We start from the raw sequence: 144,179 nt of genomic DNA, 5'->3' as shown, positions 1-144,179 counted from the left end.
GAGCAATGCTCCTACTCGCCGAACACAGAGAGGGATGTAAATGTCCTACACCCACGTTACCAGCAGAGAGAGCGGGAGCGAGAGTACTACCTTCACCTAGGTGGATTAGATAAGGAAATTTAACAGGGCAGTTTAGCCAGGCAGCTGCTGCTAGAATGAAGCAGCGCGTCTACCAGGAGTGGGGGCAAGAACACCGCCCTCACTGGTTGAGTTAATAACGAATGCCAGATGCAGCGTAGGCGGGAGCGGGGTGCGAGAACACAGCCTTCACCAGCTACCTGCTGAACGGAAAGAGTAGAGCAACGCTCCTACTCGCCGAACACAAAAGGGATGTAACTACACCCATGTTACCAGCAGAGGGAGCGGGAGCGAGAGCACTGCCTTCACCTAGCTGGAAAAAAAAAGAAGTTTTAGCAGGACAGCTTATCCAGTCGGCTGCTGCTAGAATGAAGCAGCACGTCTACCAGGAGTGGGGGCGAGAACACTGCTTTCGCTGGTTGAGTGACTGTGTCCAGAGCCACCCCAATGAAGGTTAGGCTCTGAGAGGGGTTCAGACAACTCTTCTCCATGTTCACCCTGAGGCCTAGCCGGGCGACATGAGAGAGAAGGAGAGCCGTGTCCTGGATCGACTGTAACCGGGATGGTGCACAGATTAACCAGTCGTCAAAACCACCCAGGGGTCTGAAGCTTGAGCTACCCATTAGTTGAGCAGCTGCTGGGAAAAATAACCGACAGCCGGCCCCAGACCCTCAGTACCTTGCCCCCCGGCCTCTGGCTCTGGGGGGGGCGACGGTTAGGCACCGGATACCGAGGCTGCCTAGCGGGCCGGCCCCACCTAAGGCCCATGGCGGGCACCGGGGTGAGCCGGTGGATGGGAGCGGCCTCGGGAGGCAGACGCGGAACCTCTAGGCCTACCGGGGGGGGGGGGGCATGTCTCTGCGAATAACTGAGAACTGTTGCCTGGTCTGACTAGCTTGGACAGTCCGTTCGAGCACCTGTACGGCAGCTGAACCGAACAGCTCCCCCGGCTCCACTGGGACAGCACGGAGAGTCCTCCTACATGTCTCTGATAAGGGTGACTGTGCCAGCCAAACCTGGCGACGAGTCTGGACGAGAGTGGACATCAGGCGCCCAAGCTCTCTAGACATCAGAGCGAACGCCTGTAATGAGGCGTCACTGAGGCTGGTAGAGGAAGCGCTGAGAGCATCCTGCTGCAGGGAAGCTGAGAGGGCGAGCATGAGGTGAGAGGGAATTGCCTCTATGGCCCATGCGCACCGCTGCATCGTAAGCCTTAGTGAGCAGGTCATCAGTGACCCGACATTGGAGTCGAGGGCACCTGGCCTCCGACCTCAGAGCTTCGAGGGGAAACTATGAAGGAAGCAATGGTAGGCTCAACAGCCGGCGTGTGGTCAAGGCCAACTCTTGCCGCATCCTGCATGGCTGCCAAGGCTCGGCCATCGGATGTAAGACTGTAAAGAGCCTTAGTGTCCCTCCAGCATGCATGTAACTCCCTCAGATACTCACAAGAGGGAGGAACAGTAAAGGTGGCGGGTGCCGGAGTGCGCCTAAAGAACGCACTGGCAGGCGCTGTTTCGGGCTGCTGTGCATCCAGCTGCTGGTGAGCCAGTGCCATGCGAATGATGGTACCCATGGAGCCGTCATCTGCCTCCTCCGAGGATCCATAAGCTGAGGTACAGGAGCCAGGCCCAGAAGCATGGGATGGGCTCTCCCCGTCATACTCATTAAATTGAGTGGCTGAAGCTGCCATCGAGAACACATCGTCATCTAGAACCAGCTCAGCCACGGGTGGATCGGGTGCAGCGGCGTGCTCTGTACGGGCACCAGAATGGAGAGCCAAGAGGAGTGACTTCATCTGGGCTAGCTCAGTAGTGAGTAGGTCCACCCTGGAGGACAGCCTATCAGGCTTAGTCCTCTTCTTCGGCGGTGCACCCGCAGCCTCTGCGGCCCAACGCCTAGGATGGGTAGGTTGGGCTGGAGTCGACTGTGCAGGGGGAAGGCCACCCTCAGTCAGTAGTTCAACCTCGGCTAGTCTAGCAGCTCTTACCGTACGAGGCATGATGGTGCAATTCACACACGGGTCCTCCGAAAGGCCCTCCCTCAGATGCTCGAGGCCAAGACAAGAGGGGCAAAGGTCATGGCCATCCTCTGGTTGAAGAGGAGCCATACAGGTGTTAGAGCCGTTAGACCTAGCGATAGCTAGAGCACTCAGCTGACTGTAAATAACTGCCAGGAAACAAATATGCAGTGGAGGGGAGTGAGCACAATAGTAGTTAGCGTGAGCGTGAGCACTCTGCTAACTGGGGTGAGAAAAATGAAATCAGTTAATGGGTTTATGCCATGAGAGGAGAGCGGGAATACTCTCTCCACTAGCGCCGTAGCGAGTTAGCCTAAGCGAGAGCACTCTGCTAACTGAAGGATGGAACGGGCATTAAACCAACTGTGTGCAGTGAGAGGGGAGCGGAAACACTCTCTTCACTAGCGCTGTAGCAAGTTAACTTTGAGCGAGAGCACTCAGTTAACTGGAGGATGGAACATTGCACTTTATATGTCGTTGCCACTCTTTGCATATCATGTATTTTGTTTTTTTACCACGTTTGTAAGATGTAATTCCCTTAAATGTTTTATGTGAGGGACTGTGGATGGAAAGTAGCTCAAAGCTAAATCTGGCACTGTTACGCTTGACACATTTTAATGTTTTAAATGTTCATTACAGTGCATTGTCCCTGTCAAATAAACGATTAAATAAAATAACCAATTGTGCGCCGTGAGAGGGGAGCGAAGACACTCTCCTCACTAGCGTCGTAACAGTTAGCTTGAGCGAGAACACTCAGCTAACTGGAGGATGGGACAGGTAAGGAACCAAATGTGTGCCATGAGAGGGGAGTGAAGACACTTTCTTCACCAGCGTCGTAACAGTTAGCCTGAGCGAGACCACTCAGCTAACTGGAGGATGGAACAGGTAAGGAACCAAAAGTGTGCAGTGAGAGGGAACGGAGACGCTCTCTTCAGTAGTGCAGTAACAAATTAGCTTGAGCGAAAACACTCGGCTAACTTGGACACAATTATCTCATTAGCTTGAGAATATATAGCACAAAATGGTAGCGATCTCACCGACTGACGTGCAGGAGCGTCCGCTCTTAACCGGTCCGGCTCCTGGGGTCCGAGCGGTGAACACCGCGGTCCCCTCCCTTGGGAGGCAACAGCTCGTTGCAGCCTTTGGAGGGCGAGCGTTTCTAGCCCGCAGCTCCGATCGAGACGATCACAAGGCTACAGGTAGCGATGAGCTAGAATCTTATTTTCAATAAGCTAGCTTGGCTTCTACTCAAAAAGTAGTAACCTGCGCAGCGAGAAGATGAAAAAGAACTGAACTCGTTGACAACACCGGAACTTATGCCTTCCCGGGGTCATACGAGGTCACACGTGACTTTGTTGATATAAATATTCGACCTACGCATGCGCGAGACAGAAGATATCCAGTGCTAAAGCACCGCCTCTGGCGGTCAGTAAGGATGAAATAGAACAGCAAAGACACTGTAAAGGAGGAGATGAAATGCAAAGCAGTACAAGAACAGTGGCATGATGGGGGCTGCAGGAGTAACTGGGCAGATGGCTGCATGAAAGAGTTACAGCGGATGGATTCAAGAGCTGATGGACAAAGGGGGAGAAGTCAGAATCAGAGGAGTTGGTCGAGCAGAATGTGAGGAGGCCGGGGTCACGGCTCGAGATAAACCAGAGAGACGGGAAGGGAATCAATCGGAATGAGTGAGTTTGCACATAAACACACTTATTCACAAACGCACATAAAAGGAACCAAATTGAAATTGAATTGACTTGATAAATAAGTAAAGATAAAAAGTTGTATTACCCATGAATTAATCAATTGGTAAATAAAAAATAGCAGTAAAGAGGAAACTATTAAAGTAAAATGAGAAAATAAACCTAAAACACACTGAGGGTACTGTGGGATAAAGGTGGAGACATGATGGAAATATTCACTACACTTTAAGCAGTGGGTGTTTTGGAGTTAGGAGTACAGAGTAGAACATATTCTTCAATCTTTCCATCATGTTTACAAATTATTCTTTTAGAGCTTTTATTCATGTGTGAATTGGGTAGTGTTTTAAGTTGTTACAGTATTGATCTACAGTTTAAGGGGAGAGTTTTATTAACCACTCTATAAAATCAGACAAATATTTATTTATATAGGTCATGGAAAGCTAGTTCTAAATAAAATATAGTATTTCAATTTGAGGTATTGGTTTCACCATTGTAGCATATATTACTATAGGAGAACTTTTTATGGGGAAATAACTGTTGTTTGTAGTCCAAAATGTAGAGTTTAAAATAAAATTAAAATAAAAAACAGCACATTTAATTTTGAAAAAGCAATATAATTGGAAAAAATGTGGGGCCTTGGATCACCCATTGTAAAGGTGCATATTATTGACAACCAATAAGGAGAATGGGTCACTCAACCCACCCTGCAGTGGTTTTTAAAATCTTACTTGCAGCTTCACAGGGAGCGCACGGCACCAGATTATGAGTTTGAAAGACAAGCGCCACCACCTCCTAATGGTCATCCATTTAATTAATGATGACCTGAAATTTAGAGATGTTAAAAAGTAAAAACATACCTACCATAAGTGATAATTCCTAAATTCAACTACAAACCATTGATGAAATTACTTCTGTTTTTAAATCCTTGATAAAGGAAGGAGTAATTGTTACATGTTCGTACACCCAAGGTTCCACGCACTGCTAGGGAGGTTAAAAAAAGAAAAATTCTTTAAGTGGACCAGAATTGAAGATACATGAATATAATGAGTTATGAAATACATGGCAGAGCTTCGCAGATCCTAATAATGTTTTGACTCAAGAAAATAATTATGTGCACAAGTTTCTGAAATAGATCTATTAGCAGGGGTGCACATAACTGGTACGCAGGTACGCATGTGCGGCAACAATCTGAAATGCGTAACGTCACTTGTGTCACAACGCGCCTTTGCGTACCTGATAGGTCATCAAAACAAAACACATATTTCGCCTACACATGTTTCTTGTCAATACTCAGTGGAGTAAATTATTAGACATGTCCAAAAAAAACAAAGACATTAAGCAGCCACTTTGCCGTTTCGCTCCCTGCTAAAATCTTCAGACTTTCTATGACTGATTGAACTGGGTGCTGGCCGTGCCGCGCAGGACATAACCGACGGACCTGTGAAGCTTCACAGGAGGCAGAGGCTTAGATCACTGGACGACAGAGTTGGTCGCCGTGTGCACAGACAGAGCTGCTGTTAACGTCGGTGTGTACAACAGAATTGTACCAAAACTACGTCAACTGGCTGCGGTGGGAGACTCCCCTGTGCACATTCTGTGCCCCGCGCACACACTGGAGAACTGCGCAAAATCAGCTGATCACAACGTTCACGCTCTGTGGTCAAGCTGCTGCAGTTTTATTTACAACAAAGTGGAGTAAAACACACAGCTGCAAACTTACTCAGGCTGTTAATGGAAGAGTTTGAAATCAGACAGAGGTGGAAGAAGTGTTACTCAAGTAAAATTAGAAAAGTATTATCATCAAAATCTAGTTAAAGTAGCGACAGTAAAAGTAGTCATTTTGCAGATTGGTCCATTTCATAATAATGTATATGATATGTTTTATAATTATTGATCATTAAAGTGTTTAAAAATTAGTTTGAATGACTTTGTATACTGCAGGGTAGCTTGTGGATTTACTCCAGGTGGAACTAAAGTCTGATTTAAGACTTGATTATATTTTCACATCATTCATCCACATCTGTAAAGTAACTAAAGGTATTAAATAAATGTAGTGGAAGAAAAGTACATGATTTACCTCTGAACTGTAGTGGAGTAGAAGTACAAAGTAGCATAAAATAGAAATACTCAAGTAAACTACAAGTATCTTAAATTGTACCTAAGTACAGTACTTGAATAAGTGTACTTTGTTACTTCCCACCTCTGAAATCAGATATGACTTCAAGTCATGTGATAATTTCTTAGTATTTGATCCTTCAACTTGGCCTCAGGAAATGCAAGGACTTCACAGTTTTGGCAACAAGTTTTGGAGAAAGCAAATCGGAGGCTTACAAAGAGACAGGGAGGTGCATCTTCATCATCTTCATCATCTAGCATGCAAGAAGTGTAAATAGAGGACAGTGAAGGAGACACTGAGGAGGACAGTGAGGAAGACTGCACTTATTAACACCACGCTTCATGTGGGGTGAGTACCAAACGCTGTCTCCTGGTACTCATCTGAGTAACTCACTCAAAAAGTTATGTGCACACCTGTCTATTAGACATTTTAATATAGATTAGGTGTTAATAAACTGCAGTAGTATGACTATAAGGAAGTTACATTTTTGGCTAACAAATTTCAGGAAATGTGGGAAACAGCTGTCCCAATGAAAAGTTAGAGATATCTTGAAAATTATAGTTGTAATCGTGAATTAATAAATGATGGCACTCCATATATGACAGATTTTTGTAGACAAAGGATACTGGCCTATGCTGAAATATCAAAGTCTCTGCAGAGCACGACACATGGCCAAAAAGACTGAGACCAAATGACCTTTGACCCTGACTGACAGTGTTACTTGAGAAAAGCACTGTCAATGACTGACTCTGGGGTGTACCTGACCAAACTTGACCTTATAACCTGACAGTGTGAGTGTGAATGTATGTCTGCATGTGATCAGTGTAACTGCATGGTTTTAGAACAATAACTAACCAAGCATGTTTTTGGACTAACACATTATTTTGGAGCTCCAAGGGAAATTAGAGATTTCCTAAAATTCCACAAAATTGGAAAACCGCACATGTGACCCGTTTCTAATCTACTTGATGCTATTTTACTCCCACAGGCAGTGGCGGTTTGCAAAATGTGAAGCTCAAACTAAAATCTGAAGATTCTGTTTCTTTTAGGACTGAAAGATGGAGAGAAACACTTATTTTCACTGGAGTGTTTACTGTGCAAAATAATGGATGTACATTTGTGAATAATGTTTGGTATTTTCTTATAATCAATGATTACCTGAAAGTTTTCTTCCCATACAGGATTTTGTTACACATGAGTTCATGTGTAAAAAGGGGGAGTGTGTGTATAATGTATTATATCAACATGGCTGTCAAATTCACAATCTACATTTTTCATTTAGGGACTGAAAGAAACCGGCCGCCCCAACTCGGATGTTCAATCTGACCTTTGATTGACAGTTTTAGAATTAACCTGCTCCATGTCTATAAGATACTGTTTGATGAATGTTGACATGTTTCTAAATAACGATTGAGTTATAACAGGTAACACAGATGCAGAAGCAGTGGCCAAGGGGCTACTCTGAGAGATGTAATTCCAGAATGGGAATATCAAAGAAGTTGACCTGTGATAATGAAACCATTTTGTAATGTGGATTTTTTAACAGATATTAGAGTAAGTGGGGTTTGAAATGTAGAACGAACATATTACAGTTAAGTTAAGCTAAAACATAGTAATGTAATGAGAAGGAATTTAACTTAGACAACATCCTTTCTCTAGCCTGGTAAATAATTAGAAGTAAAAGCCATAGACTTTATTGTTTAGGTCATTATGGGGATAGAAATGAACACAAGACTAGTTTCACAAGGGCAATTTAAATTCATAATAGAAAGACATTTGATGACAGTATGTTGGAATTCTGTATTCATTTTTTCAGCTTGATAATATCTAAGCACTGACAGGTAGAAGCAGTATCACCAAGGAAATCATTCACTTTGACAGTATCATGATTTTAGTTGTTTTTGAATCCATAACATTAGTGTGTTTCTTTACCAGAAACATGAGTAGTTCATTATTAGATTTAGATTTTAAATAGGATTTCAAGGATTTGATTTAACAATAACACAGATGCTTGTCAGAAATTCAGAGCTATTGAAATATGTTATTTAGTTCACCTAAAGATGTTGGAGTTTTATTTTGTTGGCACAGTCCAAGTATTAAGATTCTGAAGCTGCACTGGCAATTAGGAGTCTCCAATTAATTTAGAAAACATTAACATTAGAAATAATAAGCACACCATTTATAATTGACAGAGATAAGAAAATACATACATGTGGTTTAAACAGAAAATTAAGATGAAGAGAATGTGAGATTTAAAGCGAAAAGTGTAAATGAAAGAGCATGTGTTTGACATGTGAAAGTATGAAATGGTACTAGAATATCTAATGAACAATCAAAGGGCTGTAACTCAATCTTAAATTAACCATACTCGCAGAGCACCCCACAGACAGCAGAACACCCCACAGACAGCAGAACGCCCCACAGACAGCAGAACGCCCCACAGACAGCAGAACGCCCCACAGACAGCAGAACGCCCCACAGACAGCAGAGCACCCCACAGACAGCAGAACGCCCCACAGACAGCAGAACGCCCCACAGACAACAGAACGCCCCGCAGACAGCAGAACACCCCGCAGACAGCAGAATGCCCCACAGACAGCAGAACGCCCCACAGACAGCAGAACACCCCACAGACAGCAGAACGCCCCACAGACAGCAGAACACAGACAGCAGAACGCCCCACAGACAGCAGAACGCCCCACAGACAGCAGAACGCCCCACAGACAGCAGAACGCCCCACAAACAGCAGAACGCCCCACAGACAGCAGAACACAGACAGCAGAACGCCCCACAGACAGCAGAACGCCCCACAGACAGCAGAACGCCCCACAGACAGCAGAACACAGACAGCAGAACGCCCCACAGACAGCAGAACGCCCCACAGACAGCAGAACACCCCACAGACAGCAGAACGCCCCACAGACAGCAGAACACCCCGCAGACAGCAGAACGCCCCACAGACAGCAGAACGCCCCACAGACAGCAGAACACAGACAGCAGAACGCCCCACAGACAGCAGAACACCCCACAGACAGCAGAACACCCCGCAGAACGCCCCACAGACAGCAGAACGCCCCACAGACAGCAGAACGCCCCACAGACAGCAGAACGCCCCACAGACAGCAGAACGCCCCACAGACAGCAGAACGCCCCACAGACAGCAGAACACCCCACAGACAGCAGAACGCCCCACAGACAGCAGAACGCCCCACAGACAGCAGAACGCCCCACAGACAGCAGAACGCCCCACAGACAGCAGAACGCCCCACAGACAGCAGAACACCCCACAGACAGCAGAACACCCCACAGACAGCAGAACACCCCGCAGAACGCCCCACAGACAGCAGAACGCCCCACAGACAGCAGAATGCCCCACAGACAGCAGAACGCCCCACAGACAGCAGAACGCCCCGCAGACAGCAGAACGCCCCGCAGACAGCAGAACGCCCCGCAGACAGCAGAACGCCCCACAGACAGCAGAACACCCCACAGACAGCAGAACGCCCCACAGACAGCAGAACGCCCCACAGACAGCAGAACACCCCACAGACAGCAGAACGCCCCACAGACAGCAGAATGCCCCACAGACAGCAGAATGCCCCACAGACAGCAGAACGCCCCACAGACAGCAGAACGCCCCACAGACAGCAGAACGCCCCCACAGACAGCAGAATGCCCCACAGACAGCAGAACGCCCCACAGACAGCAGAACACCCCACAGACAGCAGAACACCCCAGCAGAACGCCCCACAGACAGCAGAACGCCCCACAGACAGCAGAACGCCCCACAGACAGCAGAACGCCCCACAGACAGCAGAACGCCCCACAGACAGCAGAACTCCCCACAGACAGCAGCACACCCCACAGACAGCAGAACACCCCACAGACAGCAGAGCTGTCAGAGCTATATCTAGTATAACAGAGATTCCTAAATTACACCAGAGACGCAGTAAAAAGAAAAATAGACCTTAAAAGGTGTGAAAGGAGGGATTTGTGGAGTCTATTTTTATATAACATTAGAAAGACTGATTCTTATTATTACATTATTTGCTTATTGTGCTAATTTATGTGGCTGTGACTTTGGAATAAATGGACCCAATCACCCCCCCCCCCCCCAGTTTTGATGGGGAGGACAGGAACAAAGGGAAAAGTTACATGAGAAAGTGTTTAGCTTGCAATATTGAAAGTAGCATGGTGGAGTGCAGAGACTGAGAGAACACAAAGAGGTAGTCAGAACAGCACATCACACCGGCCTTGACTTTGTATGGGAGCCGCGCTCCCACGCAAAGCTAGGAAGCAACATTATGGTTTCCCGCTATATCTGAAGAAACGTTAGAGAAAACAAATGACGTATGATGGTGCCAGAGTAGGGAGGGACTTCCACAGGCCGGCTGAATGCTGATTGGAGGATTGTGTTGCCAAGAGACTCTATCTGAGTCTGCGCACCAACCAAAGAGAACCAAGTCTAAACCATGGTATCTCTTCAGCTAGTCTTGACCAATCATAAATGTACGGGCAACGCCCTGTGTAATAAAATGTATTGTCGCACGAGGTTCGAGGCTCTTGACGGATTTGGTGGTTACAGATTACAGCTTTGCCGCCTGTGATTCCCAAAGACGTGATGAGTCCTTGGCCAAGTAATATATATATATTGCTCTCTTTACAATAAATAGTTAAACTTAGAAGTTGTCTGTCTTTTCTGGAATTCTGAACCCAACAAGTGATGGGGGGAAAATAATGATTTTGATCAATAGGTGCTGAAAGGGGCATTAATACAAGTCCATATTTTTTCCTAAACTGTACCCAGATCCTAAGGGAATGTCCAAGTGTTGGGTTATTTTTATATGCAGAGAGATCCACAGTTGTGGGGCATGTCAAGAGAGCAGGTAGTGAAGATTGTTTACAAAATTAGGCTTCAGCAGCCAACCAGGATGGTTGTTGGTTGTCTAACGGCATTTTCCAAAATAACATGCTACGAATATTAGCTGCCCAGTAGTAATACTCAAAGTTAGGTAAAGCCATTCCTCCTGATTGTTTTGGCCTTTGCAAAACAGCCTTACGAATTCTTGAAGGTCTATTATTCCAAATAAATGTTGAGATAGATTTGTCAAGGGCTACAAAGAATTGTCTTCTTATCAATACTGGCACACAATGAAACAAATAAAGAAATTTCGGCAAAACATTCATCTTAACGGCATTGATTCGGCCAGCCAGGGAGAGGGGTAGTGTATTCCACCTCTTTAAATCCTTCTTAACTGTTTCTAAAGATTAGTCAAATTGAGGTCAAAGAGTTTATTATGTAATTGTGGAATTTTTACCCCTAAATAAGTGATATACTCAGATGTTTGTCCCAGACTGACATTTTGAAAAGGAAGAGTTTTAGCTATTTTATTTATAGGAAGCAACTCACTTTTCTGAGGGTTTAATTTATAGCCTGACATTTTTCCGAAGCTGTTGAGTATACTGAAGACATATGGTAGCGATCCCAGGGGATCAGAAATGTAGAGCAAGAAGTGAGAAATAGTTTAGAAAGCTAAACCCTCTCACAAATACGTTTTGCTTATATGCTATCTGTATGATCTTGTGAGCACCTGCTACTATGAGAAGTGAGATAAGATGCTTTAAACATGAACAGATACATTCATTTTGTAGTTACTGAAGTTAAACTCGAACTGAGGCAACAGGTGAACAAGACAGACCAAACCTGCAGGAGGAGATCTCAGTGAAAGAGTCTCAAAAGTTCCCGTGAATAAAAAGTCTGTTTAAACGTTAAAAGGAATATGATCACGAAAAAAGAAAGAAAGACCCTTACATGAGGCATTTTCTAGATATAAGCAGCGTAATTCTCGAGATAAATTACTATAGGAAGATGGCACAAACAGTCAGTTATCCCGGCTCAAAAAACGTCCCTGCAGAGAGCGTTTCCATTACCTACGGTCTCATCCACCCTGAGCATTCCGATCCCGATTTCCAGTCCGTGGTAAACAACTCCTTGATTTATACAGGGTCGCTACACTATCCCCCTACTACAAAGTTCCTCGCCCACGAGGAACAAATAAAACCTAAAACAAAAACCTACAACTAAACACAAACCCACAGCAGAGAGAACATGTAACACATTTTTAAAACAGACATTTTTTCAAGTTGAACTAGGAAGGTTTGGGTGGATTACCATCACTTCCAGTGAGACCAGGGCACATTCTTGCCCTCTACAGGAACTGAGGGGTCTCACTACTAACTTTATCTACCACACAAAGTCTCTGAACCGACTTGGGGGTCGTGTCTGCCTTCTCGGCAGGGGGGCTGGGGTCAGGGGGACAGGGGGTGCCGGTTCTGGACCAGGCGGGGAAAAGGGGAAGAAAGTGGGGGGGGACTCAGTCACTGACGGGGGGTTGCTGCTCTGATCGCCGGGGGACCTGGGTGGGTATTATATTCATCTCCGATGGCACAAGTACAAACCAACAAAGAGAAATCTAATTAGCCAGGAGGCAGCGGGAGGGTTAACTCAGCCTCTGAGAAGAGGAGCGCGCAGTGCCTTTCACGCACCGCCTTCACTGTGTTTACCTTCAGAATCATTAGAAAGGCTAAAGAGCGACCGCAGGCTGATGTGTTTTAACCACACACACCTCTACACACACACACACACACACGCGCGATTTAAACGCAGACTTTTGTTCCTCCATGTTTCGTTGTTATTGTTTCACTGAGCGGACCCGCGCATTTTTTTCAAACGCTCCCTTTTTTGGTCCATCTGCGGCGGTAATAGGTTTTGTGCGCTGTGATGATTCGGCTGTACCTTTAGTAATGAATATTAAATGTTGTGAGGAAATCTTTCCACCAATAATTCCAATAAGTAATCCAAAATGTATTCACTTCAGGTTTACGAAAGTAACTGTAATCAGATTACTCGTTTTTCAAATGTAACGCGAGCTGAATACAGTTACTTGATTTTTGTATTCTGATTACTGCACAGATGGAAGGCTGACATACAATTATAAAATGCAATAACGTGCTTTAACCAGTAGGTGTCCCTTTCTATCAGCTGTGCACCGTTATGGTGTAAATACAGCCTATCTACCAATTGGATCAAATATAAAAGTCAGCCGAATTAGTGTTGATACTGCAAGGAGACGTATTGTGTGAAAAGAAATGTAAGATGTTGTTTAATTGCTTATATATTTAAGATCCACGTCAAGTTTTCAGTTTTGGCGGCAGTTCCTGTTTGTCTAGAAGTCTTGTCATCAGGGCTCTATAAATAGAGTTAACTACGGCAGATATGTCATATTTAATGCAGCCGAAACGTGTATTACAATGCCGTTATGTGATGACTTTCAAAGAGAAAAGCAAGCACACTCGGAATAATGTATTATTTAATTTTTTTATACAGTCTATGGTTGCTACAGAGGATTGTGGGTAATGTCCGTCAAACTTCCGGGATCCTCCATGGGACCTTATTTCGGAAAAAGTATGCATTGAAATCAATGGAGAGAGAAAGATTATCTTTCGATCCCGTTTGAATTGTGCCACGAATTACACATATGATGTTTGTCAATCTTAAATAATAATTTTCATGTCAAAAAAGTCACAGTTTGTCGTAAAACTGTTGAAATATAAGACTATGAAATGTGTGTGTATGTACAGCTCTCAACATGCCCAGACTTGTACTGATTTTCACCTCTTTTAATACTTTTAATACCACATTACGTCACACGTTTGATGCGCGCCCGTGATTGAAAATCTCTTTATTTAAAAAATACGTGGAATACGGATCTCGGGGTCTCCCTGCTCCCTGTGCACAGATGCGACGCGTCATATGACGTCACATGTTTGCAGCGACGTGCAGTCAGGGGAGGCAGAGCCTCACCTGTCATACTCCAATGTAACGGAAAAACAACTAAAGAAAAACTAAATAGTAATAATAATAAAATGTCTCCACTGATCTGTGTTGTAAGTGTGATTTATGTATGATTCTAATCGCTTTTTATAGTCAAAATCAGCTAATTTGCCGAGCTCCGCTATGGGAGCGATGAGAAGTGAGGCAGGGACGTGCTCTGCCTCTCGTAAGCCCACAGTAACTTGCTGGAGCACGGGCACTAATTTAGCGCGGGCACTTATTTTGTGAGCGCGCTCAAGCCAGTTACTGTGGGGTGAGGTGAGGCACAGATGAGATCTGCCTCACCTCAGAATGCGTCACCCCACAGAAACTGGCTGGAAAGCGGGCCCTAAGTGCATGCCTGTTACCATCTCACTGTAGGTCACCAATGTAATGTTTGTAGATCCCTTTATTACATTTATCCTCGCCATCCATAGTCTCTAAATAACTTATTTCACGTATATATGATATTTAGGCTCGCTGGTCTCATCATACAACGGCAATGAAAAAAGCACCAGGGGAGGCAGCCATAACCTCTGCCGCACTGAAAGGGGCGCACGTGAGCCCACAGGTTCTTGTTGCTACTGTTATTCTACGCAGAGACGGTAGACCAAACAACAAACTAGACTTTTGTTTTTAAACTACAGGAAAATAAGGAGGACTTTTACAAAACAGTAATAGAGATTGTTGTCCAGAAGGATAGCATGGACTTCATCTTCAAGTCAAGGTAAGACCACATTTGTAATGAAAATGGGATCTTACTAAGAAAGAACAATCCAATATTTAGATTTTGGGTATCCTTTTGTTGTCTGTTTAAAATGAATCGAAGCATCAGACTAAAAAAGCTTTTGAAAATAACCGAATATTTCGATTAAGGTCAAAATATAATATTTGTAAATCTGACTCAGTGAGTCAGTGCCTCACCAGCCATGAACCTCATCGCACGTCACTGCATGTTTGGCATGTCTCGATTGAATATGCATTATTTAAAACAAAAACAAGGACAATAAACAAAGCAGTCTTCACAACGGCCGGACAAAATACTTTGAGCCGCCCTATAGCCAAAACCCGAGACACTGTTTAAAGCATAATAAAGACAATATATAGAGAGCATAATGGAAAATAACGTATCTATGCCACAATTTTAGATGCGGATTTTGTTAAACTAATAAGTTTGCGCTGTGGACCAACACTATAAATTGACGGGGAAGGGGGTAGCAATAAAGATAACACCATTAAACAGTTACACAACATAACAGACATAATATCGATAGCAGCGTCCCTAGCAACCACCTTGGTAACAATGAAAACGTTGTATTTACACAATTTCCTGAAGTATTCTTCGCAATAACTAGCAAACTAAAGATCATGTACATCCACTGCACACATCATCTGAAATAACAACTCATATTTCTCGCATTAAATGACATCAAAACGCATTTTAATGGCCAAACTAACCTTAAAATAGGCATTTTCTACCGAGAATAAAACGAAGGTCGGCCATGTTTTTTTATTTCTGCAGAGAGAAAGTTGAAGATCACGTGACATAGACGCCAGCCATTGGAAATGAATGGTGAAAAAAAACGTAGGGATCCTACAATTTCAGAGGCGTTTTTGTAGAAATACTACGTCCCAAGTTGTGGACCAACGTAGTTATTACACGTTTAGATGTGAGACTGGGTTGGATGCCTGGAAATCTCCACTTTGCTTCCCACAATGCAGTTCGGCGAAAAGTGAGGCAAAGTGACATCACCCCATTCAAAGTGAATGGGCAGAAGCGTTGGAAGATTTTTTTAACGCTGCTGTGTGGACGGGCCGTTAGATTCCCTCTGCTAGGACCAACAGAGCAACACTATATTTGGCATGCATCACCTCAGTGGAAGGGAGCGGGCAGAAATCAAAGTTGCATTTCAGAAGTATTGATCCACACGAATGTGAGATGAGTAAATGTCAGTGTTGCCACTTTAAAATGATCAATAATGAAACAAAAGCACTTTTTGTAATTTGTATTGCGTTGTTGAAGCTTTCCCATCTTGTGTTAGTGGAAATAACATAGCATTGACATAAAACTTGTTAAAACTGACAGAAGCAATGTCGATTCTATTTCGTCCCTACTTACCGCCAGATGTGATGCTTTAGCACTGGATATGTCCATCGCACGCATGCGCAGTTCGAGTACCAATAACAACAAAGTCACTTGTGACCCACGTGACACCGGCTACATAGGCCGGCGTCATCAGAGGATCTGTTCCTTTTCATCTTCTCGCTGTGCGAGAGTACCGCGGCTACATTCTTGTAGCCTACAGCGTTCAGGTTTGAACGTTTGATCTGAGGGATTTCTCTGCATGCAGCTGGCCGCGTGCAGTTTCGCGCCTGACAGTCGGAGCTACGGGTTGTTAACGCGTCCTCCAGGAGCTGTGGCCGGCTGTGCGCTGTGCAGAGCCTCGACGGACAGGTTTGTGTCAATTTAGCTCTCCCAGCTAAGTTGTCCTGATTGCTGTCTTGTTTATTGTTGGGCTTAGACTTTCTGGTGACGACAGTGTTCCCGCTTCCTCTCCCATAAAGTTGCCCTTATTATGCTCTTTTGAAAGTTCTGCTTGTGGCGTTGTGCCCGAGCTATCATTAGCATTTTGAGTTCCCAGCTTTAGCTGCGTCTCTCGTTCAATTTAGTATGGAAAGCCCAGGGTGCCATATTTTGCCCATTTTTTGTTTAGATGCAGAGAGTAAGGTAAGTGCTGGCCATAGTTACTACTGTAACTACGGTCCTATGCCATATAAGCACTGGCCCGCATAGAACCGTAGGCCATGGTTACTAGTAACCATGGCCTACGGTTCTATGCGGGCTGTTCTCTTCCTTAGCAGCTAATTATCTGGTCTTAACATTTGTGTTTTGACTTGGTCTCGCTTGATTGTTAGCAGCAGCCGCTTGGCTAACACCTTGCATGTACTGTTAAGCTTAATTATTTAACTCAGCCGGTGAGGGCAGTACTCTCGCTCCCGGTAACGTATGGTTTTGATTGCAGTAGCGCTATATCGTTGTATTTACTGCTCCTAGTACTAGACTCCTAGCACTAGGATGGGTAGATGCAGAGAACAATCTTCACTGTGTGTGCTGTGTGCTCAGCATGTGTGGCCATTAAAGAGGATTTCATCCTCCCAATATTATATTATCTAGTGTGCAGCCGTTTGGCTGACACTTATAAGCACCGGCCACGGTTACTTTTGTAACTACGGTTCTAAGCCGTTTAAGTACTGGCCATAGTTACTACTGTAACTACGGTTCTAAGCCGTGTAAGCACTGGCCATAGTTACTACTGTAACTAGCGGCACTAAAGGAGGTTGTGCCCTCTAACCAGCGGCTGCCCCACTGGGTTGTCGATACCATCTCATATGCCTACGGGGCCAGTGGCCGCCCCCCTGCCATCAGGGCTGAGATGCCACTCTACAAGGAGCATCTCAACATCTTGGGCTGCCCTGAGAGTGGTGCCCCTGGAGACCATCTGCGCCGCGGCGTCGTGGGCGTCTCCTGGCACATTCTCCAGTTTTTATCGGGTTCAGCCCATTCTTTGGGTGTGGTCCTTTTGCCGAGCTCCGCTGCTTCCAGTAGTGAGCAAGGGCTTGGATTCTTCATGACATGGTTGGCATAAGTCATCCAGTGCTAAAGCACCGCCTCTGGCGGTCAGTAGGGACGAAATAGAACGATAGTTACGGCTGTAACTACGGTTCTATGAGTCCCGGATGACCGCCAGAGTATCCTGTCACTCAGAATTCTTATGTGCTTGCGAGAAGATTCTGGGAACAGATCCTCTGATGACGCCGGCCTATGTAGAACAACTTTGTTGTTATTGGTACTCGAACTGCGCATGCGTGCGATGGACATATCCAGTGCTAAAGCACCTCCTCTGGCGGTCATCCGGGACTCATAGAACGGTAGTTACAGCCGTAACTATCGTTTTCTGTGGTGGCCGACAAGTCGTGAGAACTGAAAACAGTCCACGTTGTTCTCAGAGACACTTAATCAAATAACACAGGATGGAATATTCTCACAGTCTGGGGTCTCAGCCACAAAATGGACAACCCTGAGGCTAATACACACAAACACACACTATACACATGGAGACACACACTTTATAATTATCTTGATTATTCTGGGACAAAAACAATACAAGGATACATGAAAATGTTTCCGACTGAGATGGTAACTATGATTCACTGAAAAGATGAATCACACTTCTACCCACTACACAAATATACTTGACCACAAATTGCTAAGCATTTACCTCAATAGATTTACTTCTAATTATTCTGTTAAAAGTTTCCAACCATGACCAAAACAGTGGGAGGAAATATCAATCTACTTAACAAATCCTAGCCATTTACAGAAGATTTTTCTACCATCAGTGGCGCTGTTTCAATGGATCCCAGTGCTATTTGAATGTTTCTATTAACATGCAAGAGATATCTCAGAGGTCATGCCACAGGTTTTATCCCTCAATACTGATTGGTTCATGTATGTATGAAGCTAAATGGTTACAGAGTTGGAGGCGGGTCCCGTTCATTCCTAAAGCCAAATCGCCTGACTTCAGAGAACAAAATCACCCAGATCTTCAGAGGATCTTCTACATGGAGCAAGCACACTTGCAATTTCCTTAAGCCCCGCCTCCAATCCACAACTGCTGTGTTAGCTAAGTGAAATGGATGTACTGTAGAGGGAAAATAACTCTGGTTTCCGATTTTGGCGCATTTTACAACTTTAAGACCCTAATGATTTAAAATAAAAATAAGGGCTATTCAAGTTTTCGCCCCTGCAAGTTCATGTACATAGAATACCTTATCTGCTGATATACAGATGTCTCTTTCCCATTGTAATTCAATGGGAAAAAGTATTTTTGCGCCCAAATGTCATCATGGACTGACAAGGAATTGTAGTACCACTGTTAGACCACCACAGACATTTGCTTCAACGGCTCTTTCCCTGGTGGCTTGAGTAGCATGAAGCTGCAGCGTCGGAGACTGTACTCTCAGGACCGCACTCCCAGGACCCTAGTTTTTCGTGACACTGCCACCTGGCGAGCAGGAGACCTGAATATGAATGACAACGCAGAGAGTGTGAGTAGTGTGAAGTGCTTTTAAAGTTTTATTTGTTTAACATTAATAACAATTCCGGTGTCTTGAAATGAAGTGTGATTAGCTAACATTAACTATGATAGTCTTAAGGCAATACAAACAAACATCTGTTAGCTTCTAACAGTATTAAAGGCACTAAAAACAATTATTCGTTAGCTATAGCTTTCGGCAAAAGCATTATTAGCAAAAGCATTAGTTTCGTTAGCATATTTGATTATTTGTTTAATTAAACTGTAGCGTGATTTTGGCAAGTCCAACTAGGTGTCCTACATTAATTGTTGATTTAATCACTAATTACAGTAAGAGTGTGAGTAATGTGAATCATGTTGTTTGTTTAAAGTTAACAACTATTTTGGTGTATTCAATTGGACAGCAATACAAGCAACACGTGCTAAATGTCATCTGTTAGCCTATGATGACTCGCTGCAAAACCAACTGTTAGCCTTTTTGTTTATTTGTTTAATGAAACCGTATGTTATGGTTATGTTATTTAGCAGAGGCTTTTATCCAAAGTGACTCACAAAAAACATAAAATAACCATAATTAACATTAGAATATCAATACAAATAGGTACATAGTCTTATTATTATTATTATATAGTCTCTACAGATGGAGCCTCTTATTTTGGACCCCAGCATACAGCTTCCTGCCGACTGCCAGCCAGTTGCCTGCCAAAGACCAGTATTCAGGAATGTTAGGCCCTCCCACTATTCTCCAATTTCAGGGTTTAACCAGGAGATGGCGCTATATATTAAATAACTAAGACTTAGTTTTTCACAATAGAAAATGCAGATATTATATAAAAAACTAAAGTTAAAATCTTGTTTTTAATGCCCCAAGAGCAATAACATCTTGTCACAAGCTTTTTGGAAGAAAAAGACTGACTCAAGAGACCTGTAGTTGACTAATTACAGGCCTCAATAAAGTTCTGCCATTGGTTGTGAAAAACAACGGTGGACATAGTGGAAAGTGAAATTGACATTGTCGAATTTAATAAAAATACAAAATAATGTATCTGTGTACGTGTTTTACTATGTGATCTGCACTTATCAAACATCTAATTAAGGCGAGACACCCCAGGTGAATAGGGTATTTTTAACTTAAAGATATCAGCTAAATATTTCTCCAGTTAATTACTTACAATAAGGCAATTGTTTTTTGTATTACAAGTTTTCTGAAATAGCATGTTTAAATATCCAAATGAACCATTATCTCATGAAATATGCGCATATTTTAACACATTTCAGGAACCGAAATCTGAACTTTGGATAAAGCCAGGATCAAAATTATTGTTTCATTTTGTAGTCATATTAGTATCTAAGGCTTTTACAGAAGGGATTTTGGATATCTCTTTGTATCACTCCATAAATCAGAAAATACTGTCAACAGCCCTAAAATATAAATTTTCACCATGTTTTTAGGTATAAAATGTTATATAATTCAGGCTATGAATTATATATGACCAAACCCTTCTGTAAAAGCCTTCATAATATTGATAGGAATATAACTGGAAGGTTTGGTGTATGTAACTGCTGAGTGATTCTACAATTTAGGGTACATTCCATGTCCATTGATGTCCATTGATGATAATTATAATTATTCTAACTATTTTCTTCAAAAATATCATATTTTGCCTATTATTGGAAAGCATGTTATAATATCACACAAACATTATGTGCATCCTATGCTTTATTTAGCTTGAAATGTGTCATGATGTTCTTAAATTGTCAGTTTTTGCTATGTCCGTTTTTCAGTTGAGGGTGTCTTGGATTCAAAATAATGAATAAAAACCATTAAAGTAAATTTAAAAAATGATTCATTTATTTCAAAAGTCTAAATACTAAAGAATAATAACATATTTTTAATTGATTTCCCCCTTTAAATAATTTAAATATCTTAATATATGAATGTCCGCAAAAGTTCTGTCAACTATGTTACTAACAGAACTTCCCCCTTTAACTCAAAAATTGTTTGTCCCAATACCATGTCACCAGCATCACATGATGCCATGTTCCTCTTTGGCAGACATTTTGAACACACTGTGGTGATTGACCTCTACATTTTTACAATATTTTATGTATAATAGCACATGGTCAATTAATATACTCATTGACAATCAACAATGTTACGTACATTGTTATGGTTTACAATTGTTTAATGATTTTAATTCAATTATATGTGCAAATGTGATGTTAACCTGTTCAAGAAAATGACATGTGGTCATCCAGGCAAGGCCTACCATTGAAATGATGGGTCAAAATAGGGAAATTGTCAACTAGGTTACCTGTCAACTGAGTTACCCAGTACTGTAATAACTGTAGTAACTTAGTTGACAGGTAACCTAGTTGACAATTTGTACGACATGTAGACGTCATTACACATCATTATCAATGGAATTTTGCACTTCTGCCTTGAAATTAACATAGTGCTGATGGTTAATAATGTGTCCAGTCAACTATGTTATTTGCGTCAAATGTTTGACTTTCATTGTCAACTATGTTGCACCTCATTTTTTCAAATTTAAAATATCTAAAATAGTGCTTCTGATATCCTTTATAGTATAATGTATATCTACACAGGTTGGAGTTTTACATGACATCTCTTAAAACTATCAAAATGACCTGTATGGTAGTTTTATAATACAAAATATCCCTAAACTTAATGACAGTGCTGAACATATCACATGAAAAAACAAAACTTTAATACAATTATTTTTTAAACTTTAAAAAATCTTTGGATATATGGTAGAATAGACTCAAGAGCCTTTCAAATTTGATTTTACTTGAAGTGCAGGACTTAATCAAATGATTGTAATGACATCAAGTTTGTCCGTAACATAGTTGACAAACTGAGTAGTGAAAACATCCTTTCCCTTAAAATAAAAAAATATATAAAAATGTTTAAGCTTTGCAACTAGTGGATATGTTACACTGAGGAATATACTAACTTGAACCACTGATTGTTCTATCTATACATTTTATTTGGCATTAGTAAATAATTATGCACATTTACAGATATTTTACATGATATGAGTGATAACACGTGTTATAAGGGCTATTTCGCACAATAGGTGTGCCTTGAGATTTTTACTTGTCCTTTGGTGTGCCTTGGGCACAAAAAGTTTGGGAACCACTGCTGTAGAGAAATGTAAACGTTCACCATCCCCCACCCGCCTACTGTATGTTGCTTTTTGACATGTAAATGGGTAACTACCCCCCTCTGAGTGAATACCTGTTGTACCTGTCCGGGGCTAAGCCCATAGGACGATGCTCTGATGTCATCACCCTCGCACATTGGTCATATGTTTACAAAAAACGATGTTAACACTTTCTCGTTCTTAATATATGCTATATTTAGGGTCGATATGTGTTGAATTTACTTTAAAATAGCAGATCACTGTGATTCACTTCTCCGCGGCTCCTCCGTGCAGAGAGGCCCCCCCCCCCCCCTTGACAATTCACGAGCGTCTAACTCTCTCCCCCCTGTGAAGAGATATCACAGGGGGGGGTTGGGACACACACATTCCGATGGCCAATTCGTTTTAAACAAAGAGTGGGGTGGGGGCTGGTGAACGGTATGGTCAATGTTTGTAAACACTGTGACATTTTGACTTTATTTGATCATTTCAGTTAAAAACTAACGTTCATATTTCATATTACTGTTTTGCCTGGCTGGACCTGTAATTTACATGAAAGGAGTGCACGCTACTAAAGAGACACGCTACCATGGAAACCAAACAATGGTGTTGCTGTATTGAAGTCCGAGTGGAAACAGTCATATTTGGAGCGTTATGTTAGAATGAAACAGCGAGGTCGTGACTCACAAAAAAAAAGTGTTACTTCACTAACTGTAAGCTTGTCACTCAGAGTAACCTACAGTTAACTTAACTGTTGGAAAAGAAAGATCAGAGTTAGGAGTGTGAACACACAGCTGAGAGCTGCCGTTTCATTCTGACTGTTTAAAAAACGGTAACAACGGACTATTTTTCTTAGCGGATGCATGTCAATTTAAATCAATACATAGAACTATGTTTTAAATCAATAAAAATATTTTCTAAATCCATAAAAGCATTTTAATTAATATTGGGAGTCATGTCGTTACTTTGTTGAGAATGTGGCCATGTAATAAGCGGGATAATTTGCAGCGACTTGGTCATTATGGGGAAAAATAACACCCAGGGATCAGTAATTTTTAGTGAATTACTGAGTTTAGGCACGTTAATAACATTTTAATGAAGTTGAATACAGTATATTCATATTTGTCAGTGATTTCATGTCAATTCGGCGAACATAAACGATTAAATTAGGATTAAAAATCGAGAGCAGGCTGCTGTTCGTTACGGTAACCCAACTAGGACACTTGACACAGTGGCTTTTGGCAAAGCACACAAAGAAAACAAAAAAAACCGAGAGAGATGAGTTATTGTTATTACAACGTGACTTCACTATTATTTAACAACTATTTTTATTGGGTTCTTTTATTTGGGGTTAAGTACATTGTCAGAATAAGTGAGAAATGGATTTAACTTCTGTTAGACAGCTATCATACTGAATAAATATTTATGCAAAAATGTATGGCATTAATAATGTATATCTAATTACATTTAAAAATGTATGGCATTAATAATGTATATCTAATTACATTAACTGTGAATGTCTTTCATTTTATTTAAAATGAAATAAAATTACATAAAACATTTTCCATAAAAAAGTTGATTCAAGAACAAATCAGTACTTTTCTTATATGACTATTATTGCTAAATTTGAAAGGTCTTTACCAGCTTTGGAATTATATATATATATATATATATATATATATATATATATATATATATATATATATAGCACCTTCTGCCATCCCATCTCTACTGACATATGGATCTTAACAAAGATCCGCTATACATTAGTACCAGATATACTGTACACGGACATTTTAGTGAACCAGACCAGCTGTTTCCGCCGGGTCTTCGCTTCCCGGGCATCACGTTGTTTACAAGTGTGTTCAGATGCTAAATGACAAGTGCAAGTGACAATTGTTGTCGTCTTCTCTGTGAACGTTTTTTTCTCCGTTATTTTGCCATTTTCAGATTTAAATTTCGAGCGGAAAGCTAACCAGGAAGTAATAATTACTTAAGCGGAGAACGGAGAAAGTAAACGTTACAGCAGGCATAACAACAGCCGGTGTTTATTTTATTATAATATTCAAGAACAAATCAGTACTTTTCTTATATGACTATTATTGCTAAATTTGAAAGGTCTTTACCAGCTTTGGAATTATATATATATATATAGCACCTTCTGCCATCCCATCTCTATATATAATATCTATCCGTGACATATGGATCTTAACAAAGATCCGCTATACATTAGTACCAGATATACTGTACACGGACATTTTAGTGAACCAGACCAGCTGTTTCCGCCGGGTCTTCGCTTCCCGGGCATCACGTTGTTTACAAGTGTGTTCAGATGCTAAATAAAAGTTTAGCTTGTACTTTTGATACCCCGCCTCTCGGCACCACAACATCCAGTTTACTGTATTTCACATGAGCGATGTCGAACATTGAAAAGTCCTTATAAAATCTCTGTTATTAGATCAGTACTTTTCTTATATGACTATTATTGACTTGAACACTGAGAATGTATTTATTAACTTCAGACATTTGAAATATTTGAAATCAGATGAAAACAAACTGTAACGGACCCTGCCGTGTTATCTATGATTACTATGCCTTACTGTACATTCATAATTTCAGCCGGAGGTAGGTGGTAGGCGTTGCGGAGGAGCAGATTGCGAGTGAGGTGCCTGTTCTAAACGAACTATTCCAGCTGTTATAAAGCATTAAATAAAAAGTAAGCAAGGAATACAGAATGTTTCGTTACGTAACTTTGTTGAGAATGTGGCCATGTACATGTAATACATGGGATCATTTGCAGCGACTTGGTCATTGTGGGGAAAAATAACACCCATCCTGATCGTTTCAATGAAGTTGAATACAGAATATTCATATTTGTCAGTGATTTCATGTCAATTCGGCGAACATAAACATCAATGATGATGATTAAATTAGGATTAAAAATCGGGAGAGCCGGCTCGTTCGTTTTTTCCGACTAAACAACATCTATTATTTAGAAGTTGATTTCACATGACTCCAGTGTGGAACCCCACTGCACCCCCTGGTGGATCAATGATCCATTGCAGCTGGCTTCACAATAATTAAATGTATTTATCATGGGGGCGGTATCAAGTCTGACTGGGGGCCGGCCGGCCATCACGGAACGTGCATGAACCGATCACGACCCTCGCACTTTAAACTGTCCAAAATAAGACGCTTCATCTGTATATTAATGCATATCAATTGTGCACCAATGCCTTAGCCTTTCCCTATGCAATACTTTAGATTACATCTTGTTCTTATTGTTTCAAAGGCATGGCCAAAGGTTTGCCTTCTGGACTCTGGAGGCCAGAAGCTTGCTCGAGGGAACCCTTCAGCCAGTGTTCAGAGTGCCACGACAGAGTGCCAGAATGGATATCTCCCAGGAGAAGGTGGTCAACAGCAGACCAACAGCAGATTGAAGAATCCACAGTGTGGAAATTGTGCCCAATAAATGTATTCTGCACTGAAATGCCTCTCGGTCAAATTGCATGTTTATCTTTTGCAGCCTGGTGCATAAACACACTAACAGTTGTTTTTCAGTAATCTAGCACCTCTTCAAAGACACATTTGATTTGATTTATTTTGAACGTGTAATACAATAAAAAAATATATATAATAAATGTATGTCGACATACAATATACATTTACAATTATAAATAGATGATATCATTATTACTACAATATATATATATTTACGTTGTATGTCAAATTTGATAAGACAAATATAAAAGACTATCTTTTTACATCTGACATACAAAATACATTTTAACAACAAATTGTTGTTGTAAAAAATAAATAAAATAAACAATAATAAATATAATAATAATAATAAAAACATATTTTCATGCATGTAAATGTCTACTTATGCGATTTTCATGCATTTTTAGATGGTTAATAACAAGCATTACAATGTCTACTTTTGCGGTCATCCAATCCGCTAGGTGGCGATGTTGCAAAACAACTAGGGTCCTGGGAGTGCGGTCCTGAGAGTGCAGCCTCCGACGCTGCAGCTTCATACTATTGGGTGGCTTGATTGGTTTGGGCAAAAGGTTGTTTTGTTATGTGTACGTGTGTCTAGGTTTTTAAATTTGGTAAGAGGCTTTATTTCCTTTATGGTCAGGGAAACAAAAAACTGTCTGACAAATGATATATTTGGGTATACCAATGTGAAACATAGGATACACGAGATTACACATGTTAATTGTTTGATGAATGTATATTGCTTTGTTTTTTTTGGTACACAGTCTTCTCCTTTTCACTTCCTCTTATCATATTATCATATTACAGCTTCCTGTGACATGCAGATTTTGTACATGTGAAACCTGTTCATGTTCTAATTTAGTCCCTGTTGAGAAAACACCAGTTTCCTCTCATGTCTGTGCTTTCCTTTTAAGGTCATAATGAGGTACAAGATTTTGTAACATCAATAATGACACCCTTTAATACTACTGCAGTTTCCTCTTGCACTGGCAGCACTTGGGTGTAGTTCTTTCAAAATACTGTTCTTTCAAAATATTGCCTCTTTTGGTTGTCAGACATGATTAAATTATGAAGTTGTTTGGATCCATCATAATCTTTTCAATAAGTATGATTAAGCTTTCAAAAACACGAAATAACATTATGTCCATGTTTCTGGCTAACATAATAAATCAATGTTTATTGTACAAGATATTAAGGGATCATTTTCCATTAATTCAGCTTTTGTGAAACAATATTTTTTAAGGACTTGAGCGTACCAAATCTCATATCCCTGTTTGTGTGAAGCCCACACACAAATCTCCAGCATCACACAACAATTTATCATGTGTGCATGTGTTACAGTTCAGCTCATACACCACAGCAGCTGCCAATATGTTGTGTTTGGGACTATGCAAACATCGATTAATATTCCAGACACTGTGTCATAACAATATTAGACACAGATTGAGAGAGAGAAAGTGAAAACTTGCACTAAAAATACTTATTGGTATACACTATTGTATTACTTAGTGTAGAGCTTTCTTAAAACGGTGTGGAATGTAAAACAATGTTAATACTGTATCAGTTTATGTGCTTTGGCCATCTACATAATACACATTACTTTGAACATATATGGTTTATTTTGTTTACTTCACGAAGACTGTCAAACAAAGATTAACAACAGAATAAATTGTAAGTGACCCTACTTTGTATGTTGTTGGTGGAGTGCAGTGATATATCTTTGTAGGCTGACCCAGAAGTTAGCATCACAAAGGCTCCCTCCACAAAAAGCAATGGGATTTTACCATTGCATTTCGGAATATTGCAGAAAATGAATCTGGGGTAAACACACATTTATGATACTTGTTATATCTCTCACAGGCTCCGCCCTCTACTGGACTCTATGGGTACTACCTTATCCTGCGAGCATTCTCCGACTGAGACTTCTATAGATGTAACCGGCCTTGGGGCGGGCCTACCTGAATGCGCGCATTTCACCATATAAAAGGAGGCCTCGCCTCCTGACTATCATCCCTTTCTCTTCAGCGGCGGAAGTGAAATCCACTGAGCATTGAGACGAGAAAGAGAGAGTATATGGAGTCAATCCTCGAACACAGGACCTGCCCGAAGTGCCCGAACCTGGTCGCGGGGGCTGATCCGCAGCCCTTCTGCTTCCTCTGCATGGGACCGGACCACGCCGTGAGCGGCATGGACCCGTCATCGGCCTGCACAGCGTGCCAGGTGATCCCGCGGCTGACACGTCAGCATCGTGGGATCATTTCCTGACGAGATGCGGCCCACGGGAAGAGCCAGAGGATCAGGACCTCGACGATGAGGAAGTGCCATTCTGGTTCTCCCTTCCGTGGGGTCAGATGGCCCCGGTCCCGGAGGAGGAGGACAACGAGGACGGAGGTCCAACTCTCAGGTCTGCGCGGCTGGACTTTCCAGCGGTGATGAACGTGCTTTAACCACTAGGTGTCCCTTTCTATCAGCTGTGCACCGTTATGGTGTAAATACAGCCTATCTACCAATTGGATCAAATATAAAAGTCAGCCGAATTAGTGTTGATACTGCAAGGAGACGTATTGTGTGAAAAGAAATCTAAGATGTTGTTTAACTGCTGATATATATTTGTCACGTTTTCAGTTTTGGCGGCAGTTCTTCCTGTTTGTCTAGAAGTCTTGTCATCAGGGCTCTATAAATAGAGTTAACTACGGCAGATATGTAATATTTAATGCAGCCGAACCGTGTATTACAATGCCGTTATGTGATGACTTTCAAAGAGAAAAGCAAGCACACTCGGAATAAAGTATTATTTTATTTTTCTTAAATGTTTTCGGATTTCACATCGCATAAACACCATATCCCAACGTGCATTGCGGCTAAACCATCCAATCACCGAGCTGAGGATCTTGCCTACGTCTGTTTCCGGTATTGTTTATGATGGATGTATTTTGTTATACACACTAGTGATGGGAATTCCGGCTCTTCTTGGTGAGCCGGATCATTTGGCTCGGCTCACCAAGAAGAGCCGGCTCTTTCGGCTCCCAAACGGCTCTTCAGTTTACCACATATTATACCTTTTATAATTCAATCAAATGTAGCCTTGTTTTGACTAATGATTTATATGTGTACACATATCACTTAAATTATTCAATACATCCTTTGTACTGAAGTATTCAAAAGTAAAAATGACATGTTTAATATCAATTATTTGCTGTGGCCAATTGTTTTCATTGCATTTACAGACCCTTGTATCTCTCTGATACCACCCAATGAATGCACAGACTTGCTTGTCGAACCACGCTACACAAAGCAGATAGCAACACCTATAACAAAACCCGAGGTGACAGGGCTTTCAGTGTTGCAGCTCCTAGACTGTGGAACAGCCTCCCAGTACATATCCGGACTGCTGAGTCTATTGAACTTTTTAAATCTCAGCTAAAAACTCACCTCTTTGCACTGGCTTTTAATACTAGTTGAACATTACATTTTTACATTTGTATGTGTTTTTTTAAAAATATTTTTCTAGTTATTGTGCTTTTTATCATGTTTTTAATTATTGTTTTATTATTGTACTCCCATTGTGTTATTTAATATGTATTGCCTGTACAGCACTTTGGTCAACTGAAGGTTGTTTTAAATGTGCTATATAAATAAATAAAGATTGAGATTGAGATAAAAACTTAAGCATAGACATTTTAAAAAATGGGCTACTCTATCGACATTTTAAAATTATATTTAAAGAAAAGGCCCTGACTAAACAGCAGGGCTCTATTTCAGTATTAACTATAGAAAAAAAGACAGCAACAGCTGACATCAAATCTTTGCCGAGCCCAAGGATAATCATAAATAAATAACATAGTGAAAATAAATATATTGCAATGCTCAGTACAGCAGCATCCAACCGTCTCTAATCATAAAAAAACATAATAAAAATAAATGTATTGCAATGCTCAAAACAGCAGCATCCAACAGTCTCTAATCCTTGGATATTACATGTCACTGCATGCATGCACGGAGCAGCTGTAGCGCGGAGATCATCATATCATTCTGTCTTGTATTACTTAACAACAACAAAATAACAAAAAAAAAACGGCTCGTTCGCGGGCGCGAGCCGGCTCCCGTCGTTCACTTAAAAGAGCCGGCTCTTTGAGCCGGCTCGTTCGCGACCGACACATCACTAATACACACAGTCCTTCACATTTCAATTTTAATTTACATTAAAGTATTTCGTGAGGCCTTCTAAAATGTTTTTAAATATAACTACGGTTCTAGTTGAAGAGTTTGCAAATTAACATGAAGCCAAGTTGTTGCCTGGCAATGCAATCGCACAACGTCACGTCCGTTAATTCTACAACCGCACACATGGATTAACATCGATTTAATACTTGAATGTAGCCTTTGTTTCTGCTAAAAGAGGTGTCGACTAGCTGGGGCAACAAGAAAATCGGCAAAATCGAGTGTGACTATTAAAAAATAAATCATTATTATATTAATATTGACAATAACAACCGACCGTCGTGGTACAGCATTTGCTTTGCATTTCCGGGTATTTGGGCCATGTTAACAATACCGTGTAACTGTCACGTTTGAAGGGACGAAATCGTGACATCTTCACGTCTCCCAGCATGGTAAATCGTCACATGTTCACGTCTTGCCGTGATACCGGGTTGCAGGGGCAGTAGGGTGGAATGATATTGTGGGACGACAGTGCACGTATACATCAGGGCTCCACCCACTGTACCCATAGAGTCCAGTAGAGGGCGGAGCCTGTGAGAGATATAACGCCGGGTTACGTATTGTAACCCTTGTTATATTAACACAGGCGGAGCCCTCTACTCGGGGCACTGTCTGTCCTATACCGCTCGCTGAAGAGAGGTGTAGGATGATAGTCAGGAGGCGAGGCCTCCTTTTATACGGTGAGATGCGCGCGCATTCAGGTAGGCCCGCCCCAAGGCCGGCTACGTCTATAGAAGTCTCAGTAGGAGAATGCTCGCAGGATAAGGTAGTACCCATAGAGTCCAGTAGAGGGCTCCGCCTGTGTTAATATAACAAGGGTTACAATACGTAACCCGGCGTTTTGTTTAGCAGGTTAATCTCCACATGTAGCGTTTTTGAAAGCTTAGTAAAAATAAGTAAAAAGCTAGTTGTCTAATTAAGACACATTTTAGCAGGCACTATTTTTAAGACCACAAACCAACATACGAAAAACATGTCAAAAGTAAAGCGACTTCGAAACAGGGGAACAGGAAGTGGTAAAATGCTCACTCATTTCTAAGTTTTAGGACTTATTACTGCACCACATTATGTTCAAGGACAGAGTCCACAGCCAGAAGAGGTACAGGGGGCAGAATGGGTCAAATACATATTAGATTTTTACACGGGAGGCAGGTGTTTGTTTCTTTTTCCCTATGATTCAACATCATGTCGTCATTATTGTTACCATGACAACAAAGGTCTTATATATATCCTTTAAAATGCCAACCAAAACCCTAAAGAGGAACAAGTCGTTTTTGGCCAAAAGTTAAGTCTTTTTAAAATGAGATAAGTGAATACATGAGGGGCATTCTGCAAAAAAGAGTTTCACGCTTGTATGGATCCTATGATATATGAACTGTATTTTCTGAACTGTTCAAAGTTTTAACATTATCAGATTCAGAATGTCTTTATTCGTCCCACAGTAATAAATAAAGACATAAGTGGTCCAATATTGAAGTTAATTGTGGAGGTTGTGTTGTTGGCAAACAGAAATACATGTATGTCTGTAAAGGTCACAGCATTATTTGACAGATTATTTGAAAGAAACAAACAGTAGGGTTTTCTGTGTGAAAAAGGCTGAAAAGGAGCAGTAAAGGAAAACAGACAGAAAGATGGAGAAAGCTGAGATGTGGGATACAAAGCCTGTGAGTAGGGAGGGGAGGGGAGGAAGAGCTCAGGGAGAAGGTCAGGAATGCAGATTTTGCCTCACAGTCTATTCTATGTAACACCAGAGGTCTGCACTGCTGCCGACGGCCTGTTGAGCAACCTGTTGATGTATGGGGCGGTGCAGGATAACAGGGGTTTGGGTGGAAAAAAACAGCAGGTTTCCAAAGGCTGCTGTAGCAAAAGCATTTCAGATCTAAAGAGCCAATCTTATCCAGCGTCACTGCTGTGTAAGCATCTGTGCTGCTGGAGAAATACAGCAGATAACATGTGCAAGATTTGGGGTTTCAACCTACAACCTATTCTATTTGGTCACAAATCGCTCGTAAAACTCCTAAAAAGGTAAGCCCAGAGCCTTTGGATACAACATGAAAAAAGCATGGGTGCCACAGGTGCCTCAACTATCCAAAGGAGTCCAGCTGCAGAACACATGTTGTTCAACGTGATGTAATACGTTAGTAAAAGCAGCACTTTGTCTCTTATGACTTCCAGGAGGTCGGACATCCTTGAAATGGAGCAGTGTGAAGCTAAACAAACCAAACGCACAAAATAAAACAAAGTAAACTTCTGCAGTAAACACTTTGCACCGGCACAGCCTCACAGTGTCACTGTGGCTCTGATTCAAACCAGATAAGAAGTCTGCAATCACGTTAATGGTTTAAAGCAGATGTTGAGATATTTCATAAAGGAAAGCGTCGACCTGCTGTTCATTCAATGAAATGTTATTAGGATCCGTCCTCTGGGGACCAGGAATGCCTAAACAACCTTTCATGGCAACTTCTCCAAAACGTATTGAGTAACATTTGATTGCAGGACTAAAAACCATGACTGCGTACTTCTACACTGTGGTTTTACTACTTTTACTTTTAATTTAAATATAAAATCTGAGTAATTTATCCACCACTGACGCAAATAATAAAATACGATTAAATATGAACTTAAATCGCAGCTTTCTATTTCAAAAGCATAACCCTTGAAATGTCATTTCTTTATATTTAGTGGCTTCATACATAACGTTTTAGTTTGAGTAATGGACATTCCTCCAAATAATTATACATTTACTCAATCTAAAGTTGCTATAATTAAGGTAATTATAAATCATTTAACCTCTTAAGGATGACGGTCCCCCCAGTGGACCCCCCCCACCATTTTTTTTCGAGACTGTGTCTCAGGGCTTCTTAACGTTTATGAAACTATTAATGTGTAGCACCAGATTAACGGGAAGAATCTCAGCTAACTGAAGATATGAACCATTTTTACCAAAACAAAACACAAGGGTAATACCAAGCCTCTGAATTAGCACTAAGCGAAAAAATGCTAACGCACTTTAGCACAGAACTCAAGATAAAGATACCCTTATTACTTATCGTAGCTGCACATACAATATATCCGATTAAAGCTGAGACTCCACAGATTATATAGGTATAGTATCATCACTGAGCAATCCGAACTTGCGACAGGGGAAGCAAACACAGACATCACAACACGTACCTTTACGGAGCTTTTACGGGAGATCGTCTCACCGTAGCTGTCAATCTGATCAAAAGACGTGTTCAATGGCATTAAAACGAGAAAAAACGTGGCTGAATCGGTTGATCCATAGGTTAATAATGTATCTGTAGCTTTGAAAAAATTATTTATCATCCATAATTCAATTTTTATGTAAAAATCGGAGAGAAAAGGTTAGCTGCTAATGGTAGCCAACAGAGTGTATGCAGCTTCCGGTTTTGGCCACGCGTCACTCTCACTCCTTATTTGTTAATGTGTTGGTGTGTGTAGAACTTTCCCTCGATTCCATTGGCTCTAGCGGTTATAAAGAGATGTCATTCATTAACATCGACCAAGGGGGGCCAGAGATATGGAAAATCCACCCAAATGACCCCAGAAGTGTTTTTTTTTGTTGCTAAATCTCTCTAAAAAGGTCACATTTCACTTGTTTTGCATCAATTTTGATACAGGGTACTTATTATATGTTGTACTTTGGATTCCTAAAGCTTTTAGTCTACTAACCCATCATCCAAGGGTAGTTTTCACTATAAGTAAAAAAGAATTTTTGGACAGACACTATAATTTACAGTTTTTTATTATGTTCAATCTGAATTTTCTTTAAAATAAAAAACATCTATATTGATTCTGACTTTTCTACATCCAACTCACAGGTTTATCATTACTTTGAGAACAAAGATTATTAATTTAACCCTTTTAGAAGGGAAGATATGGTCATTTGTTCTGGGAATGTCATTTTCGAGCCTGAGACCTGAAAAACAGGCTCAGGGTGGAACAGGTTAAATGTTTTTGTTTAATATTTTAAAAGGTTTTCTTGACATTTGTATTTGGGTTGTACATGTGGGAAATGACTGCAATGAACTAAAATAGAGTAACTATCAGCTGTCTGTTGTTCACCTGTTCCTCACACCTAGATCTCCAGTCCTGTTCCATCCTCTCTTCCTGCAGAGCTGCTCTGAGTTTAGACATTAGCTCCTCACTATAAATAGCAGACTGTTAGTCCTGCTTGTTTGTCACATCACTAATGATGGTGCACAGCAGTTCTCCGGCTCTCTCTGCCTGCCTCCAGTTTGCTCCAGTGTGCAGCGACTCCATCCATCGTGGTGAGCTCCCAGAGAAACTGATTCCTCCTCTGCTCGGGCCTGCAGACAGCTCCCTGCATCACTGAGGAGTGACAGCTCATATCACATGTTCTCCAGAGGACTGGAAACATTTTGGGACATTGCTTTTTGCCATTCGTTTTTAGAAGATCGTTGATAGTTATTGTCAACAGGGGATGAAATAACTAAAGCCACAATCCATTATCTACTTTTATTATATTTACTAACACTGTTTGCTGCTGCTTTTCTTGTAAGCAATCTATAAAAAGAAAAGAAAAAGAAAAACAGTTCTTTAGTATTCTACTTCTCTAGAATAATGATATTATATGATGAATGAATAGATGTATATACTTTGTGTTATTAATCAAATGTGGCTCTTCAAAGTAATTGAAGTTATCAAATTAATGAGGTGCAGTAAAATCTACAATATTGGTCCCTCAATTCAAGTGAGTGACCAGCGCGTCTGTCGCTCAGTTTCCATAAAACAGAGTAAATGAGCTGGACGGTGTTTAATGGGGTTTAATGGAACATAATGAGTTCACTGCTGAGGGATGTTTCCACTAGCGAGCCTCGCTTTCACTTTCCTGCTGTTTAGATATTAAACACACACACACACACACACACACACACACACACACACACACACGCTCATCGGGATGGTTTCAATTGTTATCAGGCCATGATATGCTTCAGAAGGGGTGAAAAGACATCCAACATTATGAAACGGTCTCCGTTTCCTAATGTTTCATTGTATTTTATAGGTTTTTATTCAATATTTTATGTAGGCTACCAGTGTCTTTATTGAAGAGACATAGTTGAAAGGGGGATGACGTTTGACTTCTGACGTAAATGGTCCCAGGCCGGTATGTGGTCTGCCATTACAGCCCTCATTTACTTTTCTTAGGTTTCAATTAAGTTCAGCTCACCCCTAGATTCCACCGGGTCCGTCTGCGCCGCGTTACGGCTGCGCCGCGGTTTTGGGTCCGGCCTCCTCCGGTGTCATACCCTACCAGGCGCGTTTCAGAAGCATTTCAGAAGCGGAGCGTCTTGCCTGCCGGCTCGCAGTTTTTGTTGATTTGGGCATATTTCCTGGACAGGCTACTTTGTACAGACAAAGTTAATAATAACTGTAATATTCCAGTTATAAACGACATGAATCAAAGATGTGTTGCTGTATTTTAGTGGTAAAAAAATGCATTCATCATCATAATTATTCTATATCAGGGTTGCCAACTCTCACGCATCTGGCGTGTGACACACGCTTTCACTCTCAACCTCACGCTCTCACGCTGCCCAAACTATTCTCACGCCAAAAACAAGAATACCGAAGACTAGAAACGGTTTTCAAAACTTTTGTCACGTAGTGATCGTCTTCTCAATAGAACATCTTTGATAATGTCTTCTGGCCAATCAGAATCACGATAACGGCGTGGTGTTGTTGCAGGAAGTCCCGACGGAGAATACTTTTGCGGTAGGACATCTCTATACATCGATACAACATTACGTGTTGATAGAAATCAACACGTAATGAAATAAGACCCCACGGTTTGATGATTGATAGGTGTGTGGGCTGTCTTTCATTTTGACACACAGAACAATGGGGGCTATCCACCCTTATCCACAATGTAAAGTAATTCACACAGCCTCGTCCCTCTTCTCTCTGTGAGGAGCAGCAGGTTCAGCTTTCAGAACAAAGTAACAAAAAACTAAAATGGCATTCATTTTTTTAAATATGTCGTGTGGTAATAGATTTATTTATTTTTCTTCTCAAGAGAGTACCAGAATGTGTATTTGATGTTAGTATTTAAAAAAATCTCCTGGGGGAGAATCCCCCCAGACCCCCCTGCAGGGGTTGGGTTTTCAGCATGTCAACTCTTTCACTTGTGGGGAAATTGCAGGATTGGCTCCAGGTCGCCCTTTTTATTTACTACAAGACAAATGTGCCTTTTTATTTCATACAGTTCAATTTGGATTGAGAGAGACAGGGAAATAATCTAAACCTCACGCGTGGCGTTTCACTGTCGGAGGGAGCGTGTATGTAATTACATTGCAAATACTGACTTGAGCCCCACCACTGTATGGGTTAGCCCTACCATAGATTACCCAACAAAAATACTCTGGAGCCGCAACTGCCGACCCATATTGCGCATGCGCAGATCTAAGATCCAGTAGAAATGATACAAAGTAAAAGTCTGCTGCTTATTGTTCTACTAGGCCAAAATAGAGTCAAAGAGTATATGAGAGTGAGAGTGTGTTAATTAATATATTTGGCAGTTTGGAGTAAGTCTGTAGATTTGTTTGTGTGTGTGTTTCATGTATAGGCCTCACGATAATTAATTTTGTGGATACATTTTCCCGGAAATTATTGCGATAAACGATAATATTGTCGGCACCGTTGTATCATATGACCATTTTAGACCACTGACATAATAATATATAATAATAATTAAAGTACATCCTTTCAAACTGCTAGTCACATCCTCATGTAAATGGCAATTTATCGAGGTCAGAAAAGTTATCGAGTTCATTTTAATTTATCGTACGATAAGTCAATTAATTGCTTATCGCGACAGGCACACAATAAAACAGTGGAAACAAACATGTTTGACTTTCATTAGTGAATGAAACTGTGTGCCCTTTATAATCTGTGTCCATTATTGTGTATTTGTATATATTGTATATATATCCTATATATATGCTAAGGTCTCGCTGCTGACACGATAGCAGTCATTTCATGCGCATATGTGTAATTAAACCGAATTAAACCCATGATATCAAAATCTCACTCCAGCCAGGTACCCAAAGTTGGCAACCCTGCTATATATATAATTTACACAGTGCCTGTAAACCGGAGGAGAACGCTGGCATTTCTCCTCCTACTTGAAAGACTACGGAGGGATAGGGTCTGCAAAATTAGTTTGTGTGTGTGTATATATATGTATATATATATATGCTATATATGCTCTGAACGTTCCACTTCCTGCCTGCCCGACCTTACGTTACGGCTGCGCCGCGTCAAAAATAGAATTCATCCTAATTTTAGAGGAGCCCTGCGCCGAGCTGCTTCTGGGACGCTTCTGAGCCGTAACGCGCCGCGTGTGGTGGAATAGCACCCATTGACTAGAGTAGCCGCGATCGCCATGAGCACCGCGGCGCAGCCGTAACGCGCGGTGGAATCTAGGGGTAACCCCTAGATTCCACCGGGTCCGTCTGCGCCGCGTTACGGCTGCGCCGCGGTTTTGGTCCGGCCTCCTCCGGCGTCATACCCTACCAGGCGCGTTTCAGAAGCATTTCAGAAGCGGAGAGTCTTGCCTGCCGGCTCGCAGTTTTTGTTGATTTGGACATATTTCCTGGACAGGCTACTTTGTACAGACAAAGTTAATAATAACTGTAATATTCCAGTTATAAACGACATGAATCAAAGATGTGTTGCTGTATTTTAGTGGTAAAAAAAATGCATTCATCATCATAATTATTCTATATATATAATTTACACAGTGCCTGTAAACCGGAGGAGAACGCTGGCATTTCTCCTCCTACTTGAAAGACTACGGAGGGATAGGGTCTGCAAAATTAGTTTGTGTGTGTGTATATATATAGGTCTATATAGCTCTGAACGTTCCACTTCCTGCCTGCCCGACCTTACGTTACGGCTGCGCCGCGACAAAAATAGGATTCGATCCTAATTTTAGAAAAGCCCTGCGCCGAGATGCTTCTGGGACGCTTCTGGGACGCTTCTGGGACGCTTCTGAGCCGTAACGCGCCGCGTGTGGTGGAATAGCACCCATTGACTAGAGTGGCCGCGATCACCTTGAGCACCGCGGCGCAGCCGTAACGCGTCCGTAACGCGTCCGTAACGCGTCCGTAACGCGTCCGTAACGCGCCGCAGACGGACCCGGTGGAATCTAGGGGTAAGGCACCAAAATTACGTGATTAGGTTGAGGAATCATGTTTTGGTATAAGAAAAAGTATAACGTAAAGTTACTTAAATTACAGATGCAATGTTACTTTCCCCACGTAGGCTACAACATTGACTTTTGGTTTCACAAAGAATACACACCCTATTCTCCTGGGTTAAAGTCCAGAGTTTGTTTGACCAATCTATCCATCAATCCATTCATCAATCCACCCTCTCCATATGCTAAGGTCTTTATACCACGTCAACCGACCCTCTTCTTGGTGTCCATTATGGATTTAACATCCATGTGAATGAATGATAAGCGCACTCTAACCACTCAAAGGTTTAGCAGGCCATTCATCTGTATATAGGTGGCTGATAAACACTGGTGACAGCCAATCAATAGCATGATATCATCTGAAGCTGCCTGACCCCTTGCCCAACTGTTAATTGGACAATTGTTATCAGTTGTCAATCGGTTAAAAAATTAAAGTCAATCAAGCATCCAATATGTGATTAAATCATAGATGAGGTAAATAAGATTACTTGACACAGTGTAAACCTTTTTGACAGTCAAACAGTTTATCAGAATACCTTTATTCTTCCCACAGAGGGGACATTTACAAAAGGATTCTGCATTAAACCACCCTAGGAGCAGGGGACAGCTCTTATAGGGCCCGGGGAGAGGTTGAGGGGATGGTGCCTTGCTCTGGATACATAGTTAGAGCATCAAAAAAGCTATGTGCGCTACACAGGGCATAATTATGCTCGTATGGCAGTATTCTCTCTGACGCCATTATATTGCGAGCACTATCTGTTCCTACGTAGTGACCCCGTCCACTATGTCCCACTCCTGTCCAACTCCTAAACTGCTTCAGCAAAATGCCTTTCCTCCTTTTTCACAACTTAAATGTGCAGTTGCCATTAAAAACTGTATTTTCTGTTCAACACACAGAAGGGATATCTTCTTAGTCATAGTGTTGTCTGTGTTTGCTATGTATTCACACAGGGAAAAACCCACACTGAAACTATGGGAGATAATGGGGGTCGAAATTGGTAATGTGAATAATTTCTTTATTGGTTTAGGTTTACAGAATATTTAGTGTTAATGTGTAAACGACAACAGCCCTAATCTTTATATAGAAATAATGATCGAATGGTAATAAAAAAAGAAAAGGATTGTTACCATAATGAAGTTCTCCTCAAACCTTCATAGTTGTTTAATGTCAGATACAAAAAGTGTAGTTATTGAAAGAACATCTGGCTGTTAAAGAGACACAGTTTCCCTCAGCACATTTATGCAATAATATCCACCTGTTTAATTGCATTTCTAAAACAAAGCAGTTCTTCTCCAGTCAACTGTGAGATGTAAACTATACTGTATACTATTACCAGTGCTTTTGTTAGTGATGAAACTCAATAATATAATTTAATTTAAATACAAAACTGTGATAACCACCTTTCTGCATTTTGAGTACTATTACTTTTTTAGTAATGATTATACTTCTGTACTAACTTTTGAATTCAGGACTTTTAATTGTAATGGAGGATTTCAAGGGCATAGTATTTCTACTTTAACTTAAGTGAAGGATCTGAGTACTTCTTCCATCACCGTAAAGCTCCCAAACATTAAGAGGAATGGAAAATGGACATACTAATAAAGTACCAAAGTGTCTCCCCGTTTCTTTGATTAAACTACACAGTAGTGAAGTGCACACGGACACGTTGCTCCTGCAGGCTGAACCAAACACATACTTTAATAGGAACACACTAAACAGTAATTTAACAGAGCAGAATGAGTGGAGCTGTACAGAGCCAGACTCCTCCAGGTTTCACATAAAACACATTCTGGTTCTCTGCAGAGGCGACACCATCGTAAATCATTCCAGCTGGTCAGGGTCTGTCGCCACAGAGCTGCATGTGCTGTCCAGATAACACTCACCAATGCTGATGTTCTGATTCTATCAGGTGAAAAGAAGGGGGATTTTCTGCAGCAAAATGACCCCCTCTGTAATCCGATATGCCATGGTTTGAAAATTGATGGTTGTCACACCATGTAAGATACATTTGCTTATTTATGGTATTGAAAAAGGCTTAGTTTAAGCTAAAGGCAGTAACTAAGTACATTTGCTCAAGCACTGTAATGTAAGAACAAATGTTGAGGTACTTTTGAGTATTTCATTTCTGTGCCATTTCATACTTCTACTTTTGGTACTTTTAAGTGTTTTGATAAAAAATACTTATGGTGACTTAAAGGTGCAAAACAAGGAACAACGGTCCACAACATTTCCATTAGGAGAAACGCACTGCAGCTTCAGAAACGATGCAAATGTAAAAACACAAATGTGCCAAAACACATGCAAAAGAAGAAATATCTTCACCAACTTGATGAAACATATGCAGGGTTTAATAAAGGGCTGCACAAACAAAACGCTATAAGAAACTCGAAAAACAACGGAAGCCAGGGGACATTAAAAAGTGACACACACAGCTGGGACAGCGCTTGGTGACGTTCAGGATTATAAGGTTGGACAACTGTCACTGTTGTCAGTGTTAGTCTGTTCATAATAGTGTAATCATAAAAATGTTTCATCAGTATATTTGAAATGACTAGGTTAGCTACGTTAGCAAGCTAGCCTACAACAGATCTGCACAAATATCCGAAAGAATCATGCGGTCACATTGTTATAATGAGCACATACAATTTACATTTTAGGTACGTTTCTAACAACAATGACAGTTGGCCATCATCTTTAGGATCCGCGATCATAAACAAGGGCCGTTTCTCAATGTCGAGTATACCTGCTGCAGAGCCACTATTTCAAGTATACTACGTCATCGAGTGGCGCCGAATGGGCATTTAACATGAATTTAACCAGTCCTTTGGCGCCACTCGATGACGTAGTATACTTGAAATAGTGGCTCTGCAGCAGCTCTACTCGACATTGAGAAACGGCCAAGCACTCCGTTCCCAGCTGTGTGCGTCACCTTTTAGTGTCCCCTGGTTTACGTTTTTTAATTGGCAGTGCTTGGATTATGTAGCGCTTTTAGTACTAGTAATTTTCCAAACTCACATTGGTTTCTCATACAGCATCTCTGTATAGTATGTGTATTCAATCTCTGTCCTAAACGGTTTGTTGGAGCTCCTGCCCCCCCCTCCCTGTGAGCCCAGTGGCCGTCTGCGAGACAGCGAAACCCAGCCCGAAACACACACACACCCGCAGCCTGGCTGGGAGTTTGTGTGTCAGGCTGAGTTCCGCGGTGTCTCGCTGTCTCGCCGACCCCACACCAGTGAGCCAGCTCACACTGTCCGCTCCTCGCAGCAGCGAGCCTCGCAACGTCCCGTCGAGTGTGTGTGTGTGAGGAAGTCCGCGGATTGGTCCAAACGTAACGGCTCCGCGGACGTAACGTCTATACCCAAATATGTCACTGAGTTTTACTCGCTACAGGGTGTACTTTGAGGGTTTGTGACTCTGCAGACCGTTTATATGCATAAAAAGCTACATAACACACAAGGGGACGGGTAATAACCGGAAAAGCATGACATGGGACCTTTAAGTAAGATTTTTAATGCAGATCTGCTAACAGAGTGTCTCTACAATTATGTATCGCTACTTTTACTTAAGAATAACACTTCTTTCACCTCCAGGAGAAAACAATAATGACATGTTCTCTATGTTCATGTAGGAAGAGAGAGAGAGAGAGAGAGAGAGAGAGAGAGAGAGAGAGAGAGAGAGAGAGAGAGAGAGAGAGAGAGAGAGAGAGAGAGAGAGAGAGAGAGAGAGAGAGTTCTACATCACTCTCTCTCAGTCTCGCGCTCAGTGAGTGAGTGTACCGGTGTCTCGCGCTCAGTGTGCCGGTGTCGCAGCGGTGCTCTGTGGAGTCTGTTTAAACTGAAGATTACGTTTAATACTGCTCGGGTTTTGCTGAACTTGGCGGACATTACTTTCCCTGTGGATGGATACAGGCTGTGAGAGCTGACAGCGGGACTTTAGAGGATAATGTGAGTACAGCTTTTTCTCTGCTCCACTGCTGTCTTTAGGAGAGACCGGCACCTGCCACAGAGTAATGCTGCTGTATGTAGGGAGACGAATGAGAGCATAAACATGTATTTTTAGACGTATTCGTCATGAACAACATGTACGTCATATGCCTATACAGAAAGATGTGGATTTCAATTGCTAGTTTAACCTTACAAAATACGTAATTATGTTGAATAATGGATTTAGAATCAGGTTTTAGTCTCACAAGGAATCTGGTTCGGTTTGTAGTGTTGCAACATAATAAGAGGTATTAAGTTGTGAAAAAGAAACACATTTATAACTTTTTAAAAATATATATATTCAAAAAAATATATAAGGACATTGGACACATTTTAATAAATGTGTACAAGATATGTAGGCTACATATACAACAAATAAGTACAATACAAATATGACAATGTATTATTATGGTGTAATGGTGCATACATAAACAAAATAAGAGGAATTAAGCTGTGAAAAAAACTAATATATAATAACTATCAAAATATAATAAAATATTTGAAAAATGAAAATGTTTACAAGATATATAACTATATAAAAACAAGTACGGTAAGAATATGACATTTCCTCTCATGGTGTATTGTGTTGCATACATACTGTAAACACAGTAAGAGGAATGACGTTTTACAAATGGGTAGCTATTTAAAGAAATCTACTTTAAAAACTATAATAAAATCAGGAAAATAAAAAGAAATGTTTGCAAGACTTTAAAATAGAAGAATTACGTACAATAAGGATATGACCATTGTTTTTCTGCGAATAAAATATATGCAGCATATCAGAACAGACAGCATAACAATATGTGTGCAGTACTATATCAATCTGTAAACTGTCTATATAGATATATCTATCTATCTATCTATCTATCTATTTATCCATTAGTTGTAAGAATTATTCTGGCAGTGCATCATTAGGTCAGTATGTCAGCGTATTCACACATTGAGTCCCACATTGCACACTTCAGTGTTTATGATCCTGATGAGACTCTCCACAGTGAGTGAGGATAATGCTCAGACTGTAAACGTAATAAAGTGTCGGGGTGGGGGTTAAGTTAAGTAGAACATTCCTCTATGGCATGACTTTTTATTTTGGGAGGAAAAAAATGTTTCACCATGTGTTTTAGGAGCTTAGGGGTCCCTGATATTATATCAATTATAAAATGTGACCCCCCCACACCCCTCAACCAGGGGTTGGTTTGTTGCCTCAGGGCAACAATGTGCTATGAGGGTATTAAGACACCAAGGATTTCTACAATTCAGAAGAAATAGAAAAAACAACTTCATATTAATTCAAAAGGTTTTCTTTGTGTGTGTGCGTGTGTATATATATATATGTGTGTGTGTATGTGTGCGTGTCTGTGTGTGTGTGTATGTCTTTGTGTGTGTATGTTTGTGTGTGTGTGTGTGTCTGTGTGTGTGTGTGTGTGTGTGTGTATGTGTCTCTGTGTGTGTGTGTGTGTGTGTGTGTGTGTGTGTGTGTGTGTGTGTGTGTGTGTGTGTGTGTGTGTGTCTGTGTGTCTGTGTGCCTAACCCTATCTTGACCTTCACTGTCCTCACTGTCAGACGGAATAGCCCTAACAGCCTGATCGTGTCCCTTCTGCCCATAACATGTTTTGGTGTCCATTTCCTGTAAATATCAGTAGATGGTAAAGTAAAAACATTGACTAGGTTTATCATTTTACAGCTGAGCACACTTGCATGATTGTGTTGCCCTGAGGCAACGAACAAAAAAACATAGTTTTAGCTAATTAAAGGTGGGGTAGGTAAGTTTGAGAAACCGGTTCGAGATACACTTTTTGTTATATTCCATGGAATGCTCTTAACACCCCGATAGCAATGAATATCTTAAGTGCTTTCACAACAAATCCATACAAACATTTCATCTGTGGAAGCCGTAGTACTGTAAAAAGTATGACCAATCATTTTAGCCGGCCCGGCTAAAATAACTGGATGGCCTACCTGCCTGTCAGCCTTCCATCTGTGCACAAACTTATCTCGTGCCCTCATTGGTCATGTGCGCGTTCGTGTGTGTTGGAGGAGGGGCTCTGTAAGGAAGTGGCAGATTTTCAAATTCTAGCGATCTCGAGCCGGTTTCTCAAACTTACCTACCCCACCTTTAATAAATACATAATAAGTCTTTAAACAATCAAATATACTTCTTTACGTATTTATGCACATGCATGTATTTTTTATTTTAAGTTGTGTACATTTCTAATATGTTAAAAAGTGAAATGTATCTTACCGAGTGGTGGCCCTGAGTCCCCTGCAGCTTTGCTTGCAGAAAGGACTGCTCCACCCCCAGACAAAATGCCACACCCATATAATTCCCTAATTTTATTGGACACCAGCATGTCAGGTGACATTGTGTATATTTAAACAAATACAAATATTTAGAGGGCCAGTGTGAGGTCGAAAAAAGTGGTTTGTTGCCTGAGGGCAACAGTATGGCATAGAGGGTTAAGTCAGAGCGCCTTCTTCCCCTGACTTTGAACTCAGCGTGCTTTCTAAACCTGACATCTCTTCCACTCTTCACCCAGCAGGCTGCTTATGCTTCTATTAACTTGTTTCAAAAGCAAGTCAGATTGCATTAGTACATGGATAATGGGATGAGCTGGAAGCTACAGAACAGTAGGCATCTGTGCTCTGCTGCCACAGCTCCTGGGCTTTAGACTGGAGGCAATTAATAAATCATGAGACTGAACGACTACATCAGCCGCTTGAGTCACTGAACCTCTCCGACTTCATCCCCCTCTGTGCAGGGGCCAGACCATTGATCTTTTAGATTAGATATGGAACAGAACCAGCGGCTTTAACACTCAGGTTATCTTATTATTATTATTATATGTGTTGAAACCAAGATTGGAAGGATTATTTTTATCGAAATGTCAGAATGAATCATCTTCTTGTAAGTAATGAATAAATTGGTCTTTATCCAACAGAATCAATCAATTTCAGATGAAGGAACAGATAAGCCTTACCAACATGTGTTACACTTATCTGACCCTGAGTATGGAGAAACAAAAGTAAAAACGGGAAGCAACAATATAAGGCGCCGTTTACACAAGGAGAAAACTGCTTGTATCTGCATAGTTTCGCGTGCGTATAGCCCTATTATTTACACGAGGCCGATAGAAACTGACCCCACAAACAATAACGGGTCCCAAGGTGGATAGATTTGCAAACGAAACGCTCTGGGGGGTCAACCGAGTCCGTGTAATCACCTCGATACGAATATTTCCTGAAAAAATAACGATAGCCCCGCCTCTCCCCACCTCTCCTGCTCACTGCTGTAGCAACTATCAAAAATAGCTGTGTTAATTAAACGCACAAGGGGTTCTTGAATGAAATAATATTATAAAAGGCAAACCAGAATTGTTAACGCCCAATATACTCCTTAAACAAAATAAACAGAGTCAGATTTCATGCATTGATCCATTATATTGACAAAGGAGGATCTCACCCGGTGTTTGTAGAGAATATCTCTCTCTTTCTGAGCCGTCCTCTCCACGGAGTTGTTTTTCTTGGTCGGGATGCAATATCCACAGATTCGGTTTCTTTCAGTTTCTTTCAGTTTCAGTTTCAGTTTCGGGGCTTAAACAGAAGGGTAGCCATGGCAACATTGCAGCGGGGCTGCTCGGTTGCTCTTCTTCGCGGCTTTTGGTGTATTTTGGCGGAAGTTACAGCGCCACTTACAGTCCCAGCATATGTACTACAGCGTTTCCAGCGGCCTCGTTTGAACAGACACGTTAAATGAAACAAATGCATGTGAACGGAAGACTTTTTTGAATACGCATACTGTGCATAAACGCAAACGGTCCCGTGTGAGCGGGGCCTCAATGTGTGTCTACCAGATAGGAACAAAGGACAGAGACATCAAACATGATCATAATAACGGTTAACATCGATCTGCTAATTGCCAGAAACAGTCTGTCAAATGCAATATACATAGAGATACAAGACATGTATCACAGCCGAGAAAAAATCACACGGTAAGCCAGTGTAAGTCTGAAAACAACAAGTTAACAATAGACGACAATAAAACTCAATGATACTTTATAATACATGGTCATAACAGATTCCACCTTAAAGGGGACCTATCATGCAAAATGCACTTTTGTACGTCTTTTATACATGAATATGTGTCCCCGGTGTGTCAGGGAACTCACCAAGTGTCAGAAAACACAACCCTTTCTCTTTTCCTCCATACCCAAATCTCTAAAAACGGGGCTGCAACGGAGCTGATACAGATTTGAAATTGTTCTGACGTCAGAAACAGGGAGCTCCGCCTATATGGGCAACTCTCCACCTATCAGGGGAATGGGGGGTTGGGCCACGGCCACGGCCATTGCCGCTCGAAAGCGCTGGAGACGCTGTAGTACATATGCCAGGCCTGTAAGTAGCGCTGTAGTCTGCCACAAAAGCAGCGAAGAAGACTTCCCGTGCATGGTTGCCATGGTTGCCCTTCGGTTTATTCTCCGCTGTGGACGCTCTGGCTCTTTTTCTCCCTCCCCGACGCAAGCGTTTGCTCCTGCTGCTGTAATTCATTTCAATCCCTCCCTCGCTGTAATTCTCTCCGGTAGTCCACCAGCAGATGACAAACACCCACGTCTCCGCCTCTTCCAAGGAACGAGGGGACCGTGCGGCAGAGTTTCAGTTAGATTTTTTTCCGCCGGTCAACATGTCCGTTAAAGTTTAAATCTTCCGGACAAAATTAGAAAATTGCCGGTCAAAGGTCTTCTTTGTTATTTATTGAGCTTTAAAACAAATGAATAACGACTCTATATAATAATATAAGAATAAAACACGGAGGACAGACTCTTTTTTCCTCCCCCTCTTCTGAGAGCCCAGCAGCTGATCAGAGCACACTCCCCTCTCCTGCAGGGGGGCGTGGTCAGCTGCAGCTCATTTGCATTAAAGCTACGTCACAGAATCAGCCCTTGCAAAAACAGGGCTGGAAAAGAGCAAATAGAGCGAAATGAGGCATGGCTAAAATGCATGATCTGTTTGGTATTTTGAAAAAAAAACTTCACAGACATGTTTTATATAGGTATGGCCCTACAATACATTTGTCAAATATAGCATGATAGGTCCACTTTAAGTATTTAAAGGAGACTACTAGTGTCAATTAGAGTTGTAGCTCACTCACTCCCTATTCTAATGAAACGTTTTGGAATTTTGAAAAGCAGATCTTAAACTGTGAAAGTGAAGAATTACCCATCTGTCTGCCAGTCAGATATCCCAAAAACACAATGTTAAAGGAGAGGTGTCATGGCCATTTCCACTGATCATAATTCCATTGTTGAGGTCTACTAGAATAGATTTATACTGTGCATTTTTCCAAACTCACATTGGTTTCTCATACAGCATCTCTGTAAACTACGTGTATTCACTGAATTTCACTCTCTGCCTTTAACGGCTCGTTGTAGCTCCCAAAGCTCCAGCCCCCACCCTCCCTGTGAGCACAGTGTGCTCTGATTGGTCGGGACGTTGTGAATCGCGCTGAGCTCCGTGGAGGTGTTGTTTCCTTGTTTAGGATACATAGTGAAACACAGCCAAACTCATCCTGAGCACACACAAAGTCACAGCCGAAGTAAAAACAATAAGTGTGGCTTGATATTGAGTAAGAAAAAGGTTGATAAACGCTGTGAGAATGGGTCTGCAGAGAGAATTTCACCGCGATCCCAACTGTCTGTTATCAGCCTGCAGCCAGGGAGGAGAAATCAGCTGAGCTGCCTGCTCCCTGCACACAGATGTGTGTGTGAGGAAGTCCGTGGATTGGTCAATTTGGACCAATCAGCGGGGGCTTAACGTAACGGCTCCGCGGAGGTAACGTAACGGCTCCACGGATTGGTCCATTTCGTTCTGGGTACGGCTTAACATCATGCCGTCCCGGAAGAATCAAATGGACAATGACGTATCTCCAACGAGGCATTTTGGGGAGGTATTTTCTGTGTTAGAGTTTTACTCGCTATAGGGTGTACTTTGAGGGTTTTGACTCTGCACACCGTTTACATGCATAAAAACCTTCATAACACACAAGGGGACGGGTAATAACCGGAAAAGCATGACATGGGCCCTTTAAAGGGGCCCTATTCTGCTAATTTCCAGGTTCATATTAGTATTTAGTGTCTTTATTGTGACATGTCTCCATGCTTTAATGTTCAAAAAGCTCTTTATTTTTCTCATACTGCCTGTGCTGCAGCACCTCTTTTCACCCTCTGTCTGAAACCAGAGCCCAGTCTGCTCTGATTGGTTAGCTGGCCGGCTCTGTTGTGATTTGTCAACCCCTAAGAGATGTCCCGCCTCTTAAAATATCATGTACAATGAGTTGCCAACAGAAGCGCAAGTGTTACATGGTGATGTCATTATGTTACGAACAAAGCAGTTCAGGTGTTTCGAACCAAGAAATTGGTTGATTAGAAAGGTGGGGTGATCCAGCCTTTTCCTTTTTCCACAGCAGTCGTGAAAGTCAGCTGAAGCTCAGGCCCTTAATTCTGCTGCTCAACAGTGATTATGTTAGAACCAGATAATGAACAAACTTAGACTTTACCAGTACAGAGGTTGCAGGTTTGCATGTCGATCAAGGCTTCAGCCGAGCACCTCGTACAGTAGTATCACTTTCCTCATGAATGCTCTTTGAATTAAAATATGTGGATGTGAGAGTTGAGTTCATGAAGTGACATGTCTCTGAAGGATTACTTCCGGGCAAGAGTCTTCCGTTTCTTAATGTCAGGAAGGAAACAATATGCAGCTTGGATATGAAACAAAATGAAGTTTGACCAAATCAATTACGAATTTATGTTTACTGTGGTGGATAGTCTGTTATGATCTTCATGCATGAATGGCATCCACTTGCTTGGGACAACATTCCATTCAATTTATTTTTAGGATTAGACAGTTTGGGGGTTTTTGTTGCATATATTACACAATTAGGGATAAGCAGTGGAGCAGATGAGCCACCTCAGGCAGAAAGAGAGAGACAGAGGGATGATCTGATGCAGGGAAATGTTTCAACAGACCTTAAGGGTATTTTAAGTAAACAGTCAGCACAATGCATCTTCTGTTCCTCACACAGAATTTCTACTTTTCTTCTTTTGCCTGAGTGGTGCAGAGTGAGTCCTCAATACGGGAAGTGAGTGAGCATTTTAGCGCTTTCGGTTTCCATGTCTCAAAGACTATGGTTTAAGATGCCTGAAATAAGGTGGTTTACTCAAGCTTAAAGGTGGGGTAGGTAATTTTGGAGAAACCAGCTAAAATTTGAAAATACACAGCCGGAAAAAATCTGCCACTTCCTTACAGAGCCCCTCCTCCAACACACACGAACGCGCACATGACCAATGAGGGCACGAGATAAGTCTGTGCACAGATGGAAGGCTGACAGGCAGGTAGGCCATCCAGTTATTTTAGCCGGGTCGGCTAAAATGATTGGTCGTGCTTTTTACAGTACTACGGCTTCCACAGATGACATTCTGGAGCGTACATCAGAACATGTGGAGCTAGGTAGCTAGAAACGCTAACATGGCTTACCTTGGTCAAAACTGGTCTTCAATGGCATTAAAACGATAAAAGAACGATGCTGCAGTTAATCCATAGGTTAATCCAATGTGTCTGTGTCCTCTTTCAAATGATTTCTGATAATCCATAAGCAATAAAACTGCTTTTTCGTTTCCAAATGTCAGAGCTAGAGATAGGTCCACTCTGATGCTAAATTACATGTGCGAAGCCCCCACCTCTTCTCTTCACAATGTGTGTGTGTGGGGGACTCCCCCTTCGATTCTATTGGCTCTAACGGTCAGAAAGAGGTGTCAACCATCCAAATCGACCAAGGGGGGCCAGAGATATGGAAAAAAAAACATTTTCACCCAAATCACCTCAGAGGTGGAGTGGTTTTGGCTAAACCTCTCTAAAAAGGTCAAATGTCACTTGTTTTGCATCAATCTTGATACAGGGTACTTATTATGTGTTGTACTTTGGATTCCTAAAGCTTTTAGTCTACTAACCCATCATCCAAGGGTAGTTTTCACTATAAGTAAAAAAGAATTTTTGGACGGACACTATAATTTACAGTTTTTTACTATGTAAAATCTGAATTTTCTTTAAAATAAAAAACATCTATATTGATTCTGACACTTCTACATCCAACTCACAGATGTAACCTTGCTTTGATAAAAGAAATTATTCATATTAGAAGTTAAGTTGTAGTCATTTGTTTTGGGCATGTCATTTTCGAGCCTGGAACATGAAAAACAGGCTTGGTGCTTAACAGGTTAAGATATTCATTGCTATCGGGATGTTAAGAGCATTCCATGGAATATAACAAAAAGTGTATCTCGAGCCGGTTTCTCAAAATTACCTACCCCACCTTTAATTAGCTAAAACTATGTTTTTTTGTTCGTTGCCTCAGGGCAACACAATCATGCAAGTGTGCAAATGTGCTCAGCTGTAAAATGATAAACCTAGTCAATGTTTTTACTTTACCATCTACTGATATTTACAGGAAATGGACACCAAAACATGTTATGGGCAGAAGGGACACGATCAGGCTGTTAGGGTTATTCCGTTCATTGCTATCGGGATGTTAAGAGCATTCCATGTAATATAACAAAAAGTGTATCTCGAGCCGGTTTCTCAAACTTACCTACCCCACCTTTAAGAGATGTTCGCATTGTGCGACATAAAATATGTCAGTAAATATCCCACTGGTGAATATATAAAGCTTTTACTGTATGTGTCTTACAAATTGCTAACAAGTGGCTAAATGAGACTACTAAACGATATCAGCCACCTTTATCTTATGGTGGTGATGTGCAGCCATGCGACCAGGCCCGGACTGGCCATCGGGAGGACCGAGAGGTTTCCCGATGGCCTGGCCTGTTAAGTGGCCTGCTGGCCTGAGGAATTATTTTTGTATGTATGTATTGTGAACGCAACGCTGCGCAAATGTGGGTCTGACTCTGCCTCACAGAGGGTGACTGGCTGTCTACATGATGTGGCCTGCTGACATGGCCACTTTCATACAGATCATACACTAATGCCCTTGATTGGTCTCTGTGTGTCATTCAAGCTCGGGAGGGTGTGTATGTGTGCCGCGAGCGAGAGAGAAAGCGCGCGCACCGGTTACGTGTATTGTTGTTGTTAGCATCTGGTGCTAGCTAGCTGCACTAACGGATATAATGAGCTGTCAACAAGGTGGAGGAGAGTCCTCTCCTGTCAGACTGAGAGACTGATAACCTCAGCTCAGGTGAGGTAAAGGACTCTCTGAGTGTTTAGATAGTTAACTTAGTCTAAGTTCTCTGTGGGTCTCAAACGGTTTGGTCACCATTTATGTAAAGACATATTTCCATTTGAAGGGGGAGTGATTAGTAAAATATGCATGAATAATAAAAAAAAAATGTTAACTAGGTGAAAAAAGGTAAGATACTCTTTTAAAACTTGTTGAGAGCTAAAACTAGTCTTTGCTGCTGCCTCAAAGAGGAGCAGGGGGAGAGGAGGGAGAGGAGGGAGACAGGTGAGGCTGGTTCAGGAGCCCAGACACACTCACAACTATAAATGAACCAAAAACAAATAAATAAACAAGTTTCAATGTTTTTTCATATTGGATATGGTATGTTATTGGTTATGGCCATGTTCTTATGATTTTATGATTATTTAAATGTATACAGTTCTGTTTCATATGGGTGTAGTCTCTTTATTTCCCCCTCAAAGTGCACCAGATTGATGCATTTAAGTCCAACATTTAAAAAACAAATCTTACCGGGGGGGGGGGCATGCCCCCGGACCCCCCTAGAGGATTTGAGGTCCACCTCCACTTAAAATATGTTCACATGGATAGGTTCCTAAATAGATTTGCCCATTTTTTTAAAATAGTAACCCATGTCCATATGTTTATTCTGGGGTAGTAGATTTAAAGTTTAGGGCTATCACTATGGGCAGCAACGCTGTAAATATTGACAAATAAATCCAGGAAAATGGCACAAACGAAAACTGGTAGTGGCCTGGCTGGGTGTATAATTCCCGGCCTGACTTATTGTCCCAGTCCGGCCCTGCGCGACCGTCATGTAGTTGTCCAGAGCCTTACATTGGCATTTTACTTCTGGCAATTGCATTTACGCTTAAAATGATGAAAGTGGTGTTAATATGTGAAGATTATCCCGCTGAACAAAACGTGTACGTATCATTAACATGTATTTGCCAAAGATCGTATTTTCAATATTCCAAAATCCTATGGAAAAATCCCATTGCTTTTTGTCGAGGGAGCCCTTTGCGATGCTAACACTCAATGTCTGCTCTATGTGTTCCCTTTCCCTCTTTTCTTCTCCCTCTCTTCCATGCTCGAGTCAGTTTGTCTTCCTTTTTTTATTTCACTAGGCTACTTTCTCTTTTTCAGTCCACCTCCCTCTTCCCTCTGGGTCTTGTTTTTGTGTCTCATATGATTACAGTTTTCAGTTAGCTTCGTTGGCGGCAAAAGCTATAAAAAAGCAATAACTGGTGGTTAAGATGCAATACTGACACCCTATCTGTTTTGTTTCTGTATTTCAATGCATCATTTCTAATGAAATTAGAAGTAAACCCTCCTCTCCTCTTCCTCTACCTTTACCATCCTTTGGGCTGAACTATTTCTGACCTCTTTGAAAGATAACCTGAGCTGTTTCACTCTGACCTTGAAGGCAGGAAGATGACTGTGGTTAGCTAAGAGCCTGGGCTTTACTTACCTACCGGTTCCTTTTGCCACTCCCCACCCAGTCACACACACACAAACACACACACACACACACACACACACACACACACACACACACACACACACACGCTCATCGGGATGGTTTCAATTGTTATCAGGCCATGATATGCTTCAGAAGGGGTGAAAAGACATCCAACATTATGAAACGGTCTCCGTTTCCTAATGTTTCATTGTATTTTATAGGTTTTTATTCAATATTTTATGTAGGCTACCAGTGTCTTTATTGAAGAGACATAGTTGAAAGGGGGATGACGTTTGACTTCTGACGTAAATGGTCCCAGGCCGGTATGTGGTCTGCCATTACAGCCCTCATTTACTTTTCTTAGGTTTCAATTAAGTGATTAGATTGAGGAATCATGTTTTGGTATAAGAAAAAGTATAACGTAAAGTTACTTAAATGACAGAGGCAATGTCCGAGGGAACCGGTAGTGGTAAAATACTAACTCACTTCCGGGTTTTAGGACTCGTCATTGCACCACTCTATTGGCATATGGTTTTCACCAGGGTGAAACAAGGAAAGGCTGCATGACAATAATACAATCATTGTTAATTGTACTTTGTTTATATTGGATCATCGAAATAAATGTACGAAACGTTGTTCTTGCCTAGACTTGGATCGTTCCCTGCGTAAGATTCGCTAGCATGGTATTGCAAAAGTAATTTTGTATGTATATATTGTTCTGAGAGGAGAAATCCTGAGACTTTGGTGATCCCATTACTTTTTATCAAGCTGGGTCAACGTTTACAGTTATCCCATGAAATATATCAAATCTATTAGATGGATTAGCGGGCAAAAATTGGATTAGGAAAAGTAATTCAAGGACAGGGGAGGCAAGAAGAGAGCAACTGTGGTGAAGAGGAGACAAGAGACTGAACAAAGTAGTAAAAAAGATCTGATCATAAAACAGAGGAGAAAGGGGAGGAAGAGGAGGGCTGACAGGCTAGAGATGAGAGAAGGATGACGGATGGAGAGGGCAGGAGGATAAAAAAGGACCGGGTGAATGTGAAATAGAGAGCAGTGATGGTGTAATTGCTCTCCAGAGGAGTTCTAATAAGCAGCACTTAAGAGCCTTTGTGGTTAAGTAATCACAGTGATTAAAGGCCAGAACGGCTACTGTGGTGGAGAAGGACGCTAACAGCTACACTGTAAAAACTGTTGCTTTGGTAAAACTTAAAAAATATGTGTCAAGTGGTTCCAAGCAATTTTAAGAGTTTAGTCAACTTTTGCATTTTTTCAGTTGGTGAAACGTACTTTTTTTTGTTTTCCTCTACTCAAGAATGTGTTACTTTGCAAAAAACTTTAAAAAAACGTAACTTAAAGTGGTTCCAAGCAATTATAGGAGTTGGGTAAACTCACTAATGTGATTTTTTCTGCAGGTGAAAAGATGAGTTGAGCCTACAATTAAAAGCCAAGATATTAAGTGTAACCAATGCAAATCACAATCTGCTAAGAACCACATAAGACAAGAATAAATAAAGTAAATTATAAAACACAATTGAGTTGCCGGAACCTATATACGACAAACTCTTCCTGATTTCAATCCAACCCTTTAAATATTTGATAGCATTGAAACATTGCAGATTAAACAAATGAATTAAAAAAAGGGAACGTTATGGACATGTTAATACATTTGATTAAAATTTGATTATTTCAAAACAGTTTTCATAAAACAGTAACAAGTTTGTTTAAACACATGAACATACATGGAGACACATGGTTATTACTTGATGGTTATTCCAACTGCATCTGGCTCGTGGGCAAAGTATAACTTCATTTCTGTGCATCACGAGCCTGTTGCACTTCGACCTCTGCTGTTTCCTGTATATACAAACAAAACACTAAATTGAGTACAAATCAGGACACACCATGTGTTTTCCTCAAAACAAAAATCAAATCTGTCTTGAAAACATAACGAGCCAGTTTACATTAGCTGTTAACAGACGGTAACAGAGGTGCTATTCACATGCATTACAAGGGGTTTAAGCCATCAAAAAAAGGCTGGTTTGCAAGAAAATGAACCACATAGTCATGATATTGATATAGTTCATAAAATGTCCAACTACTTATTTTTAACCCTACCTCATGCTCAGAGATGTATATAAAGTGGCACATGGGTCCTAGAATAAATAAGAACAGATGATTATTTAAACTTTTATCTTGACAAGTGAGAGCGCAGGCCAGTCTACATGAATGCAGGGCAAGGCACGTTTCTGTCCAAAGGTTCCATGATGGAGTCGATAATGTTTTAAAATATCACTTTGAGCGGTGACACTAGTGCTGCATAGTTTACATCTCCATCCCATCTGTGATTCAAAAAATAGAAATGGGTACGTTTACCTGATGCTCATTATATTAGTATGTAAACATAACACGTCTTGAATTAACCTCTGAAACAACAACGTTAGTCTGACACACTCAAGGGCTTACCTAATGTGAACCTGAAGTCGATAGCAGGAGGCAAAATGTCTTCAAGAGGAGGTGTGACTGTTTTCTGGTGAGGCAAATAAAAGAACAAAATAGTTACATGATGAAAATGTAACAATCATTTCAGTAGAATTCATTAAAACATCTTTAATTCAATTAATGGAATCAAACATAATTAAAACATAAGTATCATTTAAAACGGTATTGTATTTATATACATTTATAAGGATGGCATTTATTAAGGATGGTATTGTTAGATACCAGTACAATTCCATGATTATCTACACATCCTAATTACTTCAATAAACACTCCTTTATCTTGTTTGCATACTGTCTAATATCTACTTTATGTTGTAGTAAAACATCTCCTTAATAAAACTGTATTTATTGATATTTCTCGCTAAAGACTGCATTTTACTGTACTACATTGAACACATCTTGCTGACGTTATAAATGCATCCTCGCCCAATACACACTTTTACTGAATTGCGCCTGAATGCACCTTAACTGAAGTCACCTCCGTCACTGGCTACTGAGAGCTAACGTTAACTCTCCTGCAGATTCCAACATGGATGTGCATCTATAGCGTTGCATAAGCATGACAAATATAGTTTGCACTTAGTTTTGTATAATAACAACTCGATGCTGTAACTGCAGACTATGAGTTTAAATTGGGTACACATCTAAGATTGTAGAAAGATATTTCATTGCTCACAGTAAAACAAACGGCGAAATACATATAGAGGAATTAATATCAAATAGGCGCATTAGTAACTTACTCTTACATAACCGCTGGGTTATAAAGTAGTAGGGAATAGTTTTAGCAGAGGTATTTTACCGCACAACATGCACGGCAGGAGAGCCTCTGAGCCCCCGGCCGCATCACGGTGCCCGGCCAACGCTAACCCCTAGATTCCACCGGGTCCGTCTGCGCCGCGGTTTTGGTCCGGCCTCCTCCGGCGTCATACCCTACCAGGCGCATTTCAGAAGCATTTCAGAAGCGGAGCGTCTTGCCTGCCGGCTCGCAGTTTTTATTGATTTGGGCATATTTCCTGGACAGGCTACTTTGTACAGACAAAGTTAATAATAACGGAGCGTCCACACAGCAGCGTTAAAAAAATCTTGGAGGTGGGCGGATCTGAAGCTTGGGGATTTTTTGCGAGCAATGCGACCAACAACCAATCACATGAATCTCCCGCCCCCGACATACGAAGCAAAAAAGCCCGAAGTAAACTGGATATAAACTCCCCAAACAGGCGAAAACCTACCACTGTCTCTGCCACCTCCCTCCATGCCTGGCTCCTCCGGTTTGTATCCCGGTAGGTAAATAGGGACTGGTCATAAAGCACCGGGTGATTCCCTACCGCTAATTTCTCCTCCATTTTTTGGAATATGAGGAAATGACCTGCGGTATGTCTCTCCCAGCATAGCGGGCTAGCGCTTGAACGGTCAGATTTGCATACACGGGATTTGATTGGCTGACGCTTCCACCTCAGCTTCAAAAGTTGAACATTGCTCAACTTTGAATCCTGAAAATCCTGAAAATCTCCGCTCTGCTTCCCACAATGCAGTTCGGCGAAAAGTGAGGCAAAGTGACGTCACCCCATTCAAAGTGAATGGGCAGAAGCGTTCCAAGATTTTTTTAACGCTGCTGTGTGGACGCTCCGTAACTGTAATATTCCAGTTATAAACGACATGAATCAAAGATGTGTTGCTGTATTTTAGTGGTAAAAAAATTCATTCATCATCATAATTATTCTATATATTAGTGTTCGAATTACCCATTTGCTTTCGGGGGAGCCCTATTTATAATTTTTTTTGGCAATCATATAGGCAGACCTGAAAGATGTATATGTTTCCTGCATTAGATCAACATTGATTGCCAATCGACCTACCTTGTTTGGAAGGACATCTTTTTTCTCATCTCCGAAATCTCGATCGCTTTTTCGTGTGCCTCGCTCTTATGGTGCTTATAAATCTTTTTCCGCAGGTTATTCTGTTGATCACTGCTGACTTTTCCCTGAATCCATTCTTGTGAAAGGTGCACTCAGGTGGATTTTTTGCGAGAGGCAGGGAGATCAATATACTTTTTGCCTCTTTGCAAATCTCACATCCAATTTCTTTTTTTTTTTGAAAAGCCATGGATATCTTTCATTCCACTCACTCCATCTTTTCTGTGTCCAGTTAAAAGGCAGGTCATGGGCATCGTCAGGAAAGGTTCGCTTGCGCAGGTTTGCGCCGGCGGCTGTGGCCGTTGTTGAAGCCTCTTCAGGCTCTGCATCGGCAGGCCTCTCCCTCGGTGTGGAGCTGTCAAACTCGACCCTAACGCCGCTTACAGCCGGCCAACTAAAAGTTGTTCCGTTCACGTTGTCATTTTTAGACTCCTTCGCTTCTTTGCTTGTGAATCCAAAAGCTGCGAGGCTTGGCTGTTTTCGTTTCGCCATATTTTTTATTACAAAGCCAGAGTTAAAAAAAATATCAGTATAAAAATATAAAATACCACACCAGCATCGCCTGCCGTAACCATAGCAACGTAAGTAGCGTAAAGAATGCGGCGCCGCCACGTACAGATGGCAACACCCAGAAATATTCACAAATATAAAACAAATATTCAGAAACTGTAATGAACAATGACTATTATTTATTTACAGAACTGTTATTTACAGAAACTCAACATTTCTAATCTGTGTGACACAAATATGCACGATTGTTTTGGGCTCCCCCTATTTATCTCAAAGTCGGCCTTCAGGGGAGCTCCCTCCCTCTTTGGGGGAGCCAAGCTCCCCCTGGCTCCCCCCCATTTCGGACAGTGTATATATATAATTTACATTTCTCCTCCTACTTGAAAGACTACGGAGGGATAGGGTCTGCAAAATTTGTTTGTGTGTGTGTATATATATATATATATATATGCTATATATGCTCTGAACGTTCCACTCCCTGCCTGCCCGACCTTACGTTACGGCTGCGCCGCGTCAAAAATAGGATTCATCCTAATTTTAGAGGAGCCCTGCGCCGAGACACTTCTGGGACGCTTCTGGGACGCTTCTGGGACGCTTCTGAGCCGTAACGCGCCGCGTGTGGTGGAATAGCACCCATTGACTAGAGTGTATGAGCTGTATGAGAAACCAATGTGAGTTTGGAAAATTGCACAATGTAAATCTATTCTAGTAGACCTCAACAATGGAATTATGATCAGTAGAAATGGCCATGTCATGGGACCTTTAAGATCAAATCAAATCAAATCAAGTTTTATTTATATAGCACATTTATAAACGATTTTTGGTCGAGCCAAAGTGCTGTACAAATAATAAAAATACCCTACAGTAAAGACATTTTCCAGCTAATACAACAGCACAGTTTGTTCAGAATATCAGTATGAGAAAAAACGACACCCTCTGTGCTTAGACCCTCACATCGTACAAGGAAAAACTTCCGGAGAAAAACCCACAGTTTAAAGGGAAAAAATGGGAGAAACCTCGGGGAGAGCAACAGAGGAGGGATCCCTCTCCCAGGACGGACAGAAGTGCAATAGATGCCGTGTGTAAATCGAAGAGATAATACGTTTTACAGCATAGGTAGGTATAGACCGAATGTTAGGAAATGCATGTGTCTATAATAAGAAGATGAATCCACGAGGATGTCAACAACAATCCTGTGGGAGCCTTCAGGGAAGCAGCATGACGAGACCCAGGCAGGACCGCAGAGACAGGTTTAGCCACGACCCGAAGTCCACGACTTAATCCAGAACTCAGGATAGAGGATCCAGGACACGGGACCACAGCAAGAGGATCAGCCTCGACTCCGGATCCCGGCGTAGATATAGACACAAAAGAAGAAAAATTTGGCTGGGTTAATCGGAACATGAGAATACATAGACACAAACAGACAGAAGGAAGAACAAGCACTCCCTTAGGATAGGTTGAGGGAAAAGGGTAGCAAGTAAGAGAGTAAGAAACAGAGGTGGAGAGGCACACGGAGGGAACAAGGTCCCCACTGGAGCCTTAGTTGGAAATTGGTGAGAGATAGGGAGGTACACTGTGTCTACGAATCGTAACACTCCCCGGCCTGCCTAAGCCACTCTGCAAACCTGTTTCCCTCTAATAAAACCTTGAGAGGTTAGAGAGGGAAAAGGTTTTGGATAAAGAGAGGATGGAAAGAATCGATTACAGGAGTAGAGAGTATGAGAAGTAGAGAGAGACAAGATTTAGAAGAATGAGTAGTAGTAATAACCTTATTTTTCAATATAAGATCCACATTTTTAGGATTTAAGTGAAAGAGCAAGGACCAAAATGTAGGTGAAGAGGCACAGCGTATCTACGTCAATGCAGTCTTATTAGATTATTATATCAGCTATAAGCTTTATCAAAAAGGAAGGTCGTAAGCGTACCAATAAAACGGATAGGCCGAATTCCACAAAAGTGGAGCTTGATAAGAGAAGGCTAGAAGGCCAGAGAGAAGAAGTGAGTTTTAAGTGTCGATTTAAAAACCCCTAGGGTCTGGGCCGACCTCACATGGAGGGGCAAAGTGTTCCAGAGCCTGGGGCACGCTGCTGCGAATGCTCGGTGCCCTCGGGTTTTGAGCCTGGTCTTAGGCACTATCAACAGCAGCTGATCAGCCGACCTTAAGGCTCTGGCTGGGGTGTAGTGATGGAGGAGTTCAGCTATATAGGCCGGAGCCAGCCCATTTAGGGCTTTGAAAACAAATAAAAGGAGTTTCAAATCTATTCTGAACCGAACTGGAAGCCAGTGCAATGAGGCCAGAATTGGGGTGATGTGGTCACGCTTTTTATGGCCAGTGAGAAGACGTGCAGCTGCGTTCTGAACTAGCTGCAGGCGTCTAATTGAGGCCTGGTCCATACCCACATACAGAGCGTTGCAGTAGTCCAGTCTCGAGGTAACAAAGGCGTTAATAACCCTTTCTAGGTCTTTAAAAGATAAAAACGACTTGGTCTTAGCCAACAGTCGTATTTTAAAAAAGCAGGTCTTGACTACGGTGCTGACCTGCTTATCAAATTGAAAAGCACTATTGAAGGTCACTCCAAGGTTCATGACAGAGGAGAGGATGTTTTTATTGAGGGAGCCCAGAATATCAACCGGGGAGACTGGAGGTTGGGGTCCAAAAAAGATGACCTCGGTCTTGCTCTCATTGAGGGTGAGGAAGTTTTGGCTCAGCCAGGATTTAATCTCTGTTAACCAGTCCATCAACTGCTGTAGTGGGTTGGCATTTTGATTGAGAGGCAGATAGATCTGTGCATCATCAGCGTAACAATGGAAGGGGATATTGTGTTTTGTGATAATTGAACCTAGGGGCAGTATGTACAGTAAAAAGGGGATAGGGCCCAGGATCGAGCCTTGGGGAACCCCACAGGTAAGAGGGGCTTTGGCAGAGGAGAAGGCACCTAGCTGCACTGAGAAGCTACGGTCTGTCAGGTAGGACCTGAACCATGCAAGGGCAGAGCCTGTGATGCCTGCGGACAGTTCAAGCCGTGACAACAGGATGCTATGGTCCACAGTGTCAAAGGCAGCAGTCAGGTCTAACAGCACCAAGACAGCTGGGCTACCTGAGTCGGCGGCTAGGAGCAGATCATTAAAAACTCTTAAAAGGGCTGTTTCAGTGCTGTGCATGGGTTTGAAGCCAGACTGAAACTTTTCGTGGATTCCAAGAACGACTGCAGCTGGTCGTTGGTTTGAAGAGGATCCAACGCAAACACGTGTCCAACTGCTAAAGAATCGCTGCAAAGAGGAACAGGAAGTCTCACACCGCGGTATTCTCGTTTGAGGGCGTGTCATGACCGTGGCGTTGACAAAAGCATTTTTATGAAGTTTTCCAAAACGTATTTATAAGAAAGTTCAGAAAATGTGATATTAATTTACAAATTAATGAGTTCTTAAAACATGTTCTCATTGTACAAATGCACATTGAAAAAAAACAAATTTAGGGCAAGTCAATTACATAAAAAAATTGAGTTTTGTTGACTTCACCATCGGAAATGTTTTTACAGTGTAGCCTGAATGGAGGATCGACACCCACTGCCCTACATTATCACATTACACAGGGAGATATCAAGGCATAGCATAACACAGTGTAGCATAACACTGTTGTAGAGCACAGAAAACAGGATCTGACATCACAAAATATATGTGGAGCGTTTCAGGCACTCCACCTCTCTGGTTTCTCTCTCTTATTGTCCAGTATCACTTTACCTCACATTCACACAGTCAAAGAGAAAGGGCAGAGATATTTTCTACCTCACTACGCTAAGAAAAGGTTGGTTGTAGAATGTAATTACAGGGGTCAACAACTTCTAGTTCTCCACAAAATTACTTTAAAAAGAGCTTCTGGAGCTTCAATTGGAAACATAATGTGTGGAAACAGGCTGCTTATACTCTCATCTACCAATGGCAACATCAGACAACGATCTCCTCATTGCTGCTGACTCTGGCCGCCTCAGCATCCTCATCCTCCTGGACCTCTCTGCAGCGTTTGACACCATCTCTCACAACATCCTCCTCACCCGCCTCTCAGACCTCCTAGGTGTCACTGGCACAGCGCTGTCCTGGTTCACATCCTACCTCCATAACAGGAAACAGTTTGTCTCCATCAGTGGCTCAAACTCACCCCCGGCCGCAGTCCACCATGGTGTACCCCAGGGCTCAGTGCTTGGCCCCCTCCTGTTCACCATTTACATGCTCCCCCTCGGCCAGATCATCCGACATCATGGACTCAATTTCCACTGTTACGCTGATGATACCCAACTGTATCTCAGCACCACTCCATCCTCCCAGCTCCCCCCTCAGTCTCTCATCAACTGCCTGCATGACATCAAAACATGGATGTCTTCCAACTACCTTAAGCTGAACAGCAATAAAACAGAGCTCATGGTTGTGGCACCCAAGGCCCTGCTCCAGAAGGTTGGTGACTTCATCCTCGAGGTCGACGGCTGCTCCATCTCCCCATCTCCTGAAGCCCGCAACCTGGGTGTCATCCTTGACTCCACCCTTTCCTTCCATTCCCACGTCAAATCTGTGACCAAATCGGCCTTTTTCCACATAAGGAACATTGCCAGACTCAGACCGTCACTCTCGGAGTCGGTTGCCGAAACCCTAGTGCATGCGTTTGTCACCTCCCGCTTGGACTACTGCAATGGTGTCCTGTTCGGGGTTCCCAACAAAACCCTGGACAGGCTCCAGTATGTCCAAAACTGTGCTGCTAGGGTACTCACACACACAAAGCCGTGGCAGCACATCACTCCCACCCTCATCCACCTACACTGGTTGCCGGTCAAGTCCCGCATATCCTACAAAGTCCTCCTCCTTACCTTCAAGTCCCTCCATGCCCTTGCCCCCCAGTACCTATCGGACATCCTTCACCCACATGCCCCACCCCGGAACCTGCGGTCCTCAGACTCTGGCCTGCTTACCACCCCCCGCACCAAACTGCGAACCTTCGGGGACAGAGCCTACAGTGTGGCAGCCCCCACCCTCTGGAACGCTCTCCCTGCGGAGATTCGCAACATCCCCACACTCGACGCCTTCAAAAGGGCCCTCAAGTCCCATCTGTTTGCCAAGGCTTTCGGCCCCTAATCGATCTGTTGTTTTGTCTGTCTGACTTTTGTTTTGTTATGTTTGTTTTTGCCCTATTACTTGTAAAGCGACCTTGGGTCCCTTGAAAGGCGCTATATAAATCCAAGCTATTATTATTATTATTATGTACAGTAAATGACGTACTGAGGGTTACACAACAAGCACAATAACTAGACTCTCTGAAAGTTCCCTCTCCATTACGCCCAGCCGCCATGAATTTAGAGCCTGTGACTCAGTGGCGGTTCTAGAACATTTTACATGGGGTGGCAAAGGGGGGGCAAGAGGTCAAGCCAGGGTGGCATGGGAGGGCGGACAGCACGTGGTATTTCATAGTGTATATTGTAGATCTGTCTGGTTCTCTCGCGTCCAGAAAGAAGTTTAAAGAATAAGAGACAATGGAGTCTCTGACTGGGGTCAAATTGGTTACTTTAATTAAATAGCCCGGTAATGAAACAAACAGAGGGGTAGTGGGACAAAACAGGGGGGGCAACAGCGGTAATTAAAGTTTAAAAGTCTCAAAAATGCTACAACTACTGTCACAAACTGGATGAATGTGAAGTATTTTGTTAAAGGAGGATGAAAGCGTAATTAAGGAGCACTATTGGAGTGACTTTGATGGTTATTGGACTCAGGATTAATTAATTTGGATTCCCGCTGTATGAAGAAATTAAAGGACGGCGCAAGTGGAAACAATTCACAAAGGGATTAAACTGTTTAAAACACATGTAAGCCGGATTTTGCCGATGTGTATATGTGGATACAAAAGTCGTAAAATAATCTACAAAATGGAGGAGACCGATCTGATCAGAGCAACTGTGACAAATAATCTGAAACCGGCATGGACAATGACTATGTTTTAAAAATGCGCTTATCCAGAAAAGCCTGGTTTGGACACTTTACGGGCAGAAGAAACATTTCTATTAAAGAAAGAATTATACATTTCTGTCTTTTTATGCCTATAATAGCTACTAACTTGAATTCAAATTAATTAATCAATTATTTTTTATATTTTATTGTAATGTAGAGACAAGGCTTTTAGTGACAATCATGTATTGCGTTACAATTATATCTAAAAAAAAAATTAAATTAAATTTAAAAAAAAGTCTAAATATGATATTTGGCCTCAAATCATCTGAGGCCCTGCGATCTTTGGCGCCCCCCAGGTTGGGAACCACTGTCTTTGAGAGCTAAAAGTGACCTGTGCAGCAACACATTTCAATACATATTTGTCAATACTAAGAGCCGCTAGATTGTGCTGCTGTAATGGAATATGTATGCAAGAAGAATAAAAACATACCATGTGGTCCAGCTGGAGTCTCATCTGCCTCCTGATCACTGCCTCTGTCACTCTTTCTGACACTTCATCTTTATTCCTCACATACATGTCTTCTTCTTCACTAATGTCTTCATCTCCTCCTGGCTTCCTCCTGCTCTGACCCTCCTGGTATCTTCAGTGTACTCTCTTTTCCTTTTCCTCTTTCTGTTCATCCTCATCACTTCTCAGATATGTCTTTTTGTTGCTGTTGAATCACTCCAGCTACTCTGGCCTGCAAGAGTCTACTTGTGAAAAGCACTGGTACAAATGTGTGTATAACTTTACACGTTAGGGCCATGTAGCTAATAAGTAGCATAGCCTATAATAAATATAAAATCAGAAAGTATATATCAAACGCACACAGGCAGCTGTGTTTAGATCCAGTTTGATGGTAAAGAATGTATCCTGGTTTAATTTATCTGGCCTCATTGCTGTGATGTGTAGTTTACGCGGATTTAATAGTACCGCATAGTTTAGCAAATAAAGTGATCGATCTCCCAGCTAGCGCTGTCTGCGTAGTATTTTGTAACGTAACGCCCCAAACAGCGACCGCCTGTTACACGCTATTGATTCAAACGGCAGCGTTTTATTAATATTTTGTTTCAAGTTCTCGTCCTTAGTAAAAACAAAACAACAAAAAAACATTTCGAAGGGGAAATGCTCCCAGTGGAAGCTGATCCACCCTCAGGTGCTGGGACAGCTCGGTCTCTCTGCAGCTGTGTGAGCCGCGGACTGTGAACGCCGCTCCGCAATTTAATGCAGGGCCGTAGCTACGTTTGTTAGTTTAGGTTTGTTTCTACAAGTACAGTTTTAGGGACACAAAAGTTAGGGGGGCCACTGTAGAGCCTTGCCCCTGCTGTGACTACATACCGCCTTTTTCTCAGCCCCAGTAGATTTTTTTAATTGTTTCCAATAGAGTGCTCTGCACATTTTTTTGTGGCCGCTTCAAGGACTCTGATTTTAGTTAAACCTTTCAGAAAGCAAGGCTATGTGTTATTTTTGTACTGGTAGGTTAATGAGAGAAGAAGCTTGCTCTGGCCATGTCTTTGAGACGGAAATGATCAAATCAAAGATCAAAAGGCCATTTGTTGATCAGACGGCAAGTGAGAGTTGAACTTTTCTCACCGTACATGGATCGTCCTCCTCACTCTACGGCTCTCGGATAGAGCGGTGAAGCTCATTCATAAAAGTGTGTGAGAGCAAGAATATTTTGATTGGTTTTAAGAATGAAAAAACATTGTCTGCCCAGCGCCCTTCCAGCACCTTTCTGACAGAAAACCTGCTATGTAATCCAAGGCCCTACTTTGTGATTGTGGCAACTTAAAGGGGACCTATCATGCAAAATGCACTTTTTGATGTCTTTTATACATAAATATGTGTCCCCGGTGTGTCGGGGAACTCACGCAGCGTCAGAAAATAAAACCCTTTCTCTTTTCCTCCGTACCCAAATCTTTTAAAAACTGGGGTACAACGAGCGGATACAGATTTGCTGCTGATATTACGTCAAACCGGCGGCGGACCCACAGAAAGTTGCTATCAGAAACAATGCCTGACGTGTTTTGGACGTAATCTCGTCTTTGTTTACATTAGCAAGCTTCGCTAACACTCAGAGCTAACCTGTACTGGAGAGAGCATGTGTTTAAAAAGCAGGAAATAAAAAAAGGAACTCACCTTGTGATAAACCCGCAAGAGAAAAAGCATTTGAGCTCCATACTGTTTCAGAAATAATCCTTGATGTGGTTTAGAACAGGATGGCGTTTTATCACAGCAAAATTTTACTTTATCTCCGGTAGAATTCTGATCAGGCATTAGCTCCGCCTCCTCTTTTTGTTTTTCAAGCTAAGGACCCAAAATCCTAGTTTCTCTAACAGGGCTTCAAAAGAGGGGTATGAGCAGTATGAGGCATGGCTACAATGGGTGATCTGTTTGGTATTTTAAGCAAAAAACTGCACAGACATGTTTTGTATAGGTATGGCCCTACAATATATTTTTCCAATATAGCATAATAGGTCCACTTTAAATTAGGTTGGTCTTGAATCCTTACTACAAGCGGAATGAGTACACTTTCTGTTGCTGCCATGGCACGTAAGCTTCCTCTATGGTGAGTCACTTACTGACACTGAGGTCGCTTTTGTTTATAGTCGATGGACACCAGCGCTAAGGTGCATTACCGCCACCTAGACTAAGGTTTCTCATCTGCTAGGTAGCTTTAAAGGAAAAACAATTTATAGTGAAAAGGAAACCCTGGAAAAGCATGGCAGAGTGTTGGCCAATGTACCGAGTCACGGACAGCCCACGCCAAATGTAACCCTGGTTACAACAAAGATAACAAGTGAGATACTTTTCAATTTAATGCTACCGTACAATAGTGACTGTTTGAGAAAAAGCATGCAGTGCTGAAATAATTGATCTACCAGGAAAGTTAATATCGATAAATCAAAATCTCCCTAAAACCAAAGGCACCCACACATTTAGGTAATGGTTGGACCAATACATTATCTTGTCCAGTTTCAAAGAGACACGTCAGACTGCGGGCCCACGCCTCGTCTAATAGGATAATTGTTCCGGAGGACACGGAGATGTGTCACGCTTCTGCTCTCTTAATTACAGCGATGACTCATCAGCTAGTGAAGTGACAGTGGTTTGAGTCACACACACACACACACACACACACACACACACACACACACACACACACACACACACACACACACACACACACACACACACACACACACACCACACACACACACACACACACACACACACACATAATCGTAGGTCTCTGAGCGGAGTGTTATTTTTGTACTGGTAGGTTCAATTGTGGGCGATTCTGCTTCTGTTTTCGAGAGCTCATCAGTATCAGCAACATTGCCCCCTTCCAACATGTGATTAGTTTGTTGTCATGGTAATAAGACTATTATGTTACCCCAAAAATGTGTTTCTTTACTGTTTATCTTTGAAACAGTGTTTATGTTCTATTGCTAGCCTCTGTTCTACACTATTTCATTGTATTCTTGAAAGAGCTTGTATGACATCAGTCCAGGGACACTTTACTACTCCATCACTTTATTTATTGACTGACTTACTTAGAAAATGATAAGCTGCTGCCCATTCATCAAAGTGAAAGTGTTATGAGTTCTTAGTATTTAATTACCATCATTAGATCGTTAGACTCTTCCATCAGAAACTATAATTAATGTAGGTGAGTATCAAGCTGTGTGTTTCTCTTTTAGTGTCAGACAATTTAAGGTTTTAGAAATGAATGCAAAACTATTTTCATTTTTGGTCTGATGGCTGCTCGATTTGAGCTAATACCTCTAGTTTGAAACCATTTTGTTTAGAGCTAATGAGTGGTGAGTCTTATATTGAAGCATCGGTGGAATATGAATAGCCTTTAATTCCCTTTGTCACAGCTGTTCTTTGAGTAACTTACAAGACTGGACTAGCATTTTGATGATTGTCAAAAACGCTGTCCTATCACAGTCCGATGAGGGTTGTTTAGACACATTTTATCCTGGTATAAAAAAAGAAGATTTCTCATAGGATTGAATGGAGCGAGTCCATCGACACAGCTGGAGTGCCATCGTAGGGGAAAAAGTTGAAGCGTGACGAAAGAAAACATAGTTGCAGATGCGATAACTTAACAGTATTACAGACCATTGTGCAGTATTCTGAAAACCCTTAAACGCATTCATCTGTTATTCACACTGAACTTCCTGGTAGGGCTGAACGTTTGGAAAAATTGGGACTTAATGTGTTTGATTTGTCTTATTTAGAGTTGTGCTGGAATGAGTTAGCATTTTAGCACTTCCAGTTCATTAGTCTCAAAGTTGAACCATTTTTAGATGCCTGAAATAAGCTTAAGCTAACACAAGCTGAAGAGATTTTCATGTTCTGTTCAGCCGGATAATATCCACATGTCTACTCTACTTTTATAATTTTCGAATCATAAATCTAATCGATAGATAGATAGATAGATAGCGTCACTGCACCACTCTCACCGCCGTTAGAAAGTAGCAAGCAACTGAAGCAAGTGCAATTATGGAGGGTGGAGATTTGGAGTATTTAATAAAAAGTAATTGTACTAAACTTCCGCTACAGCAGCAACTAAACATTTAATCTGATGAAAGGCCAATGCCCAAACTGGGGCTGTGTACAGCGAGGAAAAAAGGAGCGAATCGGACGTAAAACGTTAAAGGTCTCCTGATTTAGTTTGTGAATGAATGTTTATTAGAGTTTCGGCTGGAGAGTGCGTGCGGACCTGTCGGTTAGAAAGCAGGCATGTGTAAGTCCTGCATCTGTATGTTACAAATGTGTGTAAAATGATACCGGGCGCTGTAATCACACATCTGGTTACAGCGTTACATTGACCGACCCCCAAAAAAGGACGTATTATTGGCTTCCCCTAATGTTTTCCCCACGCCACGTTACTGATAGGCGGGAAGTCCCTGCAACACCACAATACTTAATTTAGAATGATGTCCCTGTTCTAGGGGAACCTACACATACCATGAAAAGTCATAGATTGATATGAATGGTTTATCTGGCCTTACATTTTTTTGAGTCTCCTGCGATTTGGATGCTGAACTAATCCATGTTTTGGTCGAGAATTTTTCAACCCTACTTCCTGGTTCGTGATTTATGGTCTCCGGGGTACCCTTAACAACATGGCCCTACAACACAGCCCCCTCAGTGCACCGCTGACTCCCAATTTAGTATTTCTCTTAAGCTGACTGCTACCACTTTTTACACAGTTTGAAATAGATGAGGGTTTGTTGTTTCATTTTTCCAGATGGAAAACGGGATCCCGGTATCAACTGAATGTGTGTGCTCTCACACTGCAGTGAGTCTCTGTAATGTAACGCAACGGAGCAGATCTGTGTGTCGATGAAATGATACGGCTGATGGCCTGCAGACCGAGAGGGGAATTAAACAAAAGAGAGGGAAAAAGAAAGAGGGTGGGTGGGGGGGGGGTGATCAGAGGTGTGTGTTGGACTCTCTCTCTGTGTGTGTGTGTGTGTGTGTGTGTGTGTGTGTGTGTGTGTGTGTGTGTGTGTGTGTGTGTGTGTGTGTGTGTGTGTGTGTGTGTGTGTGTGTGTGTGTGTGTGTGTGTGTGTGTGTGTGGAACTGCTGACAGTCTGACGCCGCGGCTAAATGCACCCAGGACGTGATGAGGTAACCACTGTCTGTCTGTAAACACTGTGAGCCCTGTTAGACACACACACTTACACACACTTACACACAGGGACGTCTCCGGTGTGGAGCCAGCAGCACCTGCTGTGGCCACATTAGAGCAGTTTCAGATGGTCGATAGCGTCTCCCTCCCTCCCCCTTTCTCTCTGTTAGTCTCCACCTCTAACCTCTTTCTGTGTTATTCTCTTGCTCATCTTTCTTCTCTGTTATTGTTTTTGCCTCATTGTCGCATTCTCCATTTCCAATCTTCTCCTTGATCTTCCCTCTTTTTTTTTTTTACGATGGATCTAAAATTACACCCATTTGGCTCGCCCTCTTTTCCATCCCTCACATCATCTCTCTTTCCACTTCTCTTCCCCATTTCTCATCTCTTTCACTCCTCCACTTTTTCTTTCCCTTGATCAATATTTTCCTTTCATCGCTCCATCTCTTTCTCTATCTTCACCTCCATTGGTGAAGATAATTTCTTTTTCTTTGGTTAAAATCTGGTTACTTACTTTCGGAGTGTGATGATATCAGGAAATTAAAAGTGCTTGATGAAGTAGAGGAAAGATATCCCTCTCTTTCTATCAGTCTCTTTCTATCTCTCCTCCCACGCCCTCTCCTAAGGTCTGCACCTATCGACTGTTTTAGTAATGGAGTATTGAACATGATTAGATGAAACTTTAATGATCTCAGAGGATAAATGGGGTTGCTGCAGTGGCAAGAAGAAATATGATACATCAAATAAAATCAGGCTCTATGTGTGTGTGCATCTCTGCGTGCAGGAGTGTGTATACCGATATATTGAGCAGACAAATTGATGAATGATGTGCAAAAAAGTCTTACAGGATGACTGTCTTGTGCAAAACAGCAATGTTTGTATTATTGCTTTGGATTATTAGCAGCTATATAAGACAATGTTCACTTTACTTTTTGCTCTGGTTTGGTCTCCATCAATTTCTGAAAACGTGCCTCTTTAGCTACAAAATTCTTCGCTGTGTTAACTACGCATACGTGCTCTGCCTTCTGGTGCAGGGCAGGTCGCATATAGAGTGTATCGGAGCTTATTTGCTGAAAACTGCTAATGTTGTAACTAAAACAAGGTTGCTCAGAATGGTGATAGTGAACCATATGGTACATATACATTGGGGCTTGAAAACCAAAATGGGATAAACAACGCTAAAACAGTCCAGAGCTGAGGGGAGCTGTAGTATAGTGGCTGGCCACTTAGTCTCCGAGTTATCTTAGCTCTGACTCGTGTTGCATAAAGCTCTGACCCTTTTGTGAAGATCCAGGGAAGACAGGTCAAACTTAAACAAAGGTTTATTCAAAGCAAATAAAAGCGCTACGGCAAGTTAATCCCATCCAATCTGCATCTCGACCGACTATAACACATTAGATGACTAAAACATGACATTAACATTTGGCTGAACGGTCAAACTTGTTTCGATCCGAAATTGCATCAATCCGACTTCCATCACCTTACTGGCATAACGCAACTAAACTCTTTTGGACATACACACTGAAAGCTGCATTTTAGCATTATCATATGTCGTAAATAACAGAAACAAAAGCTCAATATAGTCAAATAATATCAATACATATATAAAAATATGCAAAAACAGCAAATGTCATCTGTCCAACATAAATATTTTCTTGGACATAAATATGTGCTGGAGTGGCTCTTACATGTAGGGTCGAGTGATACATACCTTCCTTAGTTTACACTGAGGCTTTTTCCCCCCTCTGTCGGCAGGATTATTAAAATAAGGTCTGATCAGATTTTGAAGAACCTTGTTAAAAGGGTGAAGCATGGGCCGTGTTAGAACTAGGAATGGGAATTTGAAAGCAAATGTATATTCGAATATTCGACCCCCCAAAGAACGGTTAACCGGTTAACCGAAATGTACATATCCTATAATAAGGATGTTTTAGAAAAAAAATATTTCAATAACTTTTGGAAATAAATAAATACATGTTCTAAGTATAGAAACCAAGTCGAATTTGTCAAATGTATTGAACTGGTGATCACAGTTTGACAGCTATAGGCCTACAGCTTTCATGTGCGGAGGCGATTCACAATCAGGCCTGCTGTAGAGAAGACCCTCTCAGCTGGAACGGAGGTTGCGGGTATAGCAAGGTATAGTATGTATATATATATAAGTTTAATTTGGCATAGTTTGCACTCTACACCGCACTCACTAACCTGGTCGAAATATTTCCACACATTACTCCTTTTTGACGCCATGTCTGTTGTGTAGGACTCTTCTTAGAGTGTAAATAATTACCGGACTATGACTGGTAAAATATGTTGAATACCGGCAAAACTAAATCTCTCCTGTCAAAATGTCTATGCACTTTGCCGCCACACACGGTTGCCAAGCAGTGCTTATTGTTGTTTAGGCTGGCAACTCATGTGTCGCGAGTGTTGACAGGGGGCGGGGGAGCACGCTCATGAACTGTTAGCGCCGGAACCTCGCAACGGCTGCGGAGCGCATTTGCGCCGCATTTGGGCATAAGATGAGGTTTGAGTCTGCGTGATCTGCGTGTAGGGAGGGGCAGCAGCCATATCATTAGCTAGAACTAGCTAGATCTGATGGATTTGGACATAAACGCGAGTGAAGTATAACCGGACGCGAGAGAGAGAGATCAGCACCTGCAGCTCTGCCCGCTGTGAGGGACCGGTGAGCGGAGCAAAACACACATTACCTAGACGTCACCTAACACATTTAGCTATGGCACTGTCGTATACATTGAATTATTCAATTTGATAATATGTAATCAACTTAGGCATCCCTCCCAAAAATATTCATAACTCATATTCGAATACCTGAATAATTATTCGAATACCTGAATAATTTCGAATATTCGCATATTCGATTAATCGTTCCCATCCCTAGTTAGAACGAACACACTTTGGAGAAGATCTGAATCACAATGCGTTCATAAGAGCGATGATTTACTAAAGTTAACATTGTGAGGTAGGCCAATTGTGCCACATTCATGTGATAAATGAAAAATGAATTCCTGACCTGGAAAACTCATGTAACGTTAACCAAAGTCGGAACAACAGAAATAGATATATGCATGTCATTAACAAGGTTTGTCACTACAAGCGACCCCTCTCCCATTACACATTATGAATTATTAATATTACTGCAGCGTAACGTGTCATTATATCAACCCTTCAAGAGGGACAATGGGATAAACAGATAATACAACAAGGACAAATAAACAAGGATAGGGTACTTATAATGCTTATTGAATTGATTTTGATCGGAAATACATTATCGGTTATGTCGAGTCCACATTTAATCTATATAAAAGTAAATTGTCATATTGAGTTAATAGTGAGGTAAACACTGAAATCTGATCCAGTGGAGTACTGTAGCTGCTTTTTGTAAAAATAAATGTTCTCACGTTGTGTCAATAATGATTAAAAACCGACTAAAGTTGGTCAATAAATAGTTCACAAAAAGAGAACCTTTCTTCTTTTTTCCCACATCAATACAAAGCCCTGAGAGATGTTTGACCACTCATACCCCATTCACACCAACGGTGTTTCGGGGCCGGTTCGGTGCTGGTGCTTGAAAAGCACCGGGTTTTCCTGTTCACACCGCAGCGGAGCAGCCTCTAAGCTCCGGAATCCGGTTCGTTTCGAGCACCAAAAAGTTGTCCGTGTAGAAGCAAGAACCGCTTACGTCGGAGGGGGGGCGAGATTAACCTGAGATAACAGTTAAGGCGAGTACGGCAAATAAAAGTTGTAACCAGCAGTAGTGCTGAGCAAAGTGACTAGAACGCAACCACACACTTGTAAAAAAAAAACACGCTTTATAAAGTCAGGCAACACTAACCAGGCTTCGTGTGATTCTGTTTATTTGTACCTTACTTTGACCATCCGTTCGCTGTTATTGATCATTGTGGAGAGCAGGCAGACGTTTTGTTTGTTATTATAGCAGCTATCGGATGGAATCAATACATGGGCTGCACAGGTTGTCATGTCCGACTATCACAAGTAGAATCATAATGAAAAATACGCCGGTAAAAAGTGCCTGTATAAAACGTCTTAGCAAGTAGTCAGTTTAGCTTCGGTTGCTATGCTAACATCACCCATGTTATACCAGAGAAACTTTCATAACAGCGTTGTGATGCCAAACAGCGTCAATTCAGACTGACACCAAACAGCGTCAATTCAGACTGACACACATTCACTTAAGGGGAACTGGGGATATGTATCAGCTGCTTGTGTGACAGTCAGACAGTGAATACTTTAGAGCCGTGTCAGCTAACCCGGAGCTAACGGGAGAATACACTCGTGGAAGAGCAGTCAGCACTGCAGCGGTCGGTAAATGCCGCTGAAACACATTAATAAACAATGAACCACGGCACTCTGGAGAAAAGTATAAGGTTGGAGAAGTCGTTATTTAATTTAATCTGGCTTCGTATGATTAAAAGCAACACGATCATCGACCCGACGCAGTCCCCGGCCCGTTGTTGTTGTGAGGTGAGCTCCGTTGGGGAGAAACTAAGCGACGTAAACTGTGACGTCATGACGCAGCAGCGGCAGCACCAGTCGGGCTCTGAGCGGTGTGAAAAGAGCCGGCGCTAAACCGAAGAACCGGTTCTGAACCAGAAAAGCTCTAGCACGGAGCTAGAAGGGGAAAAGCCTTGGTGTGAAAGGGGTATCAGAGCCACCGTAGATGTTGATGTCATGATCCAGAATGGCATCTGATAAACTTGCCCTCCCAGCACATAAAACGTTAACAAAAACAAAGTAAAGAAAAGCGAGGTGAAATGAATGAACAGAGGATTCTTAAGGAGGACCGATGATGACTGTTGATATGTTGGATTGAGTGAACATTGCCTTCTTGGTTCTCTTTCTTCAGTCCAGCCTGGCAGCATGTCCTCGAAAACACATTCCACACTGCAGAAATATCTCGCTGAATCAGTTTTAATTTGCTGCAATTTATTTTTTCTCAACGATGACATCTGGCAGATTCATGAATGCTAATGATTTAACCTCACTGCTCGGAGTATGACTGACCAGCTACTGCACTGAAGAAAAAGTGGAGTGACATTTACTTAGAAAATCCTAGGTAACAATTTTCCACGCAGAAATTCTAAGTAAATGTAACAACCTATATTTCAAGTAACATCTACTTACAGTTCGGAAGTGTTTGTTACTTAAAGGGGACCTATCATGCAAAATGCACTTTTGTACGTCTTTTATACATGAATATGTGTCCCCGGTGTTCCAGGGAACTCACCAAGTGTCAGAAAACACAACCCTCTCTATTTTCCTCCATACCCAAATCTCTAAAAAAGGGGCTGCAACGGATCTGATAAAAACTGATCCAGATTTGAACACTGTCCTGACGTCAGGACGGTGGCGCTACGGCTATTGGGCCAACTCTCCACCTATCAGAGGAATGTGGGGTTGGGCCACGGCCGGCCATTGCCGCTCGAAAGCGCTGGAGACGCTGTAGTACATATGCCAGGCCTGTAAGTGGCGCTGTAGTCTGCCACTAAAGCAGCGAACAAGACTTCCCGCCCATAGTTACCATGGTTACCCTTCTGTTTATTCTCCGCTGTGGCTTTTTTTCTCCCTCCCGAGGCAAGCGTTTGCTCCCGCTGCTTTAATTCAATGCAATCCCTCCCCGTCGAGGCAAGCACTGTAATTCTCTCCGGTTAGTCCACCAGATGACAAACACCCACCTCTCCGCCTCTTCCAAGGAACGAGGGGACCGTGCGGCAGAGTTTCAGTTTCAGTTTCTTTCGCCGGTCAAGATGTCCGTTAAAGTTTAAATCTTCCGGACAAAATTAGAAAAATGCCGGTCAAAGGTCTTCTTTGTTATTTATTGAGCTTTAAAACAAATGAATAACGACTCTATATAATAATAGGCTATAATAAAACGAGATGGACACGTTGGGAGGTGAGGCGTCTTCTTTTGCTGCACTTCATGGGGGACATGGAGCTTCACGACACTCAGCATAGTCCTTTTTCGACGATATCTTTGCCTCCATTCTGTCAAAACATGTAAATCAGTGTTAACATACAATACTGTATACTTTTCTTTTAAGTTACTTAGAGTTAGCTATTTAATTAAGTATTTAAGTAGCCATTGATTGTACATGTTCTTTTTAAGCAGAGAGGGATGTGAGCTTCAAATGGTGCAAAGGGCTTTATTATCATATGCACAGTAGCTACAGTGTGGATATGCAATGAAAAACGTCAGTCCCAGGCTCTTCCAACAATGCAACATAAATATATATATAGGACATAAAAGAAATACAAAATATATATAAAAATAGTGCAAGCTCAGGATACTATTAAGGGAATTAACTCTTATTTGTTACGGTCAAAGTATGACTACAAGTAAGGAAGCTTAGTTTATGAAATGTTTGCTTTGTTCCCAACAGGAAGTAAACCTGATTAAATAATTGGGTTCTACAGGCTCAAACTATCAATTCTCCTGAAAAACACATTTCGAATCAGAATATTAAACATTGAAATGTAGTAATTTAGAAAATATAAATAAATATTATACAGTAAAATGTCATCCCAATGTACTTTATCTAAATGTTAACTTAAAAACAACTGGAGACTGAAGAGGTTTTTCACATACGATGTACTTACCTTTAGAGAATAGAGATATTCATGTACAAACAGAAGAACAGACACATTCAACACAGAACATTTACCTGGTTCTCTTTAATCAGCTCCTCTGCAGACTCTTCCAGAAGCTCCATCAGGCGGGAGTGCGGCTTCCCTCTAACTTCAGCTTGGTGCTGTTTAACAGACATGTCAATTATTGTAGCGAACACACATTACTGTAAGTACAGACAGATATTGGAGACAACGATTATGCATTAACTTCAATTTAACGCGCTACAGAAGGAGGCACCAACAGTTAAACTTCTAATAAAGTCACTATTGTCCCAGTAGTCTCCCTGGATTACAGAGTGGCCCACAGGCAGTTTACACATGGCAGGGAATGTGTGACATACCTTTTTTTAGGAATCCGGTGCCGCTATCTGTCTCAGTGTGCACAGGAAATAAAAGCACACATGTGCATCACACACAGTCGGATGCATGTGAGTGAACTGACTTGACTCCCCTAGTAAAGGAAAACTCAGTTTGGCGACACACTGCTTAACGAGCAGCATTTGAAAATGTAGCGCGAACACCCCCCCAAGTAAAACAAACTCTTCTGAACTACTAATCAAAACAACAAAATTATTCTAAAATGTGAATTTCGCCACTGTTAACTAGTTTGAAGCAACTACTAAACCACTAAGTGTTACATGTTGTGTGTGCCGCACCCATGAAAGCAGGCTAAATTAGCTAGCACGCTAACTAGCTAAATTGCTAAGCTGAAAGACTGACTAGCTAACATTCGTTTGATATCCACATTAAAGGTAGCTAGGTAAGTTTGAGAAACCAGTTCGAGATCGCTAGAATTTGAAAATACACAACCGGAGAAAATCTGCCACTTCCTTATAGAGCCCCTCCTCCAACACACACAAACGCGCACATGACCAATGAGGGCACGAGATAAGTTTGTGCACAGATGGAAGGCTGACAGGCAGGTAGGCCATCCAGTTATTTTAGCCGGGCCGGCTAAAATGATTGATCGTGCTTTTTACAGTACTACGGCTTCCACAGATGAAATTTTTTTATGGATTTTTTGTCAAAGCACTTAAGATATTCATTGCTATCGGGATGTTAAGAGCATTCCATGGAATATAACAAAAAGTGTATCTCGAGCCGGTTTCTCAAACGTACCTACCCCACCTTTAAGCTGACAAGCTAACAGGGATGTACAGAGTTAATAAAGTACATACATATACTTACATGATTCAAAATCCACGAGTATTCATATTAGATGAGGGTCCATGCTGGAACCGTCTGCTTTTTTTCAAATGTCTGTACTGTGCGAAAACTCCTCTGATGTCATCGGGGGCGTCGCCCACCTTTACTCACATTGCCCAGGTACATTTTACTAGCTTTTCACAGGTTGTAGGTCAACACATTACTTTAGTTAACATTTACTTGGTGCTATGATTTAAATGTACTTAACAAAATGAAGATACAAATTTACTTGCAAATTCAAGTAACACATTAAATAATAGGAGATATTTTGAGTAAAATAACATTATTAGTAATTTCTTGTAGAATTTAAACAAATAATCAAAGTATTACTTACTGAACCAAAAAGTCATTTTTTTCAGTGTGCCGACAGAGACATTTTAAATATACTGAGAGGCAATATGACGACAAAAGCCTTTTCTAATCCCAGAGAAAGGATTTAAGATTTTTCTCTTTTTAGTGCATGTTTATTTTGTCTGGCATGCATTTATTTTAGTGGCCTTGTTCCTGTGACTAACTGCATTAGCCAGTAGCAGCAGTGTCCATTGTATTGTTTCATTTATTTTTACATAAACATACCACATTTAATTAGTAACTGAAAAGATTTGCTCAAAACGGGTTGTTCATTCATTTTTCATTAGGAGTCAAATGAACAAACAAAAAATGGCCTAACAATAAAAATATGGCAAGTACTATTTAATATTTGGACAAACTCTCTTTAAAGGTGGGTGAGGTAATTTTGGAGAAACCAGCTCGAGATCGCTAGAATTTGAAAATACACAGCCGAAAAAAATCTGCCACTTCCTTACAGAGCCCCTCCTCCAACACACACGAACGCGCACATGACCAATGAGGGCACGAGATAAGTTTGTGCACAGATGGAAGGCTGACAGGCAGGTAGGCCATCCAGTTATTTTACCCGGGCCGGCTAAAATGATTGGTCGTGCTTTTTACAGTACTACGGCTTCCATAGATTAAATTCTTTGATGGATTTTTTGTCAAAGCACTTAAGATATTCATTGCTATCGGGATGTTAAGAGAATTCCATGGAATATAACAAAAAGTGTATCTCGAGCCGGTTTCTCAAACTTACCTACCCCACCTTTAAGTGCCAATATATTTAATTGCATGATACTTACTGACTAATACTACATTATCTAAATATAATTCCTGCGATTTCATTGAAAATAATGATAGTTTTCTGGCTTCATGTACAATCTTTTCTGTATCCATTGGTTTTATAATCACAATAAGTTGTTGGTTGCAAATGTTAGACACTTTTTCTTTACATGGTCTAAATCAAACAGTAACATCCATTTTTTTCTCCAAAAAAGGGTGTGTACCAGATTTTTCCCAGATATGTGTAACCTATTTCAGCTGGAGTTAAAAGAGGTAAAATACTTTTTACACTTGGACCCTGTGTGCCCTCGTATCACTCGACACGACTGACCAGAATAGAAGAGACCAATCAGACGATAAGAGACAAAACAGGAAGCGGCACAGGAAACAGCCACTTCCTGCCAGCAGGCCGGGGCAGCCGCAACACAGTGTACCACCAAAATAACATTCTTGTTATATTATTATTATTATTATTACATTACAACCTCATTGAATTAATACAACTATTTATTCAGCACTCACTGCATTTCTCTTCCCTTTTGTTAAATGATGACACACACCTAAGACATAAGACAAAACGGATAAACACAATAATTAATGAATAAAAGAAGAAAGAATAATACAAATAATAAGAATGATAAAGATTAATGACACATTTAATGGGGATGTTGCTTATTAAAAGCTAATCTAAATAATGTGTTTTCATGTTTGACTGCTATTAAACCTTTTTGCATAAGGGTGTGTTTGCACGTTGTGTGTGAGCATATCTGTGGATAATGGACATGGTCTCACACACTCTTACCTATACACACACCCACACATAACCTTGACTCAACAGAAATACAGGCTTTCCAATGCATAGTTTAATCCTTCTCTGGCCTCTGTCACACACACTCTCACACAAACACACACAAATGCACATGCACATGCACACGCACACACAGTCTCTGCTGTAAACCAAAATGAATTGGAATAGTAAAGACACATTCAAAGCAGATTTTAGATTGAGAAAAAAGTTAATGGAAATGTGCAAGTAAACACATCTTAGCTGTATCACATTTATGCAGAGACTTTTCCAGTTATGTTTTGCAATGTAATCGCTGTTTGGGTTTAGGTTCCTGCTACGTTTTGACATCAGTCTGAGGCTAGCACGCACACACACACACACACACACACACACACACACACACACACACACACACACACACACACACACACACACACACACACACACACACACACACACACACACACGGTTCCGGTGGGATTAGTCTAACAGGCAGCGTCTCAGAAATGAGTGGAGGTGTTCTGCATCCCATCATTAAAACCTCTGACACCCGCCTCTTCAAGCCTCCACTGTAGTGTCATTAGTCTGAGGAGCAGCCAGAGACTAACTGCACACACACACACACACACACACACACACACACACACACACACACACACACACACACACACACACACACACACACACACACACACACACACACACACACACACACGGAAAGGCCTGGCTTGATAAATTGCAATGTTGGAATGTAGTGAAATACATTTACCCAAGTACTGTGAGAAAGTACGATTTTGAGGTACCTTAAAGTAGTTTCATTTCATGCTCCTTTATGTCACCTTTTGTTACTTTAAAGATTCAGATTAATAGCTACATGGCTTGGATGAATGATCAATTATGATGGGTCAATTTTGACATTTCAGAGGTTGTTAAAACTTGATAACACACTGCTGCTAAGCAAAATAATGACCGACGCTAGGGAGGATCAACGGAGAGACGGAAAGAGGTTCAAAGACGTTGCCTTGGACGTCAGGTAAATGAACAGAAGAAGACAGACAGGAAGTAAACAGTAACAGGAACACGGTATGGGCTCTGCAGTGTTGAAGGACTTGTTAGCGGAAAATAAACTGAACAGACTTGGACAGTTACAGAAAACCACCGGCATCTTAAAGTGGACCTATCATGCTATATTTGAACAATATATTGTAGGGCCATACCTATATAAAGTATATAAATATAGTTTTTTTTTCAAAATACCAAACAGATCCTGCATTTTAGCCATGCCTCATTTCGCTCCATTTGCTCTTTCCAGCCCTGTTTTAGCAGGGGGCTGATTCTGTGAGCTGCAGCTGACCACGCCCCCCTGCAGGACAGGGGAGCGTGCTCTGATCAGCTGCTGGGCTGTCAGAAGAGGGGGAGAAAAAGAGATCTCCGTCCTCCGTGTTTTATTATATTATTATATAGAGCCGTTATTCATTTGTTTTAAAGCTCAATAAATAACAAAGAAGACCTTTGACCGGCACTTTTCTAATTTTGAAAATAAGATTTAAACTTTAACGGACATCTTGACCGGCGAAAAAAAACCTAACTGAAACTCTGCCGCACGGCCCCCTCGTTCCTTGGAAGAGGCGGAGAGGTGGGTGTTTGCCATCTGCTGGTGGACTAACCGGAGAGAATTACAGTGCTTGCCTCGACGGGGAGGGATTGCATTGAATTACAGCAGCAGGAGCAAACGCTTGCCTCGGGGAGGGAGAAAGAAAGCCACAGCGGAGAATAAACAGAAGGGCAACCATGCGCGGGAAGTCTTCTTCGCTGCTTTTGTGGCAGACTACAGCGCCACTTACAGGCCTGGCATATGTACTACAGCGTCTCCAGCGCTTTCGAGCTGCAATGGCCAGCCGTGGCCCAACCCCACATTCCCCTGATAGGTGGAGAGTTGGCCCAATAGCCGTAGCGCCACCGTCCTGACGTCAGTGAAATGTTCAAATCTGGATCAGTTTTTATCAGATCCGTTGCAGCCCCGTTTTTAGAGATTTGGGTATGGAGGAAAATAGAGAGGGTTGTGTTTTCTGACACTTGGTGAGTTCCCTGGAACACCGGGGACACATATTCATGTATAAAAGACGTACAAAAGTGCATTTTGCATGATAGGTCCCCTTTAAGTTATGTTGGTGTTGCTGCAGTTTCAGCTGTGTATCGGACACATTCTTTCTTAGTGGAAGCAATGCGATAATTTTTAAATCAATATAAACATTTCAATTAATTTTGTGAGTCAAGTCGTTGGCTTATTCAGTATGTGGCCGTGTAATAAGAAGGATTGATCAGGATTCCTCTGCTTCACATCGGGCTCGATGATCAGGTGATCTTTTTTCATTAATGACCGTCTCGTTGTTCATTATCCCTTACATACAAAATATGAATCAACTTGTAAACTTACTACGATAGATAATTATAGGTCAACATATTCAGCAGAAGTACATTAAGTAATTTAAATTAGCTCCACGTTTACCAGCTGTGATGATATCATTCTGGAATGGGCCACAATGCATAATGTGTACTTTTACTTTCGGCAAGTTTTTGAACACTTGAGCAGGATTTTTACTAGTAACATATTATTTTTTGACAATTTAGTTTTGCTAGATTTGTTTGAATAAAACGACCTGACTAATTCTTCCATCTCTGATCAATTCTGACTTATTGAGCTGTTTTTCATTAGAAAATGACAACCTATACAATTTGAGAAGAAAGAAAGAGCCTTGCCCACACAGACCACTGGGTCAAAAACCAAAAATTGACCTATAACAACATAACGTATTGTCAGAATTCAGGGTAAAGAAGATGGAATATTTGGGAATATTAAGGGTAAATGGCACAGCTTTCTTTTGTTACAGATTGTCACAAAAACGTTGCATTTGTCAATTCACAATGGAAATGCTTTACTAAAATTGATCCCGTTATCCAGTGCTGTCAGGTGGACTACAACACCACAGGTGCTGAGCTTAAAGGAAACAGTATCATACATCATGTCCTGTGTACTGGCTGCTGCACAAATGAATGCAGTTAGTCCACACACACACACACACACACACACACACACACACACACACACACACACACACACACACACACACACACACACACACACACACACCACACACACACACACACACAGAGATACACAAGTGCCTCTTTCATTTCTCTCCAGACGTACAGTAACGAGCTGTTGTGATCTGATCAGATCCAAATTCAAATTTGTCCAATAAAGTTCGATGCGGGAAACGTCACAGGAAAATGTGGCACTATTATTGGAGTCATTAATTTTCCCTGCAGGGCGTCAGGTGGAGCCTGCGAGGGCTTTGAAACATGGACGTCTGCACATCCACCCGAGCATGAAATGAACAGCCAGGATTAACTACGTGCAGCCGTACACCCCCCCCCCCACCATCTCTCTCTGCCTCAGGCCCGGGACTGTTTTGTCTTTCCTGTTCTGTTTCTCTGATGTTCACTTCTTTCCTTCCTGTGCACTCTTCTTTTCCCCCTTTATTTTCATGACTAACTTTCCTGGATACCAGATGGTCAGAGTGCCGAGTACAGACAAGCTGGATGCATGAGGAGTTAAAGGTGGAGCTATGAGCCTTTGCTGAGGACCTTAGCTGCACCAGAAGCTTGTCGGTACTGATTTGCGCCTTTTCAGCAATTTAACAAGTTGCACAGCAAACTTTCTTGATCATGGCTGGCCTTCGATTTATTGTAGATTTTGAAGACAATGTGGATATGTTCAGTAGAACATGTAGAATCCATGTAGGTAGATGTTTCCAGAGCACCAAGAACTTGAGATTTCAACCGATAAAAATGTATTATCGTTTGGTTCGTAGCGTGTTTATGGAACAGTCTGCACACTAAATCTGTGTGTTTGATAAAGAAAACATAGAATGTCACGAGTATAGATACTTTGGGTACCAAGTTGAAAACTTGACGTTACTCATTTTTTCTCTAGTCCAATGGTGTTACGTACTCCCGGGAGGCGATTAAAATATCTTTGTGGGGAACTGAGATCTTTCCAGGGTGGCCATTTTCAGTTTTTAAATCTGAAAGGATGCAGTAAACTATATTGACATGTCAAAGAGAAGCAGCTTGTTTTTTCCCTGAAAATGCTATTTTGAAAACAACAAATCCGTGTTGAGATCGGCAGGAAGAGAGCAAGTCACGTTAGCAGCGTTAGCATACCAAAGCTAACAGGTAACTAGGGATGCTCCAATCAGGGTTTTTGGGGCCGATCACCGATCGCCAATCACCGGAATCAGAATTGGCCGATCCGATCGCCGATCACCGATCATAGGGTGGGTGGGGGCTATGGGGATTTTCCATTTAATGTGTTGTATTGTGAATTGTGTAGCAGAGTTTCCGTTAGCCGGTAATTACCGGACTGTGACCGGTAATATATGCTGATGTTTAATTAATTAAGTTAATGGGGCTCATTTTTATATTGCTTCAGTTTATAATCGTAACAGATCGAAAAGATCAGATTCATTTTTCAATAAATTATGCGCTCCCACAAACAACAAACAACATAATTATTACATTCAAACAAACTACTTATAGTAGATGAAGTACATTATTCAAAAGTTTACATTAACTTTGGATAATAACAACGAAGAAATAAACGGAGCCTCTCTTTTCCTCTCTCTCTCTCCTGACAGCCTGTCTGTATCTCATGCAGCTCACTGATCCAGTAATGAGTGACCCGAATAAACATATTTATTACCAGTTTAGGTTGTTCCAGAGGTAGATAAAATAGACAAGTGTGTTAGTTCAAACTTGAAGCTTGTGTTTTGCTCCACTGACCGGTCCGTCACAGTGGGCGGAGCTGCAGGTGATCCGGTAGAGCTGCGTGTTCTCCGTCAGCTGATCCTGATCTCTGATCTCTCTCTCTCTCTTTCTGCTTCACAAACGTTGCATACCGCTATTTTATCGTCTTTTTAGGACACCTTGAAAAACTGCCAGACTGGTGAAACCATTTTGGCAAGCTTCTTTTGCTGCGCACAGAGAAAAGTCTCATGTATTTCGCGTCATCTGATCGGCTCTCCTGGTCGGCTCTCCTGATCGGCCTTTATAGAGAGCATCGATCGAACTATTAAGAGTGAATATCGGCCGATAATGATCGGAGGTCGATCGATCGGAGCATCCCTACAGGTAACGTTAACAGAGGTTCCATTGAGCTACATTTTGAGGCATTAGAGACCGTTTAGCAAAAATAAGAATTGGGTGAAGATAAATCTTAAAGTTATCACGATGAGCTTAAATGTCAAATTAAGTTCTTGGTGAGAAACTTTAATAAAAACCGCAATATAAAATGGACATTGGAGAGGGAATTACGACCTGTTTAACTTCCTAACAAGAACCAGAAATCTACGATAAAGGAGTGTGTGCATTTTATTTGTTTATCATGGTAATGAATTGGGTACAGAGAATTGTGTAATTTTACTAGTATTTGTATCAACTATGGAATTGTATCCCTAAAGAAGATAGTTCATCCCCTCCTTGGTACAACGCAGTCCTGACACACACATCCTGACGCTTTCCATTTCTGATCCACCAATATTTGCATCCGATTCACTCTCTAATGACGATGTAAACCAAACTGTATACTGGCATGTGGTTGTCATGCAACTTCTTGAAGTCAATTTCTTTATTTGCATTGTAAAAGTGTTGGTTTCAGTTACTGGTGGGCACCGGCTCACTATAAACATAGGCAAAGTCCTAGAATACCAGATGGCCAGTACACTCCGAGTTTCAGTCTGTGGATTGATTTTTGCATAACAGTTGTAACTTGAGCTTTTATGGTTTCTAATTGTCTCCTCTTTGTTATGAAAGGAGGGCCAACACAGATAAAGCACCATGGAGAATGTAGCATTACTTTACTACTGAAAAGTAAGGATTGCTATAACTGTAAGGCTGCCTCCATATGATACACAATTTGCTCAATTTGCTGGTAGTGCGCAGAGCCGTGTGGTGAAAAGTTAGTTAGTTTAATTTCAACGGTTACCTCGCCTGCTAGATTGCGTCGCTTAATACAGCAGTGAGCTGATCTGTGGCACGCCAAAGGTCAGTTGCAATCAAGGTGAAAGTTAAAATAATTGTAACTTTGTGCACAGGCGGCTCCGCTCTCTCCATAGGGACACAACGGCAACATTATAGTGCAGAACCGTTTGACCCCTGGTAATGTGAAGGCAGCTTAATCCTTTTTGAAAAGTCAAATCAAAAGACAATGAGAGCAATGAGAACAAACATGGAAAGGGCTCTGGTAATATGGATGGTGTCTAGCCAATTGTTGGCTGATTCATTACCAAAACAGTTAGACAAAGGATCAAAGCTCCTCTTATTATGTCTAGTACACGTTCAATGAATGTCCTACTCCTTATCAGGCTCTCTTTGTTTCAATTTATGACTTTGTGTTACTTTAAACAGGCTGCTGGTCAGCGGAGGGGCATGGATGTAAAGGCGCTGGTTGATGGCTTCCTGCTGCCTGATATAGAAACAGGAAGTTAGACACATGTAAGAGGGGCTAGCCTCTGAGTGTTCCCCGTACATTGTAGAGTGATATACAGTCTGCAGGTAGTGTCACAGTCTGGCACAGCAACTCGAATTCCTGAAATATTTCTCATTATTCATGTGACAGAGCAGCGAGCAACTTCTCACTGTGAGCCAGGGCAGGTATACTACGTCTGGAAAGTCAGGGAAAAGTTTGAAATTCAAATCAGTTCTGAAGAAACTGCAGTTATGTTTTCATACCTGTCTTCTTTTTTAACTGTTCTGCAGGTGGAAAGGTCTGGAAGTTTAAAGCCAGCCATTTGCTACAATCTGTGTGTGTGTGTGTGTGTGTGTGTGTGTGTGTGTGTGTGTGTGTGTGTGTGTGTGTGTGTGTGTGTGTGTGTGTGTGTGTGTGTGTGTGTGTGTGTGTGTGTGTGTGTGTGTGTGTGTGTGTGTGTGTGTGTGTGTGTGCGTGCTAGCCTCAGACTGATGTCAAAACGTAGCAGGAACCTAAACCCAAACAGCGATTACATTGCAAAACATAACTGGAAAAGTCTCTGCATAAATGTGATACAGCTAAGATGTGTTTACTTGCACATTTCCATTAACTTTTTTCTCAATCTAAAATCTGCTTTGAATGTGTCTTTACTATTCCAATTCATTTTGGTTTACAGCAGAGACTGATAAAAGACTTCCTTCAGCAAATATTATTTACTTATACTCAATACATATTGTTTTGTGTTGGTGGTGACTTGCTTTATCCTAGTTGCTTCAAGACTTGATATAATAACAATAACGTGCTTATTTGCAAAAAGACGAGGCGCTAAAACATCAAGAAACGAATTAAACAGCAACATGATACCACAGAAATAGAAGAAAAACAACGTATTTCACAATGGAAATGCTTTACTAAAATTGACCCCGTTATCCAGCGCTGTCAGGTGGACTACAACACCACAGGTGCTGAGCTTAAAGGAAACAGTATCATACATCATGTCCTGTTGCACAAATGAATGCAGTTAGTCATACACACACACACACACACACACACACACACACACACACACACACACACACACACACACACACACACACACACACACACACACACACACACACACACACACACACACACACACACACACACACACACACACACACACACACACACAGGTGGGACAGCCACATGATGACAGCGTGTCCTCCAGCTTCAGTCTCATGACTCAGCTCAGCAGCTGATGGCGGACTGGAAGCTGTCATCATGCACGACGCCCCCCCGATCCTCTCTCTGTAGTGCTGCTCTCAGCAGTGCGGTCCTCTTGTCCGACATGTATCGTGGTGACAGAGTCCGTGTTCGGGTGCTCCGTAACAGAAACCCATCCTGTACTGATGTTTTCACCAATGACATGACTGCTTAGATCTAGTGGCTGAGTTTCTCTTAGGTGACCTGTTGTGTTAAAGCTGACACACTTATAGAGTTTCGTTTTGTGTTGTTAACAGATAAACAGTTTAAATGTAAGTGGTATAATATAGATTAATTGTATCATCTTAAACTTTGACACAAAGCCACACTGATAGAATAGAATAAAATAGGACTCCTTGTTTTCATCTCTATCATGACATGTATGGGAAACCCATCGATTTGTGTTAAGATGTCCGGAAGAAGTATTACAGAGTAGCATCAACACCAATGGTAGTATTGTGGACAATCCTAAAATGCACAGTCCCTCGAACCTCCTTAGTAACAGTCATGTGCTCTTGCAGTGGTTTGTTAGCAAGCATTTAGAACCTCTGAAATGTTCAAATTGACCAATTAGAATCGAGACTTCAGCTAAGACACGTAATAACTCTAGACACTGACCCCGTACATAAACCTCACTTAAAAAAATAAAAAAATAGAGTGTGTAAAAAAGTGAGGTTTCGAATAGGAAGCTAAAATGTTCTTGCACAAACCCCATTGTTCTGTGTGTACATTAGTGGTGACAATCATAAAATGTCTCGTGTTATCGCAATAACATTAATCGAGCACTATCTGATCCAACAGTGGTGACCCTGTCAACTATCTTACACTTCTGTGCAGTTTCAAAAACTGCCACATGTTTAGGCAGAATGACTTTCCTCCGTCTTCACCACACCGAATGCTAACAGTTGTGTCGTTACAGCGAGGCAGCGATTGCTCTGACTGAGTGGTCTCCAGTCAGTGTAATACATGTCTCTTGTGCCGATTTACCTTCTTTCTTTGCCTTTTCACTGCCATGCTATTTATGGTAAACATCTGTGCTGGAAGTAAGGTTTTTTTTATGCGTTATGTTTTCCGGATTAATCGTGAGCGTTACCATGTTAACGTTGACATCCCTAGTGTGAATACATTGTTCACCACTAGAACTACAAGGCCATTTTTTTTCTGATTCTGGTGTCAGTTCTATAGGATTCAGCCCACTACATTGAGACATTGGCATACATGGTAGAAAGGTCATCCTATATGAACGGATGATAACCTCGAAAATAATGCTACACTAGTTATTCGATACGCCAAAGGGACAAACAGGAACGTTTGGGACATTACACACTCCTTTAGAGTAGGGCTGGGCAATTAATCGTATTTTCCCTGTCCACTCACACACTGCCAGCTGTGTGGAAGCAATCTCTGGTATCGCCCCTCTTGAAAGCTGGTGATCCCACTGAGTTGAATAACTATCGTCCTATCTCAAATCTTTCTGTGTTATCAAAGATTCTTGAGTCCCTTGTTTCTACTCAGCTAAAACTTTTTTAAAATTCACACAACATCCTTAACCCTATGCAATCTGGATTCAGATCAAAGCACAGTACTGTGACTGCCAGTCTGAAAGTCTTTGACGATATTAAGGCTGCTTTGGATAAGAAATCAGTTTGTGTTGCATTGTTTATTGACCTAGCCAAAGCATTTGACACTGTAGATCACCACATTATGTCTAATGTTATGTTGGTGTCTCGTTTCGGTCACAATGCCATTTGCTGGTTTCAGAGTTATCTAACCGACCGTACTCAATGCGTCAGGTTGGGTAGTACTGTTCTTGCCCTTGCTCTTTTTATTATATGTAAACAATATTTGTAATCAGATGCAATTTTCTACCTATCATATGTATGCTGATGACACTATTGTATACTATGTGCTCCTTCTCTGGATATGGCTGTTTCCAATTTAAAATCAGATTTTATCACGCTGCAGCATGCGCTTCTTGATTCCAAACTGCTATTGAACAGTAAGAAAACCAAAGCAATGCTTTTTGCTCCCAAGTCAGCGTCCTCCTCTTGCCTCTCCATTGACACCCTTGATGGCGTTTCTGTTGAGTTTGTTGATACCTACAAATATCTGGGCTTTTGGTTGGACAGTAATCTGAACTTTAAACACCATATTGAAGTTTTAACAAAGAAATTGAAATTCACTCTTGGCTTCCTTTTTAGACTCAAATGTTGTTTTTCAATTTCATCCCGTAAAAGGTTGGTCTCTGGTTTATTCCTGTCCCAGCTGGACTACGGTGATACCATTTACAGATTTGCCTGTCCCACTGTTTTGGCCAAACTTGACCCACTCTACCATGCTGCACTGCGGTATATATCAAATGCACCCTATAGGACTCATCATTGCACACTGTATAGCCTAACTGGATGGTCCTCACTTACTATGCGTAGGATGCAGCATTGGTTTTTATTAATGTATAAAGCCATTTTAGGTAAGCTTCCACTCTACATATGTGTCAGATTTGCCCCAGTTTGTGACTCTTACAACCTCAGATCCAGTGCCTGGATACAGCGGACTGAGGCTGGAAAAAGGAGTCTTTCTTATTATGGTCCTTGGTCTTGGAATGACCTTCAATCACGCCTCAAATTGACGGCACTTGTCTCAATAGCATGTTTTAAATTGAAGTTGTCTGAAGTCCTCACCACCAGCTGCTCTTGCAGTAACAGGTAGTGTACTTTTCTTACTGTCCTAATGTGCACAATGTAGTGACTGCTTTTTCGTCTTTTGTTTTCTTAGTTATGTTCTCTGTATTTTATATGTTTGTGTTATGTGTTATGTGTAACGTTGCTGCCTTCTTGGCCAGGTCAGCATTGAAAATGAGATTTTATCTCAATGTTTTTATCTGGTTAAATAAAGGTTAAATAAAAAAAATAAAAAAAATTGTAATCTCGATTTTGGCTTGCAACGATTACGAAAACAGCGTAATCGAAATAAAACGATTATTTTGCTTCATTCCCTTTCGCAATGATGCTCTCAATTTGTCTTGCGTTATACATCCTGCCCGCCCCTCCCTAAAAGCCCTCTCGGCCAGGTTGTGTTGTGACTTGCAGTCTGTTTAATAAATCCATATAAGAGAGAAGAGGAGATAAGATGGTACTTTATTGATCCCAATTTGGGAAATTGTTTTTGTTGCAGCAGCATAAAAGACAAGGCATTTTACAATAAAACAAAACTAGAAATAAACAAGAATAGAAATAAAATAAAATAAAATAGAAAATATACATGTTGAAATAGAAAATATACATGTAGATATTATATATACAAATATATATATATACACATATGACATATAATATTAAATATAAAATATTGAACAGATTATATATGTGTAAAATGTTCAACGTGGTTTTATTACAAGAGAAACTATGGAGTTCTCTTCCAGCCAGAGGTGATTTATTGTACAGAGTTATTGCAGTGGGCAGGAATGTTTTCCAGTATCTGTCCTTGTGACAGGGGAGCTGCAGCAGTCTGTTGGAGAAGGAGCTCCGCTGACTGTCCAGCTGCAGGTGGAGGGGGGGGGGGGTTATCCATGATGAACAGCCTGTTCAGTGTCCTCCTCTCCACCACAGCTTCAAAGGGGTCCAGCTTGATGCCGATGACAGACCCAGCTTTCCTGATCAGTTTATTGATCCTGCTGGTGTCACAAGGGAAGCTTTAGTTGCCGTGTCTTTATTCTCCGGTCCTCCATGCTCCGGTAGCGTACAGTCAACTTTTACTGACTCGTCAAGCCGGAGCCTCTTAACTACTTCCGGTTTCTGGATAAGGGGTTACCAAAATAAGAGCACTGCGTGGAGCAGTATATTCAACATTACAGGTTGTGAGTGACATTTGTTATCATATTTATATATGTTTAGTAGGTTGTGGAAGTGCGCTTCAAAATATTTGTTGATCTTTATTGGTATTTATTTAAATGTACTGTAGATATAAATGTATACTTTTTTTAATTTTTTTTTATTTATTGGTTTTTCAGTTGAATTATACTTAAAGTTCAGGGTAATCAACTGTTAAAAACATACTGTTCAAATTATTATTATTTATTTGTTAAAAGTTCAATAAATGGATGTTTTCAAAGTCAATGAATAATCGTATTTAATAATCGTGATATCAATATTGACCAAAGATAATCGTGATTATGATTTTTGCCATAATCGAGCAGCCCTACTTTAGAGACTGTCACCTTGCTTAGTGCAGGCTAACACTGGGCAGCAATTTCCTGCTGGTCTCACCAACATGACACAGGTGAGACTCAGACGTGTTCTGTTCTCAGCTGAGGACTTCTGCTGCAGTGTGCTGACTCACACTCTGCAGAGACATTAAAGAGGGATTCACCAGCAGTGCATTTTACTCTAAAGATATTTAAACTGATGACCATGCTGGACACTGAGCCATTCTAATAATACAGTCTGTTTGTTTGGTCCAGATATACCCAATCATCTTCACTGTAATCTCATCTTAAGTCACTGTCTGTTGTGAGTCACCTGGAAAAGGGCTTTTGATGGATCACTGTAGTAAGGTGACTGCCGCTCTGGTGACAAGTGTCAGTCAGCACTTCCTGTAAATGAGAATTTAAACAAGGGGCTGGACAGATATCCAATCGAGCGCTTCTTTAACGGCAGGCTGAGGTAGATGTTTTGTCTTGACTTTTGAAAGATGTCATGCCTCTGTGCACTCATCATGCCTGTGAAGCACTTTATTGAATGTTGCTGCTGCAGTCCAGAGTAAAAAATAAACATACAACAAAGAGCAGATGGACACAAGAAAGTACGCTGAATACAGGTGAAGAAGAACCTTTTAAGAATCTTATTTTGATGCAAATATTTGTTAATGGGCTGAAATGAAGCAAAACCTGAAAGTGAAGGCAGTGATTTAAACATGTGTAAAAAACGTATGTACAATTTCATTTAAAATGGTTAAAATGCAGAATCTCGGATTTAGACCAATTGATGGAATAGCCACAAACCAATCACTAAACCGTCCCAGCGACAGATGCAAAGATGCATATGGCTTTTGTGCTCTTTTTAAACACTCACCTCAACCATCTGGTATCAAAACCAATACATACTACCATAAAATCAATTTTTAAGCCAATGACATTTTGCATTGCATTACAAAACCATCAACATCCCTCCAGTCACTCCACTATCTGATTAACAGACGTGGCAACACCTGCTTCCATGGGACACAAAGGACGTGTCTGAGCTCAACACAGATGTTGCACTTTATGCATTCATACTAAACAGGCTAACACTTTGACCATCACAGGAACATCTCCCTTTTAACTCTTTCTACCAGGGCAACAAAAGCACCCGTACCCTCGATAGACATGCTTGAGGAACTATGATGCCATAAATCTAGTTTAGACAGGCCCCAGGGTGCAGTTTGATTCAGCCTTATCAGCTGCCAAAAATAAAGAAAGTAGCCCACATCAAAAAATGTTTTTATCACTATCAAAAAAAATATTGTTTGGTTTTGCAGCTTAACACCACATTTAAACTGATACATTTCTCCTTAAGCTCTCCTACAGATTGAGTCATGTAATTGTCATACAACTGGTTTGGCAGACAAAAATAACCTCTCCGTAATGAGCTGGAACGTCACAATAACGCAGCTGTCACTTACAGTATGTAGATAAGAACAGTCACATTACTGGAACACAGTCAGAATGGCTTCTCTTTCAGAGCACACTTTCTTTTATAATTTCCCATATGGTTGATGTACCAACACAATATAGTTAAAGTTCCACATTTGGCTGGTGGTCTGATTGTATGGAGCTCATCAGTATAGGTTTATTGATTTTTTTTATTCAAGTTTCTTTATGTTGTTTTGGGGTTATCTGTCTGTCCTAGTCAATGCGATATCTCAGGATGACTAAAGGGAATCTCTTTGGAACATACTTCTACTCTGACTGAAGGGTGAACTGATTAGATTTAGTTGGTCAGAGGTCACTGTGACATAACAACATTTTTTTTTTAAATGCACATGCTAATTATGACTATTTCTAATAGGATCAAACGATAAGGTGATGACATATTAGACGGACGTGTATGCAAACAGCAGCGAGACTGGTTGGAGGAGGTATAAAACCATGAGGAGCTCATTCTGGCAATGTTTTTGCAGTAATAGTGCTCAGGGGGAATAAAGTAGGAACTGTTAGAGCAGCGCAGACTCCTCAGAGCCCCGCAGGAGGAACATAAAATACAAACAACAAGCATCAGCCATCTGCAGCCTGCTGTGCTTGAATGAACAGTGGCTGGTTGGCTGACTGATGTGTAACTCTACCAATGACACACACACACACATTCACACACACACACACACACACATTCACACACACAATGCTGAGTTCAGCCTGACCCAGCCACTGTGTCTGCACTTTCTGGCACAGAGATAATAAGCAAACTTTCTCCCCACAAACCTCCTCTTCTCTCCTTGTTCCCTCTCCTAGTTTCCTCTCCTCCCCTTCTGCTGTGTTTATTGTTGCTAAGTTTGACAGGATGATGCAGGGGCTTTTCCCACCACACTTATGGTAGTTGACACCGAGGACGGTCCCCCCCCTCTGGGACGCCAGACTCAAACTGGGAGCCATGAGGACAGGAGACACAGAACAACTGTCGTCTCTGACGCTGTGGAAGATCTTGACTGATTTACATTACATCGTCTCCAATTCCCTGAAATCTGGCTCTAATATAAGGCTGAGATGGGTGTCACCAACTCGTTTTTCAATTTTGGTGAAAGGAAGAGCGAGTGCAAACCTGCAGCATGGCATTAGATAGAAGTGTGTTATTTGTATGGACTCGAAAAGACACCTCTTATTTTGCGAGAATACAACAGTAATACAAACTGCAGTCTCTAAAGTGATCATTAAGTTGAATCAACACATCTATGAAACAATCTCAACAAAAACGAAACACTTAACCTTTGTCATGTAAAAAAAACACAGACAACAACTTTAAAAGGCTTGTTTTCTAAATGGAGTTTGGATTGATCAGGGCTTATGCTATAAGCTAACATTGTAGCTTCTTCACTAAGATTTGTCATTAAAGTTTCACATAGGTATAAATATGGCAGCAATGTTATTGTTTGTGCCAAAGTCATTGTATGGTTTATAATCATACATTTATATCCATAATGTGTCTCTATCCAAATATGAGGCTCGATTAAAGAGTTTTAGGTGCCAACAGTAACAGTCGATTACCATAATGCTTTACCCCTGCTTTCATCCCTTTCTGATTAAACCATGTAAGGGACAACAGGAGAAAAAAATCTACGCTGATAGGCCTTAGCGACACAACGTCAAAATAATTTTGCTTATCGGCGTCATATTTATTGTCAAAAATGTGTGTCTATTTGCATCACTGCATTGAACTTGTATGTAATTGCGTCGCAAAACATTTTCGCTTCACGGCTGGTGTTAGAAAAACATTAAAAGAACAGAACTACCTGATGTGTACGGTGGGTGAGAAGTGCAAACGACAACTAGAGAATGCAATTCCTGAAGAAATTGCTAGTGGGAATGCTTTATGCTGAAAAGCTGATGCTAAACTGCTATGCTGAAATGTAATGTGTAAGAAGAAAGGGAAGAATTTAGATTGAAATGATACATGAACACTGGGGGCTTGAATGTGTGATGAGAGAAGAAAAGAAAGTACAAAGGCTTGTAAAAGCAGCAGAATATTTGAACTGCAAACTTTTGAACTATCTTGATGGCGAATGATCTGTCGCCATGCCAACGGCATTTGATGACATCCCATAATACGCTTAGATGCATTGATGGCTGCATCGTTACCAAACCTGTGAAGTTTTGGGCCGTTTGGAGCATTTTCACTGAAGTTATGAGAAAACCGAGTTTCATGGCGAGCATTGTGTTGCCATGGCAACGGCATTTGAAGAAATCTCAAAACTGTTCCGTAGATGTCTTCACGGCTGGACTGTTAGCACACATGTGAAGTTTGAGCACTTTTTGAACATTTTCATAGGAGTTAATGTCATAACGGCATATGATGACACCCCATAATTGATGAAGAGCTGTTGAGGGCAGGACCATTAACCATTATCTGAAGTCTGCTGCTCTGAGCATGTCAGTTGGAGTTATGACATCATCGTGTTCAATGACACAGGTGTTTATATTTGAGCTAACGACGTGTCCAGAGATGAAAGGTTTCCATGGTGATCAGTGAGAGGAGAGCATTTTCATTGTTCTGAATGAGAGATAAACCTCTTACATGTGAACGTTTTGTTGAAGAACCGTAACAGATATCGGTGAAATTTCAAAGCGTGAAGCATGTCAAGGAACTTGAGCATCTGAAGTGTACTTTTTGTGTACTTTCGGGTTAATAATGTGGCCTTTTTGGCAGATTAACTAAAGGTGTGCGGCTGCTGTGGTGGGGATCGATGAGGCTGAATGTACAATGGGGTTTAATGGAGACATGTTGAAAGTTTTTGTCACTTCATGCCCTCAAGAGGCAGTTTGTTTAATTATTTTGCTTAATTTATTTTTATTTTTCAAGCTACGAGATGTTTTCCTACGTTTCTCATGAAAGATTATGTCTCAGGAATGTAGGGTTTGGGAATGATGGCAGGTTTAAAAGAAACTATGAAGGCAAAATTAAATCTGTCCTCCACTCTAGCTGTGACATCACGCACTCTAAAATCTGAAGAAGGCCTCTTTACCAAGGTCTGAACAATGTTTAATATCTCTAAAAGTAAGAATCAGATTTAAAGTTGTATTACACGAATAATGTCAGAAAGATGTGTAACATTTTAAAGTTGGAATGAGGTGAACTTGAAGTGAAAGTATGAAGGAGCAGTTAGCAGTTGAAGAAGGAGCAGTTAGCAGTTGAAGTTGCATGAAGATTGTTCAAGTCTGAAGAGTTTCTCCATTGACTTTCATGTTAAACATTTGATGAATTATGGGATGTATCTCTGGAATTATGAAAGTTATGAATGATAAAAGTAATAGCCATCGATTACCGACCGAGCTGAACGTTTTGATGTTTGAACGGAGTTTCTGCGATGTTCAATGTGGGAGAAGAAGAGGCGCAAAATAACCCGGCGGAATAATAAAGAATTTTGTGCGTAGCATAACAGATAGTGGGAATGCTGTGTCAGCATTCCCACTAAATTACAAAGTGTGAAACACTTTAACAAAGCTTGAGACAAATTTACATTTTCTAAAACAAATTTACATTTTCAAAAACAAAATGACATTAGCAAAAACAAATTAACAAGATGCGAAACACTTTTACAAAGCTAGAGACAAATTTACATTTTATAAAACAAAATTACATTTCAGTGTTTCCCATACATCGATTCATTTGTGGCGGGCCACCACAATTAAATATCGTCCGCCACAAATAGATCTCATAAAAAAAAAAAAATGTAACTTTTTATTTTGGGTGGTCTAATAGATAGTGAGGTGGGCTGATGATCGGAAGGTTGCGAGTTCAAATCCCGCCACAAATAGAATCAAATTCTGTGGGAAACACTGCATTTTATAAAAACAAAATTACATTTTATAAAACAAAATGACATTGGAAAAACACTTTTACAACAACTGAGACAAATTTACAAGTCTCGAAACACTTTAACATTTCCCGAAACACTTTAACATTTGCCGAAACACTTAAACAAACTAGAGAATCAAACCGGAAAAGGAATGTCCATCATACCAGAAGTGACGTGCAAGTGATTGACACAAACTTAAGTTTTGTTTTGGCGGATAGACCGCCGGTACCTATGGAGTACAATACATTAATTATTGTACTCAGGATGGGAGTTTAACCGAGTATTAATTCAAAAGTACACAGAACACAAAACAAGTGACATTTGACCTTTTTAGAGAGATTTAGAAGAAGAAAAAAAACACTTCTGGGGTCGTTTTCCATATCTATGGTCGATTTTGATGATTGACACCTCTTTTTAACCATTAGAGCCAATAGAATCGAGGGGAAGTTCCTCAAATCCATCTAAACATTACCCATTGGTGAATGAGTGATGCGTAGCCAGAATGCCCAAAACCGGAAGCTGTCATACACTCTCGTAGCAGCTAATATGAAATCTCCGTTATTGACATAAATATGAAGATGGATTATCAGTAATCATTTCAAAGTCACACAGACACATTGGATTAACCTATGGATTAACCTTCTGCAGCGTTTTTATCGTTTTAATGCCATTGAACACAACTTTTGATCAGAACAACAGCATAGGTAAGAATTTCTCCCGTGTTTGCTCCGTAATGCTACGAGGTGTGATGTCTGGTTTTGCTTTGTATGTCGCGAGTTCTGATCGCTCAGTGATGATACTTATATGTCTGGAATCTGTGGAATCTGTGGAATCTCAGTTTGCTAATCGATATCTTGTTTGTGCAGATACGATAAGTAGGGATGCGCCGATCGATATCGGCCGATACTCACTCTCTGCCGATCGATTGGTGCTCTCTAAAAATGCAGATCGCGAGAGCCGATCGCATGACGTAAAATTATGACGTAAAATACATGACACTTTTCTCTGTGCGCGGCAAAACAAGCTCGCCAAAATGGCTTCACCAGTCTGGCAGTATTTTAAGGTGTCCGAAAATGACAATAAAATAGCGGTATGCAACGTGTGTGAAGCAGAAATCCTGCAGCTACACCCAATGTGAGCGGAGCAAAAACACACACTAAGAGTTAGACCTAACACACTTAGCTATTTTATCTACCTCTGGAACAAGCTAAACTAGTTATAAATATATTTATTTGTCACTGTCGGGTCACTCATTACTGGATCAGTGAGCTGCACGAGACGATACTGACAAGGTGTCAGGAGAGAGGAAAAGAGAGCGCTTCCGCTCATTTCTCCCGTGTTATTATCCAAAGTTAATGTAAACTTGAATAATGTACATTTGAATGTAATAATTATGTTGGTTGTTGTTTGTGGAAGCACCAGTGAATGAGCCCCATTAACTGAGTTTTAAACATCACTTTAAATGGAAGATCCCCATAGGCCCCGCCCACTTGATCGGATCGACGATCGGTATCGGCCGATACTGATTCCGGCGATCGCCCCCAAAATTGGCGATCGGAACATCCCTAACGATAAGTAATAAGGGTATTTTACCTTGAGTTCTGTGCTAATTGCGTTAGCATTTTTTCGCTCAGGGCTAATTCAGAGCCTTTGTTATTACTCTTTTGTTTCGTTTAGCTAAACATGGTTAATATTGTCTGATAGCTGAGTTTCTTCCCATTAAGTGAGTATGACACATTCATAGTTTATTAAATGTTAAGAAGCCCTCAGACGCTGTTTCTTGCAAGATGTTACGTTTTGCCCCCTCCCGCGGGGCCGTGGGGTTTAACCTGTTAAGCCCGAGAGACCCCGGTACCGGGGCCCTCCCGCAACATCTTGCAGGAAACAGTGTCTGAGGGCATGTTCATTTAATAAACTATGAATGTTTTATATCCATGTAACGGGAAGAAACTCATCTAACTGATCATTTTGATTTTTTTTTCAAAAAAAACCCCACAATGCTAACGCTGAGCCTCTGAATTAGCAACGAGCGAAAAATGCTAACAGATTTACTGCACCGAAACTCACTCATAAAACCTTATTATTTATCTTTTCTGCACTTCCAACCCATCGATCTGATCGTGAGATGACACAGAATCGATGGGTACATACATTATCACTCTATGATACGAACTCGCGACTAAACAAAAACAGACATCAACACATGTGGCGCTCGGTAGCTAAAAACGCTAACATGGCTTACCTGTGTCGTAGTCTGGTCAAAAGTGGTCTTCATTGGCATTAAAACGATAAGAACGCTGCTGAAGTTAATCCATAGGTTAATCCAATGTGTCTGTGTCCCTTTGAAATGATTTCTGATAATCCATAAGCAATAAAACTGCTTTTCCGTTTCCAGATGTCAAAGCTAGAAATAGGTTCACTCTGATGCTAAATTACATGCGCGAAGCCCCCACCTTTTCTCTTCAGAACGTGTGTGTGTGGGGGACTCCCCCTTCGATTCTATTGGCTCTAACGGTCAGAAAGAGGTGTCAACCATCAAAATCGAGCAAGGGGGGCCAGAGATATGGAAAATCCATATGACCCCAGAAGTGGTTTATTTTTGCTAAATCTCTCTAAAAAGGTCAAATGTCACCTGTTTTGCATCAATCTTGATACAGGGTACTTATTATATGTTGTACTTTGGATTCCTAAAGCTTTTAGTCTACTAACCCATCATCCAAGGGTGGTTTTCACTATAAGTAAAAAAGAATTTTTGGACGGACACTATAATTTACAGTTTTTTACTATGTAAAATCTGAATTTTCTTTAAAATAAAAAACATCTATATTGATTCTGACTTTTCTACATCCAACTCACAGGTTTATCATTACTTTGAGAAAAAAGATTATTAATTTAACCCTTTTAGAAGGGAAGATATGGTCATTTGTTCTGGGAATGTCATTTTCGAGCCTGAGACCTGAAAAACAGGCTCAGGGCTTAACAGGTTAAGAGGTTAAGGAAAAATGGGAGATGGAGATGAATGTTATTATTGATGATGACTCGTGGGAAGATGGATGTGAAGGGGGACATAAAATAACAAATAGCCCTTCATGGAAAGAATTTAATTGGAAAATAAAAATGAGATATTTTAGGACTCCTCTTGTTGTTTCAAAATATAACGGAGCGTTAAAGGTCCCATATCATGCTTTTCTGGTTATTACCCGTCCCCTTGTGTGTTATGTAGCTTTTTATGCATGTAAACGGTCTGCAGAGTCACAAACCCTCAAAGTACACCCTGTAGCGAGTAAAACTCTTAACACAGAAAATACCTGTCTATGCTGCCCCAGAACGCCTCGTTGGGGATTTCACTTTTTCCATTGTTTACTTCTTGGGTATAGTGATGTATTTCGGGTATAGTAACGTAACGTAACGTAACGGCTTCGTTACGTTACGTCCGCGGAGCCGTTACGTTTGGACCAATCTGCGGACTTCCTCACACACACACACTCGGCGAGACGTTGCGAGGCTCGCTGCTGTGAGGAGCGGGACACTGTGAGCTGGCTCACTGGTGTGGGGTCAGCGAGACACCGCGGAACTCAGCCTGGGCACACACACTCCCAGCCAGGCTGCGGGTGTGTGTGTGTTTCGGGCTGTGTCTCGCAGACGGCCACTGGGCTCACAGGGAGGGAGGGGGGGGGGGCAGCCGTTTAGGACAGAGAGTGAATACACATACAGATACTATACAGAGATGCTGTATGAGAAACCAATGTGAGTTTGGAAAATTGCACAATATAAATGTATTTTAGTATACCTCAACAATGGAATTATGATCAGTAGAAATGGCCATGACATGGGACCTTTAATACATTTGTGTTGGAGGGACTGTAAACAGATTGGAGATCACACTCACATTTTTTGGGACTGCCCGAAGCTGAAGTCATTCTGGGAAGGGATTCGTACAGAAATACTGGCCATCTTGAATATTAATTTACCACTAGACCCACGATATTATATCTTGGAGTAATCCCGGAAGGGGCTATGGATAAGAGAAAGGGTTATTTGCTGCATATCCTTCTCTTGGTAGCAAGAAAAATGATAACTATATCTTGGCTTAAACCACTGCCACTTATATGTTATAGTTTGGATTCCTAAAGCTTTTAGTCTACTATCCCATCATTCAAGGGTGGTTTTCACTATAAGTAATGTTTTTTTGTTGGACGGACACTATCATTTCGATTTTTTTACTATGTTCAATCTGAATTTACTTTAAAATAAAAAAATTCTATATTGATTCTGACTTTTCTAGAACAAATGACCATATCTTCCCTTCTAAAAGGGTTAAATTAATAATCTTTGTTCTCAAAGTAATGATAAACCTGTGAGTTGGATGTAGAAAAGTCAGAATCAATATACCGGTAGATGTTTTTTAATTTAAAGAAAATTCAGATTGAACATAGTAAAAAACTGTAAATTATAGTGTCCGTCCAAAGATAATTTTTTACTTATAGTGAAAACTACCCTTGGATGATGGTAAGGTAGACTAAAAGCTTTAGGAATCCAAAGTACAACATATAATAAGTACCCTGTATCAAGATTGATGCAAAACAAGTGACATTTGACCTTTTTAGAGAGATTTAGCAAAAAGAAACCACTTCTGGGTCATTTGGGTGGATTTTCCATATCTCTGGCCCCCCTTGCTCAATTTTGATGGTTGACACCTCTTTCTGACCGTTAGAGCCAATAGTATCGAAGGGGGAGTCCCCCACACACACTCATTGTGAAAAGAAAAGGTGGGGGCTTCGCACATGCAGTTTTGCATCAGAGCGAACCTATTTCTAGCTCTGACATCTGGAAACGGAAAAATTAACTTGGATTAACTTCAACAGCGTTTTTATCGTTTTAATGCCATTGAAGACCACTTTGGAGAGACTACAGAGCCAAGGTAAAAATGTTAGCATTTTTAGCTACCTAGCGTCACCTGTTTTGATGTCTGTTTTTGTTTATAACGTCGCAAATTCGTATAATTCAGTGATAATGAGGGTACCCATAGATTCTGTGTCACCTCACGATGTGAATCGATGTCATGGATGTGGAGAAGAGATAAATAATAAGGTTTTGTGAGTGATTTTCGGTGTAGTAATGTAGTCATTAAACCGCTCTTAAAAAAGAATAATCTAGATGCTTCAGTAATGAACAATTATAGGCCCATATCAAACCTGCCATTTCTAGGTAAAATCATTGAAAAAGTAGTTTTTCAACAGTTGAGTAACTTCTTGCATTTAAATAACTCTTTGGATGTGTTCCAGTCAGGATTTCGTCCAAACCACAGCACTGAGACTGCTCTTGTAAAGGTCTTCAATGACATCCACTTAAACACAGACAGTGGCGGAACTTCAGTGTTAGTATTATTAGATCTCAGTGCTGCGTTTGACACTGTTGACCACAACATATTACTAGACCGACTAGAAAACTGGGTGGGACTTTCGGCAACAGTTCTAAATTGGTTTGAGTCCTACTTAAAGGACAGAAAAAACTTTGTTTCTATAGGTAAATACACATCTGAGTTGACAAATATGACATGTGGGGTACCTCAAGGCTCCATCTTGGGGCCTCTTGTCTTTAACATCTACATACTACCACTGGCTCAGATAATGAAAAACAACAAAATAAGTTACCATAGCTATGCGGATGACACACAAATGTACGTAACAATTTCACCAGGAGATTATGCTCCAATTCAAACACTGAGTAAGTGCATTGAACAAATCAATGACTGGATGTGTCAGAACTTTCTCCAATTAAACAAAGATAAAACTGAGGTAATGGTTTTTGGAGCCAAGGCAGAACGAATAAAAGTTAGCGCTGAGCTTCAGTCTGCAATGTTCAAAACAACAGATGAAGCCAGAACTCTAGGTGTAGTCATGGACTCTGACCTGAGTTTCAACAGTCACATTAAAACAGTTACTAAATCAGCCTACTATCACCTAAAGAACATAACTAGGATTAAAAGACTAATGTCACAGCAGGATTTGGAAAAACTTGTCCATGCTTTTATCTTCAGTAGACTCGACTACTGCAATGGTGTCTTTACAGGTCTCACTAAAAAGTCTATTAGAAAGCTGCAGCTAATTCAGAACACCGCTGCTCGAGTCCTCACTAACACTAAGAAAGTGGATCACATCACTCCTGTTCTGAAGTCCTTACACTGGCTTCCTGTGTGTCAAAGAATAGATTTCAAAAATATTGTTGCTGGTTTATAAAGCTTTGAATGGTTTAGGCCCAAAATACATGTCTGACCTACTGCTAAATTATGAACCATCCAGAACTCTCAGGTCTTCAGGGACTGGTCAGCTTTCTGTCCCCAGAGTCAGAACTAAATATGGTAAAGCAGCATTCAGTTATTATGCTCCAAATATCTGGAACAAACTCCCAGAAACCTGCAGGTCCGCTGCAACTCTTACTACTTTTAAATCCAGGCTGAAGACTTTTCTTTTTGCCGCTGCTTTTAATTGAACTATTCACATCTTAAACTGCACTGTAACTTTTATCCATGTATTTTTTCTTTTAATGTTTATTTTATTATCTTTTCTTTTTAATGACTGATTTTAAATGCCATTTTCTTAATGTCTTCCATTTTTGTAAAGCACTTTGAATTGCCTTGTGTTGAAAGGTGCTATATAAATAAACTTGCCTTGCCTTGCCTAGTAAATCTGTTAGCATTTTTCGCTCGTTGCTAATTCAGAGGCTCAGTGTTAGCATTGTGGGTTTTCTTTTGAAAAAAAAAAAAAAAGATCAGTTAGATGAGTTTCTTCCCATTACATGGATATAAAACATTCATAGTTTATTAAATGAACATGCCCTCAGACACTGTTTCCTGCAAGATGTTGCGGGAGGGCGTCGGTACCGGGGTCTCTCGGGCTTAACAGTTTAACAGGTTAATACACATTCACTCACTACTACTTACATTTAATATCTAACTCCTTCAGCCTACTTTCAGCTACAGAAACCATTCAACTATTACATTATTCAGCTATTTCAGGACATTGAGGCTATACATTTTGTTGTCAATCAAATCAATCAATCAATCAATCAATCAATCAAATAGTAAGCTTCTTCACAATTTGTCCTACTCTTCCAGTTTAACATTTCACTTTTTCAACAAAGTCATTGCAATGCATTTGAGCTGTAACAATTTTGATTCAAATGATTTCCCTTTTCTGCATTTCTCCGCTAAGGTCAGCAACACACTTACTTGGTTTTTGTAGCTAAAAGCAGCTACAGAGACCATTCAACTAATAAAATATTCAGCTTTTTCTGCATTTTCAGCTAAATTCAGCAACAAATGTACACAGTTTACAGCATTCACACGCATTTTCAGCAGGAAATGCATTTTCTAGTTGTCGTTTGCACTTCTCAGCCACCATAGCTGAGGGACCTGGTTGATGTAGAATAACTTTGGGCCTTGTTTCCAAGATGATGCACAGAAGATAGCAGTTTCCTGTTGATTGGTTCTTTCTCTTTTGCACCTGCTATGTTAGTCAAATGCTCAATAAGAGAATAAATGTTTTATTTCCCAAACTTATGAGGAGTTGTAAGTTAACCAATGGGTCCAGGCCCCTCTACACCGTGAGTTTGGGAAGAGATGTTGTGAAACCTGCATTTATTACATTGATCTACAAAGCTGGTCTTAGGCAGTACAGTAAGACACATCAATGAACAGTTGACACAAGGTTTTTGAAGGCAAAGAAATTCAGAAAGTCAGAAAGGTTCATATTGTGACTGCAGCTGTAGCCCTGCATACCAAACAAGGGCAATACGGATGTGCTGTTTACTGACGGACGCAGCATTGTAAGCAAATAAAGAATGCCATTGCAAAGAGTTGTGTTGCATTCTGCTGAATTTTCACAAGAGTGGTGCTGATGGATGTCTCTGGTGATGGTGTGTCTCTGCCTGCATATTTGCTTTTTAATTTAGGCTACATTGTGGCGTGGCCCCATCAGACATGCTTGAATGGAGTACTGAACACAGTGACCCAGATTGGGACCAAGATAGTATTATTACCCATCTCAGTGTCACATGCAACAAACCTTGTTAAAAAGTCACATATGTTTCCCTTTAGGCAGAAGGAAACCCTCTTTTTCATCTGTTAGCATTTCTTTCAAAAGACAAATGTTTATCTTCCTCAGATGGTCATGTGGTTAAAAAAGGGTTAGAGGAGAAAGAAAGAGATGAAGAGAGCAAACTATATAAAGTGTAAAGTCGAAACTTTGCTAAACATCAATCATTCCTTATTTAGTTTACTCGACTAACAAAAGCAGCAGATAAAATGTGACTCTGCTGTTACAGACCCTGCTCAAATTTCTTTGGTCAGACTGCCACAGTGTGTAAGGTATCCTATTTCAAATATCATATCAGATATGGACAGTGCCAACTCCTTCTCTACACAGCTTGTGAAGCAAAAGCAACACAGCAGCTCTCCTTTTTATCTACAGTCATGTGTGTAATGCAGTAGTAAAGCATGATTAAATGTAAAGCTGTTATGAATTTGTGTCTGCTCAACGCTATTTTTGTACAAACAGTATGAGCTTAAACAGATCCTGTTGAAAGGCTCAGATGACATGTTGGCGCACTAAATGTGATTTAAATTGGAAAGAAAAAATAACTCATCCAATATCTTTCATTTTATGTATACAGTGTTTGTGGCTATTGTGGAAATGAGTATCATTCAGCTTGATCCATGGTAAACAGAGACGCCAAACAGAATTAAACCATGCGTTCCTTCAGTGAGAACTGTGGAGGCGGAGTCATTCTTCTGTAGCTGTCAGTGGAAGGCTGCTGAGGCTAACATCCACATTCACCCCTTCCTCCATCAGCCACACGCTTCATATCTGTGCACCCCGAGAAACAGAACAGCACAACAACCGTGTCCTCAAATCCAATTTCAAATCACAGCGGTGTCATTCGAACAGTTCTGCAGCTGCTGCACAATATCAGTTTTCTGGTCTAAGAAGCTTTTCTGGTCAACTGCTAGATTCCTTTAGAAAACTGTCAGAACCCAGCACTCACAACACTTTAAAAGCAGAAACATAACTGATGTGAGAAGTGAACATGTGCCTTTGGATGAATCAAATGTAACCCTGTATGTTTAAACGTAACTTATTGAAAACTCAAAAAGAGACGTACATGAGATACATTTTTAACAGATATAGCATATCAGAGATGAGCTGTTTAGCTTTTTTCGTTGTTCGATAGTGATGAAAAGTGAGGTCAATGGATGGGGACGCACTGTCTAATATCAGAGCCCTATGGAGGTAGCTTGAACTCACCATTTCATTTGGATGTTGCACGTTGCCTATCCTATTGGTTAGGCAACTGCATGTTTGTATGCATACTTTATATCAGCATTTTTACAACACAAACATAGGCCTACAGGTAAGGTACTTATTCGATTCACGTTTTAATAGGCGAATGCAGTTCCACTATTTATACCTAGCTTAACCAACATTTAATATATATATTACATGGTCTTACTTTGACTTGTAAATTAAGTCCATTCGCCCATACTTGGTATGTTTTTTTTAAACGTGTTTGTGTTTTGAAGCCTGAAATTAGGTCCTACAAGATTTTCACATTTTGTTCTACGACATGAGTATATAATGTCAGTAAATGCAATACTCTTGAATATTGGGATCTTCTATTTCGTAAAAACGGGGGATGATAACAAGCGCCTAAATAAATGACTAAACGTAATTGAGAGTAGACCGCCTGTAGCTTAGCGGTGTTGATGAGTAGCCATGGGACAGTGATGTTGTACATTTAGCATTACATTAGCTATTTTTTTCTGAGGAACGCATTCACGCTTCAAAAATCACAAAGTGGTGTTAATACTGTATGTGGAGTTTATCCTGCTGAACCTAAACGTGCAAGAGTCATTAAAGTGTGTTTGCCATAAAGGATATGTTTGAATAATTTATGGAAATCCAATAAGGAAATCCCATTGCTTTTCTCGAGGGAGCCCTTGTGATGCTACCTTCCAGGTCAGCCAAAGAAAATACGTCATCACTGCACTACTCTGTTTTCTTTTCATTAAGCGAGCGAGAGTCAATCACCTGGGCTCAAGACACAGCCGTCTCAGATGTACACACAATTAAAGTGCACTTGAGTGGGAAACCAGTGAAGGGCCAGTTTGAATTTACATTTAAGTTTGTTCAGGTTAAGAGTAAGACGTAGCACTAACAAGGGCTGGGTTCATTGGATATTTTAAAATTGAAAGAATAAAAAAGGGTAGAACAGGGATTTATTTAGTCATTTCCTAATAAGTATATCCCTGCTTATACAGGGTGTCCGCAGGGTCTTAAAAAGTATTAAAAGTTGATAAATCAATTTAGCGAAAATTAAGGCTATTAAAAAGTATTAAACGGCATTTTCCAAGGTATTACATTTTGTAGCTTGTTTTCAATAAGTATATAAATTGTCCAAAGAGGTTGTATTCTACAGTCTGCCTGAATGTAATCATTGCGTAGGTGTGTAGTGTGATTCTTTGTAGTTTATTTATGGCATCCCGTTGGATTTGACGTCATCTGAACAGGACATCGCACGCTCACAGCTTGATAGCGCGCGAAGGCCCGTTTACGCCGGTTGTTAAACAACGTCGTTATGGGGAAATGCAAGTTTGCGTCCAAATGGTTGGAAGATAAGGAGGAAGGACAATCAATACTGTATAGTAAATGTGAGGTAAAGTGTGTCGCCAATATAACCGGTTAAAACTCGAAGTGGCGATGAGGTCTTAAAATGTATGGAAAGGGTCTTAAAAAAGGTCTTAAAAGGTTTTACATTTGACTTCAGGATTCCTGCATATACCCTGTTATAGGCACATTTTGGCCACGGTTTAAAGATGTGCTATACTTTACGGTTACAATTTATTTTTAAGAATGGTAGCAGAATGTACTTTATGAGGTCAGAACGCCACTTTTATTATTAAGGGCAACTTATCCGAAGGCCTTTCAATCAAAAGAGGCATTTTAACGAAGCCAATTAGTTTTTCAACAAAACAACTCAACCTTCTTTCTATATGTTTCCTTCAATGACATCATGGACTGAGCATATAATAGACAAGGACGAGAGGAGACCGAACTGAATATATTGTCAGTGGACACCTATAAATATGCCAATTTTATGGAAAAATGTGTCTGCTCTGGATGAATTGTGCCCCAGTTATAAAATATGCACCCAGGGTCGCATAAAAAGTAGTAATCAGTGACCCACAGCCAGGAGAACATGACAAACTGCAGCTCTCAGGCTGGAAATACACATATATCTGTTTCACGTGAGAACATAGAGACCTGTACACTGGAAATCTCTTCCCTTCCTGGAGATTTGAGTCTCCATCGCTCTCACCCTGGGGTTTTTGTTTCTGTAAAAAACCTTCTCCTAGTTTTTTTCAATTCCCCTCAGACTTTCAGATTTTTCCTCAGATGTTCCTCTATTAGTTCTGATTATTTTATTCTTTTCTGTAATATGCCCGATTCTCAGAAGCGTGATCCTAAGGGAAACATGCTTGTAACCAGAGGTTTGCCAGTTTGTGTCCCCAAAAGGATTTGGTGAAATCTCCCTTCTCTTCGAGCATTAACAAACCATCACTGAATTTACATTTTCAATTCTAAAATGTCTTACCTTTCCTCATGGGAGTACTATAATCAAAGGCAAACAGCTCTGGGAGGAACAGTTCCAGCCCTGGGAATACACAACACAGCACGGAATTATTCGATTAGACAAGTGCAAAAACAGAATATGAATTTAACTGTGAGAAGATTTTTACAAGACAAAACAAAAAGGAGTGCCGCTTTGGGAGGTTCGTGTCTAACTGCCCATGTCCGAAATACATTTTAGAAACCTTTGCCTTTTTTGTGCAGCCAGCACTGAGCGCGGCGAGTTGAAAATATTTCAACTTTTGAAATGCGCTGGTGATGTCACAGTAGAAATTGCATAAAAAGCGTATTTTGGTCGTGTCTGTCCTGCATTTGAGCTGTAACAATTTTGATTAAAATCATTTCACTTTTCTGCATTTCTCCGCTAAGTTCAGCAACACACTTACTTGGTTTTTGTAGATAAAAGCAGCTACAGAGACCATTCAACTAATACAAATATTCAGCTTTTTCTGCATTCTCAGCTAAATTCAGCAAAAAAAATTCACAGTTTACAGCATTCGCACGCATTTTCTGCAGGAAATGCATTTTCTAGTTTGTTTTAGTTGTTCAGATGGGAACACTACAACCTGGTTGAGTTCTGATCGGTAAACACAATCCACACTCGGATTGTGCAGACTCTTCTGGAGAAAGTTCTGAAAGGACCCTTATACCATCCTTCAAGACAACTTCAAACAAAAGCTTTTTGGGTTGCCTGAATTAAATAAACCAATCACTGAGCAGGAGCTTGGACTTATTGGTGTTCTTGATGAATAATACTACAAATTAAGTGTTGTTGGCAAACATTTTGACACAGCTAATGGCCGAGGCCCTTAGAGAAAGTTTGACGTCATCTGGTTTGTTTCAATTCCCCAGAGCCGTCCCACAGTTCAGTGGACAGACACATCATTAGCAGGCTGCCTATACCACAGCAGTGTTGATAGAGAGCAGGTCACAGTGACAGTCAACAGTTGTTAAGACATCCAAGGCTTGGTGAACTCTGAAAGGAGATAACCTAGTCCGGGATAGCAGGGTTGAGCCAAGTCTCAGTGAGAATTAACACGTTACAGTTCTTAATGTCCCGTTGAAAAGCGGCTAATGAACCTAGGTTGTGTTCTTGTCCCTACTGTTTCTTGAAAAGAGCAATGGTGACTTTGAAAAGGGCAACAGAGACTTTAAAGGAATTTAAAAAACACTACTAGGAGTTTAAGGTTAACTGGACGAAGAAAGTATAAAAAACAGAACAGACTGGCCAGACGTGTTCAGTGAAGATGCACTGACATCCAATCTAATTTGTTCTCTTTCTATGATGCAAACACTCATACTTCCAGGTTAACCAAACTCCCCAAAACAAGTTAGATCTAACTCTATGTGACTTGTGTTTGTTTAATTTATAATCACACAGTGTAGACATAAACAAACCAATTCCAAAAATTATTTAAAGGAAAAAGTATTTATACTGGGGTTTATGCCAAAGAAAATGTTGTGTAGGCGTGATAAAACCCTGGGGTTTGACCCTCGGGTGTCACTGACACTGGTAATGAGGGTTGATCGCAAGGCTTAAGGTCCAATTCCAAAGTTCTTACTCACGGACTCACAGATGGTGCGTTACTCGGCTTAGGGCTGTCCCACTGTCAAATCTTCAAGTGTGTGAGAGCCCTTTTTGCAGACTTTCAGTAATTCAACTGACTTTGCCTGTGGGAATTTCCCACAATTCATGGTATTCTGACATTAAACATGGGGTGACAGGACAGGAAGGACTGGCATGGGTGTTCAGCCTCAATAGACAGTATATTGGGTGTGCGGATATGCCTAGATTTATACAAATACTACTTTGACATATCATTCAAGATAGGGCTATATCACACTTAGTTGGTTAATTATAAATGTTTTGACTATTGTCTCTAGTAACGTGCTTTGGTTTCTTTCTACACACTCAAGCACTTAGCAAATGACGTAAATTAAGTACCCGAGGGTTCAGGGATTATTGTTGAGATGGTACCCTGGGATTAGACCTTAGAAAAATAAAGGGAATTGTCCGACCGTGTCTCCACTGAAAACTTCAAGGTCATTTTTGCTACACTTTAAACTGGAAAACAGAGGTCTATAAGGAGTGTAATATAGCTTTTAACTCCCCTTTGATTTTGTGTGTGTGTGTGTGTGTGTGTGTGTGTGTGTGTGTGTGTGTGTGTGTGTGTGTGTGTGTGTGTGTGTGTGTGTGTGTGTGTGTGTGTGTGTGTGTGTGTGTGTGTGTGTGTGTGTGTGTGTTGGTCTTGGACATGACCGAGTTGTAAGAGGTGTGTTGACATGTTTCATGGTGTAGCATTACGGTCTTCCTGCTTCCACTGTCAACAGGAATGTTTGGCAAACTGCCACGCAGTTAATGCCAAAACACAAAAACACACGGAAATGCACACGGGTTGGTACATTTATACTTTTGAGTACCCTCATTGATAAGTCACATTCCCATCCCTCTAACCCTAAACCTAGATTTGACTTTTATCCCTGAAACCGTTAAAACAAAAATTATCTTATTTTTGAGGTTGTAGTTGGAAATAATTCCTATTGGTTATGGAACCATTATGCTCCAAGTCAATGAATGAGTTCCTGAAACATAGCAACATCACTCAATAAGGTCAGATAAATTGTATAAATACAGTACAATGTAATAACAACTTATTGTAATTTGCTTTGGATAAAAGCCACAGCTAAATGAACTGAGGTTTAGGTTAAGGGTAAGGGTCAGGGTTATGTAATATAAGGAAACAATGGCCACAACTATGAAGATTAGACCATGTCATGATAAAGTGGAATTCACTGTGAAACCTTAAACATCCCAATCAAGAAGTTAAGAATGGATCTCGCATTCTATCAAATGTCTCTCACGGTTTGGAATTTCAGTTTGGACGCAGTATAACAAAAGTTAACAGGGAAAATGACTTAATTACTGATCGTGTTGTTTAAATTTTTTGGGGGGAAATACAGATCAAGTTCTTGTCTGAATCGTCTTCCTACCTGGCTCCACAATGTGCAGTGTTTCTGCACTGACACAGAACGGTGTAAATAACAAAAAAATATGCCAACTCAAATTTAGCCAGTAATCCATCCATCCATCCATCTTCTCCCGCTTATCCGTGGTTGGGTCGCGGAGGTAGCAGTTCCAGCAGAGAGCCCCAAACATTCCTTTCCCTGGCCACATCAACCAGCTCTGACTGGGGGATTCCAAGGCGCTCCCAGGCCAGCGAAGAGATATAATCCCTCAACCTGGTCCTAGGTCTACCCCTCGGTCTCCTCCCAGCTGGACGTGCCTGGAACACCTCCCTAGGGAGGCGCCCAGGTGGCATCCTTACTAGGTGCCCGAACCACCTCAACTGGCTCCTTTCGACGCGAAGGAGGAGCGGTTCAACTCAGAGTCCCTCCCGAATGACTGAACTTCTCACCTTATCCCTAAGGGAGACGCCAGCCACCCTGTGGAGAAAACCCATCTCGGCCGCTTGTATCCGCGATCTCGTTCTTTCGGTCATGACCCATCCTTCATGACCATAGGTGAGGGTAGGAACGAAAATGGCCCGGAAGACAGAGAGCTTTGCCTTCTGGCTCAGCTCTCTTTTCGTCACAACGGTGCAGTAAAGCGACTGCAGTACCGCTCCCGCTGCTCCGATTCTCCGGCCCATCTCACGCTCCATTGTTCCCTCACTCAAGAACAAGACCCCGAGATACTTGAACTCCTTCACTTGGGGTAAGGCCTCATTCCCTACTTGGAGTGGACAGTCCATCGGTTTCCTGCTGAGAACCATGGCCTCAGATTTGGAGGTGCTGATCCTCATCCCAGCCGCTTCACACTCGGTTGCGAACCGATCCAGTGAGTGCTGAAGGTCGCAGACCGATGAAGCCATTAGAACCACATCATCTGCAAAAAGCAGTGGTGCAATCCTTAGTCCACCGAACTGCAGACCCCCTCCCCCACGACTATGCCTCAAAATCCTATCCATGTATATTACAAACAGGATCGGTGACAAAGCGCAGCCCTGGCGGAGGCCAACCCTCACCGGAAATGGGTCCGAATTACTGCAGAGGAACCAGACACAGCTTTCGCTTTGGGAGTGAAGAGATTGGATGGCCCTGAGAAGAGACCCCCTCACCCCCTCCGATCCGTCGTTCCACGACCACGACGGAATCCGCATTGTTCCTCCTCAATCTGAGGTTCGACAATCGGCCTGACCCTCCTTTCGAGTACCTTAGATTAAACTTTCCCGGGGAGACTGAGTAGTGTGATGCCTCTGTAATTGGCACACGCCCTCTGATCCCCCTTTTTGAAAAGGAGAACCACCACCCTGGTCTGCCACTCCTTCGGTACTGTTTCCGACTTCCACGCAACATTGATGAGACGTGTCAACCATGACAGTCCCTCAACACCCAGAGCCTTCAGCATTTCTGGGCGGATCTCATCCACCCCCGGGGCTTTGCCACTGTGGAGTTGTTTGACTACCTCAGTGACCTCCCCCCGGGAGATTGGTGTTGATCCCCCGTCATACTCCAGCTCTGCCTCTACCATAGAGGGCGGAGTTGTCGGGTTCAGGAGTTCCTCAAAGTGTTCCTTCCAACGCCCTAACACTCCATCAGTTGAGGTCAACAGCGTCCCATCCTTACTGTACACAGCTTGGATGGTTCCCTGCTTCCCCCTCCTGAGGTGTCGGACGGTTTTCCAGAACAACTTTGGTGCCGCCCGAAAGTCCTTTTCCATGTCTTCTCCGAACTTCTCCCACACCCGCTGCTTTGCCTCGGCCACGGCTGAGGCTGCTGCCCTTCGGGCCTGTCGGTACCTTGCAACTACCTCGGGAGTCCCCCGGGATAACAAATCCCTGAAGGCCTCCTTCAGTCGGACAGCTTCCCTGACCACCGGTGTCCACCAGGAGATTTGAGGGTTACCGCCCCTTGAGGCACCTAAGACCTTGAGACCACAGCTCCCCGCCGCGGCTTCAGCAATAGAGGCTTTGAACACCGCCCACTCTGGTTCAATGTCCCCAGCCTCCACAGGGATGCCCAAAAAGCTCCGCCGGAGGTGTGAGTTGAAGGCCTCCTGAACTTGGGCCTCCTCCAGACGTTCCCAGTTCACCCGCACTACACGTTTGGTGTACCAGGTCTGTCCAGAGGCTTCCCCCGCCACTCAACCCAACTCACCACCAGATGGTGATCAGTTGACAGCTCCGCCCCTCTCTTTACCCGAGTGTCCAAAACATACGGCCTCAGGTCCGATGATACGATAACAAAATCGATCATGGACCTTCTGCCTAGGGTACCACGTACACTTATGAGCATCCTTATGTTCGAACATGGTGTTTGTTATGGCCAATCCATGACTAGCACAGAAGTCCAGTAACAAACCACCACTCGGGTTCAGATCAGGGGGGCCGTTCCTCCCAATCACGCCCCTCCAAGTGTCTCCATCATTGCCCAGAAGTCTCCCAGCAAGATTAAAGAGTCCCCTTCAAGAGCCCCATACAGGACTCTTTCCAGGGTCTCCAAGAAGGCCGAATACTCTGAACTGCTGTTTGGTGCATAAGCACACACAACAGTCAGAGTTTTCCCCCCCATAACCCGCAGGCGTAGGGAGGCGACCCTCTCGTCCACTGGGGTAAACTCCAACAAAGAAGCACCCAACCGGGGGCTTGTGAGTATCCCCACACCCGCCCGGCGCCTCACACCTTGGGCAACTCTGGAGAAGAATAGAGTGCAACCCCTATCCAGAAGTAAGGTTTGAGAGCCGACGCTGTGCGTAGAGGTGAGCCCAACCAGATCCAACTGGTAACGCTCCACCTCACGCACAAGCTCCGGCTCCTTCCCCCCCAGAGAGGTGACGTTCCACGTCCCCAAAGCCAGCTTCTGTCGCCCGGGTCTGGTCCGTCGAGACCCTCTGCTTTCACTGCCACCCTTCTGGCAGCGCACCCGACCCCATCGCTGTTTCCCGTAGTTGGTGGGCCCGTGGGACGGAGAAGCGGAGGTGTTGCCCACGTTGCCTTTTCGGGCTGTGCCCGGCCGGGCTCTTAGCCAGTAATCTATCTGTTAATTTGTACGTATTCTAAAATGTGATATTCCACTCAAAAGGGTTGGGACTTCGTATTGTTTCTGTGCCAAAGCAAATTAATCACTGCAAAATAAAAAATCTAAACAGTCAAAAGCCAAATAAACTAGAAGGTTACTTGAAGATCGCAGACCTCTGCCAAGATCATGCCCTATCTCACAATGTTACGCAATAAAATATTTTGTTTATCCGCCCCTAGAGTTTGGATGTGGCCCTAACATTTGATGGGTAATTTCTTGGCCCATGCTTCAACCTTCCATCAAAGTTTCATTTAAATCGGGCCAGAGGTTTTTATGTATTCCTGCTGACAAACCAAAACTTTTATGATGATCATTAAGTCGACTAATTGGTACTAATTAGACATACAAGCAGGCATTACTTAAGAAGTGATCTGACTGACACTTACATTCAGGGATGCAAACTCATCAGGTATGAAAAAGGTGACAAGGATCCGAACCCCCCGACCCCACGGAATATTGGCTTTAAAATTAGGAATAACAGAGGATTTTAGCAGTCAGAACAACTAACTAGCAGTTAATAATAACAGAAACGCCAAAGAGTCACATCTAATAGAAATGTATAAAAGCATTTATTTTAATTGTGTAGCAGTCAGTTTATAATTTTGGCAGCACTGTTGAGCATTTTGAAAATGTATTTTCATGCTTCTGTGCAAGGCTTAGTCTTTCTATCTTTATAGCCAGTGGTGTAAAGTAACTAAGTTCATAAACTCAAGTACTATACTTGGGTACAATTTTGAGATACTTGTACTTTTTTTAAGTATTTCAATGTTTTGCTACTTTGTTCTTCTTCTCCTCTACAGTTCAGAGGTAAATGGTGTACTATTACTCCACTACATGTATTTAATACCTTTAGTTACTTTACAGATGTGGATGAATGATGTGAAATATAATCAAGTGTTAAATCAGACTTTAGTTCCACCTGGAGTAAATTCACAAGCTACCCTGCAGTATACAAAGTCATTCAAACTAGCTGCACCTTTACCAGCTTTGAGAACACTTTAATGATCAATCATTATAAAACATATCATATATATTATTCTGAAATGGACCAATCTGCAGAATCACTACTTTTACTGTCGCGACTTTAACTATATTTTGATGAGAATACTTTTCTACTTTTACTTGAGGAACATTTTGAATGCAGGACTTTTACTGTAACAGAGTATTCCTACACTCTGGTACTTCTACTTTTACTCAAGTACAAGACCTGAGTACTTCTACTTTTACTCAAGTACAAGATCTGAGTACTTCTACTTTTACTCTAGTACAAGATCTGAGTGCTTCTACTTTTACTCAAGTACAAGATATATACTTATACCACCTCCGTTTATAGCCTATGAAAAAAACTATTTGAAAACGAAGGCTAAAGCTAACGTTAGCAGATAGTGACAATGTATGCTAGTTAGCTAGCTCAACGATTCCTTAAATAATATTGTGACAGAAAAACTTTTCAGTGCACATCACGCTCTGCCGCTCCGACAGGGAGCTCTGCTCTGAACACCTGAACGGCCCGTTCTAACAGCTGTTCACCAGCGGTCCAGTCTGTGCCACAGTGACTCCGGACCACACAGTTAATATTAACGAACGCACCCATAGGTAATGTAGCTGCTGAAGCTAGACCCTCATCCCGGAGCAGCAGAGCCTTATTATACATCCATGAGCAGAGCCGACAGACAGGAAGACTCGAGCACACAGCTCGCGCTTCATTATAATATATAAAAAAACAACACCATGCGTGTCATGATGGCACATAACAGCTCGCGGCCGCAGATTACTCCGGGTCCCAGACCCCCCCCATACCCCAAAAATACTTTCATTGCAGATCTACATGAATCACACAAACAACCTATTTTGGATTCAAAACGGCGAATTTCGCCGAAAGGTGACACGTTTGCATCCCTGTACATTAATTTACAAATAGCAACCATTTAATATTAGCAGTGGAGTATGTAACTAAGAACATTTACTCAAGTACTGTACTTAAAGGTAGGGTAGGTAAGAATGGAGAAACCAGCTCGAGTGCGCTAGAATTTGAAAGTACGCAGCCGAAAAAAATCTGCCCCTTCCTTCAGACTTCCTTACAGAGCCCCTCCTCCAACACACATGAACGCACACATGACCAATGAGGGCACGAGATAAGTTTGTGCACGAGATGGAAGGCTGACAGGCAGGTAGGCCATCCAATTATTTAAAATAATTGGTCATGCTTTTTACAGCGCCATGGCTTCCACAGATGAAATTTTGTTATGTATTTATTTATTGTCAAAGCATTTAATGTATTCATTGCTAACGGGATGTTAAGAGCATTCCATGGAATATAACTAAAAGTGTTTCTGAAGTGAATTACCTACCTCACCTTTAAGTACTATTTTGACATACTTGTACTTTACTTAAGTATTTTCATTTGATCAAACATATTCTTTTACTCCACTAAAAATGTTTAACACTCATTGGGACTCGTTACTTTTTACATATAAAAACACATGGTATGTTTATATGATATGAATCAGTATGTTACCCAGTAATTTAAAAAGCAACTAAAACCGTCTCTACATAAAATAAGCAACTTTTACTCTTTGTCTTGTGTGTTAATCTCACGTTATGGTTTTCATGGCTTGGTTGTTCTGGAAGGTTTGGTCAACGGAGGTCAAGTTGCTATACGCAGGTAGTCGAGATATTGTAAGTGAAAACATATATCTTAGTATTGTAGGTCAATCAATCAATCAGTGTTGTTTGTATAGCCCAATCTTCTATATTACAAATGTGTCTCTATTATTATTAACGAGTCTTTATAGTTTGTTAAGCATGCAACACCATCTGTCCTTAGACCCTCGCAGTGGTCAACGAAAAACTAAAAAAGAAACCTCACAATTAATGGGAAAATATTGGAAGAAACCTCTGGGAGAGCAACCGAGGAGGATGCCTCTTCCAGGACAGACAGACGTGCAATAAATGTCATGTATAGATTAAAAAGATCTTAAAACAACAATATGGATGATCCAAATCTCAAACATGATAATGTGAAAGAAAATAATTAAGAGTCGATCCAGGAGGATGCCGAAGATCTTCCATAAGCCGTCAAAAAATATTAACGTAGGTGTTGCGACAACAGGCACGGCCACGACTCAAGATCCAGATGTAACCTTTAATCGAGTCAACCTGTCAGATGAGACACAAAAACTCCTGATGATGCCCCGGATGCTGAGAGTGCATTTTTTGGACATAAGTGCATACAGTTAAATAGAGGTGAGAGGTGAAAGATGAAAGTCCCCTGACAGTCTAAGCCTATAGCATAGTTCAAGGTTCAAGGCAAGCCTGAGCCAGCCCTAACTATAAGCTTTATCAAAAAGGAAAGCCGTTTGCCATCCGAACACACACTGGTAAATGGTGTTTGCTGACAACCAGCAAGACGTCTGCATAGCTGCCATGACCTAATCTCTTCTGGCAGCAGATCAGACGCTGCTGAGCCGGACGGTACAGAACAGGTTGATATAGGCCCCCATTTTACATACACACTGCATACACCCACATTCCTAATTCTAAGGCACCTCTTGAACTGCTTTCCAGCTTTGAACTGTACCATAAACTTCCACGAACGGTATGTCCGAGCATAACTGGACTCTATGTACTTCAATACAAACCTTTTTCCGAGGGCAACACGAAACCTTTTTGTCAACTAATCTATTTAACACATATACACACCAGGCCGATATCGGCCGTCTTGCGTTGTTGGGCGAAAACGGGTTCCTTGTCGCCCAAAGTTAATTTGGTGTGTCCCGAACTCTCGGCCGTGACACGCCTTATTTGGCCTTTCACGATCGACACCCGGCCGATTCAACATGTTGAATCGGCCGGGTGTTGGACACAAGCTATCGGGCCAAGAAACCACTCTGATCAGCTGTTCGGCTAGCAAATGAGAAGCGAAACGGAAGTGAGGGACGTAAACAAACGATTTAAATGTCCTCTCTTACCTTCCACACATAGCAGGGACATCTCTGATATCGGCGGGAGCGTCCCCGGCTGTCCTCTGCTGAGAGCTCCGTGATTTGTTTGGTCAAGTCCGGTTTTTCATCTCATCGTAAATTTAGCAAGAAGTGGCCATTATTACATTGCTGACTCAATAAACTACACACCCGCCAGAACACTGCGATCATCAGATGCAGGTCTATTAACTGTGATTTTATAGTATGTCTGCACTTTATGTGCTCATTTCATCATGCATGTATTTTTATATTCTAAAACATGTTTCGAACGGCACCCGCTATTTGTTTGTATATCAGTCTGTTCTTCTTCTCTGTCTTCCGGTTGTTGCCTATTTTGAATGACGAATACACACTACCGCCGCCTGCTGGTAAGGAGAGTTATTGCCACTCACGCATGCGCAGTTCGTACGTGCTCGGCTGTAGTAAAGCGGTGTATTTCAGTGCGACACATGGCCAATACGCAGGAGAACTCGTCGATGGATCTGTCGGTGTCGGATGTCGGCGAGTTCTCTGGTGACTGCCTGGTGTGTAAGACTGTACAGGGATACATAAATGATGGACATTTATGCCAAGAGGACAGTGGTCAACGTTAAAAAGAGCTACAGAGTTTTGTAAAATGTCTTTAGATGACTCCTAGTTTTAAGAATTGAAATTCCACTGTCATGAGACTCAGTGAAAACACCTGTAAAATGCACTTTTTTGCCCAATATGTGTTTCTTATAGGTAGATCAGCAATTTCACAAGCAAACATTTAGAATAATAATTGGGGGGGGCGGGGTTCGGTGCATTGCTCAAGGGCACCACAGCAGGGCCCAGGAGGTGAACTGGGACTTCTCCAAGTAGCAGTCCATACATACTCCATATTAAAGTCTGGTCGGGGACTTGAACCAGAGACCCTACGGCTCACAGTCCAAGCCCCTACTGACAGAGCCACTGCCGTGTTTTGTATGCTGTTTTTTTTTCCGCTCTTCGCATTTTTACACACACACACACACACACACACACACACACACACACACACACACACACACACACACACACACACACACATACGTGGTGAGGTTAATTGGCAGTGGTTTTGTTGCTGGCATGTGGCCCCGCTGATTTAAAAGAAGCAGGTGGGTCTTCTAGCTCCTGTGTGTTATCTGAGATCGCAATACTAACTTTTCTTCTTCTTCTTCATTTGTTGTTTAAGGGCGGCTGGCATTTTACAGCTTTTAGGTGCAATACCGCCCCCCGGATTATATATAGTGTAGTGGATACTGCCCTGAATGACAGACTTTTTTCCAACTCGTAAAAAAAAGGCGTATTCGTCGTCTGACTGCATGCACCGAACCGTGACGTCCGAACCGTGACGTACGGGACGAATACGGATACCGTTACACCCCTAATATATATATATAATATTTTTTTGGGCCAGAGGATGCCTTTATTTTAGATATATAGTGAAAGGGGGAGACAGAGGGAAGGACATTGCCCGTAATGCAGCGGTAACTGCATTTGGGCCACCAGCTCTAACCACTGAGCTATCCGGCAGTCCAAATATAATATTTCTGATGGTATTTATTTTTTCACAGGAAAGCCTAACTGGAAGATTTTGTTAATTCAGCTGTAGCTACACAAATTCAAAAACACAATAATTCCTGAACACAACAGAGTAGATAAAAGTTGTGGAGGGAGTTATCGCCAAAAGGTAACACAAATAAGGTCCTTCAGACTTCCGAGAAAGGGGAGTTATGTTTCCCTTAAAGGCAAAAACAAATAGTATGTTTAGACTTTGTGGTATTTAAACCATTCAAACAAAACCTTATATGGAATTTAAAGGAAAACATTTTACCTCCAACTTGACATTGACTTTTTGGGAAAAAAAGATGGGCTGGAAGCAATTTTACCTTCCAAGGTAAGACCTTTTTTGTCTAGAAGATGTGTGTGATCACAGATTACAGCAGAGTTGTGACCAGGCTTGGATTTTCGTCATTTTAGGGGCAAGGCCATTTGGCCTTTGGTGTCACACATTTTTTCAGGGCAGAAAGGCCACATGCCAGGGCACAAAGGCCATTGAGGAAAACATTTGGATTCAGAGCTTACTAATCAATAACTTCACTTTCTGATAAGAAAAACATGCGAATGACATGGAAAACAAATCACTTTTTTAATATCAATAATGTCAAACATTATATCATCATATAGGCCTATGCCTCCTTAGTATTACCGTATATCAAATTAAATACTCTACTTTGAATAATTAGTGTTTGGTATTTTTTCCATCTACTACTTCTCCCATTCACTAATCCGAAATCAAATCAAAAAATCTAAAATTCTATTAATATGTAACAAATATATTCCATTTCAGAGCAGAAGAAACAGCCTTCAAGGGTCAAACTCTGCACATAGATCATTCAGCAGTGTGTGTGTGGTGTGTGTGTGTGTTTTATCAACTCCTCACAGCTCCTCATATCTGTTCAGAAACTAGACAAAAGTTAAACAAGTACAAACCACAGACTGTCTGTGTCATGGCGAATACAGTCGCTGCTTTAATTCTGTCTTTAGGACGTTGTTGTGAGTTTGGACGGAGCAGATACAGGTTAGTTTAGCCTGATCTGATCGAATGGAGATTGCTCCATTCAGAGAACACGCATTTTAAAAGTTTTTCGCCTGCCGTCTTGTCTGCACACTTGTCAAAGCATGGTTTTTACTAACCATTATCAGTATTTAGTTACTTCGGCATCATTTTGAAACGTGTATTACAATTAAATCACGGTAAAATAGGTTCATTTTGTCGTAGTTGGTTTCCACCACAGTATTTACATGGATATAAGCCCTGCCCCCTCTCCAGCACGTCCTGTTTGAATGACAGCAGTAAACAAACAGCTGACAGCCGCGGTGAAACTCCAGCGGTGAGAGCGATGAGAATATTCGCATCGCATCCGTTGTGAACGCATCATAATGCAGTTCAGAAACCACTGTTCTGACGCTTTTTAAGCAACTTCGAGATTTTAACAGTATCAGGGGCTCACAGGCCATGGTGGCCGTATGACGTACAATTATTTTCGGGGCTTCACGGCCAGACCGAGGGGCAATGACGGCATGGCCATCATGGCCGCCGGTGAAAATCCTACCCTGGTTGTGACCCAGTTGTGGTTGGGCTTATCAACATGGGTGTTTCCCCCAACAAAGAGTTACTTGACAAGGTCAGAGAAGAAATGACCTAACTTAGCCTTATGGGTGTGTTCGGTCATGGTTGTCTTTATAAATAAGGCACTCGGTCAGCTCTGTGCAAAGTCACTGTTCCACACCACTGACTGTCACATTATCACCGGCTGAAGCTGTTTCCTTCAGAGGTCTTTAAACCTGGACGTTTAGTCAGGAAATGATCACTGAATGCCTGTGTTTTTCAATGGAAATGGGATAGCCTGCTTTACAGTGGCACCGCAGGTCTCTTGTCGGTTCCCCTAGACCCAACGTTGGCCATGTTGAGCCATTATTAGGCAGATACGGGCCCAAGCGTAATCGCCGTACTTCTGTATGCACGTGACTTTAAGTGTGTGAGTTGTCAGGGTTTTTTTGATGAAGGATTTTCCGATGCAAATGAAGGCCCTTTCTGTGAGTCTAAATATCTGCAGTCTTTCCTGAGGGACTTGCCCTTATAGCAAAATGTATAACTTATTTAACGTGATTGTCCTGTCCCCTAAAAATGTATGGGTAGCATAGGAAAGAACTCTGCAAGAAGTTCATCAGAACTAGGATAATAGACATTTATGGCCCCCAAAGGATTAACCCTATCCTTTTTGGATCGATTGAACAATTATTATACATTGTACTCAGATCTAATTGTCAGCTTTGCAAGATTTGATACCGGATTGCCATACATGATGTATAATCATAGTCACCAGAGAAAATTCACACTATTACCATTGTCAGATTGTCATTTTTACTATGATATTGACTGAATATGTGGCCCACAGAGGATAGTTGTCAATTTCAGTGATTACATGACTTTCCATTAATGCAACATTTAGATCAAACCATTTCTAAGATTACTACAGTATACTCGCCAGACTGTTATGGCATGTTCTGTGGATATTCATGCCCGCACAGGATGAACCTCAACACCACATGCAATAAGAGTAATTCCAACTCCGTTAAAAACTGTGTATCGCTAAGATGATGAAATCAGCCCCTGGTGGGTGACAGGACGGTCCTATATTATTCTATCATTCAATTCAATTCTGTCGGTGAGAAATATTTCACTTAACACTAGAACCGCGAGGGGTCGCAGATTGCATGAAGTATAAAAGATCGCTACCGTGAGTTACGTGCAAAGTGTCTCTCTATAAGGAACCGCAGTAAACAACAGGCGTTGCTATAGCAACACGTCATGTTTTTGCTCGAGATCAATAGCACGAAAATCACTGCATTTTCTATAAGGTAAATATTACCCGCTGGCGCTAATGGGTATGGATGACCGTTTTTTGGGCCATTTTTTCAATATGACTTCATATTGACCATTTCTAACAACAGAGGGTGCTACACAACACACTTTCAGGAAAAGTCACGGACTGGGAGACTTGAATATTTTTTGGAAAAAAAGTTACATACAATCAAGAAACAGCTGCGGGTAAAATGTACCCGTTGCCGGTTCAAGTGTTAAAGTCACAAGATGCTGAGGCTCTTCAGGCAAAAACAAATCTTCACAGTTCAGTTACTTTTGATGTCTGTTGACCTAAGAGGAATGAGAAGAAGCTGAAACATACAGAAACTTTGAATGAAGGCAGTAAACAGTGCTCAAGAACATGCTAAAGTAAAGTGATTGAAAGCATATGAAGCATATTAAGAAGGTCCTACAATATAAATAAAAACATGTGAGAAGTTGTGTAGTGAAACAGAAACTGGGTCCTTCCCTCTCTACATGCCTTATTGAGGTCATGTTTAGATAAAGGCTTACATAAAGCTTATCATATGTCCTGGGCTCTTTGTCTGCACTCTATGCAAGGTATTTTACTGCCAGTACGGCATGTCAGCAGGTTCTGTGTTATCATACTAGATGTTGGAAAATCTAAATGTCCCATCGATACAAATTATCCTGTTTCACTGTACCTGCTGCATAAAGACTTACCGAGTCTTTTTTTTCCTTCTCATCACGGCACAAATAAAATGTATCAAAAGGGTTTGACTGTATATGTTGAGGGTGTGTACATTCTAGTTTTCAGTGGTTTGTTATCACTGCAAGAGATTCCATACGCTTCTGTTACGTTCCCTCCAAATCTAGGGGTACGAAGGGGAGTAACAAAACACAGAAACGACCAGGCACGAGAAAAGAGAGAGGAAACTGATCTCTGAAGCCACAAAATGAGGTTTAATCAACCAATGATAGACAAACAGAAAACGGGCTTACCAGCCAACTTGCAAAGTAAACTATGGTACCAATATATGCTGGAACACATATCCTAGTAATTGATAAAACACAGGTCCCACACAGAGACGAAGACGCCGTGCTGCACCCATGCAGCCAGAGGAGAAGGAGAGAGGCCACTGCAGCCTTCCTCAGGTCCTTTAAGGAGGCCCTGATTGGGGATTGGGAGCACCTGGGGGAGAGGCTGCACCTGGAGACAATCAGGAAGAGAGAGACACACAAAAGCACCAACTGCGGCACATAAAGGCCCCTACACACCAGGCCGATATCGGCCGTCTTGCGTTGTTGGGCGAAAACGGGTTCCTTGTCGCTCAAAGTCAATTTGGTGTGTCCCGAACCCTCGGCCGTGACACGCCTTATTTGGCCTTTCACGGTCGACACCCGGCCGATTCAACATGTTGAATCGGCCGGGTGTCGGACACAAGCTATCGGGCCAAGAAACCACTCTGATCAGCTGTTCAGCTAGCAAATGAGAAGCGAAACGGAAGTGAGGGACGTAAACAAACGATTTAAGGCACAGGACAGCAGCTAAACACCAGCAGGTGATACTTAAAGACATCAAACATAGCCCTTAAATGTCCTCTCTTACCTTCCACACATAGCAGGGACATCTCTGATATCGGCGGGAGCGTCCCCGGCTGTCCTCTGCCGAGAGCTCCGTGATTTGTTTGGTCAAGTCCGGTTTTTGATCTCATCGTAAATTTAGCAAGAAGTGGCCATTATTACATTGCTGACTCAATAAACTACACACCCGCCAGAACACTGCGATCATCAGATGCAGGTCTATTAACTGTGATTTTATAGTATGTCTGCACTTTATGTGCTCATTTCATCATTCATGTATTTTTATATTCTAAAACATGTTTTCGATGGAGAGTGAAAATGGAACGCACATGCTATTTGTTTGTTTATATCAGTCTGTTCTTCTTCTCCGTCTTCCGGTTGTTGCCTATTTTGAATGACGAATACACACTACCGCCGCCTGCTGGTAAGGAGAGTTATTGCCACTCACACATGCGCAGTTCGTACGTGCTCGGCTGAAGTCTTTGCGGTGATTTCCATTGCGACACACGGCCAATACGCAGGGCCTTAACACCCCCCCCCCCCATAAAACGCACGTTATACTGCCCACAAGCAGCCAACACCGGAGCAACACATGGAACACACACATCACATGGAATACACACATCACTCACTGAACACAGATCCCCATTGCTCTGAGCCAGGTCCACACCCACCGCTTCAGAGACGGGAACACCCACACCCACAGCACTGTCACAGACGGACGCAGAACTTAACTGCAACTCACCACTCTGTCGCATCTCAACTGGGTGCCGGTCTTTTGGCTTTTCCACAGACCGCTTGGAAGCTGCCACCTGCTTCTTCCGAGCTACACACTCTGCCACTAGATGACCAGGGTCAAGACAAAAGAAACACAATCTCTTTTCCTTGGGTCCTGGAAGAGAAACAGAATGAGCATGTGTGGCACGCCTGTTACGAGCTTTCCGGAAACCAACACGATGAGGAGAATTGCTATGAGCCAAAACACCACTGTGTGATAGCACAATCCCTTCCACATCCGCCATAGTGGCAGCCTGCTTTCGCTTCAAAGCTGCACAGTCTGCTATCAAATGACCAGGGTTATGACAAAAAAAACAAGGCTTTTCTAGCTTGGGACCTGATACTGGAAAACTGGCACGGGGGACGTATGTGTCACGAGCTCTATGGTAAGAATCTCGCTGAGGGGGATCACGCTCTTGATGAGGGGGATCACGCTGAGAAAAAACGCTTTTATGTGTAAGTGCAAACTCATCTGCTAGAGTGGCAGCCTGCTGAAGGGTAGATACTTTTTGCTCATTTAAATGAACTACAGTACGCTCTGGTACAGTTTTTAAATTCCTCCAGCATCATTAGTTCACACATTAAAGTAATGTCATCCACTTTACAAGCTCTACACCACCTGTCAAAGAGGATTTTCTGCTCCCTCGCGAAGTCCACATAAGTCTGGCCAGAAGTTTTCTTCAGGCTGCGGAAACGCTGCCTGTAGGCCTCAGGCACAAGCTCATATGCCCTGAGAACAGCACCTTTCACATTGTCATACACCATACAATCCTCGACAGAAAGAGAAGAGCAAGCCTCCTGAGCCTTGCCGACTAGCTTGCACTGTACAAGTATGGCCCACACATCTTCTGGCCAGCGCAGAGCAGCAGCAATGCGCTCAAATGCACCAAAGAAGGTCTCCACTTCTGACTCACGAAAGACAGGGACCAGCTGAATGTTGCTACCAACATCAAAAGCAGTAGTAGAACCTGTCTGCAGCTCTAGCTGACGCATCCTGAAAGCTGTGTCTGCATCTAACTTTCTGATCTCCAGCTCCCTCCTGAGCTGAAAATCTCGCTCACGCTCCTTCTCCCACTGGAGACGAGCTAACCTCACTTTCAACCTGGCATCTAATTTAGAACCAGTATGAGAGGACTCACCCAACACAAGGGAGGCCATACTAAAACACACAAACTAATTTTCAACACTCACTTAAATCACCTCACTCAACAGGCAAAATATCTGAGGCTACACAAACATCGACTCTTCCAAATAACAAGCTTCCCCAGATCCTGCCTACCACAACTTACCTACCTATCTTCTGGAGCGTGCCGGGCTCGAGGCGACTTTAAAGGCAAACATCAGCGGCCGAAACCCTGAAACGCCTGCCCCCAACAGGGACTAAATCCCCACCCAGGATTACCCCGAAAATAAAAAAGGCAAAATAATAAATGAGTGCCTGAAGGAAAGACTGATTGAGCCCAGCTAGACACTCCCCTGTCTAAACTGAGGAAGCTGTTAAACAGTAAGAGACTTCACAGCCAATGCTACACTTATATACACACACACACACACACACACTACTGCTCACCACCAAACACAATATCAACAAACAATCAAATACTCACTCTTTGTCTCAAAGATCGGACGAGCCCCCATTTGTTACGTTCCCTCCAAATCTAGGGGTACGAAGGGGAGTAACAAAAGACAGAAACGACCAGGCACGAGAAAAGAGAGGAAACTGATCTCTGAAGCCACAAAATGAGGTTTAATCAACCAATGATAGACAAACAGAAAACGGGCTTACCAGCCAACTTGCAAAGTAAACTATGGTACCAATATATGCTGGAACACATATCCTAGTAATTGATAAAACACAGGTCCCACACAGAGACGAAGACACCGTGCTGCAGCCAGAGGAGAAGGAGAGAGGCCACTGCAGCCTTCCTCAGGTCCTTTAAGGAGGCCCTGATTGGGGATTGGGAGCACCTGGGGGAGAGGCTGCACCTGGAGACAATCAGGGAGAGAGAGAGACACACACACAAGCACCAACTGCGGCACGTAACAACTTCAAATAACCAAGCCAAATGGCTGAAACAGCACGTCGGAGACTTGTTTCAAAACGCTTGGGTACATTCAAGGTATATGTGATCTATAGAGCACAGGAAATAAATACAGGAAATGAGCATGAAACGCTAAGTATAATGGTTGAGGTGTCAGAAGTTTTTGGCATCGGCCTAGGCACGTAGGAAAAGACAAACTGCAGTCTTGACAGATTTCTGTTTCTGCATTTCAGGCTGGTATGGGCACTTGAGGACTTGTCAATTACTGAACAATATGCATCATTCATTTGAATTTCCTCAATTTCAAACTCAAGCTGGTTCCAAAATGATGCACAAGACCTTCAAGTTGTAGTTTAATGCGTTGGATTTTACCTGGAAAAAAACATTGTTTGGAATTTTCAACGTTGAATTTTGATTTAACATGGGACACAAACGTTGGCCTCTTAGGTGGAAGCCCTGAGTTTGTTTCTTCACGCAAAGAGATACGTGGAGCGCCAAAATGTGATGGTTGGGGCCAATGCCCAAGCTGCCATAATCGATGAGTTGGGAGAGAGAATGTCCTGTTTTGGTTTCAATCATTCATTTTTATCTTATTTGAACACAGTTGTATTTTTTGCATTCTCAGGTAGTTCATGAACATAAAACAATGGGCCCATTTTTTTCAATGAAACAAACTCAAAACAAATGATTTATTGTTGTATTGTCGGACGTTTTGATTATAAAGCATCCCATTTTAATGCTCTCTTCATCTCTCTTTCTTCCTCTCTTGCAGATGTTCAGCAGTGCAGAGCAAACTCCAGGGTGGTGAATCTCTACAAAGTTATTCCTGTGTTTAAGTGCGAGCATCCCAGAGGTGTCTTGTGTGTCATCAGGACCTTGAGACACACCCACAGGCACACACAAACACACACACACTGATGCTCAGCCCCTCCTTTTTACAGTAGACCTGGCAGACCTCTAACCTCTGAAAGATTGATGAGGTCCTGTCCAGGCAGAGCCCTGGCACAGCGTTGATAAGGCAGCTTTAATTTCACCACATTTTTATCCCTCGGCCATTCCTTTATTATCCTCTCTTCCTCCATGCTGGGCAATGCGAGGGCTGGCTTTGAAGGGTGAGAAAGGAGTATGGCACATCAAGGCCACTGGGCGAGGAGGACATTGCTTTAAGAAACAGGAACAATGAAATGCCTCGTAAATGATAGTTATTTTTTCCTCATGTGGGACAGCCGTGTGGTAGCCAAGCATGAGCCTAGTGTTGGCATGTCACTGTCAAACTGTTGGAGCTGGAACATAGTTAAACTACAGAGGGACACTCAGAGCTGAGAGTTGCTTCACGCAAACACACACACACACACACACACACACACACACACACACACACACAGGACAATGTGCAACATCTCATTCTGTAATGTGGACAGTAAGGTGGACCAGTTCTTCCAGCCCACGCTCTACATCATCGTCATCGTTCTGGGGCTGCCCACCAACTGCATGGCCCTGTGGGCTGCCTATATGCAGGTGAGGACACACATGCGTGCATGCACACACATACACAAACATACACCAGCCACTGGTTCTGATAGCAATTCTGAATTGACAAACCTTTAGCCAAAGCATTGAGAGTCGCTGTCACAGAGAGCCACTGTGATCACCCTCTGTATAATGTGTGCTACACAGGGCATATACTCATATGGCAGTATTCTTGCTGCGAGCACTATGTGTCCCTGCAGTGATGACCCTGTCCACTATCTCAGATTCCTGTGAAACTCCTAGAAATTGGCTTCTGCATGCTTTAGTAAAATATATTTCCTTCGTCCTCACCAAACCTAAACAACGAGTGCAGAACATTTGTCATTGTGTGCCGTAACACCGAGGTAGAGATGGTTCTTACTGATGCCTAGAGGTCTCGAGTCACCTCCTTTGCCTTTTCTCTTCAATGCAACCCATGGTAAAAATGTGCGCTGGAATAACGTGAGGAATTCGGGAAAAAAAATCCTTATTTTATCATTTGCGTAAAAAAAATGTCAGACATGAAAAGGTTTCCAGATGAATCATGTGCGTTAATGGATTAATGTTGACAACCTTAAAAATGTCCCTAGTTTGCTGAGAGTTTAATGAATCTTTTAACACATTTTATATATTTTCAAAGTTTCGGCAATGTAAACTAATTTCAAAGGCATTTAGAATTATAGCTGAACTTTAGTTCGGCTTAGATTTGACTTAGAAAACCCCAAAACAGGAACGTAATAAACGTATATAACAATTATTTATCTCAATATTGTTATTAAGTTTGTGTAACATGACCCCTTGGAGTAGACATAATGTTCACACTCTTACACAAAAGACATTGTTTAGGTTGCTCGTCTGCTTGCCTCTCTATCTACTAATCTCCTGACAGTCTGACTATCACTGAGTCATTTTTAACTACATATTCTGCTCAGTGCTCTGAATCCTGAAGTCTAGAAATGTTTGAAAATCTGAAGAAGCTACTCCGTCCCCTGTATGTGCCTGACAGTCTTATTACCTACAGTCACCAGAGGACTGGGGATATTTTCCCATAAGGCTTAAAACATTTCCAGTGTTTCCCACAGACTTGTCAGTTTACTTTGGCAGCAGCAAACAGAATTGTTATTGACTTTTCATTCAAGCAAGTTCACCAGCTCACAAAGGAGTGACATTTCAACGTAGCGCTCTGCTTCCATCTCAGCATCGAGGTCGTTTCTCAAACGTTTAAACTCCAACTTTTTACATTCAGTTTGAGCCTTGGCCCTAACATGGCATGATTTACCAGGTGTGCTGTGTGATAGGTGCATCATGGGTATACTGAAAACACCATTCAGTTCTCTGCAGCAATAATTGCATTGATAAGAGCATAGGCTTTATATAAAAGCACACGTAGTAACTGTGACATCAACCATTGGCAGTTTTAAAGCATTCAGTGTTTTGGTGTTTGCCATATTGTTTTTTTAATGCAACCGAACATGCCAGGACATTTTTAGTTGCAGGTGACTATCACAAACTGTAATAAACACATTGCTAAATGGTTAAAGTTGCAAGACGAAAACACGGAAAACTCAGACCTGTCAATCACAGGGCAGCCCCGCACTAAATGCAAACGCTGCTTCATCCTGTATTTTCCTCTAAGTGTGAATTATTATTATTTACAAAATGTACATCATGTCTATTGAACAAAACTTGAAACTAGCAATTGATATAATTAACTCATCAATAAAATGTGTACTCAGGTAAGGAATAAAGTGAAAAGTAAGGTCATTTTCTCATAGACTTCTAACAACAAGACTTCTTTTTGCAAACAGTCGACTCACCCCCCCTGGTCATTACAATTATTGCAAGTTTATGACATTTCTACATTGGCTTTTCTTTTCAGACACAGAGGTTGCCGCCTGGCTTATAGCCACTAACGTCATTATTGAACAAAGCATTAACATAGTTGGCGCGCTGTTTATTTACCAGGGCAGTTCTGCCTAAATATTAACATTGCAATATCAATACTGCATGGGAAACAGAGTTATCTCACAGTGGCTTGATTCCAATCCAAGTACGGATAAATACAATTAGGAAACGTAATAGATGATTTACTGTACAAGCCCTCGTTGTGGTTGTACGTCCCTAATGCACAGTTTCTACCAAGTGCTCTTCAACAATAATAGATTCAGCCATATCAGTTCTTTGAAGACTGCATTTTTTATTATGTTTTGACATTCAGGAAGTCAAATGATTTGCAGATGATTACAATACACTCATCATTTGCATTTTATTTAGTTTTGCAAAAATGGAAACATGTCTTGCCTCAAAATCTTCTCACTGACTACCTTTTATGCAAAAGCACAGAAGTTGAACAAAACACTCTTGACCCTCTCTATCATTGTACATGATATTATCCATAAACTTGAAATCTTCATCCCTTTCCCATCTCATCTTCTTCACATTCCTCCATCCAGGTAAAGCAACGCAATGAGCTTGGCATCTACCTGATCAACCTGTCAGTGGCTGACCTCCTCTACATCATCACTCTTCCTCTGTGGATCGACTACTTCCTGCAGCACGATGACTGGATCCACGGTCAGGAGAGCTGCAAATTGTTCGGCTTCATCTTCTACACTAACATCTACGTCAGCATCGCCTTCCTCTGCTGTATCTCACTGGACAGATACCTGGCTGTGGCATATCCTCTGCGCTTTGCAAAGGTCCGACGAATCAAAACAGGTATGTTGGGTTTTTTCCTTAAATATTAAAGCCATCCTAAAACAAATGCTGATAGATACATCTGAAATAAAATACTTATTGGTAGAGAGGCAACTAACTTTTCAATAACACAAAAGTCAGTACAATTTCATTTTCTGTTTTGGCAGGATAAAGATAGGTCATGTGACCATTAGTTCCCGAAACTGTGCGGCCGCTGAGCCCTGAGAGGATGTGCGTCTTCAAACTTGAGATTCCTTGACATAACAGGAAATTCAAGTTTGTGTAGAGATAAGATCACTTCCATTGCAAAATAAGTTTATAAATAACTATTTGAACAATGTCTACTAAAGTAATTACTTTTATTAAAACGTAATGATGCGTGGCTTAAGCCAAGAACATGGTCATGGCCCCACTCTAACTTTTCTAGAAACAAAAAATGATGTTATTGAGAGCATATATTAGATCCCAATTGGAAATGCATTTTGGATGAAAACTCTTCATATGGGTGAAAGTGAGGCAGTAAAATACAATTTTATAATATAACTATATTCTCATTGATGACAATATTATTGAAAACAGACAAAATGAAGGCCTACTGTTTGGTGAAATGAATGATTACTAAGGTTGGTACTTGGTGTACAAGTGTCCGTCGCAGATTGAAAAGACGTAGATTCCCTATTAGCTGTGTTTGTGTGTCTTTTTTCCTCCAATACAGTACAATATTTACACAGAGGTTTCTGAAAAGTTGATTATTTATCACTCCTCTTCTTTCCTTTCTTCTCCCAACCTCCCACAGCGGTCATGGTCAGCGCCATGGTGTGGATTATTGAGATCGTAGCAAACTCTGCTCCTCTCTTCCACGATGAGCTCTTCCAGGACCGGTTCAACCACACGTTCTGCTTTGAGAAGTATCCCATGCAGGACTGGGTGGCAGGGATGAACCTCTACAGGACATTTCTGGGCTTCCTCGCTCCATGGACAGCCATGCTTGTGGCCTACCGTGGGATTTTAGCAGCAGTGCGCTGCAACGTCTCAACAGAGCGTCAGGAAAAGGCCAAAATTCAGCGTCTGGCTTTGAGTCTGATACTGATTGTTTTGCTCTGCTTTGGACCGTATCACATCCTGCTCCTGGTGCGGAGTGTGATGTTTCTAAATAAGCCATGTGACTGCGGCGCAGAGGAGAGCCTGTTTGCAGCCTACCATGTGTCGTTGGCACTGACCAGCCTCAACTGCGTCGCCGATCCCATTTTGTACTGTTTTGTCAACGAGGGGGCCCGGCACGATGTCGCCCGAGCGCTCTCAGCTTTACTTTCTGCAGCTTGCTTCAAGGGCTCCTCTTCCTCACCATCGCACGGGGACATACTCAACGCTGGTTCAGTGACTATGGAAACGCCGCTGGCAGCAAAGAAGCAGCCTTGTGTATACGCTGATGGAGCAAAGACCAGCAGCTACAAGACCGAACTGGTGGCTCTGAAGGAGGAGTGTCTACAGATGACTATCCTCAGTGTTAGGAAGACTTAAACCTGAAGCCTGCTGTCAGAGGTCCAAACTCTGTATCTCAGGGGATGGAGAAAGCCCTGAGAGGGTCCAATGTCTTCTGGCCTGAGATGAGAAGCATTTTCTGAGGCTGTGTGTGATTTGCCTCAACATTTCCATTAAATGGCATTGACAAGCCAGAAGTGTAATGAGATTCCTGAAATAAACAAGACATATTGTCTGTTGTCACGGTAGCAGCCTGTGCTAGATTGAAATGCTCACACATCTGAAAGCAATGTTGTTTTAGTTTGGTCTTAGGTTGGCACTTGGACATGGTGAGGCAGTAAAATGCCTCAATGATGTGAATCCAAAAATTACACATTCCAATTCCAGGTTCCAATTCCAGTTCTGAACTCCAATTCCAATTTTGGGTTTCAATTCCAATTCTAAATTCCAATTCTAAATTCCAATTCTAAATTCCAATTCTAAATTCCAATTCCAATTCCAATAAATGTTTCCACATTTCAAACATGACTATCTTTTGTGCCGCAACATTTTTAGCACTTCTGACATTGACAGCTTGTCAGGCTCAGTTCTTTGTTGGTGATTTGGTTCACAGTTCATGCTAATGTTAGCATGTTAGCATGCTGTATCATCATCAATCCCAGAGTGCAACTGAGGCTGACAAGGAGTCAGTCATAAGCTTTAAAGGATATTCTGAAGTAGTGTTTGACCAGAGTTGAAGTGACCTTCTGGTGGCGCTAAATGAAAAGTCAGGGGATCACATAAGTCCTCAGGATTTAGACCAAAAATGTCTGTACCAAATCCATCCAGTAGATGTAGATATGTCAGTGTGGAGCAAAGTATTGTACCAACAGATCAACAGAACAGCTGGGCCAGCAGTTATTTACAATGCCATAGGAAGATGTGCTTGAATATTTAAGTGGAATTATTCAAAAAGACCACATTCTGCATGGATGAGTATTTTTAGTGGGCTGAGAAGAGACACCTCTGAAGTGAGACTGCATGGACAACCAACCTTGACAAAGGGCACATTAAGAAGATTGGGGCCTGACACCCTGATGCACCACTGTGGAATATGGAAAAAGAACAGAAAGTAATCAAAGATTGTATATTACTGTTCGATAAATCGTTTTTTAATGCTTGTTGGAAATGTCTTAACCGTTTTGAATAAATATTGAAGCCTATAAAGTACCTCAGCTTGTTAACTGTGACAGCAAAAAGGCTTAGAGTAGATGTGTCTCTAATGTAATGTGAGCAATGTTTTTTTCTTCTTTTTTTACCATAGGCAGCAAAATAATCACACTGAAAAAAAGTCAAAAACCAACGCCTGCATTCAGCTCAATTTGAAAGTCAAATGTATCAGTTTTTTAAACTCCATTACGTTGAAAGCACTGAAGCGCAGAAAACAACCTCTTCCAACCTCCGAGACAGCAGCCACAGTTCACCGGATATCGATTAGTTCCCAAACTTCCTAAATATACTTTTATACAAAAGAATGTATCACATAAATTAAACTAATTAAATAAAAAGTTTCATAACTTCAGTTTTTGTGTATTCTTTCTGGATTGAAGCTACAATCCTGGCTACTGGGAGTCTGCCTTTTTGGAAAATACATTGACATGTCAAAAGTGTAATGTACAAATTAAGACATACTTTTGTTGATATCCATATAAAACTAACCCTAACCCTAACTGTATTTCCAGTGGTAAGAACTGTGGCAGCAGTCTACATGGTAGTGTTTTATTTAACACTAGTTTTATTTATTTTTTACTGCAAGTATGCCTTTCCTTTTTTAAGTGAAGCTGTATTAGCTGCCATACATTTAATGTACTATCTGATTCACTTGATGTTGAGTAAGAGCTAGAGCCTGGAAAAAAGGGATCTTCAAATATTTTCCTGTGATGCGCGTATTTCCAGGATTTCACAACACTGACCTGAGAGATTTTCCCTTTTTAAATTGGCAGCATATTTTCACAAAAAACACAAATATCACATTTTTTTGGCAGACGGAATCCCCAAACTAGATCGATATCTACTTCTTCAAAAGAACACTACTGTACATAAAGATAGGATAGTTGTCATTGCTCCTATGTGTACTTTTTCTTTTGAAAATCAGTGGTAATAACATTTCAACAAATTGTCTGTTTATAGGTTGTCCTGCTGTATGTTCAGATTTATAACGACGTACAAACAGTTCTTATGGGAATGCAAGTACGTCTGAAATAACTCCCTTCCCACACAGCGATTTCGTGTTAATAAGCAACCAGTGTCTATGTTACAGTTCCACAGGCCTACAATTATGTTTTACGGCTGTTTTGGAAACCTTTATTTTTTTGTTGTCTTGGCACAAAGCATTCATCTACTCAGTTTCGATGATGTTAAGGCAGGTTTTCTAGACACTTTAAATCATCAGTCTAAAGCAGCCTAAACGCTGCTGTGAACCATTGCTTTTGTTGTGCATCTGCATGTCAGTGTGACAGAGGAGGTCCCAGGCTTTAAAATATGTTTTTGTACACCAAAAATGTCAGTGAGAAATAAATGATGCATACCGAACCATGGATCCCAGTGTGTGTTTTTTTTGTTTGCCATCTACAAGCGGAAAAAGCTGCATGGAAACAGAAGCTGTAATCCATTTTAAAGGGAAATTAACTCAAGCAGTCACACTGTTTTTCATCATATTGTCTTCTGATGAATATTCTCTTCCACATCTCCTCTTTGGTTATAACAACTGTGTAATCTGACTGAAATTGCTGAGATTTGGGAAATATATTATATAGGTTAAATAAAGTCAAAGATGTGCTTCAGTTCCCACCAAGGGCTGGCCAGGGGGGGGGGGTGGTTAGGGTTAGGGTTAGTAGGGTAAGAAAGAATCATTTGTACATTTTTGAAGTGACGAAAAATAAGCAAATGTTTTGATAATTTACTTATTCATTTTCAGTTCTATGCAACATTTTCAGAAGACCTTGGATTTTTTAACTGGATCTGCAGCGATGATGAAAAATAATCGGCAACTGATTGGTTAATATTTAATTTTTGTGCACAGTTGGTAGAAAATGCTGTTTTCAGCTTCTCAAATATGACAATTTTCGACTTTTCTCTATTTCATATAATATTAAACTGGTTGGATGCGCCAGACTTTATAGGAAGCACGCTGAGATCTGAACATGAAACCTATCAGTGAGATGGCAGAGCATAAAAAAAAACTGTTCATGATGCATGTCAACGGCCTTGACAAATCGAGGCCGGGCTCTCGTGGACTAAGTGCTACAAATCACACACTTTGGAACAAGAGCGCTGCACATTCCTGCAACTCTGCAAGTATCCCCCGGTAACAGTGCTGACCAGCAGCCTGGACAGCAGTTTGGGATGCTGCCAGCACAAAGTCACCTTCTTCACTCCTCACTCGGTCCTGTTCACTCCCAGAGCCGCACCGCTAATGAATGACATGAAGGACAAACTGTACAATACTTGAACGTGTCTGGTGTGTCTATTTGCATGTGTTTAAATTAGCTCATTTGTGCGTGTCCTTTCTATTGTTACCCCGCACATCAGAGGGAATGCTATACTTACAACCTGTCCTCATGGGGGTGGACACATTCACACTGTGTTATACAAGATGACAGTGTGTTCCTGTAGGTGTGTGAGGAAGAAAGCAAGGACATAGCTATAAAGAAGTAAGAATGGAACTGTGCAGCATGCAAGGATGAGCGTATTTAGAATGCAAGCAAAGAAGAGAAAAGGGAGTGCTCACAGGAGTTCTTGAGAGGAGAAAAAGGACATAACTCTCTGAGGGAACATTGTCTTTCGCCCTCTATGCTTCACTGCTCACCTCCACTATAGATCTGACTCTATATATAACAGCTGTTATAACCAAAAGCTCACCTTTTTACGACAGTGATTTATTATCGGGGGATGATACCGAAACACCTCCGTAAAATTCAACTTATTTTAGACCCTACACGTTATAGCTTTAAGATTATTGCAAAATGTATGGGCATATAAAGAATGTTGTCTTCTATAGGCTAGTTGCATAATGCCACTATGAAGTGTGTATTTGACTGATAGCATAATGATTTCCTTATTTATCTGATTTAGCTTATACTCCCCTTTGTGTTAAAGGTTCATATTACTAGTTAGTGTCTCTACTGTGACATGTCTCCATGCTTTAATGTTCAAAAAGCTCTTTATTTTTCTCATACTGCCTGTGCTGCAGCACCTCTTTTCACCCTCTGTGTGAAACCAGAGCCCAGTCTGCTCTGATTGGTTAGCTGGCCGGTTCTGATGTGATTGGTCGACCGCTTAGAGATATCCCGCCCCTTATCCTATCACCTACAATGTGTTGGAGCTCTGGCCAATAGAAGGGCGAGTATTATAGTGATGTCACTATGTTCCTGTAAACAAGTAGTCATATTGAGGCGTTTCAGGCAGGGGGGGTGGGAAGGAGAGAAACTCCTTCTGGAGGGAGATGTAAAGGTGTTAGCCTTTGCAGACCATTTACATGTATTTTATTTATTTGCATGACAATTGAAAAATTACAAATATTTCAATCTAAAATAGTTTTCACTAAAATATCAGAATATGAGATGCACCAAGAAGACTTGCCTGATAATATAAGTATCTTGTATACAAAAATAGGCCTTTTATGAATCTGTCATCCCTCAAAAATATAACACAATTTAAATCTTAAAGGGCCCATGTCATGGCCATTTCTACTGATCATAATTCCATTGTTGAGGTATACTAGAATAGATTTAAATTGTGCAATTTTCCAAACTCACATTGGTTTCTCATACAGCATCTCTGTATAGTATGTGTATTCACCGGTATTCACTCTCTGTCCTAAACGGCTTGTTAGAGCTCCTGCCCCCCCCCTCCTTGTGAGCCCAGTGTGCTCTGATTGGTCGGGACGTTGAGAGACTCGTTGCTGCGATCTGCTGCGAGGAGCGGACAGGCTTCCGGGTCGGCGATACAGCGAGAACAAGCTAAACTCATCCTGAGCACACACAAACACTCACAGCCGAAGTAAAAACAATATGTGTGGCTTGATATTGAGTAAGAAAAAGGTTTATAACGCTGTGAGAATGGGTCTGCGGAGAGCATTTCTCCGCGATCCTTAGCAGCCCGAAAAACGTTTACCCATTTAAACAGTCGTGGTAGATACCTTGTTTGTTTTAAACATCATAAATACACAAACAATGAATACTTACAGGTTGTGTACCCGAATCTCCCGCTGGTCCAAACAAAGTAGGAACAGCATCGTTCTTCAGTGCCCTACGCTGTACATATCCGGCATGAATCGCTGAAAGGTTTGTGAAGCTTTGTTTCGTGAAATGCTGGCAGAGGGTGTGGCCTCTGGGTATTCCCACGTCAGAGTACCCAGGAAGTAAACAATGGAAAATGAGAAATCTCCAACGAGGCGTTTTGGGGCAGCATAGACTGTGTTAGAGTTTTACTCGCTACAAGGTGTACTTTGAGGGTTTTTGACTCTGCAGACCGTTTACATGCATAAAAACCTTCATAACACACAAGGGGACGGGTAATAACCGGAAAAGCATGACATGGGCCCTTTAAGCTAACTCTGTGTAGCACATGGTGAGCTGTTTATGCCTCCTACAGCTGTGACCAATGTGACCCAGAATCAATTTTTAAGATGCATGGTGTAATCTTTTTAGGAGTGGTATTCAGTGGCATTTCCATCCTGGGGAAGAAACAGGTCAGCAGCTCCTTAAGCCTTAAGAGTCCCTGGGGCCATTTTTCAGCCATTCGGGTTTTCATGTTCATGCCATTTTGGCTGTGTTGAATGAATATTGCTCAAACTTGCCAGAGGATATTCTTTTTTAGTTGTATATTGAATTGTCGTCTCAGTTTTTTAAATTAGCCTAAAATGGCTAAGCTACACAAAAACCGACACATTTGTTCCTAGCGGCAAAAAATGCCCCATTGAAAACCATTGAAAATGCTTTTTTTCACCCCACATTTATCTTATCATAAACTCTTGATTTCCTTTATGTTAAGATTTCATTTTGGACTTCTAGCTTTCAATTTTCAATTTTTACATTTGTCTACAAGATGGCGATAATTTTAACCCTTTGAAGCCTGCAGCAAAATGTCACCCTTTTTACTGTTTTCTGCAAGGGTCACTTGCTACTGAAATGATATGTGTGTGTCGCTTTTGATGTTGGATGTGTGTGCGTGTTTGTGTGTGTGTGTGTGTGTGCGTGTTTGTGTGTGTTTGTGTGCGTGTGTGTGTGTGTCCAACTTCAAAATACTTTTCTCTTAGAAGGCCACACTGCGTAATAATCTAATTCAATAATAAAAACAATGAGTTGCGAGAACCAAAACAAAATTGGACTTTGTTTTGGTTCTCGCTCAGGTTGTTTATACAGGTGCACTGGTTATAAGTATTACTATTAGTGCAGGAGTAGTCTTTTTGGAGATGGCAAGGCATTACAGCACACAGGAAGCTCTGGACATCATCATGCACTCTGATTGCGAGGATGGCTCCTCATCCTCCTCCGTGGACTCTGAGGCTGACACAGAAGAGGCCTCAGAGTCCACGGAGGACGCCTCAGAGGTGGGAACAGACCAGCTAGAGTCCAACTCAGACTCATCTGAAACTGAGAGCGGAGGGGAATTGGAGGAAGCAGCTGCAGGATGGACTTTACAAAAATGTAAAGTGTTTTGGTCTCCCACAAACACTGAGACACTCCGCTACGTCCCAGCAGCCAGAAGTTTGATCCCGGGACCAACACACTATGCTGTCGCCCGAATCAGTGACCCGGCATCCAGCTTTGTACTGCTGCTGACAGATGACATCCTGCAGCATATTGTGTCCATGACAAACCTGCATGGGAGACGGTCAATTGCAGAGTGGCGAGATATGGACACAGAGGAACTGCAGGCTTACGTGGGGCTGCTCATTTTGGCCGGTGTTTACAGGTCAAAAAATGAATCGACCCTCAGCCTCTGGAGTGAGAAATCGGGACGGAGCATTTTCCGAGCCACGATGTCCCACAAGAGGTTTCACCAAATCAGCCGAACACTGCGGTTCGACGACAAGCTATCCCGACCGCGGCGCCGTGATGACAAGCTGGCTGCCTTCCGCAAAGTCTGGGATATGTGGACGCACCGCCTGCCGATGCTGTTCAGCCCATTCAGCGACGTCTGCGTGGATGAACAGCTCGTCCCATTCAGAGGCAGGTGCAGCTTCAAGCAGTACATGCCAAAAAAGCCGGCCAAATACGGTATAAAGATTTGGGCAAACTGTGATGTAAAATCATCCTACGCCTGGAGACTGCAGGTGTATACAGGCAAAGCAGCTGGCAGTCGTCCTGAAGTTAACCAGGGGATGAGGGTGGTCCTGGAGATGACAGAGGGGCTCCAGGGACACATCATTAACTGTGACAATTTTTTCACGTCCTTCGCCCTGGCTAAGGAGCTGCTCAGGAGAAAACTGGCCCTGGTTGGCACAATTCGCCGAAACAAGCCTGAGCTTCCCCCTATTTTGCTCCAGGCAAGAGCGAGAGCGGTCCTCTCCTCCACCTTTGCCTTTACGAAGACCCACACACTGGTCTCTTACATCCCTCGACGGGGCAGGAATGTGCTGCTTCTAAGCACGAAACACCGCAGTCCAGACGTAAGCGACGAAATGAAGAGAAAGCCAGTCATAATCAAAGACTACAACCGATGCAAAGGAGGTGTCGACAACCTTGATAAGTTAGGTGCCATTAGGCATCAGTTACGCACACATGTATTCTTCTTATATTCTTGTCTGAAATATATGTAGGTTTTTTTCAAATGAGCATTTTCCTATGAAATAATTAATATTTGCATCATGAGAAAATGCTTGGAATCATGTATTCAAATTGTCTTGTTTTATGTTTTTGTTAGGTTGTTTCCACCTACTCCTGCAGGAGGAGAACAAATCGCTGGCCACTTGCCCCCTTCCACAACCTGGTTGACATTTCCCATTACAACGCCTACGTCCTGTGGACATCAATCGAGCCATCCTGGCAGCAGCAGAAACCGTACAGGAGGAGGCTCTTCATTGAAGAGGTGGGAGAAATGCTGGTGACCCCACACATCAAGAAGAGAGGGCGCCTTCCCCGCTCATCAGCCGCTGCAACAATGGTGTCAGATCTGCAGGGTGCTGCTGCAGGCCCCTCTCTCATCAGTGAATGGAAGAGCAGGAGGCAGTGCAACTTTTGCATGGACAGAAGAGTTTGCAGCACCTGCTGCAAATGTGGGAAATTCATATGCAAGGACCACAGTCTGTCCATTTGCAGCCCCTGCTCGACCTGAGCTGAACTCTCACAGCCAGACACACAGTGTTCATTCAATGTTCATCTTTGTAAAATAAATGTTTTTCTGGTTCAAAATGGTCTTGTATTATTCATTTTAGTCAGGCTGGAGTAGTTTTAAAAGATTTAGGAAAAAAATAGGAATATATCATATTTTTATGGCAGTTTTTGTGAGGGTGGCATTTTCTGGCCTTAGGAACACGAGTGTGAGTTTTTGTTTAAATCTAACACTGCAAAAAAAATAACAATGCATTCAAATTAATGTTGCTGCCAATCATTGACCAATCTAGGGACCTAATAATAACAATAATCAAATATTCCTTGAAATGTATTTTTTGAAAATTATTTTAGTTTTTTGTTCTTTTCAATAAAAAAACTGTGGAGTTTTTTCAGCAAATTGGCATTTAAAGGGTTAAAATCCCCAAAATATAATTCATATTTCATATGTGTATGTCAGGCTGGAGTAATTTTAAAAGACTGACTCTTTGAAAGTGGGAAAGAATATGAATATATCATATTTTTATAGCAGTTTTTGTGAAGGTGGCAATTTCTGGCCTTAGGAACACGAGTGAGTTTTTGTTTAAACCTGACACTGCAAAAAAAATAACAATGCATTCAAATCAATGTTGCTGCCAATCATTGACCAATCTAGGGACCTAATAATAACAATAATCAAATATTCCTTGAAATGTATTTTTTGAAAATGATTCTAGTTTTTTTCAATAAAAAAACTGTGGAGTTTTTTCAACAAACTGGCATTTAAAGGGTTAAAATCCCCAAAATATAATTCATATTTCATATGTGTATGTCAGGCTGGAGTAGTTCTAAAAGATTTACTCTTTTAAAGTGGAAATAAATATTAATATATCATAATTTTATAGCAGTTTTTGTGAAGGTGGCATTTTATGGCCTTAAGAACAAATTTTTTTTTAAAGGGACTCTCCTTAAAAGACCAGACAAATGTAAAACACAATAAATGTTGTGTTCTGTGTATAGATGAATAAAATAGAATAGAATATCTTTATTGTCATCACACATCAGTGTAACGAAATTCAGTTGGCATCTCTCACTGCAGTACATAAATAAGAACACATCCATAAAGGCAGTGATAAAGCAGAGATAGTAGCAATAATCAGGGTCATCACTTAAATGCACTTTACCAGAATGTTAAAATACATTTTTAAAGATGATTTAATAAAGAAAAGCTACAATGTTTAAATATAAATAGTTACCAAAGATATCTGTTTGATACTTAATAAATATACAAATACATAAATAACATATGGCATTTTTGGCTGCAGTCTTTGATGGGAGGTAGTGTGTTTTTATGTGTGCATGTTCAAAGTTATAGTGAGTTTTGTGGTTGGACAGTGATGGGAGTGATGGAGGCCACAGCTCTGGGAAAGAAGCTGTTCTTCAGTCTGTTGGTGCGTGACTTTATTGACCTGAACCGTCTGCCGAACGGCAGCGGTTCGAACAGTGAGTGGCCGGGGTGTGTGATGTCTCTGATGATACTGCTGGCTTTCTTCTGCAGTCGACTCCTGTAGATGTTGTCAAGGTTGGGCAGCTCAGTCCCAACGATGCGCTGAGCAGCCTTCACCACCCGTTGCAGGTCCTTCCGCTCTGCGGCTGTGCAGCTGGTGTACCACACAGTTATGCAGCTGGTCAGGGTGCTTTCAATAGTCGACCGATAGAAGTTTACCAGCAGTTTTTGTGGAAGCCTGGCCTGTCTCAGTTTCCTCAGGAAAAACAGTCTCTGCTGTGCCTTTTTCACCAGGTTTGAGGTGTTTGAGGTCCATGTTAATTTATTGGAGATGTTGACTCCAAGGAACCGTAGGTCTTCCACGCTCTCCACTGCTTCTCCATGGATGTGGAGGGGGAGATGGACTTCCTTTTTTGTCCTCCTGAAATCAACAATGAGCTCCTTAGTTTTGGAGGTGTTAAGGACAAGGTTGTGCTCCTTACACCAGTCAGATGTTCCACCTCGAGCCTGTAGGCTGTCTCATTATTGTCTGTAATAAGACCGACTACTGTGGTGTCGTCTGCAAATTTGACTATGGAGTTGGAGGTGTGGATGGGGGTGCAGTCGTTGGTAAAGAGTGTGAAGAGCATGGGACTAAGTACACAACCTTGATCTGTATGTTTGTGGCGAGTGATAATAGCTTAGCTTTATTTATCACAGGAAATAGTCATCCAGGAAGTTGTGTCAGTCAGTTGGGAAATTACATGTGGCAGTCCCGTTTTGTTAGCTCCACAATCTGGTTGCATCCATCTTCTGGAGACTTGTTAAGCGCATTGTCTGTAAGTAAATATGTTAGTTGAAACTATATTAATGTAGAACAGTGTTTATTCCATCATTTGATTGTGTATTTCATACCTTTATTATGTGATGTTAAACTGCATCTGCATCACTAGGCCTAAGCTAACGCCTCATGTCAATGACAATGTAATAATAGCCACCCGTTAGCATATTAGCTCGTCATTAGCTTAGCATCGTTAGCATATTAGCTCGTTGTTAGCTTAGCACTGTTAGCATTTTGCTAAACTCTTGTTTTCTCTTCACTTATAAAAGAGATTAGTTTGTTAGCCTTCTAAGCTGTCTAACTAGCCTATCATTACCATAGCATGGTCATTTATGTTGTGTTTCTGTATACTTGTCATGTATACTTATTCAGGGTTGCCAACTTTGGGTACCTGGCTGGAGTGAGATTTTGATATCATGGGTTTAATTCGGTTTAATTACACATATGCGCACGAAATGACTGCTATCGTGTCAGCAGCGGGACCTTAGCATATATATAGGATATATATACAATATATACAAATACACAATAATGGACACAGATTATAAAGGGCACACAGTTTCATTCACTAATGAAAGTCAAACATGTTTGTTTCCACTGTTTTATTGTGTGCCTGTCGCGATAAGCAATTAATTGACTTATCGTACGATAAATAAAAATGAACTCGATAACTTTTCTGACCTCGATAAATTGCCATTTACATGAGGATGTGACTAGCAGTTTGAAAGGATGTACTTGAATTATTATTATATATTATCATTATGTCAGTGGTCTAAAATGGTCATACAACGGTGCCGACGATGCTTTTATCGCAATAATTTCCGGGAAAATGTATCCAACAAAATTAATTATCGTGAGAGGCCTATACATGAAACACACACACACAAACAAATCTACAGACTTACTCCAAACTGCCAAATATATTAATTAACACACTCTCACTCTCATATACTCTTTGACTCTATTTTGGCCTAGTAGAACAATAAG

General features: G+C 41.6%; 2 protein-coding genes across 3 annotated transcripts; both read left to right on the top strand.

Moving 5' to 3' along the window:
• Positions 1 to 41,806: 41,806 nt before the first annotated feature.
• Positions 41,807 to 134,132, top strand: gpr4 (G protein-coupled receptor 4). Of its 2 annotated transcripts, none has more exons than XM_034115803.1 (4): positions 41,807 to 41,962; positions 127,656 to 128,401; positions 130,846 to 131,110; positions 131,886 to 134,132. In XM_034115803.1, exons 2-4 carry the CDS (start codon positions 128,273 to 128,275, stop codon positions 132,608 to 132,610), a joined length of 1,119 nt encoding a protein of 372 aa, XP_033971694.1. In that variant the 5' UTR covers positions 41,807 to 41,962; positions 127,656 to 128,272; the 3' UTR covers positions 132,611 to 134,132. The 2 variants fall into 2 exon arrangements, with proteins under 2 accessions (XP_033971694.1, XP_033971695.1); XM_034115804.1 differs by lacking the exon at positions 41,807 to 41,962 and adding an exon at positions 126,884 to 126,961.
• Positions 134,133 to 139,025: 4,893 nt separating this feature from the next.
• On the top strand, positions 139,026 to 140,942 carry LOC117471044 (piggyBac transposable element-derived protein 4-like). The gene is made up of 2 exons (XM_034115825.1): positions 139,026 to 140,312; positions 140,480 to 140,942. Exons 1-2 carry the CDS (start codon positions 139,026 to 139,028, stop codon positions 140,888 to 140,890), a joined length of 1,698 nt encoding a protein of 565 aa, XP_033971716.1. The 3' UTR covers positions 140,891 to 140,942.
• The last annotated feature ends 3,237 nt before the right edge of the window (positions 140,943 to 144,179 follow it).

This window comes from Trematomus bernacchii, unplaced genomic scaffold (assembly GCF_902827165.1).
Source record: "Trematomus bernacchii unplaced genomic scaffold, fTreBer1.1, whole genome shotgun sequence".
In the NCBI taxonomy this organism is placed as follows: domain Eukaryota; kingdom Metazoa; phylum Chordata; class Actinopteri; order Perciformes; family Nototheniidae; genus Trematomus; species Trematomus bernacchii.
Note: the sequence above shows the minus strand (reverse complement) of the source record. Positions and strands in the feature narration are given on the sequence as shown.

What these genes read in the sequence shown, in the direction of transcription:
- gpr4 (XM_034115803.1), top strand. Translation starts at nt 128,273, where the DNA reads ATGTGCAACATCTCATTCTGTAATGTGGACAGTAAGGTGGACCAGTTC. An exon ending in TGTGGGCTGCCTATATGCAG is followed by an intron (nt 128,402 to 130,845) that starts GTGAGGACACAC and finishes TCCTCCATCCAG; the next exon opens with GTAAAGCAACGCAATGAGCT. An exon ending in GGTCCGACGAATCAAAACAG is followed by an intron (nt 131,111 to 131,885) that starts GTATGTTGGGTT and finishes AACCTCCCACAG; the next exon opens with CGGTCATGGTCAGCGCCATG.
- LOC117471044 (XM_034115825.1), top strand. Translation starts at nt 139,026, where the DNA reads ATGGCAAGGCATTACAGCACACAGGAAGCTCTGGACATCATCATGCAC. An exon ending in ACAACCTTGATAAGTTAGGT is followed by an intron (nt 140,313 to 140,479) that starts GCCATTAGGCAT and finishes TGTTTTTGTTAG; the next exon opens with GTTGTTTCCACCTACTCCTG.